Genomic DNA, 103,306 nt, shown 5'->3' on the forward strand with positions numbered 1-103,306 from the left:
CGCGCCTTGTGGCAGGCGCCAGGCCTACTGTCGGCAAGGCGGTAGCGAAGTGGCTGTTCGGAAGCTGCAACCGGAACGGGGGGCGCGTAGACCGTCTGGTCAGGCACTGCCAGCTGCCTAGGGACATCGAGGCCGCAAATGAGCCGGTGCCTAACGGTCCGCCGAGTGATAAGCGAGGGTTAGTGAAAAAGTGAACTTCCACCAGCTCTGGCGTGCTAGCGGCTAGCGCTGGAGCCGGTACCTAGAACCCAATTCCGTCCCACGCCCCCATGGGGGCGCACCTGGGCCCGATGCCCATCACCGATACCGCCGCTGTCGTTTTTTTTTTGTGTAAATTGACCTGTGTGATGTATTGAAATATACACTTCTTACATGCCTTTTTCACAAGTCTAGAGAACGGGAAGAGAGCGTCGGAAACACATTTTGAGTATGTTGCGAACACGTTGAGAGGACGTTGCAAAAAGGTTTAGGACGTTTACTCAGGGTCGCAGGGACGGCAATACGAAGTAGCGACAACGTGGTGCGCACGTGATAAAAACGTTCAGAAACGTCGCAGAGACGTTGCCAAAGCCTGGCCAAAGCCAGCCAAAGCGTTCTATACTCGTTGTAGTCACGTTGTGGAAATGTGGTGACAACGTTCCAGAAACACTGTTAGCACGTTACAGAAAACATTTCATAACGTTGGCGGGACGTTGTGAGAACGGTTTTGGGACGGCACGGTCACGTTACAGAAACGTTGTGACGACATTCAAATGTATGGTCGGATGACGTTGTCAGGCCGTTGTCTGGAGTCTACAAAATTACGTTGTCACAACGATAAATCGGAACGTTGTGGTAACCATTTGACAACGTTTAAACGACGTTGTAACAACGGCAAATTGTTAGCTGGGACTCAACTCCCTTAAAACGCGGGGGTGAATGTCATCAGCTCCTGGGGCACTATTGGGGTTCAGTGCTTTAAGCTTTTCCATCACCGTGAAAAGGTTGACTGGTATATCGATCAGCGGCGGCCCTGTGTAACGGTTTGCTAGTTGTGGCACGACATCCGTTTTTTCAATAGTGAATGCGCCTGAGAAGACGTCATTCAGGAGCGAGGCCTTCTCTTTTTCCTCGCTAACAAGCTGGCCCTGGTCGTTTCTTAGATCACCAATACTTGATTTAACTTTACGGCGGCTGTTCACATATTTCTAAAAAGCCTTCGGGTTTACTTTCATGTTTGCTGATATCTTAGCTTCAAAATCTTTCCTTAACTGGCGAGTCAATGTCCTAAGCTTATTTCTACAAATCTTGTATCTGCTGTAGTCGATCGGGTCTTGCGTTCTCATGTACACTGACCACAGTACCTTCTTCTTCTTCTTGAGGTTTAGTGAACGGCTATTCATGTAAACGTTCTTTTTAGACTTGACGCTCCTTGCTTTGGGTATGCACTCACTCATCAGCGATTCAAGTTTGCTCCTAAACCACTTGTAACCCGCGTCTACACTCATGGTTGACAAACAGCTCCAGTCAACTGCATGTAGTTTTACACGCAAGGCCGTGAAGTCAGCGCGGTGAAAATTCCATTTCAAGCCGGCAGAAGAACATTTTTTGTTGTAACAGGCAATATCGCATTTCAGTAGCACATGATCACTCCTTCCTAGTCCAGGACAATATTTGATCTTTGTTATCATATTCTCATCATTTGTAAACACCAAATCCAGTATACTAGGCCTACAACCCTCTCTAAATCTGGTAGGCTTGGTGACATGCTGGAACAGGAATGCATCCTGAACGGCAGACAAAAACTTGTTGGCAAAATGTGCTTCAGATGCGCTGCAAAAGTTGTTTTCCCAGTCAATCTGAGGAATGTTAAAATCCCCAACAATGAGCAGGTGAGTGTGCTTGAGAGAAATCGCATTTTGGAGTAAGCAAGACAAATCATCAACACTTCGATGGGGGTCGCCTGAGGGGCTGCGATAAATGCATCCGGCAAGTAGCACGTCATTGTTTTCCAAGCGCAATTGTACCCAAAGTTGCTCTTTAAATCTTGAATCTGGAAAATGTACGTTGGAAACTTTCAGTCGATGATGAATATAGATGCATATGCCTCGAATGCCAAGGTAATTGGTATCATCAAAGTTGGTGTGCACTTCATAACCAGGCACAGAGAACAAGACAAGGGGCACTGACGACATCTGCACCTTCGGTAGCGCTTCAGTGATGAAAATGATATCGGGATCTTCACCACAAATAGTCATGCACAAATCATCCCTCTTGTTCAACAATTGGTCCGCATTTGTGTACCAAATACGTAGGCACCGGGTGCCCTCAGAGGCATTCTTCACGGGCAGTCACGCTTGCTGAGGTTCTGGAGGACAGCCATCAGACACCGGAACATCCAAAGATAACACACGGGAGGTATCGTTACGTGCTGATGCATCAGCTGGAACCAAGTCATGGGTTGCAGCCGACGACCGGACGACTGGCAAGGATCTGGCACTGTTCCTTACACTATCGAACCTCCGACTGGCTTGGGCATGTGAAACTGGTCTGTCATTGGAAATGATCCTCCCGTTGCGGATTACAAGGCTTTGCTCACCGGCTGCCCTGCGAGAGCGGAGCTCATCTCTCAACTTTCTAGAAGCCTCGCGCTCCACCTTAGTTTGATCGGGGGAGAGGTATATGTTTCCCCATCGCACTGAATGGCGGAGCTGCGGGGCCATTTTCAGCAGTTCGTGCTTCACGTCCTCGTTCTCCAGCGTTACCACGAGCAGTCTGGGTTTGTCAGGGTTAGCCTTGCCGACCCGAAAGGATTTGGCCACGCTAACTCGTAGTCGAAAGGTTTCCTTGACCATCTCCAAAAATTGGTTGATGTCTTCCTGGGACCTCTGCTCCAAAGTTCCAGCCCTCGGCTCCGGGAGGTTGTGCAGGATTATGTTCTTTTTTCGCTTGTCTTTGTCGAAAAAATCGTCGACGACTTTGGCTATACGACTGTTTGTGTTCCTGTTTTGAGTTGTGACGTTTTGTAAGATGCGAGTGCAATCGTTGTTAGACTAGCCAACTGTTTTAACGTGTTTGTGAACTTGCTTCGCCATTTTCGTGAATTGTGCCGTTCTCATCCTATCAATGATTCACGACGGACACAAGTATTTGCTAGCTCAGTTTGCTGAGCGTCCAACTACAATATGCCGTCTCCGTCCATTGCACACCAACAATAAAAACATTCTGCATCATGATCAATCTGTGTATTGTTGCTCTTCCTGGCACCGCAGTTTGGTTGCCAGAGGCCGTATACGAAGTCAGGATCGTGAACATATTCGGCATTCTTAGTGCAAAAATGTTATCGAAATCGGGGAACACTTTCACTTGGACCAACGTCCATACGACCACAGCACGTACATACACCCATCAACGCACAAAAATAGTCGTATAATGACCACGTACAAACCAACAACACCCACGTTCTTGACTCACAACATGAGCGGCATATACTCTGGATGCACACGGTCCCAAAGCGATGAAGTCCTCCCGGCCCGACCGGCCGCTGAGATACTGAGCCTACATGGGATTCTGTTCTCTGTAGTGCTTCTGCAGTCGGTTGGCCTTGACGCCCAGCCGCATGTCGCTGCGCTGCTGGTGCCTCCTCAGTGCCATCATGTCGCGGGCCGTCCTGTCGCACACACAGACAGACACACACACAGACGGGGGTCAGATGGGGTACGTTGGGCAGCCTGAGGGTGTGATTATGGCAGGCAGGGGTATGGCCACTGGCCTGATAAAGTTGAATACTGGGCTAGCGATCCTGAATCACCGATCCGGGGGGGGGGGACAATAACCAAGATTACTTTGATAACAAGCCCAGAGTATGTACAGTCTGTCTTAAAAGTACCGCGCAAAGTGACGGCGGATCCATCAAGCCTGACCAAGGAAGGGCCTGCTAAAGTTGAGTCACCGAAGCAATTGACATCCTCATCCATTCCCAAGTCAATTGATTCGGTGACTTTCAAATTATAGCAGGCCCCACCTAGGTTAGGCTTGATGGATCCACCGTCACTTTGCGCGGTACTTTTAAGACAGACTGTACAATCCATGACTGTATGACGCTGTTTCTGGTCATAACCTAACTCAACGTTGAAAATTCGCATGAAAACAACTAAACTCGACCAATTGGACATGACGACCCTCCCCATTCCACGATCGGCATGCTGACTTTTTGAGTTGTTCCTTGCTGGATCCGGTCCACCCCATCAATCTGTACTGGTGGAGCACGTCCCTGGCGGTGGTGGCAGCGCCGGTCTTCCTCAGCGCCACAGCCTTCTCCGGCTTCAGGTGCTGCCTGTGAGGGGATGGGGGTGGGGGGGTCAAACATCGGGACTGGTACTGACGGCAACCGGGGGAGCTACGTATCCACAAATACACGGGCCAAACTCGGGATGTGGCATCTGTCCATGTTGCGACATCCACAGCTAGGTGGTACATATACTTGGTCTGCTCAATATCTGATGCGAAATATTCTTCAAATAAATTGCCTGACCAACCAGCTCTTCGTTGGTGATCCCGTCTTTTATTTCTGCCCCCTCATCATCTGTGGTTTATATCCTACTTTCTCCCATCAGTAGAATCTGTCCAGCGTCCGCTGTCTTACCTGCCGTATCTGACCAGCGCACAGTGTCTCATACATAGGATCTGACCAGCCCGGTATCTTACCTGTAGTATCCCGGTGTCTCACTATCATATCTGACCAGCACGCAGTATCTCACCTGTAGTATCTGACCAGCGCCCGGTGTCCGACGGTGGCCCCGGACGGCAGCACCAGCTGAAAGCCGTCGGCGTGCATGTTCAGCTGCTCGGGCTCCAGCGGCTCAGAGTCAGCATCTGCGCCGTCCGGGTAGGAGGTGCTGTAGTCGTAGTAGTCAGCGTACTCGGCCAGGACCTCGCCCTCGTGCAGCATCTTCGTGTGGCCCTTGTCGCGCATGTGTTTCTGCACGGCGTCGACGGAGGTGAAGTGTTTGCCCCGCTCGTTGCACCAGAGACAGACGAATCCCTCCCCGACCTTCTGCCCGAGGTAGGTGACCAGTCCCTCCATGTCCGTCACAAACTCAGCGTCCGGCACAAAGAACGAGTGCGCCTGTGTCATGTGGCGCAGGTTGGCGGCCAGGTCGGCGGAGGCGTGCGGGCAGAAGAGACACGAGGAGGGCGGGATGCCCTCGCCCTCGTCCCACTCCTCCCACTCGTCCGAGTCGACCTCTTCCACCGACAGGTCATCGTCCGAGTCCGACTCCGAGTCCGGCTCCGGCGGCGGCGCAATGCCTGAGGAGGGACGAGCGGTCGGCGGTCAGTCTCTCAGGGATGGTGCGGTCAGGAGGTACACATTGTGCATTAACAAATCATTGCTAGAGAAAATATAGTACAGTCCACAGCAGAAGTAATGTGTGGTTTCAGTCATGGGTATGTTCTGCTTCTGAAGCCTAGGAACGATTAGCCAGACTACAACGAGACTTTAAATGTAGCTTACATGTATCTTCACCCTTGCAGGTACAACTATATCAGTATTGACGTCTTCTTTTCAATCAGTCCGCATTTAAAAATCGTCGGTCAAAGCCATCCGTTGAGATTGGTAAAACCACACATTACTTTAGCGGTGGGCTGTACAAAATGCCAAAAGGCCTTCAATTTCAGGCATCGTACCTAATTAACTAGTAAGACTCCTTAGTATCCTAACACAAAACAGCATAACACAGTCACATGCTGGAGGTATGATCCACCAATACACTATCTGACACAAACATTTCCGTTAAAAATCGGCGATACGTCCACCGTACCTTTGCGCTGGGGCCGTCGCGGCGACCAGGACCCTCCCGCTTCCTTCTCCGACTGGCCAGAGAGCTCGAGGTTCTTGCGGTTCTGCTCAGCGACGATCAGGCGCTGCTGGCGTGCCTCGGCGTCCGCGTCCCAGGCGCGCTGTTGGTCCTGGTGCTTCTTGGACTGGAGCTGAGGACGGGCAGGAGAACGGGCGGGGTTATCCAACAGGTTGACAGGTTACTGCTGGGTATATGTAGAAGAAAGTCTGACAGAAGCCGTTGGAGAATTCAGCACACCGCAGCAAAGGTACTCGAGGCATTTAGCGACACTACAGTCAGAGAGTTAGTTGTATACTACATTAGCAGCTGAGAGGACCGCCTCGGTGTGATTATCAAGACTTCCCACGCTGCAGCTCCACTGGAAGACGATAACCACCGTATTTTCTCCGACAGGGCACAGACTACTCCCCCACTACGTCACAGCCGCCACCGAGTTCGCAGGGAGACAGTTTCCGCTCCCACTCACGTGGTTGCGGTGCTGGGCGTCGGTTTTGAACGGTTTGCGGCAGGGCTGGCAGTAGAGCGGCCCGGCAGCGGACGGCGCCGCCGGCTGCAGCGCCTGCTGGGCCAGCACCCGCTCCCGGAACCGCTCGGCGGTCACGTGCGGCAGCTCCGCCACCTGGGTGGACCGGGTGATGGGAAATAGGTTATTCAGAATAAAAATAGGTGATACAACTTGTCATTTTCCGTAACTAATCTAAACACTGGTATAAAAGTTGATTGAAGCAGCTCCTGAACTCATGCATTAAAACAATGGACTGCAACGCCAATAAATGATACCTAACCTGGTCAGCATGAGAATGGGCCACAAAGCCAATGCCCAATAGGTATAAGAAAATACCTCCAAACTTCACCTGTAGATATTGCCTCAGCAGATGCCATAAGAACACATGAAAATCACAAGATTATCTATGATTGGCAAATTATGCTGGCAAGACAGGTCCCCAGGCAAAAGGCAATGTTGTAAGTTACATCATGTGTAGTAGTGCATACCTTTCTTTTGAGATTGTAGCGATGCCAGTCTGATTTGTAGTGTTCCCTCTGTATCTCTCCATCAGAGAAGGCCACATGACAGGTGATGCATGTGAATGCAGCTGCACTGGCCATGACAGATTTCAACTTCTATCAATCAAATAAGTACCTGTAAAGGAATAAGGATACAATGAATTTTAGCTGAACAATGAACATTCACCTAAAATGCATAGGTAGCGGGTACCTACACACATTTAGCACTGATGAATAGCGAATGAGTTATTAGGTGCTTTCCTGAATGAAGGCACTCTTGAATAAGCTGTAAATAGTTCAGCAAGCAGCAAGCCCAAACCAGAGATAGGCAGGAAAATCCCACATGTAGATACGTATTAGCTTCATAGGTACTCCAATTAAGTGCAAGATACTGATCTCTCTAGCATGAACCAGTAATGGTATGGCCCAATTTCATGGCACACTGCCAGCTCTCACTAGTGTGGTTCAAAAGTTAATGTCATAGGTATGTTGTCATACCACTGGGGCTCAACCACTGCTTTTCAACAAGTAGCAACTGCTGAACTGATGATGCCAGCCAATATAAATAATAGAGCATCCGAGTATGATGATGCCCCCATTTGAATCGAAGGCAGGATCCTAGCACTGCTGCACTGGCAGCTAAGCATCATGCCCTGAAACAGGCCTCAGCTCAGAGGCCAGACTGCAAAGTATGGCAATTTCGACGAGATCTCGTCGGTGCGGGCTTGTTCGGCTGGTGCGGATTTTGGAGTGGTGCGGTGCGGATTTGGCGGTGCGGTGCGGGTCTAGTTGAGCGCGGTGCGGATTTGGTTTGGGTACGGTACGGGCTTTGCTGGCCGGGTTGTTTGTTGACTGTTCTACCTTCGTTGAGAAGTCCAGGACATGAATGAAAGAAAGTCCTAATGCGTGCCACTGCCAGCCACGGTGACGCACGGTGACGGACCAAGGTTTTAAAACACTCCACAAACTAACAAGTGCGGTAGAACGAATCCATTCTCGCCTCGGCAATTATCGTGATGACGTCATTAGAACGAAGACTTTTTGCGGTGGTGTGCTATATATGTTACATTTGCAAGCTGCTGGTTTGTATTGCCATGCCAATCAGCACGCTACTTTAGAATGACGTAATTGTTTTTACTCATACGAAAGTTGTTGTGCCCAAGATTCTTACAGATAGGGATGTACTAGGGATGCGGAGCCGTGAAAAGTCTGAAATCCCGGGTTTGAAATGGTCTCGTTTGAACGAAAAAGGCGAAAAAAATGCACCTTTCCTCCGTCCCGTCGTCTTCATCCTCAGCAGAGCTAAAACTCCGCTTCCGTGGCTGCCGACGAGACATCTTACCCCCCCAAAATGGGTTGTCACGAGTATTTACACTCACACAGGGATGCGGAGCCGTGGAAATTTCAGACGGCTCCGGCTCCGGGAAAAAAATCGGCTCTGGCTCCGGCTCCGGCTCCGGGTGAAATGCCATGGCGGCTCCGGCTCCAGCTCCGGCTCCGCACCCACTGCCGTTTTACTGCCCAAATTGTCAACAAATGTCTATTTGCTCTATCTTCTGGCACAAGTGCGCGATATCCATCGCACCTTGCGCCGTGCGGTCCCATTCAAGCGGTAAGTTAAACTGAAAGTGGACAGGATATAATTAGAGTGGTCCCTTGCATTATAATTGCCTGTGGGTTCGGTGCGGATTTTTTGGGCTCTCAGCCCACTTTGGTGCGGATTTTCCGGCTGAGTTTGAAGGGTTGGTGGCGGTGCGGATTTTGAGCTTGGGCTGGTGCGTCTCATCAACCTGAGTGCCATACTTTGCAGTCTGGCTCAGAGGAGTGAGTGAAGTGGTGAAATTATGCCTAGAACAAGAATCAAGTTAAGGTGCTCTGAAATAGAGGTGGCAAAAGGTGAAAATTTTGGGAACCTGAACCAGACTTGAACCAGACCCGACTGGACATTTCTGGAACCAGTCAGACCCAGTCTAACTTGGAATCGGAACCAGCTGGACCCGTTCCCCAAACTGAAACGTCAATTAATACAAACTAGTTATAGGTACCATTAGTTACTGAAATAAATTGTGAAAAAGTGCGGTCAACCTGTTTCACCATAGCCCTCTTGACACCACAACCTGAACCACCATGACCACGTTGCGTGCAAGGTATATCGATATAGCAGCACTGAAGACAATATTTTTCAAGCTGGCAAAATATTTATCACGACAGAATCACTAACTACTGTAATCCAATTTGCCTACTTAGCCAGCCTACCCTGAAAAAGCAAAACTATTATATTCTAATTACTAATACCTATTCCCAAGGCTATATAAACCAGGTAGAACGCTCCCGAAGAAAAAGTGGTGACAAGCAATATTTAGTTGCCGCGACCCTCACTTGTTCAAGACTATATCCGCAAGCAGCATTTACAAGCTAGCGGAAATCGACCAATCGGCGTTCGGCAATACTCAACGCTGATTGGCCCGATGCTCGTGACGAAATTGCGGGGGACTGCAGCTATTCCCCTATGGTGTTTCATTGACTTATGACTTTTGAAGGGGATTTGTATCAGTTTTTGTTGGGTTTGAGACCATTTTTGAGCTTGGATATTCTTTCCGTGACCTTTGACTATATAATAACGACATTTAATCATGATATTTCTATATACTACCGGTGTCACATCGGCCAAAAAGACCGTAAGTACATGGGATAGACGGACCACTGCTGATGGGGCCACACATGCCGGCGTGTGGTCATCGGAGGCCCATGAGGGCTCGACATGGGCCCTTTATGGGTCGGTATAGGCCTATTGGGTCCAGTGCAGGCCTACCAGGGACCGGTGGCATATAATGTAAGGCTGTCTAGGGACGTTGAGGGCTCATGGGGCCATATAGGACCATTAGGGACCACATAAGCCAATCAGGGGTCCATTTAGGCCAATAAAGGCGCTTCAGGGACTTGAAGAGGCCATTCAAGAGCCGTGGTGCCTGGTGGGCCCATGAGGGGACGGCATTGGTCCATCAGGTGCAGTCAGGGGATGTTGTACGGGTTTCTCAGTGGCCCATTAGGGCATATCAGTGACCAATTTAGACCCAGCAGGGGGCTTTGTAGACCTATCAGGGGCTGGTGATGGTTTATCGGGGGCCAGCGTTAGTCCATCGGGGCACGGCATATGCCCATCAGAGGTGATTGCGGGCCCACGCTGAACAATGATGGCACTTCAACAGCCCCTAATGGATCTAGATTGACCCATGTTCCATGATGTGTCATGCATGCCCCTATGGCAGGCCTACTCAGACCCCTGATGGATGTTCCCGGCCTCTGATGACCCTATACTGAATCCTGGTGGGTCTCTAAGAGTCTCCAATAACCCTTCGTCAGCCCATTATTACCATACGCTGGCACTAGAGGCCCCACATCAGCTGCAGGGCAGTCCGTGCCAAGACAGCATGTCTTTTCGGCCGATATTACATCGGTAATATTAATTAAAATCATGATTTTATGGTGCCATTATATAGCTAACAGTCATAAGAAATATATTTCAACTCGAAAACAGCTCGAAACAGCATATAATCTTAAAGAAACCCCTCCGAAATCCAAAAGCCTATTCGAGTCCATAGAGAATAACTGCGGTCCCCCGCAATTTCGTCACGAGCGTCGGGCCAATCAGCGTCGAGCACTGCCGGGCGCTGATTGGTGGATTTTCCGCTAGCGCGTGAGTGCTGCTCGCGGAACAAGAGTTCGTCGACAATCCTCCACAAACGTCTGTCACCACTTTTCGTAATGTTAAACAGCCGGAGCGTACCCCCCTGCCTATTCCCTCCCACGACAGCATATTTACGTCTGGACAACGAGTTGCGTTGGAGAGGCCGGAAATAGTGGCGATTTCAGGACCGCAAGAATGGACCCTGATTAGAATGATTCTTTTCTATATCGTGCACTGTTTTAAGCCGGAATTTAATAGTTATTACAAAATATTTTGTAATTACATTTTGACCAAGAACGAATACCATCGGGGCTAAGTTTTGACTACCATTATATTTTGCCCAGAAGCATATAGTGCTGTTATATTGCAGTTTTTGCGCGTTTGTTATAAAATATGACGCGAACATGCAAAAATGTTCCAAAGGTATATCGCAAAATATCATATTTACCTGAAGTTTATCTATTGCATGATTGACTTGACAGATTTATACATTCCAAGTTTATCTTGGATCAGAGGTGTCGTGTAATTCATCAGCGTCAGAGGCTAACTTGAGGGAAAGCTATGATAATTGCTCTTGTCCATCCTAAGAAGTTGAAGTTATTAAATATTTTGCTTTGAGCACAATGTATATAAATAGTTTTGTGTACTCCAAGATGAGAGGGAACTATTTTCTTTGTGCATTCATGTCAGAATTGAAGATTGATCATAACATTTTCAAGGCAGTTTATCGACCAAGCATTTAGTCTTTCTCGTAATAATTGCAGTGGCTAAGAAGAAAAGGTTGATCAATCCTGAAGTTCAGTCATCTTACTTCAATTTGGCTGCAAGATCCCCAAAGACAGAGGATATATTGTATACCTATCCTGTAATTCAAAACATTATTGTGCCCGCCTAGGCTAAAGTTATTTGTTGTGTGTTCGGAGTAAGCCTATGGGCGTTTTTGTTGTATGTTTATGTTGATATTGAATATAGGTAACTGTGACCTGAGGGCTGTTCACGGGCCCTGTGTGCGGTCGGAACGCACACAGCCTCCAAGCTCCGCCCACTGCGTCCCTACGTCAGCCTTCCGTCACCGCACACAGCGATCGCTGTGGCCGGTCGGGACTGGCCACAGCGGACCGTCCACCGCACGCAGCCGTGACGTCAGAGCCGCCTACCCATCCCCTACCCCCACGCCTGCTGGACGTACCGCACACACCGCACGCAGCAGTGTGCGGTGCCCGTGAACACCCCTCCTGTGTTTGTTTGTATATTTGCTACAGTCAAACAGCACCTGCATATTCACATAACATACTCACCTAGCTCATAGCTGTACCCCACAGGATTTGTACTAACATTTTTTTCTGAGCATCTAGCATGACATACAGCAGTGCAGAGCATCTTCAGAGAAGAAGCACTTAAAATGCACAGACTCACACCAGCCACCCAATGAGCTAGTTCCTCTGTCCTCATTCTGTTTCCCTGGATGCAGCTTGGCAAGGTGAGCTAACTGTTGGCATGTTGAAGGTTAGCAGCTAAGATTGAGTTAGGGTGAGTACCAACTTATAACTGGGTGCTACTGGCCTACTATGCAGGTCTTGAGTAGGTCGCAAATATGTGTGATGATTGAGGTTAGGTCAGGCTAGTCAGGTATGCTCCGGACTCGGGTCACATTTTTTATGGACACTTGGAAAATTAAAAAACTAACATAACCTAATCTAAGCTAACCCAACTAATCCTACACAACTACTAACAATAGGTACTAAGCAGTGCACCTACCTACTTGTGCCTACATCTCATACCAAGTCAAAGTTCCTTCCTGAAAGATTGGCCTTAGTACTTTTTATCCCAGCCCTGTGAAGACAACACTTCTACGCTCTGAGTCACTTCTGGCCATCCACATTCCACAGAAAGAAATGCTGAGAGCTTTTTCATTGTATTGGACCAATAATCACTATCACGATGACTATGAACACATCATATGATCACATTGTTGCATATGGATGGTCACATTGGCAATTTTACTACATACAATCCTTTTTTCAAGAAATGCAGTGTAATGATTAACATCAAATTCAACATCAAGCTGATTTAGTAATCCAAGCGTTCTCCTCCAGCAGCAATGGAATGATTGCATGTCAATGTTTCATTTGCCAGACACTGAGTAATACCCATTATTTGCATAGCAAAGTAAAGCTGCCCGAGTTCCTTCATTCTAGATTTTTCACTTGGTAGTTAGCACTAATTAATCTTGCTTTTGTCAGTTATAATTCAATATTCATACCAATACATAAATATACTGATGAACACATAATGCATATATGCGTTTATCAGCCAACATTTTCTGGCTTGATACCTACTGCTCAGCGTGCTCTTCATTACTGATCTCCCGCAATTTATAGCTTGTTTTCGCTAATAATTGCTCTTTTAGTTTTACTTTTTCTTGCTGATATGTGACTCGTGAGCCAGATCAACTTGCGCTTATCAACCAACATTTCCTAACTTCAACTTGATATTGCTTCGGAGTCACAGTCAGGACCTCTGTTAGCCTCCTGGATACTTGGGATTATTTTCAGTCCACATAATTATCTAATATGATATAAGTAAATCACAAGGTATTCAAAACTTCCAACAAAGCGATGTACAAGAGTACAAAAACCACCAAATGAACTTGCAAAGGGCCTTGGAACAGAGCCAAGTGGTGCTCCATTTGTTTGTTTACAATAATTGTAGTGCTGACGTATTTTTTAGGACTCTAGTGGTTGGCTTATAAAAATGAAACGTTTTTACGAAATTTGTAAGGCAAGTAATATTTACCTGAAAGAACTAAAATATTCAAAAGCCAAACACTATGAAATACAGGAATCAGAACGAAAAAGTAACCCAAAAATCCAGCCAAATCACCGGCTCCTAAAACTGCGACAAAATCAGCACTTTTCCCCGCAACTCGTTGTCCAGACGTAAATATGCCCCACGACACGCAATATCCACGAGGGAATGAAATGAATGCGATTGCACAACTGTTCGCTAGTTGTTTTTAAAAAGCTGACGTCACGAATTCTTTATACAGTGCAAAAAAGACACAAAATCTTATAAATGACGTCAATAGCTTTTAATTTCCCTTGCAAGAATGATTATTTTATAGCATGTGCGCAGTTTATTTATATTCACAGAACAACACGTTTTTTATTGGGTATGGGGCAAGGCTATATAAACCGTATGGGGTATGGGCAAGGGCAGGGGGTGTCGAAGTCTAGTAGGAAAATCTGGCAAATTCCCTGCGTGACGTCACGTCGGGACTGACCGACGGCACCTTGCACTGAAAGATACCGCAGAACGGCTATTTTTGAAAAATGATTAAAAATACTTTTGTGCTGTTTTGACACATAAAACGCTTATCAGCATGCTCCTCATCATGTGATAAAGCCATATCCGTGGTCGAAAATAGCTGAGCCCCTCCCAATTTCCAACCACCGACCTCATAAGCAAAGGATGTAAGCGTAATCCTTAAGGGTGACTTTCCAATACATAATCGTACATATGCGTCCTTATGGAAATCGGTAGTGTGGCGATTGGCGACGCGCGCGACATCTGTGTGGCGACCAAGTGGCGACTGTGGCGACACCTGGTGGCTGCTTTTCTGCTGTATGTAGGCATAGGGGTTTTGCCAGTTATGGTTCCTACTGCTACACAACTATGTTGACCCAATACTAGAAAGTTATTTTGCCAGTAAAAGGCAAGCAAATTGAAAGTCAATTTATAAAATTGCTTATTTATGATAACGAGAAAATAATAAAGAAGTTTTGATTGAATATTTATTAAAATATCCAACCGTGAAACTATATTCTGGTAGGTTTAGTAGAAATTAGTCCGTGCAACCTTGTATTTAGGGCCTTGGGCAAGGGTATGTATGGGTAGGGAATGGGTATTCATTTGTTTACAGGTGGGGAATACGGGCTCTGGTATTAACTGGATAATTCGCCAGCTGACGCCGTATGGTGGCGCTAGTGGAGCAGCACCATATGACGTCAGCAGAAAACACCGTGAGCAGCTATGAAATGGTAGCGAGCACCACGGAAATATCGAAAGGTGATGGACATGTACTGACTCTGGTCATTCAAGTACCACCAATACCATACAAAAACCATATAATATCATCAAGACTGATTCTGGAATCAATTCGTTCGGGTATTTAAAACACATAAAAAATGTTTGTTACCAAATTCTGAAACAGTATAAGGATATTCTTGTTCCTTACTTTTACCTTGTGGAGTACTTTAATTTTACAATACCTTTTACTTGCTTTCTAGTATGCCCATCACTATCTCAGAATCTGGATTGCAACGCTGTAGGAAAACTTTTTTTCATTTGTCATTTCTTCCACTTTTGAGCAGTGATAATTTATTTGGTTTTATACATTAAATAATGAAGACGGCTCCTAACTTTTTAGGGATCTGCAATGGCCCAGAGAGCAAAATCAGATATTTTCTAGAAACTTGAGGCCACTATTTTCTTATACGCTAGATAATATACAAATATTCACATGTAAAGAATGATACGGGTTTATAATTCTGCAGAAATATCAATTCAAAGTGTTCAAAAAATTTTAAGAACCGTTTTAAAATCTTGCATAATGACTTCTTTCAATACAAGGTGGTAGCAATTTCAGTTAACAATAAAGCAGCACATGGCAGTACCTTGAGGCGCGCTGGCAGTTGCTCCAGGTGGCGCTCGGCACACCCCGCCAGATGGCGAGCCGGTCTCGAGGTTGCGGGTTGCAGACACTTTGTCAAGGCGGCGGTTCACGGCCCCGAGCTGCAGGGCGCTGCGCTGCCATGCACTGCTGCATGGTTGAGCTGCGATGATTCATAACCAATCGGCACCTGCAGGCGGCAACTGCAATTCGATCTTCGAGATGTTCTCTGTTCCCCGACTTTCCCTTTTCGTTGTACCGGGTGAAGTGAATATTCTTTGAATATTCTTCTGACAGTCAGTCTTAAGTCCTACATTATGTTGTCAATCAGATTAAATTAGTTCAAAAACCGTCGTAGTCTGTCTCATTCGCAGTCTACATCTCCACATGCGCACCCATACATGCTCAAAAGTTTCACTACGTATGTACACTGCAGTGTACCCTGATGAAAAATGTTTTGCTGAAATCAGAGACACATCCCAAGGTAGGCCATAGTGTCCATGGACATATATTTAAGTCAAAACAGATGAAACAGATAAACACAATTCCAATCATCAAGTCAACCAGCATCGACAATCTGCACATAAGTTCTAAACCTATTGCAAGACTACTTTGTATTCAAACTTTGTATTGCAGAAGGGTGGAAGCTGCATGGAATTATGCGACAATTTCAGCGTGCATCCACGCTCAAAAGAGCAGGGTTAATTGTAACAATGTCAATACCATAACAATAACGTAATTGTAGGTGTTGTGATTCGGTTGTCTCTTGTCTGTGCTGGCCATTGCGCGGGCGGTCCAGCGGCGGAACTCGGCTTCGCCGCCGTGGCGCGCTGGCAGTTGCTTCTTCTTCTTCTTCTGCATCCCACCGCCAACCCGCTCAGGGGGGCGGCGGGTCGAGCGGCGGCTCGGCCCGCCTAACATCCTCGATGAAGGTGACGACCTTCGTCGCCGGGCCGCCGAGGACGTCGACCAGGCGAGGGTCGACACCCCAGCGGCGGCGGCGGGCCGCCTCATAGGCCGGACAATCGGTCAGTAGGTGCGCCGCGCTGTCGGGCTCCACGCACGCGGGGCATTCGTCGTTGGCTGCCGGGCCAATCTTGTGGAGCGTGTCACGGGTCAGCGGTGATGTGCCGGTCCTCAGCTGGGACAGCGTCACCGACCCCCAGCGCGCTAGGGAGTCGTGGCCAGGCGTGGGGTCCGGGTGCGGGTGGGCAGCGGTTGCCCTCTGTCGCGACAGCTCCCGGACATGGCGCGTGACGGCGGCCCGCGCACTCGACAGGTCGATCGGTGCGCTGTCTTGGTCGCCCGCCGTGGCCTCGCCAGCCAGGCGGTCGGCGGTTTTGTTGCCGTCCAGCCCGGCATGGCCTGGCACCCACTGGAGCACCGTCTCGATGCCGTTCTCGGCGAGGGTGCTCAGCACTCAGCAGCCTCCACACCTCGGCGGCCAGGGCCATGGTCTGGTTAGCTGGGGCCCTGGGCCGCGGCCGAGTAGTTGGAGCCCAGACCTTGAGTCGGTGAGGAGGCGGACCGACTTGGTCGATGCCAACTCCCCGTCCTCCAGGCCGGCCACAGCCGCGAACGCCTCGCGCATGGCGGTCAGTTCTGCTCTCAGGCTGGAGCAGACCGCCCCTGCAGGAGCGCGCACGGTCTCTTCTATGTTGAGGTGGTGGAACTGGATCAGCGCCTGCACCGCCCTGTTCTGTCCCGCCGTGAGCCGAGCCGTCCGACCAGATAGTGACGTCCGGGTGCGGGAGCTCTGCAATGGCTCACAGGGCAGCTTCCCTGCGGCCTGCAGGCGGGTCCGACCAGCGGGTGACCACGGGCAGGTCCACCCTGAAGGTGATGCCGCCGCGGTGGCCCAGCTATGGCGGGTCGCAGCTGTAGAACGCCGAACCTGTAGCACAATAGAATTGCAATTGTAACAAAGACCTGCATGGTCAGCACACATCTGCAGTAACTGTCATCCCAAGTTGGTATGAATTGGAACAAAGTTGGGTCATGGTAGCAGACGTAACACAAGCTGTTGTGATATGCCATACCGTAGGACTAGGTCGTAGGTTGTAAATTTTAGGTTTAAGGCTGTAGGTTGTAGGTCAGGTTAGGTAAGGTTTGGTTAGAAAGACCCATTCTCGTGCATCAGGCAGCTTGTGCTACACCTACCTTACCAATACCTAATTTGAATTCCTAAAATTGATGGCAAACAGGCTTTTTGTATAACAAGTGTGGTTAATTGTTCTAATCCCCGCTGCAATGTGAGGGTGACTGCTTTTCTACAATCACAATATTTGAATTCATATAGGTAGGTGTTTACATGTTCAGAAAATGATACAAAATATGACACAATTATAGCTGCAACTGTGAACTGGATAGTGGATACCAACCTCTACTTAAAGTTTCTGCAGCCTTATAAACTCACAAATGACTAAATTGCCAAAATAAATCCCTTAGTACAATAGCTTGACTCTAAAATAACAGAACTTTTCCATGCAGACCCTGGAATGGAGGGTTTATGAAAAGTAACAAAAATAAACATTCACTAATATCAAATGTTGTTATAAATTTCATATGTAGCATAAGCGCCAATACTGCCTTCATTTACAATTTTGCTACTGTTTTCCACTCACAAACGCTGCCCTCCGTGGACAGCAGCAGCAGCAGTGAAACGTCACCCGTAGTGTGACATCATCACCCATGACGTAATGGAAATCCAGTTGTTACCAAGGCCCGGGAATACGCGCAGGGTGTATCAATATATTCATAATATATCATCATAGAGTTCAGCGCAATATCAATATATTAACAGGGCTCAGGTATGCAGAGCTTAGCTGTTTTTTTTTTATTATAAATGAATTTCTGAACGATTACTTCGAGCTTGTTTCGAGCTGAACTTGCATACGATACCCTTGCATGAATGATTCTTTTTAATTTGGCCCCAGCCCCAGTATCTCGAGGTGGCCTAAGCCTTTGGTCTTGGTCTGATACCTACCGATTGTTGCTACAACATTTTATTATCTTCATGAGGTTTTGTACCGACTACAATTATGCTGTTTCAATTTCACAAATGCTTTTTGAAATTCTGCAAGTGTTCACACCATGTCAGCCGGCCTGCACATAATATCTTGTTACACTACCTACATTTATTGCCTTGTGGCTTGTTTTGTTATTGCTTATTCATTGACTGATTGATATTCCACTACTGCTTTCAGTTTAATGTAGGTTATGGCACATAAGTGATAAGCTTACTGATTTCATTCAGATAATACACCTGGATAATACCTGGATAATACTACCCTACTGCCACATCTTGACTGCCAGAGCTTGGAATCTGGACATGCTTCTGTGACCAAAATTGCAATGCAGTGTGATTTGTTACTATAGGCAATTACACTATTGCAATGCAACTAAAAGTTTGACTTTGGTTTGCCTTTTGACAAATTGTTTGTCAAAGTTGGATTAATTTCTCCTTCATGTGGAGTTATTTGGTATGCCTGCTACCTAACAAAATGACTTTCATTAGGCTGATTATTATTTTTCCTTCTTTCAATCAAATTGACTGTAACCCCGTGGTCGGCCTGGTAGTTTATCCAGCCAGAAGTTACTAGTATGGTATTAGGAACATGTTTGTCCTGCTGATGCTGTGCCATTCAAGTTCTTGATAATCAGCCTCCTCACTGCTTACACTACTTTACTTTTAACACACTATCATGGATGTGAATGACCATCAATATTGTCTTGCAGAGCTATAGATATGTTTTTTACTTTTCCAGAAACAAAATCTCAGCCTCCTAACGACCTAGCAAGACATGGCATCACTGCTGTTGGAAGCTCATTTTTGGACTCACAGTGAAGATGTTATCATCCATCCTGATGATGTTGGTGCATACAAGTAAGTCAACACTCATCAATAATGGTTTCCCTAACAAGCATTGGCTGGTGGTGGTGCCTGAATTAGGTATGGTTATCAAACCATACACTGAAGTTTCTTCATTGCAATGCCATGGTTCCATAGAGAAGACCTGGCTTGCAGACCTGAAGCTATTTTTAATTTTTGGTTAGTGCTTTTGTTTTGCTACCATTATTTTTCATAGTTCTTTTTGTCCTACTTAACCTGGGAACAGCCATACAGAACAGCTTTAGAGGAGCCCATGCCCATGGACAGCTCTTGGCTCACCAGTCACCACAGTCACTGCTCCTCATACATCCTCCTTTCTTTTCTCAGTGACATAGTGCCAACAAGTGTCTGCAAGGAAAATAACTGAACACTAATCTGATGCTTGACACCGCGACTGTGCAGGTTCCACGAGCGGGCCGAGAGCTCTGCTCTGGTGGCCGCCCACCAGCGGGTAAAGGAGCTTTACGCCGACAGCCGCGGCATCGCCAGCCGACTCACCAATAAGCGGCGCGTCCGCCACCGCGATACATTCAAACAGCTCGAGGTACGGCCGGGGATGGGAGACGGGAAGGGCGCGAAGGTCGGAAGAGATGAGCGTTAGTGGGTGTGAGCTTCCCGAATCCCAATTGACCATTAGTTTAATGTGCAGCTTGTTGACATGGCGAACAGTGATGTAATCAAACACAGTTATTAAAAGGTTGCCAAAATAATTCGGCAAATCGCGATGGTTCCTATTATTGATCAATTCAATCATGATAAGGTACCTGATTACTGATGACGCTCTGGCGATGATATTCTTTCAGGAACCATCCAGCCTTTAAATATAATCGTGTCCCAGTCCCGGAGGTGGGGAGCGCTCAGAGCTGCTGAACGGTGTCTGTTCTGCCTCCCGATGCCGGTCTCGGCCGACCTTCGCCTATCCTCGTCGAAAAGTCGCGTCATCACTGCACTGACCGCCGCACTCCGGCGCCCTGGAGATGGAGACGCAATTTTAGGGCCCTGATGACAACAGACTCGTCACCGCCCTACCTTCTGACCACTGTCTCTGGTCTGTGCTCCCAGGAGCTGCTGGACCAACAGAAGCTGTGCTACCAGAGCTGGCACCATCTGAACCTGCTGCTGCTGCTGTTTGACTCGGGAACGCTGGTCACGCTGTGGATTAACTTCCAGACTGGGAACGTGGACAAACTGATCATCGACAAGACGCTGGTCGGCAAAATGGGCTCCGACCAGGTGGTCAGCGGTGAGTGGGCCGAACAATGCAATCCAGGTGTGATTGGGAAAGAAATGGGAATGGGATGGCAATGACTTGTGCGGATTTTAGCCACTGATGATATTCCAGTGATTTCATGCATTGTGTTTCTACTGCTTTCCTGCTTTCCCGATGCTCTGTTTTGTGGATTTCTCGCGCTGATGCCTAACAGCTCCCCGTCCCCGCTCTATCTCTCCAGCGGCGCTGACGGAACAGCACCTCCTGGTCACGCACCCGGAGAACCGAGTCACGCTGGTCACCCTGAGCCGGCCGGTGGTGTGGGAGCAGTGGGGTCGGCTGGCCGCCCTGGAGCCGCGCACGGCCGTCTGGGAGCTGCCCGGCCCGTCCACTAGACGGACGGAGCGCCGGCTCAGTCTGCCGCCCGCCGCCGGAGGCCAGCAGGTGAGGCGGGGGTGGGGCTAGTCACATGGATGAGTAAAGGGTTGGGGACGGGTATCAAGAAATAAGGCTGAAGGAGGATATCCCAGTTTTCGGGGTGTTGGACTAGATCCGTACCGAGGCGAGGCTCACGGAAAATGCCGCCAGCTGCAGGGAGCCATTAGGGGTAGCCTACGGAGAGCCACTAGATGCCAGCATCATCAATGATTGTATTGCTCACTATTCACATTCATTTCTATCAATCCACTGGTATTAATTTACTGATGCGACATACCTTATTAAAGCGTATATCTATCGTCTTTGGTAAAGTGCGTTCTGTCCGCCGCCTGAACTTTTTATGAGTGCGTTCAATATTTTTGACGTATCCGCGCCCATCGTCAGAGCGCGCCGGTGGTGGCCGTCTGGTGGAGCGCCTCCGTGGGCGAGATCCAGCCGTGGACGCCGTCGGGCCGCGACCAGGACCGAGCCAACGTGCTGGTGTACCGACTGGGCAGTGGCGGCGGCGGCCAGCCGGCCGGCGGGCCCGGCTCCGCCGCCGAGCCGCCCCCACCCGCGGGGTGAGTGGTGGGGAGAGGGGAGCGGCGCGGTCTGACGACGGATGATGTATGGAAGGGAGGGGATGACGATTATAATATACATACGTGGATTTGTTGAGTCTTGAATTGCTGATACGCTGCGAGGACTGCCGTTATAGGGTTTGTTGGCCCTAGTCAAGTTCATTCATATACCTTTCTGTCTTTCCTAGACCGGCTTGTTCCACTGATGTACCGCTACATATAATTTCACCCTTACCCAATACCCATTATGACCTTTCTAGTTCCCCCCCCCACGCCGATCCGCTGACCTCATATGACTCCTATGGATGACTTCTCCTGCCCCTCTCTCAGCTGGCCGGACGGACCGCGACTGGAGCTGCTCAGCTACTGTAAGACGCACCACGACCCGCTGCTGGTTCAGTTCAGTCTGCTGCGGCCCGACACACTGTATACCGTGGAACAGAGCGTCACTAGCACGGTGAGAGGCGGAGAGGGGGAGGGAGGACTGGGCTCCACTGAGGGCCGACACTCTGTACACGGTCGAACCATGACAGAGTGTCACTAGCACGGTGAGAGACGGAGAGGGGCAGGGGATTTAGTAGGGTGATAGTCTGGTCTCACTCTGACTATGAATCTCGATAAATTGATCACGTCAGACGATTCTGGTGTAGCGGAATTTCGTTTCTGTGTTGTTTTAGTTGCTACTATTTTAAAATTATTTTCTTGCCGAATAATTCTTGCGATAAAACGATCGGTGCGACGGTGTGAGGTCAATTATAGTGTAGTTTACTAACTATCACAACGCTAATATGTTGGCTGTTAAAATATGTTTTGAAAGGTCTGTTTCTCCTCAGGGTGAGGTGCTGGTGGAACATGGCACCTATGACGTCACCTCAGCCGTCTGCCAGCAGCTGTCTGCCATCACCATACCGCTGACGTCAGAGGTACGTCATAGCTGCTCGGAACACATCAATTACCACACCAGACACTGGGGTCGTGTCGCTACTTAGCACAATAATTTCACATAGGACGATACGTCGGAGTCCATCGCATCTTAGCGTTTTAAGTTAGTAGGTAGCCACTTGAGCTACTGCTAGCGGACGGTACCGATTGCTTGTTATCGACGTTTTCCCGTTCGAATCACTACCCATCGCCGTTCCAGGTGCTGTGCGCGGCCATCTCGCCCGACGAGCGCCGCCTGCTGCTGGGCTGTGCGGACGGGTCGCTGCTGCTGCACAACTGCGCCAGACAGATGACACACATGGTCAAAATACAGATGGTACGTCAATGGGCGCCCGCCAGATGACACACATGGTCAAAATACAGATGGTACGTCAATGGGCGCCCGTCAGATGACACACATGGTCAAAATACAGATGGTACGTCAATGGGCGCCCGTCAGATGACACACATGGTCAAAATACAGATGGTACGTCAGTGGGCTCGCACTGGGCCCGAGGAAGGGCATGGTGAGAGTCGCTGGGCCTCGGTCTCTCAGATGCTGGGTGGCTGTGTATTTTCCCGTAGATCAGTCTGATAGCGACTTTGTCAGGAAACAGCCAGCTAAATTCGATACAATTTTCTTGTGTCATTGGCCTGAAAGTAAGAACGGGGTCGTGCGGCTCTCTGGAAATATTTGTATCGTGCTTCGTAGTTCTCTTAGCTGAGTCATTCTTACGGCGTGGCTAGTGGCTACCACCACGTCAGATTGCGGAGACGCCTATTCCTTTCACCAGCATTTGCCCTCCTAAGTATACATGTACCATAGAGTGGCCAATGTAACTCCCCCCCCCCCCTCCGGCAGACGCCGCGCCGGGCCGCCTGGCACCCGCACAGCACGCTGGCGTTTGTCAGCAGCGAGACGGGCCAGCTGCGCTGCTACGACCTGGCTCTGAATCCGCTGCAGCTGCAGCTGGCGGGCGGCGGCGCCGGGCGCGGGGGCACCGCGGCGCAGGCGGCGCCGGCCGCAGGGCTGGGACTCGGACAGTACTTCAGGTTAGAGAGGGGGTTGGAAGGAAAGATGGAATGAGTGCAGGAGAGGGATATGAGGACTACATGGACTCTTAGGATGGAGGGGAGAGGGGTCGCCTAGGATTTTAAGTGTCCGAGTCTCAGACTCTGAGAGGATGGTATAAGGTTTTTGGAAAAAGATGGTGTTATGCATATGGTAGACCGTCGAGGAGTCCTCGTTGGTCCGCCCCAGCCCTGTGGGGGGTCGGTGTTGTGCTGCCTAGTCACGGTTCTGCTCTCTGCGCGTCAGGTTCAAGCCGCGGGTGAGCCGGCTGCTCTCCTGTCCAGAGGTGATGTCCCAGGAGGGACACGTGCTCCAGTCGCTGCTGGTCACGTTCGTCAAGTGAGTGACACATATACACGGGTCATCAAATCGGCGAGGTCACATGGAATGGCCCAAGATTACTTTACTACCTACTCGAATGGCTACAAAGCGTCAGCTGCTCTGGATACTTCTCCAACTGATTCTTACCAGATAGCGGTAACTGGAGCGGTAGAGCCCTTAGTTGATTATGGTTGGAGGACCTGAGTTGTTATTTGTTCATTGGAACGTTTTGTCGAGCTGCGTGTTGCTGTCGGTTTCCCATATTATCTCCCTTGCGACCACCATCTCCCCTCTCTGACCCATCCCCTGACCCCCACCCTCCCCCTCAGCGGCCCGCTGGCGCTGCTCTGTATCCAGGCCAGCCGCCCCAACAAGGGCCGCGTCTACCCCAGTGACGTCATCGCCGAGTTTGTGACGGCCGGCCGGCTGGACGCCGCTATCAACCTGCTGACCTCGCTCAACTGGGAACAGCAGGGAGACGAGGCGCTGGCCGGACTCTACATGGTGACCGGGTACCTGCTGAAACGGCCGCTCACTCCGGCAGCCGAGGGTGAGATGGAGAGGGAAACGGGACGGAAGCACGCGGGATAGAGGGAAGATCAGCTTAGAAGTGAACGATTAAGGCTATAGTCCGTCATTATTATTGAGTGACAACGATGCGCTACGTTGCTTGTTCAGATATGATAAATGAAAAATATATTCCTGCTCTGCTGCGCCCGATACCTTTTACGGTAAAACAATCGACAGTTTTTCCTGGATTGTTAATATTTGTGTCGTGTTTTCATGCCCGACAGCCAAAACGTACCGGAGATTGGCAGTCATGCCAGTGCTCAGATATGACGTCCCGTGTGCGTGCCTCCACTGACCAATTGTCTTGGTCCTCTGTCACAGCCCAGTTGGAGGCGGCGCTGGGCAGCTACCTGGCGCCGGTGCGGCCCCTCTCCGAGCCCGTACAGAACATGTACGGAGACCGGGTGAGGAACATCACACGGAGATTCTTCCATCACCTCATCAGGTGAGAGAACCGGCGCCGGCCGGTTAGACGGGATCGCTATGACCTCTCCCCGTGAGATGGACATTGTTGGCTGTGAACCGTCCTGGAAAATATTAAGTTTGATCAATGCATGGGTTATCTGATAAATGAATCGCGGATTTATATAGCGTAGACTGTTTTGAGCTCTGAGATACGGTCTCATTTATATTTGTCGCACTCTGCTGGTCTCCATTCTCTGATGTTTCGTTTCCACCGACACCCTGTCCGCCCTGTCACCATTCTCCGCAGAAGCCGTATCTGCCCTGCTATCCATCTACTCCCCGACACCCCTACCCTCTCTCACTAGTCACTCCTCCCCTCCCCTCCTCCGCCCCAGACACCGCTGTCTGGAGAAGGCCTACCGCTTGGCGCTGGATCTGCGCGACCACGACCTGTTCATGGACCTGCACCGGGCCGCGCTCAGACACGACCAGAGGCACCTGGCCGCCGCCGCGCTCGAGAAGGCCGAACAGATCGACGAGGAGGCCTCGGTCACTTCAGGTATTGATGGCAGTGTGTACTGGGTAGTGGGTAGTGGGTAGTGGGTGCCATCTCTGCTGCTGCAGTGTATCAGATACGTGTTAGTGTGCAGTGTGCACGTCTTCGACTGCGCTTCATGTTCGCGATTGTTAAGAAAGGGATACATGTGCTGCGATAAAACGACTAGGAACACCTAGTATTCGATGTTTGGAGAGTGTTGAATGGCTGAAGGCTCACTGCTGAAGGCTGAGGCCTAGATCTCCTGATATGCATCCATTCCATCATACGGATACTCGTTATTACCTGCTCTGTGTTGTCGATCACACTGTCTACAGTCGACACTCGACACCTAACGTGGCACTGTCTTTACTCCCCTACACTTATTTGACCGTGCCTTTTCCGTCCGACAGGCTCCGAGAGCGGCGACTCCACCTCGTGTTCATCCGACTGCAGCTCCTCGTGGCACAGCGGTCCGGAGGGGGACCGCGGACCGGACCACGGACCGGACCACGGGGACCAGAAGGACCACAGAGACCGCGAGGGCCGCGGGGACAGTGAGCTGGAGGAGGAGGAGGGTCCCGATGATCTGCTGGTGGAGGGAGACGGAGACGGGGCGCTGGTGAGTGCGGTAACCGCTGTGGGAGGCGATTCGGCGGAGAATTTGAATGATAGGCAGGGGTCAATTATTTGTGATGGCTGTTGAAACTATGTGACTATAATTACTAATCAGCTGGTGGTGACTGAAGGATTTCGGTAATGAGGTGCTTTGATTTTTGGCTAACATTGCCATTCGTTACCTCATGAATTGACGTCCATCTCCACGCCTAACTAGAGGACGTTTGCGGTGGAGTGATTGTGTTGTTTGTGGTTATGTGAGATGAGTTCGTGGTTTGTATAATTGACCGGCCGATGTGACCCCTCTCCGTGTGTTCAGGCGGCTCAGATGCGGGCGGCGCGTCTGCTGCAGCCGGTGCTGGGCCGGCCGCCGCTCCCGCGGCTCACCCGCGCTGCGCCGGCCGCCGCCGAGACGGGCCGCCGCTCTCCGGGCGAGGAGCCGGCGCCCGTGCCGCCGCCGCTGCCGCCGCGGCCCTCCTGGGCGCGCCAGCCCAGCCGGGAGTCGGACGGGCCGCCGCAGCTGCCGCCGCGGCCGCCCGGCCTGACGGCGCACGGTCCGCCGGCCCGGTGGGCGGGCCCGCCGCCGCAGCGGCTGGTACTGGCACCGCCGCAGCCCCTGCCGCGCACCAAGCCACCAGGTGAGGGTTGTGCCGGCCAGACACGGAGCGGGACAGGCCGGTTCCTTCCCGTTGGCGGAGTGTTAGTGAACCAATATTCTAACATAGACCTCTGTTGGTATACCGAGGTCTACAGAGGTCTGTCACAGAAGTTTTCTTTGCATGCTGAGTGAGTTCCAGCAGCCTAAACCAACACTGACACTTGTCTCTATATTTTCAGTGCCGGACGACGATGCAGCTTTTGTGATCCACTTTGTCTGACCTGGCTGAGGTCTGGACGTCGGGTCAACAGCGGTCTGGGCGTGTACCGAACTGATACCGTGTTTCCCAGTGCTGGGACCAAGTGTTGTGTTATTGGGCTCAAAGCCGTTGAGAGGCATGCGAGGCGACCGTTTTGACGGTCGGCCTATCGTGATTCAAACCGTTACTGTGATACGTATTCCGTCCATTTTTGCTTAGGTGACTGGTGGTGTTAGCTGCTTACGTTGGTACCGCTAGGGTGCCAACTCAAACTGCCTGATCTCGTGATGCCATTGAACTGTGCGGGTTGGGGCGAATGCAATAAACGCTGTGCCAAACACTTACTTTCCGGCAATACTGATAGTGCACTGCATGTAATGTCAGGTGACCGGCATGGCAGCCCATGGTTGCAGATCGGCCATCTGCCACCAAATCCGTAATTTTCGTCTCCTAGTCCAGTTTGTTGTGTCGGCTCGCTGTAAATCGTCTGACGTGTGAAGCCAAGACCACGTCATATTTTGTTGCTGCTTCGTCGCTTTTCGGAAAAAAAACCCTTCCCTAGCACCATCCGCTTAATCTGGCCAATTAAATGTCTGTGATTCACTCCCCTGATAGCGGAGGGGAGTGAATTCCCACCCAGCTGGCTCCACAGTCCACAATCAAACTTAAGGACGTCCTAATCCCCGCGGGGCGACACATCACACGCTCCACTCAGCGGAGACGTTCTGTGTATTGTCCAGTTATCACATTGTGGCCACAACACTGCGATAAGCGTGGCTGGGCGGTGGCGGCGGCGGCAGTGGCGACGGGAGCTGAACCACGCAGACACGGGCGGCACGCGCTCCCCCTCGCTCGGGGCCCGCCCCTGTACGGGCGCCGCCCGCGCTGCAGGGCACGCAGGCAACAAACATTGATAAATAAGCGACAACATCCACACTCCACAGGCGACACGCCGGAAACAAATTGAGTCTTACACGACCAGTGGCCAGCCGTGACCAGGCTAAACCAGAGTACCTACCCTCCATACGCCGACCGACAGAGCCGGATCTAGAGTATAATAATGAGCTGCGTTTGCTCACAGGGCGAAGCCAGCTGCGGGGTAGAGCGAACCGCTTGCACAGGCTTCTACGTAACACCCTGACTGGCTAACAGCGCCTGACCGCGTGGTCCTCATCTGCGGCTACAAGCCAGGACATTGCGACGAAAAGCGGCGGCGAGGATCGCAAAACTGCTGACTAGAGAAAGAAACCCTTCCCCGAGGGGTGCCGACTGAGGAGTGCGACTCCGTGAGGATAGCGGTCCTCAGCCCGTCCTTGCGGCGCGTCCTCCCGTTCCCTGGGTCGGTCGTCTGTGGGGGCGTCCGGTGTGTCCAGACTGACCGTCCCCAGTCGAACCTTCACTCCGCAGCCCGAGGACAGCGGATAGTGCGTCGTCACTTACAGCGAGAAGTCGGAGGACGCCCCCGAGTCCCCGGCAATCGAGGAGTCCCACGATCCACCGGACTCGGGGGCGTTCTCCGAGTCCTGTGACGACCAGCTGGAGTCGGAGGAGTCGGAGGAGTCCAGCGATTCCCCAGACTCGGTGGCGCTCGAGTCCGTGGAGTTCGCAGTAGTGTTCCCTTGTGAGACATTGCTGTTCTCGCTTGAGCTCCTCCTTTCCTCGGGAGAGACACCGGCATCCTCTTGAGAGACACCGGTGTCCTCAGAGACAATGCTGCCTTCAGAGACATTGTTGTCCTCAGAGACATTGTTGTACTCTTGGGAGATACTGGTGTCCTCAGAGACACTGGCATCCTCTTGAGAGACACTGTTGTCCTCGGGAGAGACAACGGTGTCCTCAGAGACAATGCTGCCTTCAGAGACATTGTTGTCCTCAGATAGTACATTGTTGTCCTCTTGAGAGATACTGGTGTCCTCAGAGACGCTGTTGTCATTTAGAGAGACACTGTCTTCGTGAGAGACATTGCTGTCCTCTGGAAACCTGCCGTCCCCGACACTGCTGTCCTCAGAGACATTGTTGTCCTCAGAGACATTGTTGTCTTCAGAGACATTGTTGTCCACGTGAGAGACACTGTCCTCGTTCGAGCTCCTCCTGTCCTCTGGAGTGCCACCGCTGTCCTCGGAGGCCGAGAGGGCGTACCGCTCTGAGGGCGAGCCGCTGTCGTCGGGCGCGCCGTGGTTTGAGTGTGACACCCCCGGAGATTAGCCGTCCAGCGGATACGCCGAGAAGTCGCTATAGCTTCCGTCGTTCAGCTCACTGCTGGTCTCCCTGAAGGAGAGAGGAGCACGGGGAGCGTCAGTCTACAGTGCATAGACAGTCCTCGGTCTAACGCAGAACTACAGTTAGAAATGTAGGTTATTTACTGATGGCAACTTCAAACCTGATCACCATCCGACTGTTTTTTTTTCCAGCATTTACGTGGTTTACGGTCCCATGCTCTCAATTACTCTACCCTGCTCTCTTCTTAGCCCTTTCCCTGTCTTCTACTATCCCCTTCCCTGTCCAGCTCGACAGTTCCCACCCCTGTACTCTCTGCCGTACCCGCCCGGCCGGCCTGTCCTCTACTGCCCTGTCTCCTATCCTTTACTGTCACTGCGCCCCGCCCCGGGCCAGCTGTCCTCCGCTTCATCTGCTGTCCCGGGCTCCCCCTTCCCAGTCCCCCTACTCACGTGGTGGTGTCCTCCTCCTCCGCCTGCTGGGCCGTCATGGCCACGCGCGCATAGTCGTCCGTGTCGATCGACTTGCAGAAGTGAATGGCGTACAGCAACTTCTCGCGGAGCACAGCCTGACGAGGACAGACGGTTTCCGCATTCAGATCAACACGTATCGAGCTCGATTTACGTTGCAATGGCACAATATTTAAAACATGCGACAATTTGATAAGCTAGCAATTAAAATGTAAAAGGTTCTGCGGTGAATGAACATCATCAGGCAGACATACTGTGACTGTGACCAACGGTGGTGCCGCATGCTCAACACGATAGCACCCCGCTCCATAGAGTGCACAAATAAGGACTAACCGCTAACCTGACTAGACAGACACAGCACCAACTCAATTGGCCACCAATCGTCTCTGTCGGCCTGTCTGTTAATACTCTGTGTCTGTGTCCGTGTCTGTGTCTGTGTCTGTTCCGTCTGCCTCTCTGCCAAGCCTGTCTCTCTGTCTGTAGCGTTCTCACCTTGCACGAGTATCTGGGCATTTTGAGCAGGAAGAAGCAGGTGTAGCTCTCGGGCAGGAAGTGGTCGGCCGGCTGGTACTTGTCCAGCACCTGCAGCACAAAGTCGCGGCCGCGGAAGTCGGCGATGGTGCGCGGCAGCCGCGTGCGGCCCCACACGAAGCGGAGGAACAGGGAGCGCTCCAGGGTGCTGAGCTCCTGCATCACCTCCCAGAACCAGGCCACCAGCGGCGAGCACGCGTCCACGCCTGCGCAGCGAGGGGCGGTGGGGGGGGGGGGGGTGGGGGGGAGACGGTCAGAACGGGGCGCCACTACCGCGGCCAGTCAGTGGGATCAGGCAGCGAATACATGGCGTGAAGTCAAACTTGGGTAATGGGCATATTCATAAGAGTAAATTCGGCGGACAGCATCCACTTTTACTGAACCTCGTACACTGATGATCTGTTCTCTACCAGATCCTTTCGTAAACGGTCACTGGCTACCGTAGGGTTTGTGGTACGTCAGTCACAAGGCCACTGTTGCCGACCACAGTCGAGCTGGACCACAGAAACAAGTAAATAACAGGAATGATTCGACACTAGTCTTTCATAATCGTCACCATCACATCAGCATACCCTACCACCCGGCACCCACTCAGTCCCATACCTACCCTTTGCCGTTCCAACCCACTCTCCCTAGTACCTTTGTAGGTTGCGACGGCCATGAGCAGTTTGATGGGAATGTCTGGCGAGCCGCACACCATCGTCTCCAGCTCCGCGCCGGTGAACAGCTCCAGTAGCGGTACGGGGATGACGCGACTCATACCCTCGCGGACGGCCGCCACCATCGCGTCTGCTTCGTGTAGTCTGTGAGGGGACGGTGGGGAACATGTTAGACACCGATGGGGAGAATATAGACTTGGGTAGACGCCCAGATGGACAAAGACTCAGATACGACATCGAGACAGACAGCGGAGGTGCGACAGACAGACGGCCAGAAAGACAGGCTGGCAATCAGACACTGAGTTACTAACAACGGGGGCCCATCCATACAACGATACGGACAGAGCGGCGCGGACACAAGCCAGAGGCCAGAGGTCGGGCGGGAGTGATCGTATTTGTTATCTCAACTGGACACGACTGCGAGTCCATCCACTCCACAGCTCGTCTACGATCGAGTCTGTCTGCACCACAGCGCGGCGCCGATTCTCACCTATAGTTGAGCGCCGCGCGGATGTACTCTGTCTTGTTATCGTCGGTGACGCGCCGGTATGTGCCACTCAGCAGCACCTCATGTCCGGCCGCTGACGGGGTGCTGAACGGTAGCTCCAGGGAGGCCAGCGCCGGGTCGTCGCGCAGACACAGCAGACCGGGCAGGTAGTCGCGGTCCACCTCGGCCAGGTCAGACGGCGAGAGCTGCAGACCCACCAGCTGCTTCCAGACCGGCTCAGCCAGGTTCAGACTCAGCGGCGAGCCGGTGCGCACCGCGATACCCATCAGAAGGCCTGGACGAGGGAGGAAAACGGTCAGCACTAGAGACACCCAAAACATCCACAGGTGAAAGGTAACGGACATGAGCTAGAGAGACAACAAGATAGACACTGATTCAACCTAGTCAATCGTCAGATTTTCAGCCCAAACCATCATCAAATTTTCGTCCTCAGCCGCACATATTACACACCAACGCCACCCCGACCCCTCCACAACTCGACGTACCTAGGAATGTGAACAGATGTCTGTACTGCTGAGAGCGGGCCGCAGGGTTGAGCAGGTGGCAGTCGCGGTTGGCACCCGCCTCTCCGCGCCCGTTGGGAGTAATGATGAGCAGCGGCGGGCTGCCCGCGGACAGTTCGTCGCACATCTCGGCGATGCTCTCGCTGTACCCGCCGCCGCAGTCGTCCACACTCTCACCTGGTCGGGAGAGTAAGCACAGGTTTATACAGGAGTGCGAGCTACACACGGGCGTAAATGGATTAGAAGGGAAGAGTAATTCAAGCCAACTAATCACACTAGCCTGCTGGAGAAGATCGATAGATGACGACATCCCGGACCTTTTACCTTGCAGTTCTCTAGTACTCACAAGGTAAATGCATGAATGCCATCGGCTCATTCCGCTGAACCGTTGAACCCAAAGCTTTCTCCAACGCACGTAAATCAAGTAAGAGTCGACACCTTCATTCCCATCGAACTCATAATTCTTCCGCCCATCTACGATACTATCTCGTCCTCTTCTGTCACAACTCTCCCCTTTTGCTATCCTCCATTCCATCACTCACCGACAAATTTCACCTTCCACACCCTGTGCGGCAGGAGGAGCGCCTCGGCGCCCAGCAGTCCCATCTTGGAGGCCATCTGGGAGAACACGGTCTTGTGGCCGGAGGTGGCGGCGGCGGTGGCGGCCGGACGGGAGCGCGAGCGGCGCACCTGCATCCGGTTCAGCTCGACCACCGGGCCGTGCTGCCGGTCACGGATCATCGTGGCCTGCACCACCTGAGAGAACCGCAGAGGGGTGGGGAGGGTCATTAAATATAGATGGACGATGCCGGTAAGAGGACACATTCAACGCTACTACCCTGAAACGAGAAGCGAGCGATACAAGTTCGATGAATCGAATCAAGTGAGTAAGATGAGAAGTCCAGAAATAAAAGTCAAGTGAGACCAGACGCGGCCTCTACCAAAAGGAAAGGAATAACTCAATCAACTGAATTATTACTCATCCCGAAATTTTCCAAAGCCTCAGCCATACACTGACCTTTTACATTTTACTCCATCCAATCTGCAGCGTCCCTCCGCTTCGTCTACTCTCCTTCACCCATTTTTTCCCTCTCTAACTACCCACCTTTCTGAAGGCGGCCTCCTTCACCGCCGGCACGACGAGCGTCCTCAGCTGGGGCGCGCTCAGGTGGAACAGCGGCACCAGCGGGCAGAAGAGGTCGCTGAAGTGGTGCAGCACCACCAGTCGGTTACGGAGCACGGCCACCGGCAGCTCGCGCAGGTGGTCAAACTCCAGAGGGATCTGACGGAGGGAGAAACGCAACAGTAGAATGACGGGCGTGTAGCTGCTGAGACAATCGGCAGGGAGGCGACAGTTAGAAGACAGTCGTATGACAGACAGTTATATAGAACAAAGGCCCGATTCGTTACTGGTGGGCGGTCAGTGGCTACATCTTTGTTGTTGTTGTTTATTGGGGCTTTAGGGCGCGTCGACTGCAAAGGTCATTTTGCGCCCATAACGTCGCGCTAGTAAAACAAGTGTTTCAAAAGAAGAAACTTTCTAGATATCAAGACTAGAAAGTAGAAGACTTTATAAAAAAAAGACAGGGTAAAATAAAACAACGCAAAAGCGTCGTAATAGACAACTGACTAGACAAGGAGACTAGAGAGGATTTGGGTCAGGTCGAGTAAATCGCTTGGAATTTGACTGCACGGATAAAGGAAAAGATGTTGCCAGATAAAACCCAGGGTGACTCGTCACCCAGTAGGTGGCGGACAGTGGTACCCGGAGCGATGCGGCCGAGGTAGCGCGTCCGGTCTGGTTCTAAAAGTGGACAAGATAAGAGCACGTGAGCGACGGTAAGAGGCGCGGAACAACCGTTGCAAATGGCCTGCTCGTCTCCGCGGAGGAGGTGGCCATGCGTGGCATATGTATGGCCGATTCGGAGCCTGCACAAGATCACCTCGTTGGACCGGTTGTCTTGCAAGCAAGACCTCCATGGCTCCAAAGTCGGCTTCACCTCACGGAGCTTTCCGCCTCCACGTAGGCTCCACTCTGCCTGCCACTCAGAGAGAATGAAAGATCGCACAGCCGAATAAAGGTCACGCGCCGGCAATGGCAGACGTCGAGTGCAGGAGGCTGCGGCCGCGCGCCTCGCGGCCGCATCTGCCAGCTCGTTGCCGTGTATGCCGACGTGGCTGGGAATCCAGCAGAACTGAACAAATTTTCCCGATTGTTCCACTGACTGAAGTCGAGCTAAAATGTCTTGAACGATCGGGTCAACTGGATTAAAACTCCGTAACGCCAAAAGGCTACTTAGGGAGTCCGATAAAATCAAGTAAGAAAGGCCGTCCGACACCTCGATAAAACACAGAGCCTTCTCGATGGCGACTAGCTCAGATGAAAACACCGAGGCAAAAGAAGGTAGAGAGAATGAGCGGGTATCGCGACCTGCGATAAAAGCACATCCCACTCCCTCAGGCGTTTTTGATCCGTCTGTAAAAACGGTGTTAAAACCATCGTACGAGACGATGTGTTGCAAGGCCCTGACTCGCGCCTCACAAGGCAGCAAGTCATCCTTCTTAACTTCGGAGAGTGAGAGATCTACTTGAGGTTTTGCGTGTTTCCAAGGCGGAGAGGACGTACCCCAGCTACGTCGTACGACACGTAAACCTATGTTGGCTGCGGAGAAGAGACCTCTCATGCGCGCTCCAAAGCAGAGCGATTGTCGCGCTCTGTCAAGTCACATCGAGACCCATCCGACCCGATACAGTTAATCAGTCTCGCAGCTACGGAGACGGATGGGACGGCGCTCTCTCACCTGTTTGGGCAGTTTGCCAGTGTTTGATGAGACGTTGGTGCTCCAGGCCAGAGTGTGGGCAGAGCCGCAGGCCACGCGGTTTATCTTCTTACCCTGCTGACCGGGGAACGTGTCGACGGGGTCAGAGATGTCATTGTCATAGCGAGAGCCCGCAAACAAAACATTTCTTCCAGAGCGAAGGAATACACTCTATCAAACCACCAAACAATCTGAACTTCTAAGTTAGTCTAAGTCAACGCCTTGTTGGGCTGTCTACAAAACATATACGCTCGCAATCTGCAAGTCTTTCACAGAGCGACAGTAGCGCCGCCGGCCGCCCGCGGCACGTACCGACAGCGCAGCTACGAGTCGCGGCCGCTGGATGGCGTTGGTGGTGCCGTCTCCCAGCTGGCCCTCGTCGTTATCGCCCCAGGTGAACACCTCGCCCTCCTGAGAGCATGCCACGCAGTGCAGAGAGCCTGAAGGTGGAGGGGCGGGAGGGCAGGTTAGGTCAGGGCGCAACCCACGAGCCGTGGATAGACATGGAACTTACTTGAGGCCGAATGGGTATTCTTTCACATTTGGGAAATAGCGAAACGTAATCGTGGATTTTTATCCGGTTAGCCGGCGATGTCTATGACCAGTTTCACGTACAGCCCACCGCTAAAGTAATGTAGGGTTTTACCAATCTAAACGGTTGGCTTTGACTGGCGATTGTTTAATGCGAAGTGATTGAAAAGAAGATGTCAATAGCTAAAGTTGCAGCTGCAAGGGTGACGATACATATTAGCTACATTCATGGTTTCATTGTAGTCTGGCTAATCGTTCCTAAGCTTCAGAAGCAGAACATACCCATGACTGAAACCCCACATTACTTCTGCTGTGGACTGTACTTCAACGACGATCCCCCCGTTCCGTCGTTTCCAATTCCATCCTCAGGATGCTGAAATCTTTGTTCTCCACGCCGCAACCCCTTAACCGGGCTGGAAGTGGACAGGCAACTTTATCTCATGCGGGCTGCTCCCTTGGAGCGGCACCGCTGCTCCCGAGGGAGCGCACCCGTAGCCGGGTGCAGTGAGTACCTTGGGGCTGGTCGGCCTGTCCTTTGGGAAGGGCTCAGCCCCGGTGGCTCACTAGGGTGCCTGCCCAGACCAAAAGGGCCTAACCCAACAAAACAAACTTCAACGACAAACAAAGCACGAGGAGCTGCCACTCCATATAAGCTCACATCGCTATTCAACCCACATTATTTGCATGTTGATTCTATCCAGGCCTTTCATGACGATAGACGGAGGCGGAGCCCATGACCCTGTCCCATCGGGACCAGTCCGTCCCAGCCCAACTGTCACTCACCAGACCCATCCGGGCCAACCCGGGACCGGCCTCTTTGACTGGGGCCGGTCGGCCGGCCGGGCGTGCGGGGCGCCGGCCCTACAAGTCGACGGCTCGCACGTCCGGCCGGTGGATAGGGGGCGCCGCCAGCGATACCCCTTCGCCGGGCGGCGCGGGCGGTGGCTGATGGCCCGCCGCGTATCTTTAGTCCATGAAAGGACACCGGGGCGGCTTGGCCAGGCGGGCCACACCACATCACGTGGTGGTGGCGAGCTATATTTTTATAATTCGGCCGCCGCCCAGTCAAAATGCAGTTGAAATGTGGCGTCCGAATTTGTGTATATTGCCAACACTGTATGCCAGCGTGTACGCTCGCCAAATATTACTCGCACGTTGTGGGGGTTTTGAAAGCCCTCTTGTGTCGGTGCATACCAGGTGTTTGCGGGTTTAAACGTCTCAACCTGGAGCGCGCGTTAGCATAGACGGGAAACCGGCTGTTTCGTGTCAGAAGCCATGACAGAGACTGTCCTTGTTGGGCGTGAGAGCCCTCGATTATTATTTACTTGTGTCATATTTGTATGGTTTGTCAATAAATGTTTGAAAAAAAAACTGTCACTCACCGACCGCGATACAGATGATCCTCTTCCCCTGCAGGGCGGCCACCTTCTTTGGACGGCGAACGTGCTCATCCAGGCCGTGACCCAGCCGATGGTAGTCGCCCTTACCCCTGTGGGTCAGAGAGGTCAGGTCAGAGGATTATAGGACCGCGTCCCAGCCCGCCGTGGCAGTCAGCCTTATCCATGTGGCCTAAAAGTCTGGTCAAACATCCGGTCGCGTAATTAAAGACCAGGGCTGGAAATAATTCAGATGCAATCATTTATAATTGTCCTCTACAAGAAAGAAGAAAGGTTCCAAGGGCCACGGCTACGAGAGAGTGCTACATCAGTCTCCAGTCCTCCGTAACAAGACGTCCACACTAACTCCGAGTGTACCCGTATAGATGACACTCCTCACCCATCCCTCCCCTCTCCCTCTCTCTCCCTCTATACTCACCAAGTGTACACGCTGCCGGAGCGAGTGAGCGCCGCCGAGAACTGTGAGCCGCACTCGACGCGCACCACGCCCAGACCGGAGAGCGACTCGATCTTGAGCGGCAGCTTGCAGCCCTCGGAGCCGCCGCGGCCCAGCTTTCCGTAGTCGCCGTCTCCCCAGCTCCACACGTTGTCGTCGTCGGTGATACATAGGGTCTGGGCGTCACCGGAGCCGCAGGCCACGTCCACTACCTGAGCGGGCGGTGGGTGGGGGGATGGGGTCAGCTGACGTTATGGGAATATGGAAAAATCGTCTGTTCTTGCCGCTGGGATAAATTAGCGTTAGGTCTGTCCACTCACCTAACTCATTCACTTATCATTGACATGTTAACAGGTGATAAATCGACAAAGGTTTAAACTGCATAACCTGGCACACCTTGATACGATGACTGAATTCCACTCATTTTCAAATGACTGAAGCCAGCACTCCACTAACAGTCTTCAACCCATCCCCACTCAGTCATCCCTCGACCTCGAGACCACAGCTGCCCCACCACCACCACCTACCCTCCACCCGACGAGCGTCTCGACCAGTTTGGGTCGGCTCTGGTCGTCCGAGTCGCCGTGGCCGAGCCGCCCGTACCGGCCCCGTCCCCAGGTGTACAGGTGGCCCTCGGCAGTGACGCAGGCCGAGTGCGAGCCGCCGCAGGCCACCTGAACCACACGCTTGTCGCGCAGAGCCTCGATCAGACGGGGACGCTCGCAGGAACTGAGGAGAAGAGAAGTTTTTTTTGTGTGTTTTTTTGTGTTTATGTTTTGTGGGAAAGGCGCTTTGATTTAAGCATTTTGCTTTTGCACCGATCCGCGATTATTTTCGCCGATATTTTTTGTTCGTGGTTACCAAAATACACTGAACGAATGAATGAATGAAAGAAGAGGGAGAAGAGGTTAGATGGAGTTGCAGTAAACGGACGTTGGCAGTCACACTGGGGTGACAAAACACCTAGCATTACACATTACACAGGTTGAATATAGCTCCCCGCGAGAAATGCACTCTTTGAAGAGATAAACAATTAATGACCACAAATATTTCTTATTATTCTTTGCGGCATCATTGTAAATTAAGGTAGACTATTGCCAGTTCAGGCAAACATCTGGCTCGGCAAATATATTTCAACCGCAGTCAGTCAGCCAACAGACTTCTGCCGGTCAGCTGGCAGTGACACCCACCTTTTGTTTCCGTGTCCGAGTTTTCCGTCGTCTCCCTCCCCCCAGCTGTAGACCTCTCCCTCGGACGTCAGCGCCAGGCAGTGTTTGCCGCCGCTGTTCACTGCCACCTGGTGGACACATCAGGAAACTCAGCCAGCTCACCAAGCCAGCGGACAATCGCCTAGGGCACACGCTTCACCGGCATGGGGCATAGAGCGCAAAGAACAAAAAGAAATTTGCCATTCGAGAAAAAGGACTACTGTGATTTCATTATGCGCATTATGACATCCCCGTTAACTCCTAACTCTAGCCGTCCACCAATGCTGGCCATCTTGGGATCACGTAGCCCCGTGCCCACCGCCAACAGCTAGTACGAATAATGTTCATGAAACATTCACTCTTGTCCCCCTCAGTCGTGGAACCGTGCCAACTGCCTATCAACTTGCTCAGACACTGATCCGAGTAGGAGGCGGAGTCACAGGAAGCTGACCTTTTTGATGAAGACGTGCTGCAGGCTCTCCAGCAGAGTGGGCGTGGAGACGCAGTCGGTGCCGCCGATACCCAGCCGGCCGCCGGCACCGTAACCCGTGGCCAGCACCTGAGGAGGAGGTCACAGCTCATAGGTCACCGGTGACAGTCAGGACACAGTTCACGGGTCACAGACGCCGATCGTTGGTTACGTTCATAGCCATTGGTCCCACAAACTAGATGACGGGATCTAAATTTACAAGTCACAAATTACGACCGAGCACAGTGCTGATCACGAACGGAGATCTGTAACATAATAAGTCACTAATTATAGGTCAAAGGTTACGTCTCGCCAGGCCGGTCAGAAGATGCACCATTCACATGTCATCATGCAAGCCCCGACCCCATGCTACCCTGCCCTTCCCTTCCCTTCCCGTCACCATTCCTATCCCACGGTACCTTTCCATCAGAGGTGACTGCGAACAGGGTCTGCTCCCCTCCGATCAGTTGGGCGGGTTTCAGCAGCGAGAACGCCTCACAGGGCGTGGGCTGTTTGACCTTGGCGCCGTCCAGACCGCCCAGCTGGCCGCGGTGGTTGTGGCCCCAGGCGTATATGACGCCCGAGCTGCCCCAGGACAGCGTCCAGTCGTCCGGACGTCTGACGAGAGGGACATGACGATCAACCGTGTGGAAGCACTAACTAGCAATTGTAGTAATTTTACAATACAAACCGAGAATACTGGATAATATGGGGACATATGTACCGACGGCACCAATCCATAATACGTCAAGTGGGACAGAAAATGATCATTTTGAACCTCACCTCCTCCGATTTTTGCGAAACTTTGTGAAACTACTCATCTATATGTGAAAAGAAAGGAGACATATTTTTGTCAAAATATGACGTCACGTTTCCGAGATATACGTCATAAAACATTGACTTAGGCAAGGCACATTATCATCTTAAAAGCGTCATAACCATTGAAGTTTTAGACATATCACCACGAGACAAAGTGTGAAATGGAGGGAATAGGTCAGGCTTTAATTTGAGGATAACAATATTGATGTAATTAACTAATTAGTGAACCTAATTAAAATTCAAAAAATAGATTTTGATTTTCCAAAAATGGGTACCCTTCGATTTTGCTGATTTGTACATATTTTATTCTCCTATACATTAGCTACATCATATAAAAAATCCAGAATGGGCCGACGTCTACGTAACTGTCTTTTGGACTTCGTAATATCTGGCACTCGCGTATTTCGTTTTAGCAACCAAGGAGAGGCGCTACCCGGAGATGCTTCTTTCTACCCCAAACCAAAGCAAACAAACCTAACCTGACCTGACGAGACCTGACCTAATCTAACACGCGTAAATATGTAACGCCCTCACGGCAGTTGCCGACTGTCCAATTTCCAAATGCTATACCTAGATACGAACATTAGCCCTCACGACAGTTGCCGGCTGCCCAGATGCTACTTAAAAAACAAATGCGTGTTGAACACTTCAGGCTGACCCGCTGCGAGCCAGCGACCTTTATTAGATTTCGAGGTGGGTACACTCGGCACACTTACTACTAAGCCACGAAGATAGCTGGTCATCGTAAGCCAGTTTTTTAATGATGAAATTGGGCATTCTCCAGGCAGCGCCTCTCTTTGGTTGCAAAAAGAAAATACGCCTGACTCTCCCAGTGCTAGGGGAGAAAAGCCCGGTTTAGCCAAAAAAGGTATGAAAAAACGGAATTTGAATTGTAGATGGGGCGGTGGGGAACTTTATCGTGTGCCAATTTCATGCCCTAGATCAATATATTCAAGATCAAATGAGGTTAAACGTGATCAAATTTGCTATAGTGACTATTTTGCGTTTATACGCCTATAGCTCTAAGAGATACTGGCCGATTTTCCTATTTCTTCCTTTATACGACATTTGTAGTGTTATGAGAATCTCAAGTTAATCTTACCATAAATTTGGCAATAAGTGGCTTGCTAAGAGTAAGATGTCGCCGGCAGAGGCGGGGATCGGCCGACGCGGGAAGCGTCATAGTCACATATTGTGTTTGCACCCTAAAAATTTAATTTTACCAGTTGATTTTCGTATTTATTTTAACATTAGATTGCCTGTGCATTTTTAAGCCTTCACACAAAATTTGACACGAATCGATCATAATCAGCGGTAAGAAGCGCGGTGCAAAGATGGAACCGTCCCGCGCCGGCACAGTCTACCATTCAGGCGGAAACGGCCGGCGCCGGCCGCCGAGCCGCTCCGGCAGGAATGTTTGACTTTACACCGCTATTACTAGAAAAGTTGTGGACCGATTTACCTATTTCTTGCACGGGAGGATTTGCAATTCGATTCTGGACAGATACGTAAAGTTTGACGTTAATATAATAATCATGGCGTGAGTTATTGGCGATAAACAGGTGGAGTTGGCGAAATCGGCCCCTTCCACCGCCCGTGCTACGTTGCACTACTTGTTGCTATATCATCCAAAGTTATCGTTGGCCCACTCTAATTTTCTCAGCACGTGTGCCTTACGTCTAGTGGAAGACAATATCTAAATTTGAGCAAAATCGAAGGGTACCCATTTTTCACAAATTACATTTTAAGAAATAAATTCAAAATAAAATAAATTCAAAATCACCAAAAAATGTAAAAATTGTCAAATTTTACTAGCATAACTCCTTATGTACACGTTTCAGTTTGTTTGAAATTAATAGCTTCAAAAATGTTGAAGCTATAGATCTTTCAAGATTGCAATACACGTCCAATTCTGCTCAAAAAGCAGAAGTTTAGCGACTTGTATCTCTGTAGCCCGAGGGCATATGACAAAATCTTTTCACCCTCGGAGGTTTCACCCAATAGCCAATAAGTATACCAAGTTTGAACAAAATCGCAGAGGTGGCCGATTTTGGCTGTCCCGGTTGACATGGAATGCCCCAATACAGGGTTGTTCACGAAAAACTGACACACTTCAACACGACTTTGTGACCAAAAGAGAGCTGAGAGGCTGACTATGCATACCATTCGAAAGGCTGTTGAAAAAAGTTACCGACATCCCGCACACCGGCAGTTATACTCAGTTCCCACCTGTGTATCCAGTGCAGCAGCTGCTGGTCGCGGTCCTCGGTAAACACGCTGTGATCCACGTGTCGAGAATCAGTGGCCTCCTCTCCGCTCAGCTCACGGATCTTCTTGGCCACCTGAAGACACGAGCACTGGTTAGATTAACCATCGCACGATAAGGTCAAAAGGAAGGAGTGCTGTGAGTGAAATGATAATGCATGCAGTTATGCAAGAGGTAGTTCGTCGGTTCATGACTTACGAGAGGCTAAGCAGATGGACAACATACTTCATCGTAACAATCATGACGAATCAGTGGCAGACTCTAGTCAAGATCCCACCCCACACACGTCCTCTCCCGAATTACCCATTCCCCGGGCCCACCTCGTCCTGGAAGGGTCGCGGCAGCGGCTGTCGCTGTATCAGCGCCGCCATCACGCGGGACGCCAGGCAGTACCGCCTGAACCAGCTCCAGCGGTGGCTCTCGGCGATGGCCGGCAGCCGGTCAAACTCCAGCTCACAGGCCAGCGCCGCCAGTTCCTTGCAGAAGGCGCTGTGCATCAGCTGCTTCCCGGCGCGCACCTGCGGCTCCTCGTACTCGAACTGTCGGTAGAGCGCCTCAGGCAGCGCCTGGACGAGCACGGACAGAGGGCCGGAGGGCGCGGTGTCGGCGCCGGGGGTGGCGGGCCGCCCGGTGACGGAGAGGAGGTATCGCAGCTGCTGCAGCGCCCAGCGGCGCGCCGACGGCTGCAGGGCGCTCAGCTGGGCACAGGCAGCCAGAGCTGCCGTCAGACGGGATACGGTGCCGGGCTCGCGGGCCGCACGAACGTCCAGCAGGTGTCTGTGAAGAGACCGGATAGGGACAGGTCAGAGGGCAACGTTAGCATCGTTAGCATCAATGCATAGAGTGCAGTTAGGTTCACGTTAGCATCTACAATGTCAAATCATTGACCACTGCATACTCAGACCCATGTGTTGGACACATCCATTGTGTTGGAGTCTGAAATCGCAGTCAAATAAGAACATCACAAAACTTACCCATATGTTGCATGCAGATTCCGTTACCTTTCCATCAGATGTTGATGAATTATTACTCTTCCTCACTCACCACAATGTTTCTACCAACACCCCTTGTCCGTCCTCCCACGTGCCCCGCCAGTGAACCAGCTGCCTCACCTGACCAGGTCGAGGCTGGGCCGCGACAGTATCCTGCGGTCGGATCCGCCGGCGCCGGCCGTCTCCGCGCCGTGCGGCATCACCGGGTGCACGGTGAAGCGCCAGCCCCAGCTGCCGCCGCCGCCCAGCTCCGAAACGAACTTCCAGCGCAGCTCGTTACCGGAGACGCGCAGCTCGGTGCTCCAGTCGGCCGGGTCACGGCCGGAGCGGACGGCCAGTACCCGGCCGCCGGCGTCAGTGAGCGTGAGCGGGTCCCTGCGCCGCTCCGAGCAGCACTGCGGGTCGAACTCCACCCACAGGGACTCGGCGCCTGGAGGAAGAGAGAGAAAGGGGTCAGGCTCAACCCAGAGAGACTCGGCAGGGGAGGTAGGGTGAGTCAGACTCAACACAGACCCGGCGCCTGATAGTGGGAGAGGGGACCAAGGACGGAAAGAGGGTCAGAATAAACCCAGATCAACTCTGCATCTGAGGCAGCGGGAGTCGAAGGAGCCAGTCGAGCTGCTGCAAGCTACATACAGGGACCAGGAAAAGATAGTTCCAAGCCGTGTCTCTCCTACCCTCGAGACCTTTTCCCCTTCTCAGCCGTCTCACCTGGTATCCGGACTAGTCCCGATATGTTGGTGTCCCTCAGGTACGGGTGTGACGACTCCTGGACGACGGGCGGCGGCAGGCGGGCCGCGCCGCCACCGCCGCTGGCCACGTCCTCCAGTTCAGTGACACAGGTCTCCAGAAGCATGGCGCTGACTGCCGGCTGGCTGCGGCCCATCGCTGCAGCAGATGGGACAAGGTCAGCCGGTCAGGGAAAGCCAGGTCATAGGCTGCGGTAGAGGACATTGTCAGCTGGGACAGGGCAGGTCACGTTGGGCGTGCGGGGAAAGACAAGTTCGTTGGATCAGGTTGCCAGTAGGACGTGCAGATGAAGCACCGAAGCTTGACAACCACGGCATCCAGCGGCAGGGGAGTGGGAGTTGCACGTGGGTCATCCACAAAAAGGGAGCAGCAAAAGGCACAACCTATCGGTGAGGAATTCATACACTATCCAATTACACTGGCGGCCTAAACTCCGATAATGCCCAAGTTCAGCGAGGGTCAGCGCGCCAAGGCTTATCCAAATACCAACACCACTCATCACTACTGGTCACCTCCCCTTCCCTGCCCTTGCTCTAACCTTTGAGCAGCTGCGCCAGCGCCCCGGTGGCGTCGTCTCGCACTCTGCCGGCGGCGGCCAGTTTCAGCAGGTCGACCAGGCCTCGCGCGTCGTCGGCCGTCAGTTGGGAGGTGAAGCTGTCCAGACGCAGCTCGGGCGTGCGCGCAGTCTCCACCTGACAAGAACAGAGGGGCGGTTAGCAGGGGTGTTGGCGTAGAGAGTATGGCTGGCCACCGGTTACAGGGGTATGGAGCCCAGGCCACTGAAGTGTCAGGACACGTGAAAATGCACCATTACGGGCGTTTAATAAGTAGGATATAGCTAAATGGAGAAGATGCAATGACAGGAGGATATTAATTACGAGACTTAGTCAAATGCAAACAATATTATCGTGCCTGCCAGTATCAGACTCGACTTGTCCTATAAGATCTCGGAACATCAAAAAGTAACACCCCTTCCTAGTTGAAAGAGCAACGCAACTTTTCACATCTGAACCAGCACCTTCCGAGATCGATTCACCAGTCCCCCGACCGACCTGTTCGGGTGCCGACAGCGTGGCCGCCAGCACGGTGATGGCCGCCTGGGACATTCTGCTGGAGACGGTGACCGCGCCGCCGTCAGCCGACGCCTCGTCTGACGCCGAGTCGGAGCCGGCCGCCGCCGCGCCGGCCCCGCCTCCGGCAGAGGCGGGGAGAGAGGCGGGCAGAGCGGCGGAGGCGGAGGCCGACAGGGAGACGGCCGCCGAGCTGGGACTCTGAGAGAGACAGCCGGAGGGAGGGAAGGAGGTCAGCTGATGTAGTGAGCTGACAAGGAGGGCAGTCGAAGTCGCGGCGTGCCGTCTGTGACCACTTCATCTCATGAACCATTGAACAAGGCATCATATGGCGTATGTAATATTCACGGTGAATACTATCTAAAGAAAGCCACAGCAAATGACAGCCCTCCAGTACATAAAAGATTCCTGCAAAACGTCCGATGCGTGACCATCACGCGTAAATTTACAACAGTTGACGGCCCAACTGTACACATCTCATTGCTGAGTCTCAAAGTAAAAAGTACATCATCAGTATCATGCAAAGTGCACAGTGCATTGTGTTTTTTAACCCAGCAGCCACCACCACATGTGCCGCGGTCTCACCTGGTCCACCGTTTCGTCCAGTGACACGGGCGCCTCGCCGCCTCCGTCCGCCACCTCTGGGGTTACCGGTCCGGCAGAGACGGAGGGCGCCGACGAGTCCGAGCCCGACTGAGTGTCCTCGTCACACGAGTCCTGCCAGACGCCCGCCGCCGGCGCCGAGCAGACAGACGACGAGGCTGGCGCTGCGGGAGGGGATGATGAGTGATGTATGGGGCGGGAGCGTACATAACGGGCCGCATCAGTACGGTTAGTCATGGAGAGAACAGATTCAAAATCTTGTGAAGGGAATTTCCCATGGCAATTTAAATTATAACAACAAACAAGCAAAATGGTCTTATTCATGACCAGACTTTACATAGCATCAGCAGCCAGGGAATACATCAAGATGACAGTTCGGAAAGACAATCCCCTACAAATTCATGCAACCACATCCACGGCTACTGGCCATAAGGCGGAGTCACACTCACAGTGATCCGACTTCATGTGGTCGACGCTGGACATGACGGCGGCCAGTACCGTCTCCCGGGCCGTGGTGACCGCCAGAGCCTTCAGCAGACGCTGCAGAGCCATCTGCAACCGCGGAGACACGGGGAGTAGGTCTGGTATAAGAGACCGGGTAGAGTGTAGTCATCGCGAACTAATTGAACATAGCATACATATTTTCATCAAGACACTGTGAATATATATTTTCATTAGCAGTGATGCTCCCCAGCCCATCGCCTTGCACCCGCCGGACGTCAAATCCATTCCTCACCTTCTGTCCTGCCTGCGACTCCATCAGCAGCAGTGACCTGGCCAGGGACATGTGGCGCGTCTTGGCTCTGGAGGCCGCTCCCGGCGCCGCCGCCGCCGCCTCGGCGCCGGCCGGGCTCGGTCGGACCGCCGCGGTCGGGGTCGAGCCGGGACCGGCGGCTGCGCTCAGAGTGTCGGCGCCCAGCGGGTCACGGCCCGATGGGAACAGCACAGGCTCGTGCTGAGCCGGAGCGCTCGGCTCGGGCGTGGTCCAGGCCACGCTGTGGCTCGAGCCGCACGAGACGCGCGACACGCGCACTCCCTCCAGGTCGTGGACCAGAGTGGGTTTGCGGTTTACTTGGGTGGAGCCGTTCCCCTGCTGGCCGTGGTCGTTGTCGCCCCACGCAAACACCTGACGGGGGGGGGGGGACGGGTTATTGGTCATATAAGGCCACATTCACTTTCAGTGGGGACCACGCCAGCGGGTAGTGCGTGATTTTGAATTATTTACCCGTCATGGCAGGCAGAGAGGAAATATATTCGGCTACCTCCATGGAAAGCACCCACGCCCTTTACAACTCAGAGACACACGAGCGCCGACCGATACCTAGCACACATTTCCATATTATCAGTTCACGGGTATAACTCACTCCAGAACAAACCCCATCCACACAAACCCTTCTAACACGGACCCGCTCCCTGACTCTCCAGCTAAATCTGACCGTCCCCCGTACCCTACCTGTCCAGTATCGGTGACGGCCAGGCAGTGCAGCGCTCCGACTCCCACGTGCACCACTTTGTGTGACCGGAGCGCCTCCACCTGGCTGGGCCGGCGCACGTGCTGGTCCGTACCGTGCCCCAGACGGTAATAGTCGCCCTTTCCCCAGGTCCACACCTGGCAAGGGCAGAGGACACAATCACGCGATGTCGTACATGACAGTCTAATTATATCGAGTGCTGTTAATTGTCTCAATCCTCCGAACCACGAATTTATTAAAGATGGACAGTCGACAGGACTCTACTCCAGCCGTAAAACAAGCGCAAAGTCTACAAAAACACCTGGATGGTAAATGCACAAAATCCTGAACTTTCAGTGCCACTTCAAAGAAGTCTAGTATCAATGACGACTCACCCATGAATCTCCCACTAGCCCGGCACCGGTACTGACCTGCCCGGTTCTGGTACGCGCCAGGCTGAACTGAGCGCCACACTCCACCTGACAGACCTCCAGGCCATTCAGACGCTCCACGTTGTGGGGACCGGCGCAGCCCTCGCTGCCGCCGCGGCCTGCGAGAACACAAACACACATAATTACTCCCTCGTACCCATTCGCTATGAACAGCCTGCATATCAGTCGTAAAGCATAACTTGTTTTGGTAAATCAACTGCAGTCTGCAGTTCTAAATTTCTAAGAATCCTATTCAACGTACGTCCGTGGCGTGCTTGCTTGTTTATTTTGTTGGGAGCTTAGCTCTTTGGTCCCGAAAAGGCTATTGCAGGAGACTTGTTTCTCGACAACTTCCCCAGCACCTAATCTTACCGAGTTTCCCGAAGTCGCCGTCTCCCCATGAGAAGACCAGCCCCTTGTCGGTGAGGGCTAGCGTCTGGGCGTCACGTGAGCCGCAGGCCACCTGGACGACACGGTGGCCTACCAGAGCCTCCACCTGGCGGGCGGAAACAGTTCTCCAGCTTGTGAGAATAGTAACAATGACATTGATATGGTGACAAGCTGGGTAGGTTCGTCACACAATCGACTGGTTGCGCGCCTGATCACTTACGTTTTAGTGATAAAAACGCTTCATTCAAACCGGCGAATTAGGTTGCAACGTACACAGTTATCTTATTGCCACATTATCAGCTGAATGATCGACAAAAAAGGCCGCTTGATAAGCGATGACGGCAGAGTATCCCACTGCTGATACACGGACCGCCCAAGTTATTAGCCCCTCTCACTCACCAGTTTGGGGGTGAGGTGGGTCTGTCCGTCGCCGTGCCCCAGCCGACCGTACTCTCCCAGTCCCCAGGTGTACAGGTGGCCGCAGCTCGTAATGGCCGCCGAGTGCGAGCTGCCGGCGCTGATGTCCCGCACGCGCCGCGAGCGTAGAGCCATCACCTGACGCGGCTTGAAGCACGACTGGCGCGTGCCGTGGCCCAGCTTACCGTCGTCGCCCTCGCCCCACGAGAATACCTACGGGCGGAAGACAATCAGTCACAGATGTTAGTCACACAAAATACATGACAGCGAGCAGTCAGTCGCACACAAAACAGCACAAAGATTGGTCAGCATTCCTGATTTGACATCATCTATTCAAAATAACTATAATCATCAATTCACAAACCGCACTCCCCCCCCCACCCCAATCCACTTTACAAACTTTTCCTCAAACACCGACCCAGCTGACGTCTCCAATTCCGTCCCTCACCTCCCCCTGAGGGCACCCCGTCCCTCACCTTCCCGTCCGCAGTGAGGGCGAGCGCGTGCCGTCCGCCAGAGTTGACGGCCACCTTCTTCACCACGTACTGGCTGAGCGAAGTCAGCTGACGCGGCGTACTGGTGATGATGCAGTGACCCAGACCCAGTCGGCCGTTCTTACCCTCGCCGCACGCGTACACCTGGCGAGAGACGGTGAAGTGGAGGTCAGGATGACAGCTAGTGGAGCCGTGTCGATGGAAGTCTACTTTGACGTGATTATCTGAGTGGAACACGGTCAGACACGAAGTCGAAAACATAAAGCTAGCCGCAAATGGTTTACATAGTCATGCTTACAACTCAATTAATGGGCATCGTCCACGTCGTCGACTTGCACTAAGACTTCGTTCGTTCGTTCATTGGGGTTTACGGGCGCGTCGACTGCGGTGGTCATTTTGCGCCCATAACGCTGTACTGGTAAAGCGGATATGTCAACAGAGAACTGACGAACTGAAGAAGACTAGAACTACCTGAGATACGTTATACTAGTAAAACGAGTATATCACAGGAAAACTGATGGATTGAATATAAGAAAAGATGCTGCCGGATAAAACCCAGGGTGAGTCATCACCCAGCAGGTGGCGAATGGTGGTGCCTGGGGCAATGCGGCCGAGGCAGCGTGTCCGGTTTGGTTCGAGGTGCGGGCAACTTAAGAGAATGTGAGTGACTGTGAGCGGCACGGCACAATGGCTACATGTTGGTTGATTATCTCCACGGAGGAGATAGCCATGCGTTGCATACGTATGCCCTATCCGTAGTCTGCAGAGGACCACTTCATGGTGTCTTTTGCCTTGAAAGCAGGACTGCCAGGGCTCCAGAGTAGGTTTCACCTTTCGTAGCTTCTCGGATCCATGGAGACGCCACTCTGTCTGCCAGCTAAACGTCGTAAAAGATCGAACGGCTGGGTAAAAATCGTGAGCCGGCAGAGGCAAACGACGGAGGCAGGGGGCCGCGGCCGCGCGTCTTGCAGCCGCGTCGGCAAGCTCGTTGCCTCTTATGCCTACATGGCTCGGTATCCAGCAGAACTGGATGAATTTACCTGCTCGTTCCACCGACGTAAGACGAGATAAAATGTCTTGTACTATCGGGTTGTCTGGATTAAAACTCCGTAAAGATAAGAGGCTGCTAAGGGAGTCTGACAAGATCAGATAGCAGGAGCTGTCAGACACCTCGATAAAACACAAAGCCTTCTCAATCGCAACGAGCTCGGAAGAAAAAACAGAGGCAGAAGTTGGCAAAGAGAATGTGCGTGTGTCATGACCAGTCACAAAAGCGCAGCCGACACCATGTTCTGTTTTCGAGCCGTCTGTAAAAACCGAGGTAAAACCATCATAAGAGGCAATGTGTTCCAGCGCCCGTGCTCGTAGTGTGCATGGCGGCTGATCGTCCTTCCTGATGTCTGTCAGTAAAAGATCGATTCGTGGATACGCATTTCTCCAGGGCGGCGAGGGCGCGTTCCATGTGCGCCTCACGCCGCGAAGAGAAATGTTTGCTTTTGAGAAGAGAGCTTGCATACGTCCACCGAAGGAAGTCGATCGACCAGCCACTCTGTCAGACCGACTGATCTCTCGCGAGAAGACATACGGGTATGCCGGGTGCGAGGGAAATTGACGAAGTTTTAAAACATACCGCATGCCCAACATCTGGCGACGGAAAGATAGCGGTGGCTCGTGAGCCTCAGCCAGAACGCTGCTTGTTGGCGAAGTACGGAAAGCACCCGTAGCAACGCGAAGTGAGGCATGGTGAATGGTGTCAAGCATTTTCTTACGCGACTCGCTGGCGCTGTCATAAATGAAACTTGCGTAGTCGAGCTTTGAACGTACCAGAGAGCGGTAAAGTAAAAGCAAGGTTCGTCGGTCAGCTCCATACGACGTACGTGATACACATTTTAAAATATTTAGAGTTTTAAAACATCTCTCACGAAGAGTTTTAAAATGCTCGTTGTACGTCAGACGTCTGTCCAAAACAACACCAAGAAACTTTGCAACCGGCTGCGTGGGGATATTTCGCCCGTAGAGGCGGATTCCAAGATCAGGATCGTGGCAGCGGCGGCGGCAAAAGTGAACAGCCACAGTCTTTGAAGTTGAGAACTTAAGGCCATTATCCTTGCTCCACTTTTCTAAACGCGTCACAGCAAGCTGAAGTTGTCGCGACGTGTGCCGCACACTTGAGGCGGAGAACCATACCGCCAAATCGTCAACAAAAAGGGATCTCCCTATAGCCGTTGGGAGTCTGTCGCCAATGTCATTAATCATGATAGCAAAAAGTGCCACACTCAAGACGCCTCCCTGTGGAATACCATTCTCCTGAAGGTGGGAGCTGGACAAGTGGTTTCCAACCCTGACACGAAAGGTGCGATAAGATAAAAAGTTGCAAATGAAAAAGCCCATACAGCCACGGATACCATAGCTGAGAAGCTTCCTCAAGATGATCTGCCGTAAAACTGTGTCGTAAGCAGCCTCAATATCAAAAAAGATAGCCCCAAGGTGTTTCTTTTCGGTAAAAGCTGTCCTCACTTCGGTGTCAAGAGCTAAGATATGGTCAACTGAACTGCGGTGTTTCCTGAAACCACACTGCGCGTCCGTAAAAATGTCGTTATGTTCCAGAAACCAACTCAAGCGAGCATTCACCATCTTCTCCATTAACTTGCAAAGAGCAGAGGTCAATGAGATAGGACGGTAGTGAAGTGGGTCAAGTCCCGACTTGCCAGGCTTTAAAATGGGGATCACCGTGGCCTCTTGCCATGCTGCAGGAAACAAACCGCTCTCCCATAGCGAGTTAAATATCGCTAACAGTGTTTCCAGGGCGATAGAAGGAAGGTGCTTCAACATGGAATTGTGAATGGCGTCTGGGCCCTCGGCGACACTTCGAAGCGAGGATATGGCGTGCTTCAGTTCAGTCATTGTAAAAGGCTCGTTATATTCTATATGATCGTCAGTGGAAAAATCCGCCAAGCCAAGCTGGGGTCGGGCTCGCCCTAGTGCGGGCTGCGAGGGAGCGTCACCCCGGCAGCGCTCTGAGAGTGTCCTAGCTATAGCCTCCGCGACATCAAAAGGATGTATTATATCAGAGTTGTTCACCCTCAGAGTCGGAAGTGGAGAAGAGCTGAGCCGTCCCGAGATGCGCTTTATGCGTGACCACACCTGGCTCGTCGGAGTAAACCGGTTTAAAGAATTAACGTAGGTGCGCCATGATCTGACCTTTGCCTCTTTGATTGTGCGTCGTGCAAAAGCCCGCGCTTTTTTGAAAGCGATGAGGTTCTCCATGGTGCTGTTTCGGTTAAACTGCTTGAAGGCGCGTTTCCGTGCTCGGATTGCGTTCCTACACTCTTCCGTCCACCAAGGGACGGGAGTGCGGTGGGGCTGTCCTGATGTCTTAGGGATGCACGCTTCGGCGGAGCTTAAAAGTAAAGACGTAAAAGCTTCCGCCGATGGAATACAGCCGTCGGCACTGGACAACGAGGTTTCCATCAAAACGGAAAACTCGGCCCAGTCGGCTTTATGCAGGTTCCACCGTTGTGGGCGCTTCCCCAGTGTCGGGGTATCCTGGTACGCAATCCACACCGGAAAGTGGTCACTGCCGAGTGGGTCGTCATGTACCGACCAAGTAAAGAGGTGAGCTAGAAGCGGACTTGCCAAACTCAGGTCAAGCGCCGATGTTTGGCCGGAAGGCAGAGTAAAATGGGTTCGCTGCCCTGTATTTAAAATACAAAGCGACTCATCGCAAATAAAACTTTCTAAGGCACGACCACGTGGGCCGATGTGATCACATCCCCATACCGTGCTATGAGCGTTGAAGTCGCCCACCACAAGGACTGGTGCCGGGAGCTCACAGAGAAGGTGGCGCAGGTCTGCCTCCGGGAAAGCTGTACCAGGAGGGAGGTATAACGAACAGACTGTGACTTCCCGGCGGTATAGGTGCACTCTCACAGCTACTGCTTGCAGAGGAGAGTTCAGAAGGAGCGGTGTGACTGGCAGACTGTGGTGCACTGCTATGAGGACACCACCATGTGCTATAGTGTCCGAATGCAGGTCCCTGCGGAAGACGGCATAGCCCCTGATGGTGCAAGTCATAGTTGGCGCCAGCTTGGTCTCCTGGAGACAGATTATGAAGGGGTTGCGCCCACGTATGACCGATTGCAAGTCCTGGAAGTTTGGTTTTAAACCTCTACAATTCCACTGCAGGATAAAATGTGCTATAGCTGTAGTTTTGAGCGCTTAGGTAAGCGAAAGGTGTCTAAAACTGTAGACTTTGGCTTGTGTTAAAAGAGGGCGAGGACTTAAAAACGCTCCTCGCCGCCGGGGCCCGGGCTACCACCAAAGACCACCTTTGGACGGCCCTCGCGGAGCCTTCCATCGGCAGACCTAGGACGGCCGGTAGCTCCCGGTTGAAACTTCAGCCGCGAGCGGGGGCTACCGTCGTTTGTCGGCGATAGCTCCCACGGAAGTGTGCGCTTCGTGGGGCGGCCTGGGGCGGGCGGCGGCCCCGCCGGTCTCGGTTCCGAAGGTGGCGTGCACGGAGGAGGCCGAGACCCCGACACCTCGCCCGTGGAGGGCGCCGGAGGGGCACCGGAGGGACGCTGTGAGGGGGGCAGTGGGGGCGGTGGGAACGGAGGAAGTGGAGGGGGTGGTGGGGGAGGTGGGGGAGGTGGGGGAGGTGGGGGCGGAGGTGGAGGAGGCGGAGGTGGAGGAGGGGGCGGAGGAGTAGGGGGAGGTCCCAGCAGAGGCGACGGGGCCGCCCCCGGGGCATCAGAGCCTCTATGGGCCGAAGACACTCGACGCTCCTCAAGAGCCTGGGCAATCCGGCGTTCCCGTCTGGCGTCCTGCTCTAACCGTTCCTCCTGACCGCGGCGCAGCGCAGCCATCACTGCAGTCTCCCTTGGCGGGGGTCGGTGCACTTCAGCAGACGTGCCCGGGGCCCGCTCAGCGGAGCGCAGTGGCGAGACCGGGCCCCGGCGACGACCCCGGGCGAGGGTCCACTCGTCCTCCTGCTTCCTGCTTGGTGACGTCTGTGTGGCGGTGCACGACGACGCTTTAGAGCGCTCCTGTTGAACTGATGAGTTGCTGTGACTGTTGGCATCTGGGACAAAACAAAAGCCGAATGACTTCAGAATCGCTATTAGCTGACCGATGCTGTTGTTGGCATCAGTTTCAGTGGGGCAGCGCTGTCTAGAACCGTTGGCCACACTAGCATAAGACCGCTTGGGATGGAGGGCAGCAAAGCGGTCTCGGGCCTGACGAAATGACAGCCTTTCGGTGACCTTCAGAGACATTATTTCTTTTTCTCTCTGGAAGGCCGGGCATCGCCCATCAAACGAGGAATGTGGAGTCTGAGAGTCGTCACAATTGACGCATCTCAACTCAGACGACGAGCACTCGGCACTGCTGTGATCAGTTGCCGCACATCTCCCGCATGCCGGTCTGTTCCGACAGCTGTCTCGAGTGTGACCGAATCGAAGACACTGAAAACAACGCATGGGACTCGGGACATATGGTCGAACTTTCACGGACAGATATCCTATCATCACCTCCCTCGGCAGTTCCAGCGAGTTGAAAGTCAGAATGATACTGTGCGTGGGTGCGAGAGCGCCACTTCTCTTGGTGTAGATGCGGCGGGCGGCGGAGACCCCAAACTGTGACAGGCCTTCGGCGATCTCGTCGTTTTGCATGCCCTCCAGATCGTCGCAAAAAATGACCCCTCGGCTGGAATTTTTCGTGCGATGCGGCGAAACGCTGACCGAAAGGTTTACTTCCTTCCTGCCCTGCTGATCCTTAACTGTGTATGTGAAGTGAGTAGCTTTCAGGGCCCTTTCCGCCTCTCTATCGTCAACAAACTCTACTTCGATGCCTCCGTCTCTAAGTTTTTCACACCTCGCAATCTTACCAAATCTGTCACAGCCCTCTCGTCTCTGAAAGGGAGACAGCGACGCGAGTTTTCGTTCGTCGGATGTGAATATAAGAACTTTTGGTCGTGCTCCACCGACTGCACTAGGTGCAAGGGGTTCAGCCGAGGCTGTGGTCCGTGGGGGTGCCAAGTGATTGCACTAAGACTGGTTCCACTAAAACCAAAATAAGTAGGCAGTAACACACACAAGCGATACAAACTCTCGACCACAGGTTGACAATAGTTGTGATTCTTACCAGCAGGCAGTCCCAGTTACACTACACCCCACCAACCAGAAGTCAACACAAAACATTTGCACATTCTCTTGCCAACTTCATCCTCTTCCGTCCCCATCTGCTCCACACCCCGCAAATCCTACCATCCACCTCTTCCCCCTTCCTCGCTCACCCTGCCGTCCTGTGACACGATGAAGGTGCACTTGCTTCCTCCGGCGATCTGCGCCGGCTGGAGCCGACTCAGGGCCTCCGACGGCACCGGCAGCTTGATCTTGGAGCCCTTCAGGCCGCCCAGCTGATCCTTGTCGTTCAGACCCCAGACGAAGACGCGGCTGCGCAGGCCGGCCGCGGCGCCCGGCGCGGGGGACGGGCGGCACAGGTAGCCGGCCTCAGAGTCCTGGGGAGAGAGAGGGAGGTGAGAAGGGGTTCACTGATGGTAGCCTGCGTGCTGGGTAGAGAGCTAATGGAGGCGTGCGTGAATCTGATGATGAAATAACGCTACCTCGCAGAATTAGAGAGCTGCAATATTACGAAGATTTCACTGTACTAACAGGGAAAATGGGGGACAAGGCCTGCGTCAGAAGTGTTGCACTCCCTGCACAGTCCATTAATTACGAAGGTCGGTAAAACACCAGTCCAATCTGAGAAGAAAAAAGCTCGCAGCCTGCTAAAGCCTATTCATGTTCAGAACCACGATGCCACAACTAGGTACTCACTCTTCCCTCAGCATCTCAATTTCCAGACTCAATTTGGGGAGAGATTCCATGCAGACTCAATTTCCACAAAGGACGTTATGACATGGCTAGGGAAAAAATCATGAATATTGCTTGGGAAGAGCAGATGGAAGAAATGTCAGCAGATCATGCTTGTGACTTCTTCAACAACACGATGACTGCTATCATCCAAGACACCATTCCAAGGCAGAGGACAAAAGAAAAGCCCAACCAACTGTACATGAATAATGAAGTACTAAGGCTCAGGTCTCAAAAGTTTCGTTTGTGGCTGAAGTGGAAGGCAAGTAATAATGACATTGATGGTGCTAGATATTCTAGAATCAGTAACAAATTAAGAAAGGAAGCCAGGAAACTACGCAGGCGCTTTGAAGAGGGTATAGCCAAGAATATAAAGAGTGATGTGAAAACTTTCTGGAAATACGTGAAGTCGAGGGTAAAGGCGAGAATACCCATTGGAGATATACTCACCCCAGATGGCAAAAGAGTAGTAGAAGATGAGGACAAGGCAGAAGTACTCGATAACTATTTTGGAACTGTGTTTACAGCAGAAGACTGTACTTTTGTTCCAGAACTGGAAACAAGAACCCAAGTGGAGCTATGCTCTTTCACTGTGACTCAGGAACAAGTAAAAATCAAACTTCAGCAACTTGATATAACAAAGTCCTCGGGACCTGACGGACTTCACCCAAGGTTCTTAAAAGAAACTGCTGATGAAATCGCTGTACCCCTTACCATTATCTATAACAAGTCGCTAGCATCGGGTAGAGTGCCAAAGGCCTGGAAAATTGGACATGTTACAGCCATTCATAAAGGTGGAGACAAAAGTGCTCCAAGTAATTATCGACCGATTAGTCTGACATCGGTCCCCTGCAAGATCCTAGAGGGATTCGTGAAAAGTAATATCATAGACCACATGATGATTAATAATTTGTTTTGTGACAACCAACATGGCTTTGTCCCAGGGAGGTCATGTACAACACAGCTTATGGAAACTTTGGAAGAATGGACAATATTGTTGGATGAAGGAGGAGCAGTCGACGTAGCCTACATGGATTTTCGTAAAGCATTTGATTGTGTCCCTCATAAGAGACTGCTCAACAAACTCAAAGCTTATGGCATCAAGGGAGATTTACTGAAGTGGATTGAGAATTTTTTGACTGATAGAAGGCAACGAGTTGTGGTGAATGATAAGAAATCATCTTGGTGTACTATCTTAAGTGGGATTCCCCAAGGCTCGGTACTGGGTCTGGTACTTTTTGTGTTGTTTATAAATGACTTACCAGAAGAACTAGATTCAAATGTGAAGATCTACGCAGATGACACAAAGATATACCGACGTGTTAACTCTGAGACCGATCATGATGCAATGCAGGCTGACTTAAACAAGGTCGAAGAATGGTCCGAGAAGTGGCAACTTCATTTCAATGAGAAAAAATGTAAAATCATGCATCTTGGTAAGCAAAAGGAGTTGCAACCTTATACGCTAGGACAATCAGCCATGGCTGTAACGGAAGAAGAAAAGGATCTGGGTGTTATAATGGACAAAAAATTGAAATTTTACTCTCACACTGCAAAAGTGGCGAAGAAGGCCAATCAAGTTCTGGGGTTGATAAAAAAGGCATTTTCAGCCAGAAATAAAACAATGATTTTGCCACTATATAAAACATTGGTGCGGCCGCTCCTAGAATACGGAAATGTGATCTGGTGGTGCACTCCACTCCGTGGTGCACTCCAGAAGTTTTGAGACTTTTTCAGTAGAGACAGTTGTCTGTTTCAGAGAAGCATGAAACTTGTATGACTCTCGAAATGTAACCTCCCGAGTCCAATGCACCTGCTTTAGCGCTCCTGTCACTGCCTGAAGGCCTGCTGATAGGCCTTCAAAGTGAAGGTGCCCAGGGCCTCTGTCACAGCCTCACTCATCTCCTCCACATCCTCCGAAAGACGGCCCCTGAGCTTCCCTGTCAGTCTGTGGAACATCCAGAAGCCACGGGGGCCAGATCAGGACTGTGGGAAGGGTTACGGACGGTTTTGACGCACATCTGTGTCAGATAGTTCGTCTCCATAGTGGACTTGTGGGTGTGTGCGCTACCCTGGTGCAGGAGCCCCTGGCCACAGTTAAAGAGTTCCGACCTCTTGCGGCGAAATATCTTTCTCAACTCCCTCAGACCCTTCACGAATCATTCCTTGTTGACCATCTGACCGTGTAGGGGACCCAGGTTATGGAGTTTTTGCCTTTTTGTTCTAAGTAAGGGATTAATTTGAGCTTCCCAGTGGACCTGCGCCGCTGTCTTTATTGGGTCTGAAGTAGTCAGTGTGTTTTCATTGGACCTTCTGTCTCTTGATCTCATGATGGTAAAAATTCATCCAGCTTTCGTCTCAAGTCACTTTAGAGTCAATTTGCTATGTTTCTCGGGCATTTTTGCCAAGCTAATCCCAAAATTTTATTGCACAGCGACCCTCCAAGTTGTCTTCACATGAACAACCTGACTGTGCTTTACACTGGTCACTGTGACAAGCCGCGTGCGACTTGCCATGTTCAGGGTGACACCGTTGCCGTCTTTTGCAACGTAGAAAAACAAAATTACGCAAGTACGTTTATAACAACTGTGGTAAGGACTTGTGAGAACAACAAGTATCTAGCACTGTTCATACGAGGCCAGTCTCAAAACTTCTGGAGTGGACGACGTATGAAACCGACAAAGCAAAAATAGAGAAAGTGCAAAGAAGGGCAACCCGTCTGGTTACTGAGGTGAAACATCTGTCGTATGAAGAAAGACTGCGTGCGCTAAATATTCCGTCATTGAGTCATCGGCGGTACCGGGGGGATATGATACAGGTGTTCAAAATTATGAAAGGAATGGAACGGGTGAGAGTCGAACACTTCTTCCAGATGACTACAGATACACGAACCCGCGGCCATAGTCATAAAGTGAAGAAACCAAGGGCAAGACTAGCAACCAGACAGCACTTTTTCTCAAGCAGGACGGTCAACAGTTGGAATGCCCTGTCACAATCCTTGGTAGACTCTCAAAGTGTAAACCAATTTAAGAATAGGTTTGACGAAATTCAAACAAACAGCTCACTGTACTCAACTAGTAGCCAGTAAAGTTATGGCACGAGAGTGGTCCAGTTGGGTTCACTTATAAAGTCAAGAGCAGGACCAACAGGGCTTATAAGTCCTCTTTACATGAACATCAAGTACATCAAGTACATCAAGTACATCAAGTACATCTCTCCCATCATCTCTCTGGTATTTCTCCTCTCCTCTCCCAAGCGCCTCTCTTTCCCCTCCCTCTCTCACCTCCTCGCCGTCGCTGGCCAGAAAGTGGACGCCTCCGCCGGCTCCGGCCGAGTCGTCAGTACCCAGCTGCCGGCCCAGGACCCGCAGCGCGTGCACCCGACAGTCGATACCGCCGTCACGGCACTCGCGGATGGCGATCTCGATGTACTGGTGGTACTGCGGGCACAGCGGAGGGAGGGGTGAGACACGGAAGGTCTTGCAGTGGATGAAGTCATGGAGGGCAGACAGGTGCGATGAAAGGGAGTTACAAATTAAAATGTTGGAGGAAACACAGGGACCGGTGGGACATTTTTTTTCTCGCGTCACCATGAGCAGAAAACAATGCCTGGGGACTAAGGTTTAGCTTTAAACGTACTTGAACTCGCTGCAAGTTATAAAATGCATATCATTATGAAGGAACTGGGTTACGGAACTACCAAAAGACATCGGTCAATGATCTCATCAACCCTGGCACAACGCATCGTCCCCAGGCCCAACACCACGCACTTTCCGATCTGACCTCCGCGAGTTCAAACAGCAGTGACCTAATGTGACACTTACCTCCGTGACGTCATAGAGCAGCGTGACCCAGGTCTCGTCGGCGGCCACGGTGACGACGGCCAGCTGTCTGAGGGCGGTCAGCTGCGGGCCGGCAGACACCACCAGCAGATAGGGCATGTAGGAGCCGTCGGCGGGCGAGCAGAGCAGCTGCAGACGGTGGACGGCCACCCCGGGCTGCATCTCCAGACGGATCCAGTGCTGAGCACACAAGGGTGGGGTGTGATTGGGAGACTGTGCGGAGTAACGCAAAATACACTAGTACAGTAACCCTGATAGAAGAGGACTATTAAAGCAAGTAGGCCTTTCTCTGGCTTCCGATTATCAAACCTCCTCAGATCTGCCCTGCAGTGAGTAGTGACCCTTCCCTACCCTTAACTTTGCTCATATCCTTCAATTACATAGCACAATTACTATACGCCCTTCTCCTTGTCCACTCTGACAACAAATAGCTCCCCACCAACTAACCATAAGTCATCATCAGTTTCTCTATCATCCCGCTCTTCCCCACAGCCCTCGTCCGCCGCCCACCTTGCCGCTGGCGCCGCAGCTCTGCCAGAAGCCGCTGACGTCCTCTGCCAGTCTGTCGGCGCACCCCTCCAGGCTGGAGACGGACAGGCCGCGGACGCAGCGCCGGAACTCGGACACCAGGCCGTCGACGGCCGGGGAGCCGGGCAGGCCGCCGGCGCCGGCGCCGCGCCGCCACTGGCCCGGCCGGCCGGCCGATACGGGCGCGCCGCCCGGCTCCAGCACGCGACTGAAGCCGTGCCGGTGGCCGCGCGACGTCCGGAAACAGCCCTCACATAGGTCCCAGCGGTCACACACCTTGCAGATGTAACGGGGGCCTGCCGCAGAGCGAGGAAGTTTCAGAGCATGTGAGGAATATGACACGATTCAAGACTGAAAACAATAATTCAAAATGAAGTGAATTTATTTGCTCCATCATCCTGACTCAGCCAGAATCTCTCACCAGCACGGACACAACTCTCCTGTCCAGAGTTAGTCTGCAGTCTACAGCGCGTTGCCATGCGCATTCCTTGGTGTACAGCTGCTCTCAATACATGATGCCGAAGATAAAAGTGGAAGCCGACTCATTACGTTACGACTATAGGCGCCGCGGCGCACACACCACAGCTGACGTCCGGGTGGCTGGTGGGGACCGGTCCAATACGTACCGACTATGGTTCAGTCCAATACGTTACGACTATAGGAGCGGCGGCGCACATAGCACAGCTAACGTCCGGGTGGCTGGTGGGGACCGGTCCAATACGTACCGACTATGGTTCAGTCCAATACGTACCGACTATGGGAGCGGCGGCGCACACAGCTACACAGCTAACGTCCGGGTGACTGGTGGGGACCGGTCCGATACGTACAGATTACAGTTCAGTCCAATACGTACCGACTATGGGCGCTGCGGCGCACACAGCACAACTGACGTCCGGGTGGCTGGTGGGGACCGGTCCAATACGTACCGACTACAGTTCAGTCCAATACGTACCGACTATAGGCGACGCGACGCGGCGCACACAGCACAGCTAACGTCCGGGTGGCTGGTGGGGACCGGTCCAATACGTACAGACTACAGTAATTCAGTCCAATACGTACCGACTATAGGCGCCGCGGCGCACACAGCACAGCTGACGTCCGGGTGGCTGGTGGGGACCGGCTCAATACGTACAGACTACAGTTCAGTCCGATACGTACCGACTATAGGCGCCGCGGCGCACACAGCACAGCTGACATCCGGGTGGCTGGTGGGCACAGGTCCGATACGTACCGACTACAGAGTTCAGTCCAAATACGTACCGACTATAGGCGCAGCGGCGCAGACGGCGCAGCTGACGTCCGGGTGGCTGGTGGGGACCGGCTCAATCTCCGTCAGTAGGCCGGTCCAGTTACTCTGCTGCGGAAAGTCGATCGTGACGTCCCTCCCGTTGTTGATGATGCCTGAAAAGCAAGAAAGAGTAAGAACCAGGCTAAAGAAACGCGTGGCCCAGTAAAAAGTCATAGGCGGGGTAAAAAGTCAAGTCATTCGATGATAGCAATATCGCATCATGTCGGGCACACGGGTGGAATGGAGGAAAATCACGCAGGTTTGTAGCTTTACATAGTGGTAGGTTAGGGAATGATAAAGAAAAAAGACGTGAAAGTGATGCAGTGAAAAATGTGGGGATTGTATGGATGGGCATGGACACAGCAAAAGTAAGCGTCGCTCCATCATCCCAGCGACATTCCTCTCACCTGTGACTATTCCGACGCTGCGGTGGGTCACCGAGCCCCACTTGTACTTGGGCGTGTGCACGGACGGTTTGACGCGCACCCGGTCCCCTACTCGGATATGGGTGGTGGTGGCGGCCACGCCGGTCACACCCAGTAGCTCCACGTGGATGTAGCGCACCCAGTAGATGCCCACCTTCCGCTGCCAGTTCACCTGGGTGGGGGGGGGGGGGGGGCGGGCCAAGGTAGACAGGCCGGCAGGGCACGTTGACCAACGCTATGGGATGGTAACGGAGGGTAGAAAGTGTGAAAGATCAACTAGGGTACGGCTAGTCCAGAATTCAGGACAATATAAGGAAAAGAACATGTTAAAACATATTATCATCAGTGAGCGCGGAAAATATAATAAGTTGTGCTTGAACCGTTAGTGGCGAACAGGATTTTGAGCGCCTCAGCCAGAATGTCATTTGGACAATGCATCGGGGAAAAAAACTGAAAACGCCACGGTATTTACGTCATGAAGCACTCATCTAGTTTGTATCGATATCCTTCCCCCTGCTGAATATCTCATTCGATTTCTTCTAACCAATTTTCCCATCTGCCACCACTCAGCCTGTCAGTTCCCCACCGTGTGCTCACCTGTACGTTGAGATCGTGCAGTCCGTCCCTGTCCAGTTTGACCACCGTTCCCACGTCGCCCTCGTGCACCTCCTCGTATGATCGGCAGCAGCGCACCGTCTGGCCCACGGCGATGTGGCTCCGCACGTATAGCGCATAGTCGTCGTTCGTGGCGAACTGGTGACGGCGCCGGAACGCCTCGCCGATAGAGGCCTGTGAGAGACGGAGAGAGATGGTTAGCCGGAGCCCGGAAGGCGGTGTGGAGACGGGGTGGGAGTTCAGGACTGACTTGAATAGCTGGGCTGGCATGGTCGTTCCAGAATGAGGAAAACGTAGTTGGTGGCGTTCAAAGTGTAAGGAACACTCCCTGGGTGTGGATGAGAAAATTTAGGGGAACAGCGCTCAAGCCACAATCACACAAAAAAAACATGGAAAACATGATACCGATCCTAATGCTGAAGCATGACGTGTTCAGACCCAACACAACACCACGAACACACCCGCCATACATCCAGCCTGGCAGCAGGCGTGGTAACAGCAAATATATCCCACCTGCGCGGCCGGCTGCAGCCCGGTGGCGCCGGCGGCCGCCGACTCGGAGAGGCTGCTGGCCGTCAGCTCGTCCTCTTCCTCGTCATCCTCGTCGTCCTCGAACTCGCCGTCCTCGCGCTTCTCCTCGGAGGACACGGAGCTGCAGTCGGAGTCGGAGCTGGCCGCACCGCCGGCCGACTGCCGCTCCAGCAGCCAGGCTACCACCGACTCGGCGCTGGGCTCACCGTCTGGGAACGGTACAGTACAGTATAGTACAGGCTGCACAGTACAATACAACAGAGGCCGACTGACGCTCCAGCAGCCAGGCGACCACCGACTCGGCGCTCGGCTCACCGCCTGGGGACAGTACAGTACAGTATAGTACAGCGCAGTACAGTTCTACAGAACGGTACCTGTACAGTTACAGTGCAGGGAAGGGAGGAGAGGCTCACAGCCAGGCCTGACTACCGACTCGGCGATCGCTCACCGTCTGGCAACGCCAGGGTCACATGACAGGGGGAGAGTCTACATAAACGGAAGGCGCCGGGACTAAACGGTGAACACAAACGTTTTGATCAGCGATATTTATAGAGGAGGCTCACGATTGTTACTGCAACAGGGCGCAGATGATATCATTGGTGATTGTACCAATAGTTCTCAAGAACCAGTAGGTCATGGGAAAATGACTAAGGCCTTCTATGGACTCTACAGAAGACAACCACGCAGTCAAACGATCAGTCTGTGGGTATCATAACTACCCACCGCTGACCTCCCCACCCCACCCCATCCACCCGCTCTCACCCATGCACTGGAGGGCTTTCTCGACAGCGCGTCGCTCGAAGCCCATCTCGGCCAGCTGGCGGACCATCTCGCTCGGCGGCGGGGACGAGGTGCGGCGTTTGCGGCGCGGCGGAGACGCCCGCGGCGCGCCGGCCGTCGAGCCGGGGGTGTCCAGACGCACATCGGCGCGCGCGTGGTGCAGGTCGTAGGCCAGCTGCTGAGAGAGCGCAAGAGCCGCCACCTGCCGAACGGGGGTAACGGTAGATGGACTGACCTGCAGTAACTGGGGCCTGGCATATCTTGTACTTGAAACTTGCCATTTGACAGATTCAACAGGCGCATTTCGCCTTTGACTCCAGAATATTCAGTTCATAGCTCATATCCAAAGCCACGGCAGTAAAACGATGCAAATTGTTCTCACAAGCAAACGCCTGCTTACTTTTAGCTCAGCAGTCACCCATCCTTCCCAATTTCCCTAGCTCGCACGGCTGACCCTCCCTCTATCTCATACCAGCTCAGCCCGTTCCTCCCCATCCCCGTAACTACCTCCCTCCCGCCCGTACCTCGATCTGTTCTCGACTGTAGACGGTCCGGACGGGGCTCGGCTGGGTGGCCACGGCTGTCAGACGCGGCAGCAGCTGTCCCCGGGTGAGCACGCGCCGGAGCAGCTGCTGACGCTGCTGCAGCTGCCGGCAGGCGGCCAGAGCGGCCAGCTGCTGCTGCAGCTGCTGCACGCCCACACGGCTCACACCGGCTGGGAGGGAGAGACGGGGAGGGCGGTTAGGGGTACATATATCATTGGTAGAGTGCAAATAATCGCTGTCATTGGTCAACAGGCGTTCAAGAATGTGAGGACAGTCTGCACAAATCAGTTTCATGTAGAAAAGTATACGTTATTTAGAGAAAAGACATGCACTGTCCTATAATTCTTTTCATACTCGCATAAAATAAGTGAAGTTACCATGCCGTTAAAGTGACAACATGGTTAGAACAAACTGCACTGCCAGCTAATCTTCAACTCCCGTCCTAATCTCTCACCCTGCATGGGCGACTTGCTGTGATCACAGCCGGACAGCGGCGCGTCCATGGCGAACGTCAGGAGGCCGGCCCACAGCTGGATGAAGTCGTCCGAGGTGGGGAACCGCTCTATGGTCGCCGGGACAGTCTGACAGGCGGTAACGGCCGCCACGGCCAGACGCCGTACCTCCCCAGCACCGCCGGGCGAGGTCAGACGCACAAACAGCTTCTGTACGCCGAGTCGGACCACCACACCCTGTGTATCCGCGGCTCCTGCACCGCCTCCGCCGGCCGAGGCGGGCGCGGCGGGGACGGTGACGGCGCCACCGAGCCGCGGCCGCGGGTCGACGCCGCCCAGCACGGCCAGGGCGGCCAGCAGAGCCGACTGGCGGTAATCGCCGACCGAGTCCGGGCCGGAGGGAGAGTCGGCAGCGACCGCCGCAGCAGCAGCGACAGACTGGTGGGGGAGGGGAGGGGTGTGTGAACGACAGTTCCACACACTGCCGTGTGTCGGTCGGAGGCGGCATCGACCGACACACATGAGAATGCGATGTTATTATAGCGTCAAATAAAAATAGGCACCCTGACGAGAGGGATAAGCACAGCACGCTCGAAACCACTGAAAAACTGTGACGGGTAGGCGATGATAGAATGATGACGTTGGCGTCGCGTACTTCGATCTCATGTCGGATCACACACGTAATCGGTCCTAAATAACCCACTGTGTGCCACTCTCTCACCTCGTTGTCGGTGGGCGGCGGCGGCGCCGGCAGAGCGACCAGACAGTCAGCCAGGTAGCGGCTGGTGACCTCGGTCCAGGCGGGCAGCTGGTGCAGCCGCCGCACCAGCGCCACCACCGCCTCGGCCACGGTGGAGGTGAGGGAGGCCGTCAGAGAGTGGTGGCCCCGCCACCGGGTCACACCGTCTCCGTCTGAGGGCACACAGGTCAGACCGGGTCACACCATCCACGGCCTGGGGCTAAATCAACGGTCAAATAGAGGTCAGTTGCCAATATGGCAGTAAGGGCAAACATTTATGACCCAGTGGCACTCATTCTCAAGCCAAAACTCTTATCTTGTTTCGATAAATTATTATTCGTCGCTCGACAGCTCAGTCCCAAGTCCCAACCACCCTCGACACATCCGCCCTCGGTCAGGCCAGTGAATCATGAGTATCTGCGTCGGCTACTGACGTACTGTGTGCCACTTTGGCCTCGTTGGCCCCGGTCAGCATGGTGTCTCCCAGTCTCGTGAGGAGTCGGTGGAGCAGCGCGCGCATCTGAGCCGGGTCCTCGCAGGCCGACAGACTGGACGACAGCAGCAGCACGCACTGCAGCTGAGTGGCCACCTGACAACAGGACAAAGAGCGGGTCTGGAGAAGGAGAGAGCAGGACAACGCACTATAGCTGAGTGGCCACATGGCGACGGAGATAGAGGGAGAGCCAGATAGCGCGGCAGAAAAAAGTACTCGATTTGAGACATGATGAAGTTACTGGGTACATGCCATACCTATTGTCGTCGCCTACATGCATTGAGGCGACGCATGTAGCTTGTAAATGCTCTTACCATATCTCTCAACGCAATATTCTTAAGCTACTAAAATATTGCGGTAGCTGTTCATAAGCGACAAAGCTAAGTTAACTTTCAGCAGCTCCTCGCAAAATCATGCAGTTGCCCCGGTTTACTCGGCCCTCCCACAGAACCTCCCAAAGACCCCCCCGCTCCACCTACCGGCACATGCGGCTCGATCCTGTCGAGCAGCAGGGAGGTCCAGGCGGGTCGGCAGAGCGCGCGGCGCACGGCCGAGCTGCTGGCGGCGGCGGCCCGCAGCAGTGGCAGCGTGGCCCAGCTGCGGTGCTGGGCGTGCAGACACGCCTCTGGCTCCTGGAGAGGCGACACCGGCTCCAGGCGGCCGTGCTGCGGGCAGGGCATGGTGATAAGGGGGTGAGCGCGCTGGTGTTCGACATCATAATCTCGAGCAAGACCCTTTCCGAGACATATTCACTGACAAAATTGCCATCACTATTACAATTAACCCGCGCCCCAGTGGCGGTCTCAGCCAACTTCGCCCTAGTGGGGGGGGGGGGGGGGGTCATATGTTACCACCCACCTCTAACTCAAAAACTAAGAGGGCTAGAAAGACGCGGTAAAAAGCAGTCGATAGCTCTCAATGCGTACGTTTGAAAGTATTTCGGGTCATTTTTCACCTTAGAGCAATATTGGGGTCACCAGAGGTCATCAAAGGTCAAAATTTGCCAATTGTCATATTTTTCAGAAAACATGCCGCTATCTCAGGAACTATGGTACCTAGCTAGAAAAACGCATGGAAGAGCAATCGATAGCTTTTGAACTCTTCTTTTGAAAAGGTCATAATCAATATTGACCTCAGGTCAACGGTTTAGCCTCCAGAGGGCAAAAACTCCAAAAATAGCTGTTTTTACGAAAAGGGTTTTTCGACAATAAATTTCGACTACAAAAAGCCACGACATTTCTATTGCCAGAATCGTGTTCCCCTCGCCGAGACGCGTCGAATGAACTATAAGTTGACCTTGAAAGGTCAACTTGAAAATTTGACCTCAGGTCAAGGTCATGACCTGACCGGAAAAGGTCATGTTGCATATCAGTCGATGCGTCTCAACAAGAAAAACACAATGAGACCATCCCCAGCGTTCTATCTCTTTCCAATCGCGAGTTATTGGCAAAAAAAACTGTTTGTAGCCTCAAATGACCTCGGATGACCTTTCTAGAAGCTATCAGCAAAAATGACACCTTGGTCATCACGAGTGGACTAAATCATTGTGATTCTGAAATATTTGGACTGTTCCTATGCGTACACACGGATCTAGAGGCATTTTCATTTTTTTTCCATTGACTTGTAATGGAAAAGTCACGCCACTGACCTGACCTTAGGTCACGGATATAAAAAAAATCCGAGATATACAAATTGTAGGCGCCCATAACAGCATGCAATCCACCAAGTTTAAACCTTTCTGAGTTCTGACAAACACTGCAGGCTGGACATGATTGCAAACTTTTTTTTAGGCTTGGTCAGTTAACTTGACCTGGTGACCTGACCTGACATGACCTGGGGTCAAAAATTTCACACATTGTCCAAAATTGATGTACCAAAAGCTATCTTAAGCGGCCCGCGGTTTTTTATTCACACGCAAAAAACGCGACAGGGTGGTAACACATGCCCCCCCCCCCCCCCACTGGGGCGAAGGTTAATGTAGTAAGAACACTGCATCATCAGTCAGTCTCATGCAATTCCTCCAGCTTCTCTTTGCACCGTGCTTTGGCAGAATTCTTTCCCTCGTGGCATCGAAAGTTGACAGCAATTCACTCCCCTCCTCGACCCTCTCACCCCATACCGTGGAACCACTCCTCCCCTTCCCCCTCCTCTCCGTACCGTGACGATATCCCTGAGCAGCGCGGTGAGACGATGCACTGCCGCCTGGTCGGCCGTCTCTCCGTGTAGTCCCAGCGCCAGGGTGTGCGCCTGCAGGAGCCGCTGGCAGCCCTGACGGAACAGAGCCGTCGGCTGGCGACTCTCCGAGGGCGCCTCCGTGGCGGCTGGAACGCAACGGAGAGGGTGAGACAATGGCACATTTCAGTTGGGAGGACTAGCAGCATATCCGATGAAACACGGCGCCGGCAATTTGTCGTTTCAGTCTCCCTTATATGACACGGGACACACCAGGTCACCCAGCTACACCATTCACTCACAATGGCTGACTTACTATGTTTACAAACAATAGGTGACTTACCATGTTTACAAACACCATTCTAAAGCAGGACAAAACCACACAATCCCAAAGTGACAACACCCACCACCATCCTACTCCCCAACTCACTGAGATCATCGTCATCGTCCTCATCATCCGAGGACACGGGCTGCGGCACGTCGGCCAGCTTGAGGTCGTAGCGGCCCTCCTTGCCCATGCGGTACGAGTTGGTGGAGCCGTTGTCCCACTGGACGCGGATCCAGCCGTCCTCCCCGAGCTCCCCGATCACCACGCCCTCGCCGGACGGGGCGCCGGACGGAGCGCCGTCCTGGGCACAGGGCAGCACAGTCAGACAGTGCAGGGGAGGGGAGGTAGGGCAGGCCGGGAGAAGAAAGACAATACAATTTTGATTTTAATAAGCTTCCTGGGCATTCCATCCAGCCCATTTTACCTCAAAGTAACAAACGTGAATTGAGTATACATGTCAATACACATATTGCATGCAATTGCATATCAATGCAATTGCATATCAATTAACACTGAACAGGCGTCAGCCAGTCATGGGCTTCGTCTACCGAAATTATATCCAAGAGGTGTGTCCAGCCCGACTCACCTGATCTCCCCACTTCCAGTCCTCTCCGCGCACCACGCGGGTGCCGATCTTCATGAGCGCTGCCATCTCGGGCCCTGAGAGCTGGTACTGCGGTGTGGGCTGCCGCTCCACGGCCTCCTCCAGTATGGCCGGCACCGAGACGGGCTGGTCGGGCGGGCCGGCCGGGTCGGGGCCGAGCAGCCGGAGCAGGGTCTGTACGGTGGATAGGAGCCCGGAGCGCAGCAGGAGGGCAGAGACGTCCGGCCCGTGGTCGCCGCTGAGTACCACCAGCAGCGGCAGCAGGAATCTGGCGGGGGATCGGGAGGGAGGCGAGCGGACACGCCTGGGTCAAAGAGAGGCAGAGAAAGGCAACGACACCCCGGGTGTAATTGATGTTACTCCTATGCAATTCCTATGTTTCTGTATGTTTGAGAAAGTGTTGCATAAACCAAGGCCCTGATCTCATCATGATTTTCTGACTTCTTCTTCCTTCACTGATCTGGAGGCATCTTCGAAAAAGTTCGGCTCCAGCTTATCCTGCCAGGATAACTATCCTCACAAGCGGACGACCTCACCAATCGCTAAATACTACCCACTGGCTTGTCATCATTCCCGCTCCGTCTTGCTCCCCGACACACCCTCCTGCAGTTTCAACCTCTCAACCCTCCCTCCCTCCCTCCCTCCCTCCCGTCCCCCACCTGGCGGCCGGCAGCGTCGACAGTCCGTTCTGATCCATGTGGTTCAGATTCTCCTTCAGTCGGGAGGACTTGCAGCCGCGGCCGCGGAACTGCAGGTCGGCAGCTGCTGCCAGCTGCCGCAGCTGCTGAGCGGCCAGCGCCGTCAGCCGGCCGTGCTGGACCAGCAGCTGGGCGCGCTCGTACGGCCGCACCAGCTGCACGCCGTCCAGACAGCACGGCGGGGGGCTGCGCGGAGAGAAGTGACGGTCAGAGGGAGGGCTGCAGTGTGCAGTAAGATGTCAAATTTGTTACATAATTGTGATGAGCGGCCATTTCATATTGCGATACTTGATGACTGGTACAGGCCGGCTACAGGCAGTCAATGCATGAATATGAATCCACGAGCATGAATTAATCATCCCTCATGTCATGACTGTCAAATGCATCTCCTGAAATTTTACCCCAATTCCACCTATCCTTCGCCAGCTGCAGTCCCCGTCCACTTTACCTGTAGTCGGGTTTCAGTGTGGGCCCCAGTCCGATCCAGCCCATCAGTAGGTGGAGCCGCGCGGAGGGCAGCAGGTGTGTTTTGGCCAGCAGTCCCTGGACGGTCTGCAGTCCACGCAGCCGCAGTCCAGCGCGCTCCGTCTGACAGAGCAGCGCCCGCTGTACGGCGCCGGCGTCCACCGCCGACTGGGTGACGAAACTGGCGATACGGGCGGCCACCTCCAGGGCGGCAGATTCCGACGGGGAACACGAGTCGCTCCACTGCGGAATGTACGCTGGAACCAGGCGAGAAGGGATAATTCAGGTTACGTCACAAGTTCGTTAAGGTTATGACGACGAGTACAGCTTACAGAAGCATAGGAAAAGCAAAACAATTACATGAGGACAGCACCAGGTGAATGACGGCTGGTTAATTTAAAGGAAAAATACGGGATAAAACGGCGAAATGTAATACACTTAACGACATAACTATCCACTTACCGTGCTTCTTGGCGGTATCCACCGGCGGCGTGGTGGTCTCGCCGTCGTCCACAGTCACCTCCAGTTTCAGAGCGAGCTTCTCCAGCTGATCCCGCCGTCCGTCGCCCGTCTCCGCCGCTGTCTCAGGACCCTGCTCGGCGGCCGGCGGCGGCGGCAGCGGCGCCAGCCTCAGCGCCGTGTCGGTCGGCCAGCTGCGCCGGTTGTCAGGCGCGCCGCCGGCCGCCGGAGAGCGCTTCCTTCTCCGCCGCTGCTGCTCACTCAGCACGGCCGGCGGTGCCGACTTTTCCATCACCTTCTCGTCTTCGTCTCCGTCCTCAGTCTTCTCAGATCTCTCGTCGTCGACTAGCTTCTCGGAGAGGGCATCTTCTTCCAGTTTGTTGGGTCGGTCAAAATCGGTCACCTTCTTACATCCATCTCCGATGTCCAGTTTCTCTGAACGGTCCTCATCTTCATACTTCTCCAGTCTCTCCTCGAGCTCGGCTAGTTTCTCGGGCAGCGCCTCGGCGGCCAGTTTCTCAGATTGTTCCTCCTCTTCTTCCTCAGAGGAGCAGCGGTCGTCCTCGACAGCCGGGCCTGGGGGTGGAGACACGGTGGGACCGAGACCGGCCGCCGTGGCCGGCTCCTCTGTCGTCTCCAATTGCTGCTTCTCTGCCTCGCCCTCTTCAAGAGGTTCCTCTTTCAGCGAGCCGACCGCCGCCGCCAGGGCGTCCTGGGATTGTATGCTCTCATTGAGAATATCCTCTGGTTTGACGTGCAGCGTCCCGGCCCTGGACTGGAGGATCTGACGACAGGCGGCTCGCCAGCGGCTCTCCACCCGCAGCAGAAGTCTGTGTCCGGAGGAGCTGCGGCCCAAACCGGGCAGCGGCCGCACCTTGTACAACAGAAACCGACACCTGTCGATCGGCTCCGCGCACACCTCCTTGTAGCTGGAGTCGAGCTGCTGCCTGGTGCGGATCAGGGACAGTTTGGTGCGGTGTACCACCCGCAGCAGCTCCGGTATCGGCTCTGGTAGCGGCGGCAGTGACTCCACGTCTGCCCCGCCGTTGACGAAGGCCGTCAGCCGGCGGTGCAGGCCGGTCTGCCGGAGGACGGCGGCCAGCAGCAGCCGCCCCACCTGCTCCACAGGGTGATCGGCCTCCACCAGCAGCGGCATCTGCAGGTGACGCTGCTGACAGTGGCGCGACACGGCGGCGCCCAGACGGCGACCGCCCTCCTCCTCGGGGTCCTCCGCGAACGCTATGATGAGTTTCACCGTGTCCTCCATGGTATCAGAGTTCATGTGCGCCTTGAACGGCGAGTTGCTCGTCTCTCGGTCTTTGTCCACGTCCTCGGAGCCCTGGCACACTCCCCGCTCCAGCCCGCCGTCAAACACGCCTGTCTCGAGTACGGGCGCCGCCTGCAGCTCGGCTGGCTGAGGCGGCGTACCGCGGTACAACGCCGCTGCCTGGAGTCCCAGCAGCAGCGACAGGGAGCGCTCCGTGTCCACCAGAGGTGAGGAGAGGGAGCTGATGTCCGCGCCCAGCACCGCTGCCGCCGCCGCCGGCGGGTCGCCGTCAGGGTCCAGTAGCGGCCCCACCAGCAGACCTTTCAGCAGCTCCAGCGCCTGAGGCGAGTGCTGCGCCGCCTCGAACGCCTTGGTGACATCCTTACCGGCCGAACGCTGCAACAGCTCGGCACCGCACGGCGCTTCCGCTTTGAAATCGTGCACATCATACACCTTCCCGGCGATGACCAGCCAGAGGCCGCCGTCGCGGTTATGATTTTCGACATCCGCCCGTCGGATCACGGGTACTTCCTCGTTGGAGCGCACAGAGTGTGTCGAGTGGGAGGCGCCGATGATGCCCGGCCAGGCGAGGTCCTCGGCGTCCTCCCGCTCCGCGCCGGGAGCCAGTCGGTTGAACCTATCCAGTGTGTCTAGTAGCGGCAGTAGCGGCGCAAACAGGTTCGGTCGGCGGAGCGCCGGGCTCCGCTGCTGTAGCATCAGCAGACAGAGCACCAGCTCCGGGACCAGCACCCCAACCACGTCCTCTCTGAGAGCGGCCGCCGCCAGGGCGAACAACTTGGCGCCGCCGGCCGCCACGCCGCACGCCACCGATAGTGTGTCGTTCACAAACACCAACAGCAACTGCACGTACTTCGCCAACAGCGAGCCCGCGCCGCGGTCGTGACGCTCGCGTTTCTCATCGCCTGGCGCCGGGTCGCCCAGGTGGTGTAGCTCGGCCAGTAGTAGCCGCTGGAAGCGTACCAGCAGGTCCAGGGAGGCCGAGCGGCGCGGCCCGCTGGTCTGGGAGCCGACGGACGGGACGCCGGCGGTCGGCGGCGGCGGAGGCGGCGGCAGGTCCGGGGTAGACTGGGACAGGGTGGGTGACTCGGCGGAGGCCGTGGAGGCCGTCAGGGTCTGCAGACGGTACAGGGTCTGAGACGAGATGTTCCTGCCGGCGAGAGAGGAGTGACAATCAGACGGATCGTTGCGGAGCAGTCACGAACAACACGCTGTACGAAGCATCAACAGCGCGACTGACTCACACCTAATACACAATTGTGATTATAATTTGAGGCCAATCAAATACAATTTCTTCCCGGTAACCTCATTAACGACGGAGTTGTAGCTGACCTAGTACGGCCTTTGATTCTACCATTACCGGCCGACGTGTCCTGACGCGCCGAACCCACCTGAGGAGCTGTTTGACCAGGTGCAGCAGCGGGATGGGCGGCTTCTCGCCGCCGGCTCCCTGCGACCGCTTGGTCTCGGCCTCCAGCTGCGCCTGCTCCGTCATCATCTGCGACAGCAGCACCTCCTTCTCGCCACCCTCCTCCAGGTCCTGGACTTCGACTGGGGGACGGAGGGAACAGGGTGGGTTATGTGTGCAACAGCGGGATCACATCCAGGTCCTGGACCTCGACTGGGGGACGGAGGGAAGCAACGGGTGCAATAGCGGAGTGTCTTGGTTAGGAGTTACGATTCGGGCACCAAACGTAAACCAACTGGATACAGTTATCCGACGGGTACAGTTATCCGCGTTATCCGATGTTCTTAGAGAGTTTTATCATCGCAGTAGGCTGAAAAGCTGGCGCATCAGTCAAATTTCATCGGAATATTAGAAAATTTAAAATCAGACATGCTCGAAAACATGCCTCTCCGGCAAGCACACAACACTGTTACAGGCAAAGGTAGATCAGGGACGCGAGCCGTGCTGGCGGCTCTGCGTCAGTGACGAGACCAGGTGCAGGTCGGGTGAGGTCACATACCTTTGACGGCGGCCCTGAGCGCCGTCTCCAGCCCTCCATCGGCCATCAGTGAGGAGACAAGCAGGTCTGTCATGAACAGCCTGCCCGGGCTGGGGGAGCCCACCTCACAGCCTGTCGAAAAATAGAGGGGCGGAGGTAAAATAGAGGTCAGGCGACGACAGACAGCTGGAAAATCTCAAGATGTCGGCGACAGGAGTAGGGCCAGGTAAAAATCAAACAAACAACGAACTTCTTAAAAAAACCTATCCGCTAACCAGACAGAAAGTTAGCAGAAAGTACGCCAATATTTACGAACTCAAATATAATTCGAAACCAATGATTCACAGCCATCAGTGAAACAGCCTCCTTTCCTTCTCCCTATCCCTGAAGTTCATGTCCCTCCCTCTGACCCTCTAAGGCAGCCATCCACGGAGTACCTGCGTGCGGTAGCAGCGTGGACAGAGTCTTGGCGCGTTCCTCTGCGGTGGGCAGCAGGGCGCTCCATCCGACCTTCAGCGTGCCCTGGGCGGCCGCCTGGACGGCCGGCAGCACTCCCGAGCCACTGGCCAGGTCCACCACCCGGCACCGGAGCGAGGCCAGCAGCCGGGAGCCGGCCGAGAGACCCAGCTCCGACAGGGGCACCGAGTGGGTGATGGCCACGTGCAGCTGGGGAGCGAGAGGGGAGATGGTCAGTCAGGGGATTGGTAGCGGTTATCTTGAGATATCTCATAGTTTTCCTAAAATCCCTCCCGTCCCAATGTCCTCTTTAGAAGGCTCTGACAATCCTCCACTGCTGTCCTCCCCTGTAGTGTGAGCAGTCTCAGCGCGGCCACCATCGTACACTCGTTCTACTGAGGACAGTCCTCCCCCTCCCCCCGAGGACACTGTCCTATCCTCACCTGCAGTGTGAGCAGTCTCAGCGCGGCCACCATCGTACACTCGTCCTCCTGAGGACAGTCCTCCCCCTCCCCCCGAGGACACTGTCCTATCCTCACCTGCAGTGTGAGCAGTCGCAGCGCGGCCACCATCGTACACTCGTCCTCCTGAGGACAGTCCCCCCGTCCCCCCGAGGACACTGTCCTCTCCTCACCTGCAGTGTGAGCAGTCTCAGCGCGGCCACCATCGTACACTCATCCTCCTGAGAGGGCGGCCGGGCGGCGGCGGCGGCCGACGGAGACGCCCGCTCCATCATACGGTCCAGGTAGACAAACGTGCTCTCGGAGACGTCCACCACGAATGGAACGCGGCGTGGCACCTTACTCTCCGAGCCCAGAGACCAGGCGAACACCTGGGGGCGCGAAGGGAGGGGGTGGTTAGAGAGTGGGACGGGGGAGGGCTTTGAGAGAAACAGAGAGAAGGATCCTGTTTTGCGGCGGCTGGGTGTGGTAGGGATTGCCCACTAAAAGAAGTCACTATATTAGGGGAATAATAGAAGACCGCGTGTAATAATTGTGACCCACCATATTTATCTCGAATTGAATTGCGTAACATTGTTTACATTCTGCAAAATCACAGAATAGCAATTCTACAAACAGAACACCTGCCAAAAGTAGCAGCCAGCTCCTTCCTAGTAAAGGAAAGCCACCACACCAGCTGATGTCCTCCATTTCCTACCCATCCCCACTTTCCCCCGCCACTCACCTGAGCGGGTCCACAGCACACTCCGAGCACTGCCCGGCCCTGCAGCTCGGGGAGCGGTGTCGGCGAGGGCAGCACGGCCGGCCGGCCGGCCACGCCGCGGCCCCAGGCCAGCGCCTCGCCGTCCTCTGTCAGCGCCAGACATGTGGTGACGCCCACCGAGAGCTGGCGCACCTTACGGCCTGCCGGGGGAACGGGGTAAGTTGGAGGAAAATGAGAAAGAGTAACATGAGAAAGGGGCAACTGACATTGTCATACGCAAGATTCCTTTACTACCCGCCATACGCACCTTATTACGAAAACCAACAGCAAGGACTTATAGATACACCCATGTATTCATAATTCAGCTATGAAGCAGGTTCTATTACGCATTACAAGCCGATACCATGCATTCTTCTTTTCTCATCGAATCAATCTACTCCGCTGTTCAGTAACCATCGTCAATTTTGCCTTATTTAATCCTCCCTGCCTTTCTGCCATCCCACCATCTTACTCACCTGCCAGCGCCTCGACTTTGAGCGGGTAGCGGGCGTGCTCCTCGGTGCCGTGGCCCAGTCGGAACGTGTCCCCCTTGCCCCAGGTGTAGACGGCCCCGGTGTCGGTGAGCGCGGCGGTGAACTGGGCGCCACTGACGGCCCGCACCACGCGCACCTCCTGCAGTCGCTCCACCAGCTGCGGCACCCGCGAGCCCTCGCTGCCGCCGCGGCCTGGTAAATGGGGAGCATAAACGGTTACCGGGACAGCCAGAGTAATTACGGTCATAATCAAAGCCACAACGGTTACAGTTAGTGCTTTAGTTAGAGCCCCAGGTTCCATTCGCAATAGCAGTCATAACAGATGCCGCTACAATAAATCTGACGAATTGAATCACCCTGATGGACACAGTCAAGGGGATGATCACGGGTACGATCCCGCAGAGCTATCGCGGCTGCCACCGACTCACTTCACAACCACCTTACTAAGACTACAATGGCAGGCACTGAGCACACAACATAGTTATACAGCTATGGTACCGAGTGATCTGTCTAATATCGCTAGACATGCGCTTCCTCACCGAGTTTTCCGTAGTCGCCGTCGCCCCAGGTATAGACCAGTCCGGCGTCCGTGACGGCTACTGTCTGGGCATCGCCGGAGCCGCAGCAGACGTCTACTACACGCTGACCTGGGGGGACAGGGGTCAGGTCAGGTCAACCGAGCCACATCATATGTTCACCACTCGGCCAGTGGGGAATAGAGGTCAGGTCAGGTCACCAGAACCGCAGGATACGTCCACCGCACGCGAACCTGAAGGATATAGGTCAGGTCAGGTCACCGGGGCCGCAGCTCCGATGACCGTCCGGTGACGTCCACCACCTGCTGACCTGCGAGGGACAAAGGTCAGGTAAAGTTAGATCAAATTACAACACACGCCCAGCAACACTGACTTGCAAGGGACACATGTCCGCAGGTAAAGTCAGGTTAGAATATAGCTTGCAGCTGGGACCTCAGTTCTACCTCCCGGTGATCACAGCTGATCATACTGCGTCGCCACCCACCTTTGAGTGCCTGCACCAGTGTGGGCAGGTGGCAGTCCTCGAAGTTTCCGTGTCCCAGCCGTCCGTAGTTACCGCGGCCCCACGTGTACAGTTCGCCGCAGCTGGTCAGCGCCGCACTGTTCAAAACAAAGGGCAGGAGAGGTTAGCCACTTTCAGCGAGACGGGAAACGATTAAAATGCCGATGCAAGACATAATACGACGAAATAGCGTATAAACGCGGCGCAGCAAAGCTGTCTCCCTTCAAAACAGTTTGCAAAAAACATCCGCTGTGTCAAACGTCATGTGACCATCTGACCTGTAGGTGGATCCGCAGCTGGCGGTGGTCACGTGTTTTCCGGCCAGTGCCGCCACCAGGACGGGCGAGTCGTGACTCTGACAGTCTCCGTGGCCCAGCCGGCCGCCGTCGCCGCTGCCCCACGAGAACAGCTGCAACACGCAGCAGGGCCGATACATCAGTTACCGACCGAAACTGGATAACGTTCTTAACAGAAAAATACGGCATACATTCTTCGAAACGCACGTTCTATATCAAAATGGTTCGCAAGTATTTTGGCTCACCTGTCCGTCTGCGGTAACCACCATGTAGTGCTGTCCCTCGGGGTGGGCCGACACATACACCACCTCCTTCTCAGAAAGACCCGTTACTGGCGTCAGAGTCTGTGGAAAACATAAACAGGTCACACAGGGCTCCCAGTCATTGGCAATGAAAAGTGCGCGTTCATGATTATACCAAGTATGTCATGGGTGCCTATGCAGCGATGACATAGCAAAAAGCATACATACTTTTAGCGATAGAAGGCTGATTCCTAAGAGGTCATGAACATCAGATGAGAAGAAACGGCACACGACTAATTCGTATCAAGCTATCCTATTAAAAAACACGACATCCTTGCGTCCGCTTTAATCACTAATAAATCTACCGTCTCGTCATCGCTTAAGTCTTCTTTGTTTTTGTTTCAGACTTATATTAGGGAAGTAAACATATACACTGTACATATGTTACGAATCAATCAAAATATGGTGGTCTACCTGCTTTCACATACCCATGCATACATAAATTATATTCAAACACTCACAATGACGACAAACCCAAGTGTTCGACATTAGCGCCCGGTCCCCACAGGTCGCCTGGCCGTTTTACTCCGCCCCCGGGGGTTCCTTGCACGGCTCGGGTGCTGCCGGAGCCGGGGTCGGGAAGGAGCTGCGCCGCACATGAACCAGTGCCGTAGCGGCTTACCCTACCCACCTGTTTGTCTCTGTTGGAGTACTGGACTGTATACACCACCCCGGACTGGGTAAGGACCAGCGCCGCCTGTTCCCCGCACGCCATCTGACGGAGCCGCTGTTCCCCCAGTCCTTCCACCGCCACGGCGCCGCTGGTGGCCGAGCCGGGACTGCCGGACGGTGAGACGGGTGTGCCGCCGCCGCCACAGCCTATACACAGCAGCTCCTGGCGGCCAGAGTCCTGTGGAGGGGTGGGAGAGGACAGAGAATTAAGCCACCGTCCACATAGAGCAGAGTCCTGATGGCGGGGAATTAGTGGAGGGTGGATAGGGAAATCAGACGTACAAGCCGTGTAGGAGCAGCATCAACACTTCCACACGTCCTATCCTACCACCACACATATCCACACAAAGATCAAGTTTACCAGACATAGCTGCTCCATGCACGCCACAACAACCACTTACAACGAAGTTACCACACCGAGCAAATCCACGTACCTTTTCGGCGGCGCTGTCGGGCTGTAGCGGCGTGGCGAGCCGGTCGAGCAGGCAGAGGGTAACCACAGCCACCTGACGGAGGTCCACGTACATTTCCGGGTCCTCGGGCAGGTCGAGCAGACGCAGAAATACCTCCGTCGGGGACATCTGGCGACAGAGGGGAGGGCGGTTAGATTAGGGCTAAAGGGGTGAAAAGAGTACAGTGGATGGGACAGGGAGGATAGAGCAGCAGCAGCAGTCAGTTGGTGGGGTAGGTAGAGAGGGTAGGGGCTACATTGGGGTATAAATCTGGAAGCCATGCTCTACATGACACATCATTTTAGTATCTTTTGTTTCACATGCACGATCAGAGGCATAAGAATGCATTTCGCATAGGCATCCGACACAACCACATCATAAACCTCAAGCAATAAAACCCCCACCCCCTGCTTCCCTCTGTCCTTCCCCGATCGTCCACCCTTGCCTCTCGTCTCTCTCACATGGTCCACCCGTTTCTCATGCCCCATCCCGATCTCCGAGCTCACCGGTCCAGCGGTGAGCTCCATATGTCCACTGGGTGAGGCGGCCGTCCCGCCTGGTCCGGCGGCGACCGCCCTCAGTCGGTGCAGCAGCGGCAGCAGCGGCGCGGAGCTGCCGTGACGCCGCGTTCTGTAACGAGCGACGGGGAGACCGCTGTCAGAAAAAGGTTTGGTTGATATATGTTGACGGTGAGCGGTGAAGAGTTTTGAAGCCTTTGATCATCCCAGTCTGCAAGGGAATCTCCAAAGCAGTACAGCGTAGTGGTAAAGCCATCAACAGCCCGCAGGCTAGAAGTCTTTTCTACATACCCACTATAAATAATTATCAAAAAAAAAAAAAACTGGGAGGATAAAAGCGATGAAATCAACTGAATCATCAAACTAATATGACATCAGTTCTCACTTCTCATTTCTCTTTCGATCAATATCCTCCCACCAACTCTCTCCAGTCCAGCATCTCTCCCCCCTAGCCGACCGTTACCTATTATCGGCGGCCGTGTGTCCGGCGGCGTGCCAGATCTGCAGCACGAGCAGCAGCACGCTGAGAAGGTGGCTCAGAGCCGCCCGCTGCACGGCCAGCTCCAGGAGAAGCGACAGAGCCAGGTGGCGGTCCGAGGTCGGCACGCCGCCCACCTCACTGTGATAGGGGGACACGCGGGTCAGTGAACACACATCACTGTCATAGAGGGGACACCCGAGTACCAGGGTCACATACAGAAGACAACCGGGACATTGGTGGAGCAGACACGCGACCGAGCTAACCAGGGCAATTATTTTAGATAAAACTTACAAAGAGCTATCTATCGTAAGGTAGCCCCATTAACAACTACTGAAACCGTCGCTGGAAGCGATAAAGCAGCAGCCAGCGCCTCTACTGATCCCGAAACCCATGGTTGAGCTCCACACATCATACAAAGTTCCTATAGCTGCGGCGCTGAAGCCCACACAATCAGCTGAAGTTCCTCTGCCGTAGTGGTGGGAAGTAGGAAGTAGGAACTAACCCCAGTACGACGGAGCGCAGGAAGCGGCTGGCCTTTTCGACCACCTCCAGCCAGACGGGCGACACCTGGTCCTCATCAAACAGATTTCCCTCGGGAAGGTAACGCAGCGCCTCCAGAGACTCCTGGCGGGCGAGACGGGAAACACAGCGCGGTCAGCAAGCAGAACTCGGCAAACGGTGGGGTGGGAGGGAGACGGGGAGAATAGTTGAGAGTTGATACGAATGTGGGGTCAGTCTACATGACTGATTGCTGGTAATGGGATGATATGCAATGTTCATGAAGAATCTACACGCATCCACACACATTGCATCGTCGTGTTGCACTTTCAGTATTTGCACGCTCCAGTGATCACTGTGCTCGTGAAAGCATTCCGAAACTTCGCGTCATTGTGTCTATCGCGATTGTCGGAATGATTTCTCGCGGAAATAGTTACAATGAGTCCAGTTGGCCACCTGTCCCTGCGTCCGATTTAGCACATGCTCGCACCGGCACTGACAATGGTTGGGTTCACAGACAGTTATGCATGTCATCTGGATGCTCCGGACGCGTTTCAAAGCACGGCCGAAGCACACAGGAGTCACGAGATTAGAGCTCTAACTTTGGGTTGCTAAAGCGGAGTTTAAATGGGTTTGTCGTTTCTCGAAATTGTAGTTACTTGTGTCGTAATTAGGTAATGCCAGAGACACCCTGAGCTTTTCCTCCCAGTAAGCAGAAGTCAGAGTCCTTGGTGCCATATTGGTCTCATGCGAACAATTAGGGTCACCCGTGCTACACGGTCACATATACCTACATGTAGGTAGAAAATAGCGCTTATATTCTGAGTCGCCCAGAGTCCCGCACCTTGAGCAGGTCGGAGCAGATGTCGGTGTCCTCTCCGGAGCGCCAGGCGCGGCGCAGGAACGCGATGGCGAACCCCATGGCGGCACGAGAGCCGACACGGGCCAGGCTGTGGGAGGGCGGCTCACCGCGGCCGGCGGCGCCGCGGCCACCGGCCACCACCTGCGGGCGGGGTACGGGCACGGTCAGACGGGGTACAGACAGACAGGCGGGTACATACGGGGTGTAAAAAAGTACACACACGGTCAGACGAAAATACAAGGATTCCTAGGGATTCCGTTTGGATACTGATAAACAGGGAAATGAGAGATTTAAATAAGATTGCGAGACATGCCTCCCGGCAATAAATTGACAGTTCGGTGTCAGCGTGACATCTGTACATGCTGCGTAGCGACTCTCATTGTATCTTATGGTTAATCATTCACGACATTGAATGCTGCAATAAACGATCGTCAACAGCATATAACAAGCCGGTACCATCACTGCTGCAACAGCCAACAACCAAACGAGACATCGTTTCACAAACAGTGACAACAATCTTTAATAACAAAATATTTACAACCTTCTCATAAACCAAAGTATGGTAATTTCATGTGATCACTTGGGCACACTATTAACAAGGGAAAGTGAAAATATCTAGCCCGTAGTGCGCGACTGTGACTGCAGTGCTATCCCCTGAGCGTTAGTGGCAGTCTCCCCATCAGTGTTCGTACTTTGAATGCCTGGGTTGGTATAACGAGCCGGATAGACGATACCTTTGGCGGCATAGACTGACCGCGAGAGACCAGCAGTCTAGTATTTGTGCTAATTACACCACTCATACCCAGCATAGGTATGACCTGTCGTTAGAAACTGCAATGTCGCATAAGAAAATAACACGAAACCACGGGAAACTGCATAGCAAACGAAAAAGTAGCACGGACCATCGGGAAACTGCAGAAGCGCACAAAAGAATAGCATCATTGCATAGTGCAGCCTTGCCAATCAATATATTTGTTTGCCACTATCAACAATTCATGAGAATATTCGCTACCCTGCTAGTTTCTTTTCTCCACTGCACAACGAAACGGACTCATTGTAGAAACTGACAGAAACTCTGCCGGTGGCCACGTTTTCGGAGCAGTGGTACACACGCGGCTTTTGTCGTGTTCCGCCGTCAGCGCTCTATGAACAGACGCACTCGGCGCTACACCGCGGGGGGCGCCGAGTCTCTCATGCTTTCCGTCTTCACCAGCATTCTTCCAGCCCGGACCGAGAACACAATGCTCCCGCCTGGGTGGCTAGATTCCATAAACGTCCGTGGTAAAGAGCTATCCGGGCGAAACTGGCGTCTTGGGTTAATCTGGCGTCTCGCCGGTGACGGCGGCAACGGCGATGACGGTGATGACGACGGTGTTGATGACGCAACGGCACAGGATGACGCCCCGGGGGCGGATCAGGCGCCGTGACCGGTCTGAGCAGCGGAACAGTGCGCGTGTCGCCACCGGTCACCGGCTGGTGCCGGGAACGGGAGACACCCGCTGTCACCGCGCCGAGATTAGAGCACAGGCGAGCTGCGGAACACTTGAGCTGGATATCGACCGACTAGAGACTACAGTACAGAGACTGGAAAGCCTTAGTTAGAGTCTTCCTATGCTAGTGACTCTTACAATCTATAGAACGTAACTATCGGACTTTTTTCTGATCTCTGTAGGATTGTGAAAATGAGCATTTATATACCTCAACAATGTCTCTTCTCGTGCTAAGGTATCAAGTGATGCTTCACACTTAGCACAAATGACATCGTGTCGGGCTAGTGCGGCATTTCACGATTTTTTTCTCTCTCGCGTCTGAAAACTCGGGTCATTACATCGGACAGAGCGCGCCGCTTCCCACCTCGCCGCACCGTATCAGACGGTGTGTCACCGTGCACCAGCGTGTCATATTGAGTGTGTCTGTGTCAGAGTGTGTCATACAGCGTAACATACTGGGTTTGTCCGTGTCTGAATGTGGCATACAGCGTTTCATATAAGGTGAGTCCATGTCTGAGCCACTGAGTATCATAGACGGCGGAACGGGGAGGGCACCGGGGCACAGTGCCCCCTTTGATTTTGGCATTTTAACATTAGCCCTATGGGCGTTGCATGGCAAGAATGGGACCAAAAGTCGGCAGTGCCCCCCCCCCCCCTAATTGAGGGTGTTCCGCCGCTACTGCAGTGAGTATGTCATACAGCGTGCCATACTGGCTTTGTTCGCGTCTGAATGTGTCATACAGGTCAACATCGTGCTCCAGAGTGTCAGTGTCATAAAGCATAATGCCGCGCTGTGGCGTGTCAAATAAGGTGCCACCGTATCCGAGGCAGTCCAATAATGTCAATGTGCCCAAGCGAGTCATACCGCATGTTATCCTCCTCAAATAAGTGTCAGGCAGTGTTCCGTACCCGGGCATATCATACAGTAACAAAATGGTCTGCCGAATCTCTCCGTGTCACACAGTAGGAAGCCAGATGGCAACTGTCGACGACCCACAGCGGTCTTCCACAGACGAACTGCAGCATGGAGAAAGGCGGCCGGTCGAGTGTTGATGTCTGCAACATGACGCTGCTTGACTGGTGGGCCCAAGTGTGTGTTGAACCCGGGACAGAGGAGACAGAGCAGAGAGAGGAGGGTGCCGGGAGGGGCGGAGCCAGTCACACGTGACGGTGCTGACAGCTGGTCACCCGATGACGCCCTGGCGTGACGTTCATGGCGCCCGATGACGCGCAGTGTGACGATGACCGGGACAGCGGCAGAGCTGGCTCGATCTGGTTCAGCCCGGTCCTAGGTGGAACCATGAAGGGAAGTGAGTTGAAGTTTCTTCATGGTCATAGAAGGCGTGAACATTTACGAAAATCGTTAATGACCGGTGATCAGCCAGAGTCGTGGAATGACCCGATGTGTCGTAACAGCAAACTTCCACAGAAAGTCTGCCGAATTCGCACGCAAAAACAACAGTGAGTCCTTGTCTGTCTGTTTTAGTAATGTCAGTCTCAGATGTTCAAGCTGGATATGATCCAACACCTGGTCAACGGTGGTGGGGACCCATCTTGCAAAGTTTGCAAGTCTCGGTAGATATGCCTGAGATGCATGGCGTCACCACATTTTGGCAATCTGTCCGCCTGTCGATCGGCGGTAACTAGGAGCAGATGGTCATTGGTCACTACCTGCCATCGGCGACAGATGGAGGATGACATAGATGACACGCTCCAACCCTGATACGTTCGGCAGGTCCCCGCTCTGTGACGGCAATAATTTCAAAATATGGAGAGTTCGAGAGTTCGCTACTAAACTTACCGGACTAAACTGAACGAAAAAGCGCACCTGAAGCTAATCGTCAAGTGGCTTGGTAAACAAGCCTCTGAAGGAGCAGAGGTAAGTTCTTGTCTTCCACAGCGACCTGAAATGTATTCAGTCCGACAACCAGGACCGCTCCATGCTGATGCGTCACGAGTTGTCAACCTCCACACAAACCCGTTCCCATTATCCGCCAATATCAGCTACATCCCGCCTACCAAGAGAGTCACGCAACCGGCCACGTTCACGCATCGCTTCCGCCCCCCCCCCCCCCTATTCCCGATTCTCCCGCCCGACATCTAACGAAGTGCGCCGTGACTGCCCGGCCGGTGGGCTCCCACCCACCCCGGGGTGCCTTTCTTCGGTCCGCGCCCACTGACAGCTTTCCTGCACGCCCCGGGTCAGGGGTGAGTGCCGGTGGGGGGCGTTGCGGCACCTGTCCCCCGGTTACCTCACGGGTGTCTGACCACTGAGCCACGCTGATGATCGAGGCACGACACCCCCAGTGATCGAATGGCCGCGTGCCGCTTGCAAAATGGATGCTTGAAATGAACAAAAACACGACATACTGTTTGCGCAAGATCGTATCACAAAATGGACAGAGCTTTAGCTGCACGCAGAGATGTATTCAGGTCGTGATTAACTGAGTGCAAAGGTTTACCCCCCCCCCCCCAAAAAAAAAAAATCCAGAGCAGAAGAAGACGTGGCGAAAAATTCAAATGAATGCCAAAACGTGATGATATTCCGGCCAAAGAAGCAAAGAAACCGAGCCAGAGTTCGCTAGGGACCCCCTCCCCCCAAAAAAGGAAGTTTAAAAACATGTGAGACGACTGCTTTAGCAGCAAAGTGATACAGTGGCATAAAAATCACAATTTCTTCGTTTTGTTTAACGAAAACATAAAATTCTTAACATAGCTTATCAACTTTAATCTTAAAAAGGATCCAACAAATCTGCCCATAAGTTGTAATGCAAATATCTTAGGCGTAGCAAAAAGACATTTTTTTTAGTGACCAGGCGCAGCGAAGATTGTTTTTAATGACCGAGAGATAGCAAGCATTGATATCAGACATAACGTTTAAGCCACTGAGAATAGATAAATACGATCATGACCTTTCGCCACTGCTCGTGTGCATACAGAAAAAAAAACGTTTAGCCCCCCAAAACAGAAAATAAAGCATCCACGCTACCATTCGCTCACAGTAGCGGATATGCAGTCAAATAACGCAAATGCGTGAAAGTGTCAATGTAAATAAGAAGTTTTTGTAGGTGATGAGGATCGATCGCACAACAGTTTGAAAACGTTTATTTTGCCCACCGGAATGACCAAACCGGTACAATAAATCCAGCAGCAGAGCCAGGGAAAATGTGAAGCAAGAGGCGTTAATTTGTCTGTTGGCACTGATAGTGGAATTGGGTGAAAATACCATCCGACGTACGACGCACAGTTTCTAACAATGTTTTTTTTTTAGTCCAAATCAGTCCCATTTACCTATCAGAGTTCAACAATGTGGATGTTGTAATGATTAGTCCACAAAACGGGCAAAGTACAGATACAAGCTAAAACCATCGTCAGCCACATGAATGTTTACGAGATATGAATTTTAAAAGAGCTTACAACACAGTAGAATGTCTTCAACCTATCACACTTAAAACAAAAACAACACGAGGGGCTAGGGACGTTAGGTAAGGAATCGGATACACGTTAGGTAGGGAATCGGATAAACATCATCCCTGTTTCTGTTTGGAGAAAAAGATAAACTAAGAAGCATTGTCGATAATAAGATGTTTACAGAAGAACCTCATGCGCAGGACACGATAGGGTATGCGCAGAGCACCATTTCTGGGGCAGGAAACATCACCAGTCCGACACAAAATGACAATGGAAGCTAAGAGGAGCACCATGCCGATCACGACTGATCCCACCCACCGGATACGGAAGGCATCAGACTATCAGTGCCGAGTCGCGATTCCACCCTAGGGCAATCTCCACCACACCTCAGGAAATGGAGCAGCCACGACCTGGCCCAGAGGCGGCCCACTGATGATACCGTAACTCCGGAAGGTGACGAGTGGGTGGTGGGCGGTGGGCGGTGGGCGGTAGACGGCGGGCGGTGGGCGGTAGGCGATGGGCGGTACACGGTAGGCAGTGAAGAGTCGTGACCGGTGACCGGCCGACGGCACTATATAGCCGCCGCGCCGCCGGCACTTCCCCACAGTCGGCCGCCGGCGCCGCCACCGACAGCAGCTCAGCCCAGTCGAGCCCAGCTCACCCGCCGGGTGCAGCCGTCACCAGCGCACCGTCCACCAGCCGGCAGAGCGCGGCCGAGCGCGGAGATGAGGGTGAGTAGACAAACGCAGAGGTGTGACGGCCCCGCTCACCCGCGCCGCCCCTTCCGGGACTGTGATGTAGCGGGAAATCGATTTAGCCACATGATACCGAGATAGGCCAGCTGCTGGTGAGTGCTCGTTAGCGAAGCGTGGCTGTGACGATACCTGAAAGAAAGTGAAATTACCGATGGTATCTCGTTAACGCTGAGTTAGTCGAAACTCGCAACAACTTGCAATCATACCGTGACGGCCGGCGGGTTTGATTGTAGTGATTATCATCTCATGGCGATGGTTTCCCTCGCAGGTTTCTCTGATGATCATCCTGTGCGTCGCTGCCGCCACGGCACATCGACACAGAAGGAGTCTAATCGGCGAGCTCGGGAGCACAGAGGGCGACGCTAAGCCGACGATCGCGGGCGATGAGGCAGACAGCAGTCAGGAAGACCTAAAAAATGGTCACACATACGGCACGCCAGAGGATCCTGAGAGCACTGAGGATGAAACTGGCGGTGACACCGGTCTACCGACGAAGGAAAACAGTGAGAAGCTGAAGTCTGTCGACAACCAGAACAATGCCGACAAATTGGAATCTGCTGACGTGAAGGTCGAGGGCAAGGACCAAACGCCAAACGAGATCGAAAATAACGTAGAATTATCAGAGACTAACGTCAAGGCCGAGGAAAAAATCGATGAAGTCCCTCAAAACAATCGTCCAGAGCCACCCACTCCAGCAGAGGACAGAATCTTTGAGGAGACTTCTGATGATACCAATTTAGGCGAGGACCAGCAGGCTGCGGAGGGAAAGCCCTTTGTGACGCTGGCCGATAGACTGAAGCGGGGCTATGAAGAGGATCTGGCCGTGGCCCAGCTGACCGCAGGGTACGGCTTCAAGAAGGGTTCGGGGACGGGCAGCGAGGCTGGAGCCGGCCAGCGCCGCCAGGGAGGACGGCGGGGCGCCGCGCAGAGGGGATCCGGTCGGAGGCCGGCCCCCGTCAGAGGCTACCGAGAGGGACCCGTCCAGGCGGGAGGTCACAGCGGAGGACAGGGCGCCGACAGAGGCTACAGTGGAGCTCAGAATCCAGTCCAAAGTTATAACGGACCCCAGGAGCCCCCTGCAAGCTACAATGGACCAAAGACGACTCCGGAGGGTTATAATGAACCTCAGGAACCTATTGGAGGTTACAATGGACCCCCACAGCCTTCTGGGGACTATAATGGACCCCAGGAACCTGCTGGAAACTATAATGAGCCCCAGGAGCCTGCTGGAGGTTACAATGGACCCCAGGAACCTGCTGGAAACTACAACGGACCCCAGGAACAACTCGGAGGTTATAACGGACCCCAGGAGCCTGTTGGAAACTACAACGAGCCCCAGGAGCCTGCTGGAGGTTACAACGGACCCCAGGATCCTGCTGGAGGTTACAATGGACCCAAGGAGCCTGTCGGAGACTACAACGGACCGCAGGAGCCTGCCGTCGGATACAAAGGACCCCAGGAACAGCTTGGAGGTTATAACGAACCCCACGAGCTTGTTAGAGGTAACAACGGACCCCAGGAACAACTCGGAGGTTATAACGGACCCCAGGAGCCTGCAGGAGGTTACAATGGACCACAGGAGCCTGTCGGAAACTACAACGGACCTCAGGAGCCTGCTGGAGGTTACAAAGGACCCCACGAACAGCTTGGAGGTTACAATGGACCACAGGAGCCTGCTGTAGGATACAACGGACCTCAGGAGCCTGCTGGTAGTTACAACGGACTCCAGGAACAGCTTGGAGGTTATAACGGACCCCAGGAGACTGCTGGACGTTACAATGGACCACAGGAGCCTGTTGGAGGTTACAACGGACCCCAGGAACAACCCAGAGGTTATAACGGACCCCAGGAGACTGCTGGACGTTACAATGGACCACAGGAGCCTGTTGGAGGATACAAAGAATCCCAGGAACAGCTTGGAGGTTACAACGGACCACAGGAGCCTGCTGGAGGTTACAACGGACCCCAGGAACAACTCGGAGGTTACAATGGACCACAGGAGCCTGTCGGAAACTACAACGGACCTCAGGAGCCTGCAGGAGGTTACAACGGACCCCAGGAGCCTGCTGGAGGTTACACTGGATCACAGGAGCCTGTAGGAAACTACAACGGGCCCCAGGAGCCTGCTGGAGGTTACAATGGACCACAGGAGCCTGCTGGAGGTTACAACGGACCCCAGGAACAACCCAGAGGTTATAACGGACCCCAGGAGCCTGCTGGAGGTTACAATGAACCTCGGGAGCCTGCTGTAGGATACAACGGACTCCAGGAACAACTTGGAGGTTATAACGGACCCCAGGAGACTGTTGGACGTTACAATGGACCACAGGAGCCTGCTGGAGGATACAAAGAACCCCAGGAACAGCTTGAAGGTTACAACGGACCACAGGAGCCTGCTGGAGGCTACAACGGACCCCAGGAACAGCTCGGAGGTTACAATGGACCACAAGAGCCTGTCAGAAACTACAACGGACCTCAGGAGCCTGCAGGTTACAACGGACCACAGGAACAGCTTGGAGGTTACAACGGACCTCAGGAGCCTGCTGGAGGTTACAACGGACCCCAGGAACAACCCAGAGGTTATAACGGACCCCAGGAGCCTGCTGGAGGTTATAATGGGCCCAAGGAGCTTGCTGGAGGTTACAACGGTCCCCAGGAGCCTGCTGGAAGTTATAACGGACCCCAGGAGCCTGCTGGAGGTTACAACGGTCCCCAGGAGCAGCCTGAAGTTTACGGTCGCGAGCGGAGTCCGTCGGGCGCGCACGGCGGCAAGGCGGCGCCGCAGTACGGGCCGCCGCGGCCGTACCAGTTCCAGTACGGCGTGCAGGCCGGTCCGTACGGCGGCGCCATGTTCTCGCGCACCGAGAGCAGCGACGGCAGTACGACACGCGGCAGCTACTCGGTGCTGCTGCCGGACGGCCGCACCCAGCAGGTGCACTACGACGCCGACCACCGCGGCTACGGCGGATACAAGGCGCGCATCACCTACACGGACGCGCAGAAGGCGTCACAGAAGGGGTACGGCGCCCCACAGCAGCAGCATCAGCAGCAGCAGGGATACCAGTAGACAAACAACGTCGTGGTCGCAAAGGAGACGAAGTCAGGTGATAATGATGTAAGCGTAATAAGTAATAAGTGGAGGTTGTGAGCGCCACAAGCCATTGTCGTTGATGAGCTAAGAAGATCGTTACTGTCGCATCAAACTAGATGTATTTCGAAGTCTTTCACTCAGTGTTGTCATATGAGCTCAGAAACTAATGCTAGTTGTTATGAAATGTTCATGAACGTGTTGGCGCATGTGTATTTCTACGGAAACCGTGTATATTTACTGGCTTGTTAATAAACAGCAATATGCATTTCTAAGGCGTGGGCAATATTTGACCGGCAGTTAACCATATGCCAGAGCGAGTGACAATCATTTAACAGACTATGATGAAATAACAGTCCTTCAAAGCCGATGAGATTTTCAATGGTCGCCACAGAAAACATTTTCTATGTAGATGGTTGTAATTAGTCGCTGGTAGGCGGGTATTCCACCGGTTTGTTCAATCACTTGATGTGTCTGAATTTTTAGTAAGGTATAGGACGAAAGTGAAATCACGGAATTTCCATATCTGAGCCCTCAATCGAGTTGGCACTAATCTGCACCAACTCAACTTCATACCGAATTCACGACGATGCTACCCTTGTCACATTCTCTCTGCCCGTCGCTATAACTGTTATCTTTCCTGTCAGCGGCCTATTACAGCTCTCCAGCGCCCTCCCTGTCCTCATCGCTCCCTTCCCGATCCCACTCCTCCCTCCCCCGACCTCACCACTCCATCCCGATCCCACCCGTCCCCCTCCCCTGACCTCACCCCTCCCTCCCTGACCCCACTCCACCCCGTCCGACTGACCGCGGCGGCGGCGGTGCGCGCTCCGGTGTCGGACGCGTCGGCCGGCGGCTGCGGCGTCAGCGCCGTGAAGTAGCGACGCGCCACGGCCACGCGCTGACGTATGCGCAGCGCCGACAGACAGCTGAGGCTGGCCTGCGCGGCCGCGGCCATCTGCTCGCGCTGCAGGGTGCGCAGGCAGGCGGCCAGCTGCTCGGCGGAGGGCGAGTCCGACCACTGCCATGGCTGCAGCTGGGGGACGGTACAGGGTGGGGGTTAGCACACAGATACATGGGGAGAGGTAGCGTGAGGTCCGAGGAGCCATACAGAATCAAACCACCTCAACTAAGTTCATGACAGGGTCTAATGTCTCACATAATCCTGCCACCTGAGCATAAGCGGCATAGCCAGCTTTAATCGTTTGCATACAAAAAGGCTCGAATTTATATGAAAAAAAGAAGCATATTCGATCTAGCCATCAGATCAGCGTCACACTACCCCTGCCGCACCTGATCCCCACCGTAAACCCACCTGAGCACGTGATGATAAGGCCGGCTCGTCACTCTCCGTTCCCTCCGCTCCGAGCTCGGCGTCCAGCTGGCGGCAGGGGCCGCAGTTGCAGCCGTATCCCGGGCCGCACAGCCCGTCGCAGCAGGGGCACGTCAGGGAGCGAGTGCCGCAGTAGAAGTGGCCGCTCTCGCCTGGAGATGTAGGTAGGCATAGGGGGTAAGTTGGGAGTGATGAGCAAATGGATTATTAATTGGAGCAGGCAAAACTGTTTGAACAATGACATGAAAATGCTGTGGTGACCACAAAGTGCATTGTCAACAATGTAACATACCTACAGCATACATATTGCTTTGTTTTTTTTTTACCAAAATACTCTCTGGCCTCTGCCTATCAATCCACTCTTCCTAATGCCCCTTAGGAAAGCAACCTCCTCTGGCTATATCAGCTTTCCTCTTCAACCCCTCCACACACCTCTCCTGGCGACAGCTCCAGCCGAGTTGATCACGCCATCGGTGAAGGCGCCAGTCAGCTCCCCATCTGTCAGCATCTGATTCCAGAGCCGACAGAGGCCGTCACGACTGAACACCTCCTGTATGTCTAGCTGCTGCCAGCGGGCATCCAGGTGGCGCTGGCAGCGCAGGGTCACCCCGCCGCTGCTGCAACCACCACTGGTGCCGGCCCCAGAGGCGCTCATAGCTGGGTGAAGAGCACTAGGAGGGTGGCAGTTTTCCCATCGTCACCTGAAGGTCAAGTGCCAAAGTGAGAGATAAGTAAATAATGAAATGACTGCTGCAGCTGTAGATTCAATTGTAAAATATAAAGCATTGAAATGTGCTGAGAAGCCAAAAACAATCAATTTGCTTAGCACTTTCAGGTGAACTGTTGATGTCAATGTTCAGATTATGTTTTGTATCTTGTGAGTTTTTTTCTGACAGAAAAATCACAAGCCACATGATTATTTATTATTCAGCCTTAACTTTGCAGAAAAGCATCATCAGCATCATGTTAAAGGGCTGCTGATTTGAAACATAGGATTTAACTGGTCTGATATTATTTTTCACATCAGCTGTAGCCTGTAATTTTTGCATTAATGCCAACATCTATGAGCTGCAGAGTTTTGAGGTCATCTGTAGAGTTCATCTGTGAGCTGGTTTACATGTCGGCAAAACTAGCCTCTGATTGACTTTATTATGACTAATCAGCATGAGAGCTGAAAATGATTTTGACGTGTCTCACAAGTGTGTGCCCATTGGTTCCGAGTGACATAAGCGTGACTGTTCCACCAACCACCCAGCGGCCCAGCCATACCAATAATGGTCTAGTGAAAACCTGATAAGCACCCTATCTTCGATTATCTCTTTCAAACATAGTTTATATTCCTTTCCAGCTCAATTTTAATTGTTTGGAGCTTTGAGTTGAATTGAGACGATCATGAAATTGACCTACCATGAGAATTGAAAATGAACGTCTTGATCCTGGTACCATGAATGGCACGAAGCACCTAATTACTGAGAAAAGCAATTAGCTACACTAGGCAATAAATAACTACTAAGTATTTATCATGAAAATTGAAGTATTCGTCGCTCAGCAAAGCAAACCGACCGACCCAAACAAAACACAAATCGCACGTTTTCATTCATTGCTGCCAGATGAAGCGATATGGAATCCATTTTTCTGCTGAAATCCCCAACGGTAAAGTAAAATACTTCACATGACTTGAGATACGTGGCCCTCAAGTCTCACCTAAAACGATTCCTAGGTCTTTATTTCTATGATTCCTAGCACCATCTTATTTTTCTTACCTCAAGATAAAGTTAGCTTGAAATATCTACGACACGAATTATGGTTCTCCACGTTTTTGGTTGTCAGTTTTTTCCCACTAAGCTCCGCAGTCCGCATTATGCAGTAGGTACCGTCCATTGTTCTCATCACAAACAAGGTTTCTTAGGTTCCGTTTGTCTTCATTAAATGTCAATAAGGAATGCATTTGTAGCCTCACGACAGCACAGCTTACAAAATCAAACTAGCGGTGACAACAGGAACGTCTAGCTGTCGACACAGGCGACAGATGGCTCCACCAGCGGCGGCTGCCGAGCGCAATCTCACCACCCCGGCTCCTGAAAGACGGCCACCGGCGCCGGACGAGCGACCTTCGTTGCAAACAGACCAGAATACTTTCCAGTGACGGGACACAACTCGACAAGACATGCAGTTGGCACAGCGAGCAGGTACAATAAATATACAGAAATCATTGTGATCTTAACGGAAACCGTCGGCAAGTAACATGTCGATGCGATGTGCCTTTCTAACTACAAAACATATACGTAATACCGTAATTGGTGATGACAATGCCGTGGCATGTGCCTAAAGCTGCGTCCGGTGCCTATCGCCGTAGGCACCGTCTCGACTAGGTGCACCTGTTCTAAATGAGCTCTGGGTAAAACATAAACATCATCTGCAACTTAAATAACGCGGTGCGTAGACAACCTAAAACACTGCGATCACATTACGCACATGGCTTGGCAAGGTCTGGGCGCGCTTTGAGCCCGCAGGGGCCGACCGCCACGCGCTCCGCCAGCGCCACCGCAGACACACCCACCGACTGTAAATACTCGGTGGTAAGCGCGCGGGCCGACCAGACAAGCACACCAGCCCGTGCCGACCGCATAGTGAGCCATCACAAGAGGTAAAATTCAACAATACATCACATCGAAGACTAGACGGCCGGCGGCGGCAGCGGCAGCGGCGGACAGGCTCTCTAGAAAGGAGGCCAGTTGAAGCCGCCGGCCGGCCGGCGGCCGCGCGTGGGTCCCGTGCGTCCGACCTCTGCGCAGCTACAAGCCCTGGTGTGTCACCACCTGGGCGTCGCTGCTGGAGCGTGAGCCCATCTCAGCAAAGTGGACGCCCTCGGTCATCCGCTCGCCGACCACGTTTTCACGCCGCTCGCCGAGCCGGCTGCGCGTCAGCGAGTTAAGCTCGTTCAGTTTTCCGAGCAGGAACTGTTTGTCGTGGCCCTCCAGCACCAGCTGCTCTTTGAGCACCTCGATCATGTGTTTGTTGGCCGCGGCGATGGCAGAGTAGTAGTACATCGCCAGTAGAAGGATGATCACCAGCGGCACCGCGAAGCCCGCCGAGCCGAAGTAGTAGAAGAAGTTCCGCAGCCAGGCGGGCAGCTCGTCCACCGTCTTCTGAATCTCCCGCCACATGGTGTCGAGGCCGCGGTACGGTCCACACGAGCGAGACGGCCGGATCTCGGCGAGTGAGAACACCACGATCAGTAGCGAGGCGAAGAAGGAGAACAGCGAGACGAGCATGTAGAACGCCGACGAGCGGATCGAGTGCAGCGACAGCGTCGGCGGCGTGCAGACCCGGATGCACGTGAACCGCTTCAGGTAGAAGAAGAGGAAGCACAGCAGCGCCGCCACGCCCGGTAGGAGTGGCGAGAAGAAGACTCCCAGCCAGCAGAGCGCCTGGTTGTACACCACGTCCAGCACATGGCGCGGGATCTCAAACTCCTGCAGGAACAGCGTGCGCAGCCACGCCGCCGGAAAGTGGTCGATGAATATGCGCAGTGGGAAGTAGACGAAAATGTTGAGTCCGGCCAGCGCGGCGAAGTCGGTAAGCATGAGACGCCAGCACATCTGTCCGACCACAGTCTCCCAGCAGGCGTTTCTCTGGCAGCCGTCCGCGTAGCAGGCGTCGGGGTCCAGCCGGCCCTCGCACTGCGCCTTGTACTTGACAAAGAACGAGTACATGAGCACTGCGATGGAGGCGACGCGCAGGAACACAGTCCGCAGCAGGGTGAGCGTCACCTGCACCTGCGGCGTGTACCGCTCCAGCGTCACGATGTGGTACATGAACATGGTGACGACGATGTTGAGCCCGGAGACGGTGAAGGGCGGCAGATACTGGTAGATGTAGAGCTCGATGCCACTGTCTGCATTCTCCACGTTGACCAGCGAGTACTGCACCACGAAGTAGATGATGACGCCCGAGATGATGAGGATGACGGTGACGATGATGTTGGTGACGGTGCGGACCACGTACAGCTGGACAGTATCCATCTGACTGCGGTTCCGCCGCTCCGCCTCGTACTGGTCCGTCTCCAAGTAGCCCTTCAACTCGTTAAACACGGCCTTCTGCTTGTACTCGGCCGAGCTGACGTTGTCGATACAAAAGTCCCACGCGCTGAAGATGACGTTGCAGTACTGGTAGAACTTGCCGCGCGACAGGATGGCGTCCTGGAAGCCGTGCGCCGTGTGGATGACCACGTAGACCAGGCAGAGCAGCAGGCAGACGAGCGTGACAAGCACGTAGGCCAGAGGCAGGTTGTAGTAGATGCTCGTGTGCGGCGCCACCAGAATCTCGTTCTCGTAGTAGCCGTAGAAGAGCGGCGTCAGCTCCATGTAGCCCTGGCCCTGCAGGAAGTCCATGAAGGCCTGCGCCACGCCGCGCCACCGCATGGCCGTCACGTTGGCCACGTACTCCTCGTGGCAGCAGGCGGTGATGGTGGCCGGCCGGTCGTCGTCGTCACAGTGCTCCGTGTGGCTGGGCGGCAGCAGCGCGTTGGGCAGCACCACCAGCAGCAGCATCGCCGCGAACATGGCCAGGTTCATGTACATCACCTTCTTGATGTAGTGGAAGTAGGAGAGCACGCCCGTGCCGAAGTTGCCCTCGATCAGGCGGAGGGAGTCGTGCCACAACTCGAACGAGAAGATGTCGACCATGGCGTCTTTGAAGCGTGACCAGAACTTCTGACGGGTGAGGTGAAACCGCTGCATGCCCTGCATCCGAAACGTAGGAGAATTCTGAAAGCAGACGAATTGATAGATTAGTCAAGTGCCAGATATAACAGACCAAACACTCAAGTACTGATCCCTGCCAAGTGTCATTCAGTATCACCTATATGGGGATACATGTAAATGTAAAAGAACTGAAGTGAAGCGATAAGATATTCCTACCACAACGGGTTATTGTTCCATTGATATCCAACACTCGACAGCCTCGTCAATATCAATGTTAATTGATGTAATTATTTGCTTGGGCCAAGATGGTAAAGTGTCAAACACTTACTAAGATTATCACACTTATAAACATAAGCCTCAAAAGCGATCACACAAAATGATGGTCGTGCGGTGATCGTACCAGCAGTTTGTTTTTGCGTTCCCTCTTCTTATCCATGGGAATGGGCATGGCCTTGATGGCCTGAATCTGGTCCCAGATCTGCTGTTCGTCCGGTATTTCTGCAACAAGGAGACAATGACGTCATTATCGAGTGACGTCACGGGTCCGGCTATCTATCAGCCGTTCCCGAGAAAAAGAACAAAGTCTGACGCATGATACATTTCTGTGGACAGGACGACTGACAGATGTCGGGTAGAATAACAAACACACTGGCAAAAGCGACCAACAGGGATGACGTCACGATACAACGGTTTGGCAGGTGGATACACAAATGACGTCGCTGCCCGGTAGACTTCACAGGTAGGCACGGTTGTCATTTGTAACACCATATTAATTATCCTGTTGCTGAGTAGCTACCAACCATTTGTTTTGAAAGGAGACAAGAGTCCAAGACACGGTGACTGCCAGTCATCGAGCGGATTTCCGAGCAGAAATAGATCATATGGCGCCGCTCTGCCGACGGCATATCACAGCGAAGTGACAGCTGAGGAGCGGTGACGACACCCGGAACCGGTCCGCCCAGCAACCGCCCGACCCGCGGCGATTGTCCTACACCGGTGCCGGCTTCAAAAACCGCAGGTCGGGTATATGTACGGGTCGGGTAGAAAACGACACAATATTACGTCGAAGAATTGAAACTTTTGTATGTATCGAAGGTGAGCATGGTAATTTGATTCGGAAAATTAGGGATGGAAATCAGCCGTGAACATAAGTCACTCACGGGCATTGCCCTTGAGCGACTGTGGCGATCAACCAAGCATTGCAATGAAAGTTGCAATTGTGTTGCGTCCATGCAAACTCTTATAGTCCGCCTGTCCCGTCGCGGTGCGGGTTTCGAGGCAGTTCCGTTATTCGCTCGACGCTAGCATCGCGATTTATCGGCAGGGCGATGGACTGTATACACCGCTCCGTGGCTTATAACCGCATGGATGGGCCGCACTGGAGCGGAGGGGCGGAGCAGGTGCGGAGACCGGAGCCGGTGTCGGTCACATCCGGGTACCGAGCGGCGGGCCAGGGGACGGGACCGGCCAGTCAGGGGTTCCCGTCTACAAGGTCCGTACACTTCTGGTACACACTCGTCGGTTCCTACGACGTGAGTCGATTATGTAACAGTGTTATTCAGATGGCAAATCCTAGAGTGGAAGCGGTCCCTGTGCGCTGCGGCGAGTCGATAACGTGAAGACTCGGCCAATCATTACCCGTGTGCAACCACCAGAACTATAACAGGCTTACATTGTGTGAATTCGTACAACTATCGAATCATGTGAACTAAATCAGTGACCGCTCCATCGGGTCGGGTCTGGATTCCAATGGCAAATGCCTGCCTGGTATGCCTAAAATCGTCAGCACCACGACCAAAGTCAACAGAAAGAATCGTGGGCTGCTCCGTCACAAAACACTGTTATCCAGGATTTGATAACACATGAAAACCATAGGCGGCGGAACGGGGGGGGGGGGCACCGGGGCACCGTGCCCCCTTTGATTTTGACATTTTAACATTAGCCCTATGGGCGTTGCATGGAAAGAATGGGACCAAAAGTAGGCAGTGCCCCCCCCCCCCCCCCCCCCTTACGCGAAGAGCATTTTTAGCTGTGAACATGAGCATCAAAGGCACATCTCCAATTTGCGTCATAGATAAACCAGAAGCGTAGAACACAGATAAAATAATACACAGAATAGCGCACCGAGGCAGGGAAAAAACAAGATATGGAGTGGGACAGCTGACTCGCTATCATATCCCCCACAGCGCTATCGCACACAATCTTGCCACTTTTTACTGCTGTCTGATCGGATACGGTAGGACATCACACGACCTCACAGACTTTATCTGGGGTAGATAGCCAATAGCTAATTCCATATGGCCATAAAATTGCAAAGCATATCACAAAGAGCACTCATCAAAGGGCTGTTCACAGTGCAACGTTTAAGTCCGGTGTGACAATAACGACAAGGTGTGGGCAGATACAAAGCGATTGGATAGGATACCAGACAGACGATGGGTAACAAGGCTGTGGAGCGAAGGAAACCTGAAAGGGTGGGTGTAATGGGAACGGAAGTCCAGTGGTAAACTTGGCTAAATATCAACGATCACCTCGATGAAATAAGTTGAGACACAGGCAATTTGTTACACTGATTAGGTATAACAAGCTGAGGAACGGGCGATGAACGGGTCAGACAGAGGGCGAATGGACTGAGCCACGGCTGCTGGATCACCAATACCATGTCACTATCCCAAAGTTGTGGGAATCCTAATACAGCCGCACCTACGCCCCCTGCCCGTCCCTCGTCACGTACCTTGATCGGGCAGCACTGCCGGGTGGTCCACGTCGGTCTGCGACTGTCCCAGCTGGCTGGGCCGCACGGTCAGAGTGGAGCGACGCTTCCCCAGCGTGCGCGTCATCTGACCGCGACTCATCGTCACGCCTGGCGACGACATGGTGGTTCCCGGTCAGATCAGGTCACCAGAGGTCAGCTGAGGTCAGCTTAAATCACCATAGGTCACCAAAGGTCGCCCTAGATCGTCAAAGATCAGTTCAGGTCAGTCAAATTTCGGCCGACCCGACGGAGCACCGACCACACACAGACAGCGGTCACAGACTGACTCCCTCCGTCCGCTGCCGTCCACTCTCCACCATCGAGAGGCCACTCAGCGGTCAGCCGGAGGTGCAAACGGACACAGACGCACCCACACGATAACAAGGCGGGAGCTCCCCGGCTCTCACAGAAGATCTCACATAACAGGGCATCTCACATACACTCCTGAGCACAGATGACGAGCAGATTTTATCAGTCGACTCTGTTTGTTTCACGGTAGTCGGTATCAGTGTAAGCGATCGACCCCGATTACCCATAATTAACGACGGCATGATTTAAGGTGGTAAGTGGTAACTGATAACAGCCCTATCAACATAAGTGGAAAGTACGCTCTGCATAGGGTTACTCAATAGGTTCTCGGTAACCTCGCCAGTCATACAAAAAAGGTGTGACTTGGGGCGCATGTAGTGCAGAGCTCATCGGCGCCCACATTGTCTATTCTCCCGCCGTGTAACCAGATCGGTTCAGCTCACATCAACCGTAATCTCGGCCGTCCACCATCCCGCCACGTCCATAAAGCGGTCCTACTTACACAGTAGTCTCAGCAGCCCAGCATATCTGCATACGCCACCCCAAAACAGACCCACGACACTCACCATCGACGGTGTGCAGCAGCTGCCGACTGGGCAGGATGTTGAGCAGCTGCGCCTGCGACGAGGACACCCCGCCCGAGAGGCCATCGTCGGCCTCCAGACCGGCCTGCGACGACGGAAAGTGCTCCTGGTAGAACTCGCCGCGCGCCTCCTCCCAGGTGGAGGTTTGGGGGCGCGAGCGGCGCGCCATGCCAGTCGCCGCCGCTCACCAGTCCGCCCGGCGCGCTACTGTCGGCACAGGACGGGCGCGGGCCGCGTCACCGGCGGTGTCACAGTCATAAACACGGCAGCGGCGGCGGCGGTCAGGAGGGGGCGGGGGGGGGCAGTGGCCTTACAGGAGCGGAGTGGAGTACAGCCGACCGTAGGGAGGGGGAGGGAGGGGTGATAGTGGGAATTAGCAGCGAACACGGTCAGAGCCGGTGTGAGGGAGCTCGGTTACGTCGGACAGAAAGCTAACACAGAGTGAGTCACATGAGACTAGACAACTAGCGGTGAACTGGGGGGGGGGGGGGGCGGGGCTCGGATGATTGATGGGATCGAATGGCAGCGGTGAATGCGCACCATATGCGATAGCATTGAGAACGAAACCACAGCCAGCGAAACAATACGCCAAATAGCGCGCCGCCAGTCTGCGTATTGGCCGTGACGACTGTTCAGGGCCATCTTCCGCCCTTTGTGCATGGAGGCAGGACGGTTTCGTCACTTCCACGGCAGCCACAGTGCGTCTACTATTGACGGCGGGAGTGACAGAAAATATGAGTTTGGATACAACACACTTAGCACCGCCGGCCATCACTGTCCGTTTGTGGAAAACGTCTAGAGTCCTCCAAAATGAAAGTGAGCCCTTGCATATTCTGTCGTTAGGGTTTGAAAGCTCGCACCGTTACTGACGAAACCGGTCAGTAACAGACCCCTCACGCGGCACGCCACGTCGGTCGCGAAAACCGCCACCCGTCCTCCGCAACCGACCGGTTCCACCGGCGTATTGTTTGTCAGCTAACGGCCGGCACCTAACCGCTAGCGGTGTCAGGTACATGCAAGCGTTTTTGCAGTCAAAATTACAGCTAAGTCTGTTCGCCGCGTCGATTCGGGTAGAGTATTGGTACATTGCAACTTGCAAGCACAAAAGCTGGTAACATGCATTTGCTTGCACCATACCCTTTCATTAGACATGCCTAATAATTTCTTGGACACAAAGCACAAGGAAGTTCACAACTCAGTAAGAATGGATGCTGAGTCATAGCTGGCACATTTTGTCCAAAGCAAGAGCCAAAGGAAAAAGGTTGTCCACTGTCCAGCCCAGAGCAATAAAAAAGGTTAGATACTCCTGATTAAAAACAAAAACAAAGCTAAAAGACCAATTGATTTCAAACCAACATACATATTCCATCTTCACTTATCAGCCATGGCACAGTCACTATCCCCAAAAATGAGCATAATGCATATCATTCAGTCTGTATTGATGAGATAATTAGACAGGCAGGTATTTTATTGTCTGCTGAAGCATGCCTACTTTTGAGTTTTGACACATTATTGCCCAAAAAGTTTGTGATAATTTCATATCACATATGACCATATCAGACATGAGGAACAAATGGGTCATGGATACAAATTACTCCTGCACTTGCAGTATCCAAGAGCCACCTACTTCCACATGGCTGGTTACCATTCACATAACTGTGACTGAGAGTGCCTAAAAACTATTTACTGAATGCATGACTCATGAGACAATTGTCACTAATAACATTGACCCATCCAGTGAGGCCATTCATTTATAATAAGAATCAAGCCAGTAAAAACTGACATGACTAATTGGGTATCAGGTGTTGATTAAGTGATGTCTTATATGCATATTTTCACTCTCAACCTCATCACTTGCTGAAATGCTAAATATAATTCCTAAGTAGGTCTAGCTAGTAGCTACTAGCTAGGGTCAGCTAATAATTTTTTGTTGGCAATCTGATGAAATACAGATCACTTCCCATGACCTGGTGGCCTGAAGTAAGGACTGAAGAGGCTGGAGGTTTACATGAAATCTGGTGAAAGTAGCATGTGTAGAGAAGAGGAATGAAGCTACCATTATCCTAAGCAAATATTTTAGCCCCTCTGACAGTTTGACCTGACCCATGCTTATAGAGCTCCTGAGGCAAATGGTAGTTAAGTCCATACCAATTCATTTCCATCATCAACAAACACAGTTGGCAACACAGTTTTATTCTTAATCTATGCTGAAACTGGTAAAAATATAGGTGTGGTGCCCTGTAGGTACCATCCTCAAGTCACAACTGATGTCACTAACATTATTGTTATTGATAGGTTTAAGGAGGCACCTGTCAATATCTATCCACCACCTTTCACCTGAAATTCAGGATTAGCTGGCTCAATAGGAAGTTCTGGGAAAAAGTAGGCATAGGTAGAGCTTCAGACTATTATAATCAACCAGACTAGTATAAAGAGATATCATATTTTACCAGAAGCATTGGGTTACTATTTCCATATTTGCATCACAAATAAGTGGCACACCAATTTGAAAAAAAAATGGGGATACGAACTCAACTAACTAAACTTAACTAAAAAAAAACTGAACTAAAAGAGCACACTTTTTAGACAGCAGAGTACAGGAAACAATAAGTTATACATCAATTATTTTGATGCAAAACAATTATAAAACATTTCATTGATGAAAGAAACTGCACAATGCCTCACTCACCAAAATATCAACAGGAGGAGTTCCGCTCCGTCCGCTCCGTCACAGACCGAAATCCAATGCAAGCATGAAACAGCCAAGCAAATTTCATTTTGATATCCGAAATAATCCAGGAAAATAACAAGAAGTGAAGTGTTCAGGACACAGCCTTCCGGTACCGGTACACAAGGGAACACATGAAAGGCGGCGAGATGTTTTACCAATGAATTGCCAGGAAACGTAACTTGTTAGCAGCAAAGCGCTGAAGAAAGCTGAATTTAATACGCCAAAAATGCCCTACCTGCGCCATAAACAGGGCGCAATTCATTTTCAAGAGTTACAGTTGCCAAATTCTTACTGCAATTATCATACACTACAGATAAGTCACAATTGATTTTCTTCATTGTATTTAGAGACAAAGTCATGAAAATATTGAAATATGTCCATACAATCGATAAATCATTTTAGTAAAAAGTTTTCAGCTTCTACCCCTAGAAGTAGCACTGTCAAAAACAACGTTGTTGACAACTCAAACTGGAACTACGCCTGGAGAGCTAGAGCACAAGCGATCAGGCCCATGTCGTCCCCGGCTCTCTCTATCGTCTGGAGGTTTCGAAAGATGCTCTCCAGAGATGGCGCTAGTAAATTTGGCTGACATGACGTCATGCTAAAAAGTGATGGTTTTTGTGAGAGCAAATGTAATAATAGTTGAAAATTTTGTACTTTTGCTTAATTAAGAAAAAATAAATATACAATTGTTCAAAACAGCGTTTTCTTCATTCATCCTTCATTGTTTTAAGAGGAATATAGACAGTTTAAATATTTTTTCTTGACCGCAATTCGCACACGCACTAAATTAAAAGCTGGAGTTTTGTGCGTTCGTAAATCGTGATTTGAGAAAATAAGTTGACAATAATCTTTTGCACTTTTGCTTTACAATCATTTTTCAATGCAGATAAATGCATAAATTATTCGAAAATAGGCATATCTTTGAAATATTATGATTTTCCACAAGCAAATTTTCCCAAAAACTTGAACTACTTACAACTGACGAACGCATCCAATAATCTGGATGTCTTAGGATGAGTTCGTCATTTTTTCCGAAGGAAATACGATACAGTTCAAGCTATTTTACCGATTTATTAGGGTACTTTTGCCAATGAATTAATAAATAAATGACAACAATTAATCTCATTATCAACCATACTCGGAAGAACTTTCTTCGCATAAGCGCGAACACATCCGCGCTTTCATGAAAAGTCACGCCTGTAGATGTCAGGACTGCTGCTTTATGTTTCGCAAGGTGGCGCAGCGCGCAGGGTACCGACTACCGAGGCTGAGGTCTCCAGACTCTCCACCACGATTTAACTTGGAAATGGCCGATGGGGAAGGTCTCACCCAAAAACGGACGCCCTTTTACACAGCTGCATAAAGAGAATGAATTATTAGCATAGCTGACCACACGTCCCCTCCCCCTCTCCGCCCCAGCTCAATAGGAAATATCGCCTATTTTCCTTAGTCAGTTATATTCTGACTAATTTCTCACTCTTCCCAGTAAACCTTAACATGCATGATGCAGATGTCCACTGCGTAAGTCGTGTGCTTTCGTAAGTGTGCCAACTATATAGTGTTGCCTGCCTACACTCTACAGTACAGCCTACTGCTTCCCCATTGTCGTTATAATTGGTGATTCTCAGGTCAAAAGTTACACAGTGGTCTCAGAGAACAATCGTTTCAACAAATTAACGATTCAAACCGTTGCATTCTACTTATATTCCGGTCAGTTCTGCTACTAAACGATTCCGGCAAAACACTCTTTAGGTTATGTATTAGCGAA

The 103,306-nt window shown here is 52.9% G+C and overlaps 5 protein-coding genes across 16 annotated transcripts; 2 read left to right on the top strand and 3 right to left on the bottom strand.

Annotated features, from left to right (window-relative positions):
* Nucleotides 1-3,209: 3,209 nt before the first annotated feature.
* On the bottom strand, nt 3,210-10,658 carry LOC122371781 (zinc finger protein 622-like). 11 transcript variants are annotated; one of them, XM_043348470.1, is made up of 7 exons: nt 10,641-10,658; nt 6,834-6,981; nt 6,307-6,459; nt 5,802-5,970; nt 4,740-5,289; nt 4,190-4,315; nt 3,210-3,649 (listed from the first exon to the last, which is right to left on the bottom strand). In XM_043348470.1, the coding sequence occupies exons 2-7, from the start codon at nt 6,945-6,947 to the stop codon at nt 3,538-3,540; spliced, it is 1,224 nt and encodes a 407-aa protein (XP_043204405.1). In that variant the 5' UTR covers nt 6,948-6,981; nt 10,641-10,658; the 3' UTR covers nt 3,210-3,537. The 11 variants fall into 11 exon arrangements, with proteins under 11 accessions (XP_043204405.1, XP_043204409.1, XP_043204407.1 ...); XM_043348474.1 differs by lacking the exon at nt 10,641-10,658 and adding an exon at nt 9,141-9,192; XM_043348472.1 differs by lacking the exon at nt 10,641-10,658 and adding an exon at nt 9,163-9,189.
* An 8,060-nt stretch (nt 10,659-18,718) lies between these two features.
* Nucleotides 18,719-26,948, top strand: LOC122371777 (WD repeat-containing and planar cell polarity effector protein fritz homolog). Its single transcript, XM_043348451.1, has 16 exons — nt 18,719-19,091; nt 19,500-19,641; nt 20,160-20,340; nt 20,549-20,751; nt 21,130-21,305; nt 21,636-21,762; nt 22,139-22,228; nt 22,447-22,563; nt 23,089-23,279; nt 23,545-23,637; nt 23,949-24,169; nt 24,511-24,634; nt 24,990-25,153; nt 25,543-25,751; nt 26,067-26,385; nt 26,585-26,948. The coding sequence occupies exons 1-16, from the start codon at nt 19,009-19,011 to the stop codon at nt 26,623-26,625; spliced, it is 2,481 nt and encodes an 826-aa protein (XP_043204386.1). The 5' UTR covers nt 18,719-19,008; the 3' UTR covers nt 26,626-26,948.
* A 367-nt stretch (nt 26,949-27,315) lies between these two features.
* On the bottom strand, nt 27,316-91,927 carry LOC122371783 (E3 ubiquitin-protein ligase HERC2-like). Its single transcript, XM_043348477.1, has 71 exons — nt 91,858-91,927; nt 90,883-91,151; nt 90,433-90,602; nt 89,926-90,153; nt 80,356-80,514; nt 79,516-79,637; nt 78,996-79,151; nt 78,521-78,644; nt 77,997-78,143; nt 77,522-77,740; nt 76,834-76,932; nt 76,571-76,701; nt 76,275-76,390; nt 75,794-75,901; nt 75,237-75,446; nt 74,743-74,921; nt 74,192-74,389; nt 73,539-73,767; nt 73,123-73,233; nt 72,547-72,706; nt 69,874-72,305; nt 69,395-69,668; nt 68,908-69,132; nt 68,231-68,516; nt 67,747-67,945; nt 67,302-67,465; nt 65,624-65,809; nt 65,090-65,240; nt 64,634-64,824; nt 64,221-64,350; nt 63,915-64,022; nt 63,440-63,630; nt 62,898-63,117; nt 62,118-62,344; nt 61,587-61,778; nt 60,972-61,161; nt 60,537-60,677; nt 59,259-59,572; nt 58,731-58,928; nt 58,191-58,346; nt 54,328-54,552; nt 48,018-48,179; nt 47,524-47,754; nt 47,107-47,230; nt 46,735-46,853; nt 46,306-46,461; nt 45,589-45,978; nt 45,302-45,404; nt 44,835-45,016; nt 44,232-44,450; nt 43,718-43,871; nt 43,141-43,317; nt 42,550-42,859; nt 41,758-42,214; nt 41,401-41,513; nt 38,772-38,970; nt 38,335-38,442; nt 37,866-37,972; nt 37,203-37,404; nt 36,658-36,887; nt 36,225-36,331; nt 34,624-34,751; nt 34,294-34,386; nt 32,598-32,774; nt 32,035-32,248; nt 31,475-31,669; nt 30,972-31,263; nt 30,462-30,625; nt 29,784-30,028; nt 29,274-29,389; nt 27,316-28,872 (listed from the first exon to the last, which is right to left on the bottom strand). The coding sequence occupies exons 2-71, from the start codon at nt 91,103-91,105 to the stop codon at nt 28,806-28,808; spliced, it is 15,030 nt and encodes a 5,009-aa protein (XP_043204412.1). The 5' UTR covers nt 91,106-91,151; nt 91,858-91,927; the 3' UTR covers nt 27,316-28,805.
* LOC122371784 (collagen alpha-1(XI) chain-like) lies at nt 85,880-89,392 on the top strand. Its single transcript, XM_043348478.1, has 2 exons — nt 85,880-86,005; nt 86,298-89,392. The coding sequence occupies exons 1-2, from the start codon at nt 86,000-86,002 to the stop codon at nt 89,094-89,096; spliced, it is 2,805 nt and encodes a 934-aa protein (XP_043204413.1). The 5' UTR covers nt 85,880-85,999; the 3' UTR covers nt 89,097-89,392.
* Nucleotides 91,928-92,351: 424 nt separating the features above from the next.
* Nucleotides 92,352-102,075, bottom strand: LOC122371772 (transmembrane channel-like protein 7). 2 transcript variants are annotated; one of them, XM_043348445.1, is made up of 5 exons: nt 101,494-102,075; nt 98,787-99,011; nt 97,891-98,019; nt 95,557-95,654; nt 92,352-95,219 (listed from the first exon to the last, which is right to left on the bottom strand). In XM_043348445.1, the coding sequence occupies exons 2-5, from the start codon at nt 98,971-98,973 to the stop codon at nt 93,246-93,248; spliced, it is 2,388 nt and encodes a 795-aa protein (XP_043204380.1). In that variant the 5' UTR covers nt 98,974-99,011; nt 101,494-102,075; the 3' UTR covers nt 92,352-93,245. The 2 variants fall into 2 exon arrangements, with proteins under 2 accessions (XP_043204380.1, XP_043204379.1); XM_043348444.1 differs by having other exon boundaries at nt 98,787-99,008; nt 101,494-102,019.
* Nucleotides 102,076-103,306: the final 1,231 nt, after the last annotated feature.

Source organism: Amphibalanus amphitrite, unplaced genomic scaffold, assembly GCF_019059575.1.
Source record: "Amphibalanus amphitrite isolate SeventyFive unplaced genomic scaffold, NRLGWU_Aamphi_draft 001278F_arrow, whole genome shotgun sequence".
Lineage (NCBI taxonomy): Eukaryota > Metazoa > Arthropoda > Thecostraca > Balanomorpha > Balanidae > Amphibalanus > Amphibalanus amphitrite.

Bases quoted from the DNA above. Each gene is read 5' to 3' on its own strand.
- LOC122371781 (XM_043348470.1), bottom strand. From the start codon at position 6,947: ATGGCCAGTGCAGCTGCATTCACATGCATCACCTGTCATGTGGCCTTC. The intron at 5,971-6,306 runs GTGAGTGGGAGC...GCCCGTCCTCAG, and splicing joins ACGCCCAGCACCGCAACCAC to CTCCAGTCCAAGAAGCACCA. The intron at 4,316-4,739 runs GTGAGATACTGC...ATCCCCTCACAG, and splicing joins GCGCTGGTCAGATACTACAG to GCAGCACCTGAAGCCGGAGA.
- LOC122371777 (XM_043348451.1), top strand. From the start codon at position 19,009: ATGGCATCACTGCTGTTGGAAGCTCATTTTTGGACTCACAGTGAAGAT. The intron at 19,642-20,159 runs GTACGGCCGGGG...CTGTGCTCCCAG, and splicing joins ATACATTCAAACAGCTCGAG to GAGCTGCTGGACCAACAGAA. The intron at 23,638-23,948 runs GTGAGTGACACA...CCTCCCCCTCAG, and splicing joins CTGCTGGTCACGTTCGTCAA to CGGCCCGCTGGCGCTGCTCT.
- LOC122371783 (XM_043348477.1), bottom strand. From the start codon at position 91,105: ATGAGCGCCTCTGGGGCCGGCACCAGTGGTGGTTGCAGCAGCGGCGGG. The intron at 38,443-38,771 runs GTACCGTGGGAT...CCTCCTCCTCAG, and splicing joins CAGTCACCTCTGATGGAAAG to GTGCTGGCCACGGGTTACGG. The intron at 34,387-34,623 runs GTACGTGCCGCG...CCCGGTCAGCAG, and splicing joins GACTCGTAGCTGCGCTGTCG to GGTAAGAAGATAAACCGCGT.
- LOC122371772 (XM_043348445.1), bottom strand. From the start codon at position 98,973: ATGGCGCGCCGCTCGCGCCCCCAAACCTCCACCTGGGAGGAGGCGCGC. The intron at 98,020-98,786 runs GTGAGTGTCGTG...TGTCGTCGCCAG, and splicing joins GCTGCTGCACACCGTCGATG to GCGTGACGATGAGTCGCGGT. The intron at 95,220-95,556 runs GTACGATCACCG...GTCTGCTTTCAG, and splicing joins AACGCAAAAACAAACTGCTG to AATTCTCCTACGTTTCGGAT.